This window comes from Chaetodon auriga, chromosome 9, assembly GCF_051107435.1.
Source record: "Chaetodon auriga isolate fChaAug3 chromosome 9, fChaAug3.hap1, whole genome shotgun sequence".
In the NCBI taxonomy this organism is placed as follows: Eukaryota; Metazoa; Chordata; class Actinopteri; order Chaetodontiformes; family Chaetodontidae; genus Chaetodon; species Chaetodon auriga.
Window position 1 is genome coordinate 12,632,460 of NC_135082.1, and position 138,623 is coordinate 12,771,082.

The 138,623-nt window shown below is 42.8% G+C and overlaps 7 protein-coding genes across 12 annotated transcripts; 2 read left to right on the forward strand and 5 right to left on the reverse strand.

Moving 5' to 3' along the window:
- The first annotated feature begins 2,249 nt into the window (after positions 1-2,249).
- irg1l (immunoresponsive gene 1, like) lies at positions 2,250-6,279 on the forward strand. Its single transcript, XM_076739569.1, has 6 exons — positions 2,250-2,340; positions 2,792-2,846; positions 3,007-3,194; positions 3,609-3,701; positions 4,192-4,397; positions 5,045-6,279. Exons 1-6 carry the CDS (start codon positions 2,323-2,325, stop codon positions 5,970-5,972), a joined length of 1,488 nt encoding a protein of 495 aa, XP_076595684.1. The 5' UTR covers positions 2,250-2,322; the 3' UTR covers positions 5,973-6,279.
- A 2,563-nt stretch (positions 6,280-8,842) lies between these two features.
- glod5 (glyoxalase domain containing 5) lies at positions 8,843-10,911 on the reverse strand. Its single transcript, XM_076739161.1, has 4 exons — positions 10,551-10,911; positions 9,934-10,089; positions 9,529-9,684; positions 8,843-9,346 (listed from the first exon to the last, which is right to left on the reverse strand). The coding sequence occupies exons 1-4, from the start codon at positions 10,605-10,607 to the stop codon at positions 9,203-9,205; spliced, it is 513 nt and encodes a 170-aa protein (XP_076595276.1). The 5' UTR covers positions 10,608-10,911; the 3' UTR covers positions 8,843-9,202.
- A 449-nt stretch (positions 10,912-11,360) lies between these two features.
- rlim (ring finger protein, LIM domain interacting) lies at positions 11,361-17,790 on the reverse strand. Of its 4 annotated transcripts, none has more exons than XM_076739165.1 (4): positions 17,641-17,790; positions 16,200-16,423; positions 15,049-15,153; positions 11,361-14,946 (listed from the first exon to the last, which is right to left on the reverse strand). In XM_076739165.1, exons 2-4 carry the CDS (start codon positions 16,363-16,365, stop codon positions 13,289-13,291), a joined length of 1,929 nt encoding a protein of 642 aa, XP_076595280.1. In that variant the 5' UTR covers positions 16,366-16,423; positions 17,641-17,790; the 3' UTR covers positions 11,361-13,288. The 4 variants fall into 4 exon arrangements, with proteins under 4 accessions (XP_076595280.1, XP_076595282.1, XP_076595283.1 ...); XM_076739167.1 differs by lacking the exon at positions 17,641-17,790 and adding an exon at positions 15,585-15,673 and having other exon boundaries at positions 16,200-16,335; XM_076739168.1 differs by lacking the exon at positions 17,641-17,790 and adding an exon at positions 15,585-15,668 and having other exon boundaries at positions 16,200-16,313.
- A 2,811-nt stretch (positions 17,791-20,601) lies between these two features.
- nexmifb (neurite extension and migration factor b) lies at positions 20,602-71,251 on the reverse strand. Of its 2 annotated transcripts, XR_013077533.1 has the most exons (4): positions 70,615-71,251; positions 33,852-33,982; positions 22,545-28,073; positions 20,602-21,592 (listed from the first exon to the last, which is right to left on the reverse strand). XR_013077533.1 is itself a non-coding variant. In XM_076738415.1 (3 exons), the coding sequence occupies exons 2-3, from the start codon at positions 33,931-33,933 to the stop codon at positions 23,851-23,853; spliced, it is 4,305 nt and encodes a 1,434-aa protein (XP_076594530.1). In that variant the 5' UTR covers positions 33,934-33,982; positions 70,615-70,750; the 3' UTR covers positions 20,866-23,850. The 2 variants fall into 2 exon arrangements, 1 of the variants encoding a protein (XP_076594530.1); XM_076738415.1 differs by having other exon boundaries at positions 20,866-28,073; positions 70,615-70,750.
- Positions 71,252-77,613: 6,362 nt separating this feature from the next.
- On the reverse strand, positions 77,614-101,805 carry abcb7 (ATP-binding cassette, sub-family B (MDR/TAP), member 7). Of its 2 annotated transcripts, none has more exons than XM_076738570.1 (16): positions 101,630-101,805; positions 99,906-99,989; positions 99,744-99,821; positions 98,472-98,591; positions 93,994-94,126; positions 92,011-92,279; positions 91,235-91,323; positions 90,951-91,038; positions 87,701-87,875; positions 86,851-87,008; positions 84,953-85,116; positions 84,665-84,794; positions 84,054-84,225; positions 81,884-81,987; positions 81,039-81,146; positions 77,614-79,603 (listed from the first exon to the last, which is right to left on the reverse strand). In XM_076738570.1, the coding sequence occupies exons 1-16, from the start codon at positions 101,777-101,779 to the stop codon at positions 79,385-79,387; spliced, it is 2,241 nt and encodes a 746-aa protein (XP_076594685.1). In that variant the 5' UTR covers positions 101,780-101,805; the 3' UTR covers positions 77,614-79,384. The 2 variants fall into 2 exon arrangements, with proteins under 2 accessions (XP_076594685.1, XP_076594684.1); XM_076738569.1 differs by having other exon boundaries at positions 101,552-101,805.
- Positions 101,806-101,825: 20 nt separating this feature from the next.
- uprt (uracil phosphoribosyltransferase (FUR1) homolog (S. cerevisiae)) lies at positions 101,826-107,440 on the forward strand. The gene is made up of 7 exons (XM_076738572.1): positions 101,826-102,398; positions 103,338-103,380; positions 103,478-103,547; positions 103,775-103,837; positions 104,574-104,735; positions 105,314-105,412; positions 106,012-107,440. Exons 1-7 carry the CDS (start codon positions 102,166-102,168, stop codon positions 106,116-106,118), a joined length of 777 nt encoding a protein of 258 aa, XP_076594687.1. The 5' UTR covers positions 101,826-102,165; the 3' UTR covers positions 106,119-107,440.
- On the reverse strand, positions 106,350-112,456 carry zdhhc15b (zDHHC palmitoyltransferase 15b). Its single transcript, XM_076738571.1, has 11 exons — positions 112,319-112,456; positions 111,861-111,887; positions 111,653-111,747; positions 111,430-111,550; positions 111,053-111,122; positions 110,741-110,773; positions 110,532-110,652; positions 110,208-110,340; positions 109,888-110,014; positions 109,376-109,494; positions 106,350-108,448 (listed from the first exon to the last, which is right to left on the reverse strand). The coding sequence occupies exons 1-11, from the start codon at positions 112,434-112,436 to the stop codon at positions 108,402-108,404; spliced, it is 1,011 nt and encodes a 336-aa protein (XP_076594686.1). The 5' UTR covers positions 112,437-112,456; the 3' UTR covers positions 106,350-108,401.
- Positions 112,457-138,623: the final 26,167 nt, after the last annotated feature.

Genomic DNA, 138,623 nt, shown 5'->3' on the forward strand with positions numbered 1-138,623 from the left:
GGGCATAGTAGCTGGAGAACAGCTGGGCAACTGTGATGATTGAGACCCATGCAGCCCCTAACCCAAAAGCCTTCATGTACCCAAAGCTGTAGAATGCAAAGATGAAGGGGGCAACGGTGTCACAGAAGAAACCCAAGGCCATGGGCTCTGCATATTTTGTGTTCTTTTTCTTCTCTTGGCCAATGCTCTGGGCGCTTGCTGAGTTGGTGGTCCCTAGCAGGAGAACATTAAAGAGGGGGGTGCCGAAGCCTTTTAGGATTAGACGTTGAGTCAGACCTTTGAGGAGCAGTGCAGCTGAACCGTAGATGGCAAAAATCAGAATGAGCGACTCTAGAACCCCAGAGACCACGAGAGCCCAGGAGCTTGCTACGAGACTCACTGCTTCAAAAATTAAGGTGGCTGTGATGGCCCCGAAGACAAAAGGCATGATGTAGTTGACTGTGGCAGAGCAGAAGGCTAAGAGGAAGGACAGAAGGATATAGGGGACCAGGCCAGCGATCGCTGACTCTTTCATGGACAGGAAAATTGGGCTCTCTGTGGTGACATTCAAAGATGTGTTGCTCATCATGTAAGTGGACAGAAACGAATTGTTCATCATCTCATGTGACATAGATGCTGTTGTCGGAGTTTCAGCTGTGGCACCAAAGTAGATTCTGGTGGCACCGTAACTGCCCCAAAGAGCAGCATAGCCAATGAAGGCAGTGCCACTCAGATGATCATATTTTCTAAAGGAAAGCAGTCCAGCCACCAGTTGGCATATACCACCAATCAGGATGAGATGAACACCTATAAAAAAAAATGGAACTGAAATTACTAAGACAATTTTATGTTAAATTCTATTATATTATTTTTGCAGAATTTTGTGAAGTTTAACCTGCAAGTATGTTCTCCACTCCCACTGGTGCATTGCCAGTGTGTGCTGTGCTGAAATTCTGGAGAAGCACAAGGAATGCACTGATCCCATTGGATAACATGCCTAACACTCCTGGTTCGCCATAGAAACTGGCTGGAAACCCATCTGATGTTGCCATAATGTTGTTGTTGTCGTGAATCTACAGTTTCACTGAAACAGTGAAACAAACAAGACAGACAGTATATTCATGAATATGTATATATATGTGTATATATATATACATACAGTAGCAATAGTGAATATAGTAACACCAAATGCAGAAATCACCCAAAAAGCCAAATTGAGAATATTGTCTCAATCTTAATTATTTTACTGTAAAAATGCATTTGTCATAGTGGAATAGAATTATAAGTATAACTGTGCTAAAATGTGAATGTAATACATCATACAAGTTGAATGCATAAAGAGAGAGGTCACTGTTGTTTGTCACTGGAAAGCAACACTCTTAAAAGCTGACCACATGGAGTTAAACTGCATTGTACAAAAATACAGAAAAAGCAAGGCTAAAAGCAAATTATAATACATTGAACATAAATATACCATAAAGCAAAAATGACAAACTGTTAAATCCTACAGTTTAAGTTATTTTCTGTCTCCCTGAACGTTCACAGAAACCTGAGAATGCTTGACCCTGCCCAGCCATAAGCGGGCTGATCTAAAGTATCAGTAACAAGAGACACAGATGATCAGCAGTGCTTTTCTGCTCTATGACAAAAAAGCAGCAGGTGTCTGCATAAAAAAGCATTTTATGCATAACAAACAGAGTAATATTTCCACAAAAGATTTGATGTTTTTGATGTTGTCACTTATTTCAGAGTTGTAATTTTGGTATTCTTTTTGTTAATCTCATAAATAACTTTACATTGTAATTCTTGTTCCTCTTTCAACTAACTTTGCATTTTAAAAAATACATATAATAAAGCCTTTGTGCCAGCTGGTAATAAAGCAAATGAAGATAAAGTCTTACCTGGTGAAGACTCTCAGACCTGTGAACGGTTGAGTTGTTCTGAGGCAGGGATGAAAGTTTGTCATAAATAAGGCTGGAGTGGTGGGTGGTGGAGGAGGAGTTCATGAAAATTCCCCCACGCACACAGCCTGCTACCTGAGAGGTGACATCACTGCTTCTCACCACAGATAATTACTTACCACTCCTAGTTTTGAGGAAGGTGATGCTGGTTTTGACGAGGATGATGATGGATACCATGGAAATTCCTTTGCTTAATCTGATATTTTTTTCACAGATTTGTCTGAGCTTCCCTGTTCCTCCCATCCGCCTTGAATATATAAGGCAGGTGTTCTCTCAATCCAGAAAGCATCAGCATCCTTCACAGCCTGCTGACTACAAACCTGCTGTATCAAAGGCAAAGAGAAAAAAAGAAGATCAGCAAGAGAACCAACTGACTGAGACCATGATCTCCACATTACAGGTAAAGATTTAAAGATATTTTCGCGATATCAATGGGATTTACATACCCCAAACTGTAATAATAATAATAAAAAAAATCTTGCTTGAGTAAATTTAGTAAATTAGTTGTCATGCCTAAAACTGACTTCATCCAGTTTGGTGGAGAATTTACCACTGATCTGGGGTTTTTTGTGAGTACATGGAAAGGAAGAATTTAACAGAGCACTTGTTAGATGTTGAGCAGATTACAGACACTGTACCACACCTGTTACAGCACCGTCTCAGCAGTAGCTCTTTCAAAAGAGACACACAGGCTGAGAAATATTCATTATAGTTATTCTAAAGTCAACTAAAGGGTTCATTCAATTGGATGAGATTTAAAAAAAAAAAAAAAAAGAAAGAATAACTCCTAGTATGTTATAAAATTACATGTCATATGTCAGTAAATATATTCTATATGCTTTGTTCTCCAGAAAACCATTAGACCAGTTTGGGCTGCCAGAGGGCTGCATAAGTCTGCAGTGGAAGGTAAACCTACCTTTTGGTACACTCAGCTTTACTCCAGCCTCTTATCAAACTATAAGACGTATTTGTCTCACGTTCAGCTGTTACTCATAAACACGTTTCCTCTTCTTACTCCGGACCTATTTCCTTCTCTCTGCTCACTTCTTGCTCTTTGCCCCTGCAGTCTTGAAGAGCCCAGCCCCTGAGGACACAGTCACAGCCAGTTATGGGAGGTTCATCAGTGAAATAAAGCCCCAGCACTTGTCCTCTCTGGTGCTCCAACGCAGTAAAAGAATGGTACTGGACAGCATTGGAGTTGGTCTGATTGGCAGCACAACAGACGTGTTTGAATTGGCCCTGCAGCACTGCCAGGTGAGGCAGAACAGGGAAAAAGATCTTTTCTCAGAAGTCTTATGAGGCAACAAGACAGATGAAAGCAATTGCATGACCTTATACAAACTGTAGCTGTGAGTGCAACCGCTGTGTGCAGACAGACGAGTGGAAAAAAAAAAAAAAAATCACAGGTTATCATTATAGCTGCTGAATTTCATCATATAACTTGGGAACAGGCAGGCAGCTTCATGTCTAGTGACCTTTGTCTCCAAATTTCTGTTTGACATATGACTTACAAAGAAACTTATTCAGCTTTCCACTGAGGAGTGATATGCCAGAGCTTTTCAAAGTTCACTTTATATATGTGATGACACAGTCTGCGACTGCAAAATGTATTAAAAATTTCCTTGTGACAACACCCTGTGTTTACCTGTCCCGCCTTTTCCCCTTCAGCACATGTATGCTCCTGATGACATCAGCTCTGTGTACGGACGCAGGGGCACGAGGCTCTCCCCGACACTGGCAGCTTTCGTCAATGGAGTGGCAGTGAGTATAAATAGGTGGAACAGATGTGTCACCGTTGTCCACTAGTACACCAGACAATTTCAGACACACTAAACCTATTACAGCTACTTTATGGTCTGCTGTCTGGGCTAGTAACTACAGGAGGGGTTGGTGAAAATATTGAATTGACCCCACGTTACCCTTCTGCAGAAATTTCCAACATTATGTCTGCAAATATTGTTTTTCTTCCATTCCTAAAGAAGCCATCATGATGTCAGGCTCATTTCTAGAACCTGCAGCGGTTGAGGCCTGTTATGGCAATTAAAGGAATTTTCCAATTCACTGAAAAAGGAGATGGGTGTAGAGGGCTAAATTGCAGCTAATTATAAATATTGTTTACAGCTAGCTAGTGTGTTATTGCATGAAGAACAGCAGTGTCATGTTTGTGCTGGCAGCCAGTAACTCTATGTACTATTACTCACAATCATTTGATTGTTAATTTGTGTGTGTGTGTGTTTTGTTTTTGCTGCAGACTCACTCCATGGACTTTGATGATACATGGCACCCTGCCACTCATCCCTCAGGAGCAGTCCTTCCTGCTGTGTTAGCACTCAGTGACATGATGCCTGCTAAAAGTAAACCCAGTGGCCTGGACTTCCTGCTGGCATTCAACGTCGGCATTGAGATCCAGGGCCGACTGATGAGGTTCTCTAATGAGGCCCGCAACATCCCCAAGAGGTGAGGGCCTCAGAGCACCAGTCAGACTGGATGTTGTCATTTATAGGCTAATAGCCACGTTGCAGTAGGTTTTGCACTTTACTGGGTCTCCCTAGATGATTATTTTACAGATTTAAAGCCAGCTCCTTGCTGAAGAGTCGCTATTTGTATTCTGTGTGGAGAAGAAATATCCACATGAGTCTTAAGGGATCCATATTTTGCTGCTCTCTGCAGTGTGCTTTACAAGGAGACTGGTGCAATGTACTATGCAGTCTCTTAGATTGTCAGTGAGCTGTGAAAGGTGTGTTATTATGTTAATCTCAGGGACAGCAGAGGCTCTGTGGGTAGTGTTAGCACAATTAGCCACATAGAGGTAAATATCACACAAAACTCCTTTTGGCAAGTGTTTACACCAAGTCAAATGACCCACCACATTATTTGTTTGTTTGTTCAGAAATACTGAAAAGACTTAAAACCTATTTCCTTTAACAGTCCTGAAATAAGATGTCTCTGCGTGTGGAGAGTCACGTAAAAAGAGCAGCTGTTTGTACAAGGAGACACGTTCACACACAGGGGCTCTGCTGTAGTCATAGTGAGGGAGTCACAAGAGTAAATTGTTCCAAAACAACTCACCAAAGTCTCTTTCTTTCTGTTTTCCCCATCACCAGGTTTCACCCTCCCAGTGTGGTGGGGACCATGGGCAGTGCAGCTGCCTGTGCTCGCCTCTTGTCTTTGGATGACTCCCGGTGCAGTCATGCCTTGGCTATAGCCGCTTCCCTGTCTGGAGCCCCAATGGCTAATGCTGCCACTCAGTCTAAACCCCTCCACATTGGTAATGCCTCACGTCTGGGGCTAGAGGCTGCTCTGCTGGCCTCCCGGGGCCTAGAGGCGAGTCCTCTGGTCCTGGATGCTGTTGCTGGGGTGGCTGGCTTCAATGCCTTTTATGAAGACTATGTGCCGCAACCTTTAGAATCACCCAGTGACAATGGCCATATGTTCCTGCTCGAGGAGCAGGATATGGGCTTCAAGCGCTTCCCGGCCCATCTGGGGATGCACTGGGTGGCAGATGCTGCAGCCTCTGTCCATGAGCTTCTTGTGGGAATTGAGGCTGGTACTATGTCCCCTTCTCAAGTCGAAGACATCCTGCTCAGAATCCCCAAATCAAAATACATCAACAGGCCTTTCCCTGAGTCTGAGCACGAGGCACGCCACTCTTTCCAGTTCAATGCTTGCAGCGCTCTGCTGGACGGCGAGGTGACTGTGCAGTCCTTCACACCTGCTGCCATGGCGCGTCCTGACCTGCTCACTCTGCTGAGCCGTGTTCGCGTGGAACATCCCCAGGACAACCCAGCTAATTTCAACCGCATGTATGGCGAAGTCCAGGTGACCCTTGTTGGGGGAGACATTCTGAAGGGACGCTGTGACACCTTCTACGGGCACTGGCGCAACCCGCTGACCAACGAGAGCCTGAGGAAGAAGTTCAGGAACAATGCAGGGGAGGTGCTTCCTCCAGAGAAGGTTGAGAAGCTGATTGATATGGTAGAAGAGCTGGAGAGACTCAGAGATATCAGGGCCCTTCTCTCACAGCTGCAATGAACTCTGATATACACAACAACAGCAAAACAGACCGGACTGTACATAAATACACTAAAAGGCAACTGCCTGAACATTTTTAGTTAAATGTATTTAATGATGATACACCTGCCCAAATCAATTCTGGAGAAAATAACATGTTCATATAAAGAATGGTTTGTCTATTGCACTTGGTAAAGGGGTTACATGAAAAGCAGTTGTCGGCTACTACACTGTACACTTTGTACAATTATGTCTCCATATGCCTCTCTTTTTCCAGTAGTGATGGAGCCATGTCAGAACATGTTTAGCTAATGTGCATTTGGTTACATTATTTTATTGTATTGTTCCAATTTTTGTTTTATTTTATTCGGAAATCAATGAATTGCAAAATGTGATCTAGTTAGATAGCAAAGGGAAAATGAAGGAATATTTATGTATGGAATATTTTCAAATATTAACATCATTAATATACTGTAGATAGAAGTCGTGCAAAGTGCTGTACTTTTTTTGTGCTAAATGATGTGTTGTTAAAATATTACACAGTGTAAACATTTGATGTTTGTAATGTAACATTATTTCTTCTTTGACATTTTAGCATTTTGTTACACAAATGCAGAATGTTTGTGTTTTTGGTTTAATAAAACTACTCAAAAAATACAGTCTGAGAAATCAAATTCATCACTCAACTATTGTTATTTAAACACACAATAAAAATGACAGCAGCACAAAGAGTAAGAGAACAACAAAGGGCTGTATTTCCCCAGAAGAAGGGATTCAGAAGAGAGGCACATAATGAGGTCATAAAGTACATCACATTCGTCTGTCATTAGGTTAATTACTGCCAGTCAATCACTGAAAGTCAAGTGCACGTCCGCAGTCATGTTGTTACCATAAAGGATAGTCATTCTTGCGTCCTTCAACTGAAGCAAGCAGGAAATTTACTGTTAATCTGCTAAAGGTGCTTTTCTTCTCCAAGTGTGTACATTTGGAGTGTAAACAAAAAGGGGAGTCCGAGTCTATAAATATGGAGCAGTGCTGGGAAAAAAGAGCTGTTTTCCTCATTCCAGTATGTGGTCATTAAGATAATGTGTGGCAAGAAGTCCGCACAGTGGGAACTGCCTCTGGAGACATGAGGCACCTGTTTATGTACCTGTCCAGCTCAGTCCACACGGGTAAACCAACACAGCTCAGGCCTGTGTGTGTTGAATCCACCACAAAGTGCTTTGCAAACTGTTAATGAGTGTTAAGAATGTACTAAAGAAGATGGCAACAGTAAGTTTATTATTAAAGTGATTTGTGGATCTTTCCAGAAAAGAAACTAAGTCCAGATTGAGCCCTGCGAGGTTCAGAATACAACAGACAAACATGCACCGTCTGACAATCTGAAGTAATGCAGTACAGTATCAGTTTATCAACTTTGGCCCCATCTTACAGAGAAGACACCATCCAGCTTTTAATGCTACGCATGATTTTATACAAACACATGGCAGAGATTGTGTTGTGGTTAGTGTTCTATGCTCTGAAGACAGATTGAATACAGCTGACACAAATGAGTGAGCTGCTATGACATTAAAAGCACATTAATTTAAAGTTATTGCCAGAGTTGACATTTCTCTATGTGGTAAATGAAGCAAGAAAGGCAAAGTCTTTGACAAGTGCAAAGGGAATAATGCCGTTACTGACTAATGGCATTTTGACCAATAAGAGAATGATGGAATAGATGGCAGAGACACTTTTGTACTTTAGAATAAGGAACTGTTGTCACTATAGATAGAGATAAAAACATTCCCAAAACATACTGCAATAAGAAAGACTGGTACTGTGAATGCAAAGCTAAGGAGCAATAAATACAGCAATACATGCAGTATAATTATATACATATATTGCAATGCTGGGGAAGTTTTCCTGTGGACACTCTCTGTATTGCTGTGTATTATAATAACAGGAAATTACCATAAAATACACCAAGTGACACAACAGACCCTGGGTATCTAAAAATATCCCCTTAGATGTGCATCATGATGAGGGGACTTTAGTATTGACACAAACTCAACACAAAGGAAGCCAATAAGGATGAATTACAGGTGTAGAATTTCAGGTGAGTTGCTTTCATATTCTCAGTCCACCCACAGGGAATGAGGTGTCACAAATGTCAAAGGACGTCAGATGTTCATGACTCTACCCTTAGCTGTGACATAGATGGAATTTAGTTACATCAGCAGCTGAACAGGTTGTTATTGATGAGTGCCGGTAAGACCCAGCGTTTACAGAAAGGGAACAGAGAAATAGTGTTCTCTTTCCTGTACTGTGAACTCACCTAACTCTCGTATCTAATCTTCTCACACACAGTGGGTGGGTAGAGCGGTGTCATTTTGACGCTGACACACTGTATGCACAGATCATAAACAATGACACATCACAGAGGGCCGTGAAACTTATCTCTAGCTCTTTTGTGTGTCTTATTTCAGGGAAATGAATGAATATGTGGACTTGTGAACTGAAGATGGGAATATTCAGTCATTTGTTTTGTGGCTGCACTGATGACCCGTGTGGAGCTCATCGTGTCTGTGCTGTTGTTGCAGTGAGCATGATGTGTCGCAGCTGCAGGCAGTTTTAAAAACATTAAATACTGTAGAGCACAGAGGCCAAATTTTACATATTTACACCAATACAACTCAGCCACCATGTTACTCTCATACAGTGACTTATAACTGATGTGCAAAAGGTCCTCTTTTCCTGGAAACTCTATGTTATTTCACACTAATGCATGAAAACTCCTCCTCTCTACCTTTCTATCTATTTATGCATTCTCTCATGTCTATAGATAATTAGATAGATATTCAGTGGGTGATGTTTACCTTGGGTCAAAAAGCAGAAATAACAGAGCCTTTAGTACATAGAAGAACCTTTTATTTTGTGCTGATAAAGCAACAGTTTTTACACATGTTCAGTTTCTCTTCAAAAAGTAAAACAAATCTCCCAAAGTACCCATTTTGTCAACTCCATAGCCCTTTTCACGCATCATTAATAGCAACCGCTGGTCAGCAGAACTACACAGGAACAGTGTCTTTGCACAGCCGACTGATGTTATCCACTCTAGTCTGAAAATAGTGCATATGTTGTTTGAATTACAGCAATTTTGGTCTTGAGAGTTCATAGCTGAAACTCTAATTGTGCAAAGTGGGCCCAACAGACAGAGCTAGTGCAATGATTGGATGCATTTACATGCACAAAAAAAGGACAAAGAAGACTCAAGAAGATCCCTCAGATGTTGACTGGTTATAGTTTGACACTTCGATGAGATTGTGGTCTGGATCCCTGAAGTAAAGAGAGGTGATGGCCCCCACAGCTCCAGTCCTCTCCACTGGACCCTCCTCTACGTCAACTCCACAGACCTGCAAAGGAGACAACAGAAACTGACACTGACTATTTCAGTGGCACCTTAATCCCCAAATGTTAACAACATATGACCAACGAGAGGTCAAGTGGTTTTAAAAGAGTAATCTTTTTATAGGATTAAGATTGACATTAGTAACATTAGTAACTGAAGACAATCTGCAGGATACGGGTGAAAGACCTTCAGGTGTTCAGCTACAGTAGCCAGAGGGGTTTTGGTGATGAGGCACAAATCTGCAGAGCCTGAGGTTGGACGTCTGGCTTTGGGTTCAAACTCCTGACCCATCTGGTGAAGGTTAATCTTCTGCTGCCCAAATCCCAGAGCCTTACGGTTTCCCTTGAAAGCGCAGACAAGGCGAGGGTGGGTGTTGACTAGTGTCATAACTGAGTGGAGACATGTAATCAAAGCCTGCCATCTAGTGGATGGTTTCTCAGACCAAAGCACACAAGTACTTCACTTCTCCTGTTTCCATGCAAATTATACACGTATAATGATAATATTACTGACATTGTTAAATACTTAATATGTCTGTTACTACTATCATACTACTACTACTACGTTTTATGTGCAAAGCACCTTGCATACCTTGAAAGTGATGACCTCCATGCCCAGGACTGAGGTATAGAAGTGGACGGTGTCTGGCACACTTTTCACTGTTAGAACCAAATGATCCAAATGGCTCACTTCAATTGGGCAGGTTCTTTTGAATCTGACAACTCCGAGTGTTTGGATGGACACAGTCTACAAGAGGCAATACACACAGATACAAGAGATTAAAAAAAAAAAAAAAAAAAACTACAAATAACATATATGCTTCGCGTATTGGAAATAGAATTGAGCGTCACAGCGCCGCTGTGTGGTCACAGTCTGCTGCATCCTGGTGAAAGGTGGAATTCTCGTGCAGTTATGCCGATTAACAAAAACGTTGATTGAGCGTTAGCCTAGGCCTAGCTAAGTGTTAGCTTGATATCACCCTGAATTTTCTCATGTAAATTTGGTAGCGTCATGTCACATGAGCCTACTTTCATATCGGTCGTTTAGCTGCCATACTTACGATTTCTGTATTGGTAAGTCTAGACTGGCGTTACATTGAACAATTTTAGTCCTAACAAAGCGAGACCCAAGTGCTAATCAGAGTAGATGTATATAACGTTCGCGGTTAGCCAAGTTAGCAGATAATAACGTAGCTAACTTTAATCTACCTTTAAACAGGAACTCTGAACGTGCCACAAACGGCTTCCTACGATCCGGAGCGCCATCCTTGCCGTTGCCTGACTCGATTACTTCCTGTTTTTCCACTTCTGTGGACTGTGTTACCTTCATGACTGCATTGACGATAGCACCGGATAACGCGAAAAGGGGACAAGACAGTAAACTATAGACTAAATCGGAACCTTTGTCTACAGCCACCACACATCAGTGATGTCTGTGTCTGCTGCTCTGACGTCAACATTAAACAAACCGAACGTCGCTGGTTGTATTCAAATCAAGACTGCACTGTCCTTCACGGTTCAATGACTGTAGGATTAACAATAATAGTTGGCCATTTTTGTTTAAGACTTCGTCAATACATGGTATTCTAGCTTTTGTTTTTAGCCTCAGTTGGACATGAATGGGGATTTTCACAAATCCTACCAGCAGGGGTGCCAGTAATAACTAAGTGTCAGAGGCCAAATGCATCAGACACATACTTTGCATAATGTGACATAAAGCACAATGGTTGTGATGTTTAATGCTCATAACACGGATGGGAAAGAAATACCAACCATCGTCTCCCTTCAGCTCGCACCATCATCATTCAAAAGCATTGGGATCAGCTGTAAAGGACCATGTAATACATGACATTTTAAAAAGCCCAAATATGACCTGTTGGAGAAAAATACCAGTGAACCATCAGATCAAAGCGAACATGGAAATAACAGTATATTTATACTTTTTAATATATAAAGGTATACATAATAACAAATAGTGTGTGTGACTGGATGCAGAATAAAATTACCCAACAGTGCCTGTACAGAAGCATAACAACTTGTTTAATTCAGCGGTTAGTTTCATTTAACACCCAGTTAACATACTGCACTGGGTGGGTCACAGAACAAGGCCAAAACTAAATCATGGCCTAAAAGGGAACATACATTTCCTTTACATGTTTATGGTATTTAACAATGACAATGTCTTGCATTCAAACTTTTATGTCCCTCAAAGGGAAGTAATAATTGTGGCAAAGACATCAAACGGTGAAACAAGAAACATGACAGGATGGCATTGACAGTGATGCCCTTTTCTTCCTTTAGCCAGTGTTCCTGTTTATCAACAGTGCTACTGAAACCTACAGAACCTCTAAACAAAATAAAATGAACTTCAATACATTTGAGTAAGTCTTCATTTAAGATTTTAGCCATTAACAACAGTTTTCAAAAACAGCATACATTTATATCACGTTTGTTTTTCTCTACTTTCACTTTAGCATGTATTGCACACTGATATGGAGCATCTGCTCGAGGCAGGAGGGTACGGTGGGTGAGCGTCATGTCTTTCTACTGGAGCCTTGCCAAGACAGGAGGATGATGTGAATTTTTCAGACTTGGTAAATGTCTGACACCCAAACCTTTCCATTAATAAATTAAGTTGTCACTTGTACATTGAGGTGGACCTACAGGTAGAGAGATCTACATATGGCAAATCTACATTTAATTTTAGGTCAATTTCTAGTCATTTGACTCCATTTGATACTGTCTTAGAGAACATAATTCATCAGTTGATAATTAAAGACAATCCAGTTGGTATGTTGAAACAAAGAAAGAGACCAATAGCTCATGGATGACAGGACAAAATGAGTGTGAAATCATTGCTGTACATTAAAAAGCAAATAAAATTTTACATGTGGGGGGAGAAAGCAAAAGGAACAATATTCAATTTTTTTGACATCTCATGCCTGTTAGTATAGTATTTTTAAATGGGAAAATTCACATGCCAAGTACTTGATATCAACCCAATATATACTGCCAATAGTGAGACATCCCTAATTTCTGGTACGCTTACTACTCAATTTTTAATGATCAATTCAATGAAGATGCTTTGTGATTCTAAAATTAACTCACACTTTGCAAAAGTAACCTAGCTGGATTTATCTTTCTTGTATATCTGCACAACATCAGATTTTTTAAAAACAATTTCGCACACTGAAAATTTTCATGGTACATGCTACTCCAAAATAGCAGTTTGTTTCTTTCAGGTGAACAAAAAAAAAAAAAAAAAGGAGAGTACAAGTCACACTATAAATGGCAAACCTTAATGTCCTATATCCTTTGGACATCACAATCTTGAAATAATTCTGCCGTGTAAACCAATACAACCTACTGAGGGATGCTCAGAGAGAGTAATTGCAGCAACCACCACCCTAATCTTCATAAGAGATAATTTACAATCCAAAACCGATTCACTGATACGGAATATGATTCAAAATTTTTTTACAAGCTTATTTACAGCTAATACTTTGAACTGGTGTAACTAACAACTGTCCCAATACCCAACTTCTGCTATATAAGGCGCCATTTAGGAGCTAATACAAAAGAGAATATGTGCCTGAACTACCTGCAGCTGTGCAGCATTTATCACCAGGGGATTCTTTACGAGAAACAGGTCTGTTGTGAGCATGGCTTGATACAATGCAACAAACTGCTTGGTCACTACAGGTTGATCAAACAGCATCTGCCTGCACCAAACTTTGGACTGCAATAATAAATGTCTTAGTAGAAACTGAATATGTCCCAGTGTCACTGTATGAGGCACCCCGAATCAAACCTGTAACTACATTATGACCAAACTCACAAATGGTATGAAGAGTGAACAGTAGAGACACATTTCCTCAAAGCCTCTTATGGACTTGGGATATTAGATTACTTAGGTTGAGACAAAAGGCCTGCAGTCTTTTTATGAGCTACACCACACTCTCTCGATTAGCCGATACCAAGACAGCCCTGCGGCAGATGGGGCAAGTTGAGTTTTCAGACAGCCAGCGATCAATGCAGTGCACGTGGTACTCGTGAGAACAGGGCAGCTTACGCAGCTTATTACCTTCTGCATACTCTGTTATGCAGACACTGCAAGTCTTCAAGGCATCACTCTCACCAAAGTTGCGCATGGAAAGGTTATCAATCTGCTCTTTGGTCAGCCCTTGGGGCTGGTCCTCGTCATCATCATTTAGGAGGAAGAAGTGGGCGAGCCGCAGGAAGGGCAGTGAACTGGGTTCCTCTAGGCTAATAGGTGGTCTAGGTCGAGCCCTGCCGCCAGAGACTGGTGGACCAGTGGCAAGGCCCTCTTCCACGTCAGTCTCAGCTGTCCTTGTCCTGAGTGCTGCAGCTACAGGTGGTTCATCAACATCAGCAGCAGGAGCAGCAGCAGGAGTAGTATCTGAGTTGTTGAGGGCTTCCGCCATATCCACAGATGTGTTGGCTCCACGGTTTGAATCTGAAGAATCAGAGTCTGAATCCATGAGGTAGCCGAGTTCACCAAAACCAGTCATAATCTGCCGAATCATAGACTGGAGAGCCATTGACGTTGCCTCTCCCAAACCTGCATCAGAGATTCTACGGATAGGGATGCGAATTGTGCTGACGTAGGTCCTCACACCAGCACGCTCAGAGCGTGAGAAAGTCCTACGAAATCCACCACGTTCGCTCTCATAAAGAAATGTGTTGTTTGAGTTCTGGGAGCGTGAGCGGGTACGACTAGCAATGCTGTCTCTTTGGCGATATTCGCCTGGGCGTACACGACGCACCTGGAGATCAAGCATAATAGTAGGGGGCCGGCGCCCTGCTGCACCCCCTTCCCCCCCAGCAGCGTCTCCTTCCTGAGATGCAACATTTTGGACCTCTGGGACCAATTCTGCACCAGCCAAAGATGGCTGAGCATCACTGTCAGCAGTGCTTAGCCTGGAAAGAACATGTTGTCGAGTCCGAGAACTGCCCTCCACTTGAGGCACAGGGGCTGCACTGGTGGCAGAGTTGGAGCCTGGAGAGGTGTGAGCATGACGTGGATTAGGGAGACCATCCAGCTGATCCAAGTTGAGAGGGGAGCGGCTTCTGGCTGTACGGGCCCTAGTCCTGCGTTGTTCTGGACTGCGGCTGCCGGCCCTCCTTTGTCCTCTGCGTGGAGATGGAGAAAGTGGGGGTTGTACTGGCAGGGGAGCAGGTGAGCTAGGAGGTTCTCCTAAAATTTCTTGTGAAACAGCCTCTTCTAGTTCAGGTTCTGGTTCCACTATGACAGCCAACTCTTCTACAACTGGTTCTTCCACCACTTCTGTCTCCATAGGGACCTGTGGTTCAGCATTTGCCACCACTTCTTGACTCTCTGGAGCCTCCTCTGTACCCTCCTGCTCCCCCTCTGCTGCTGCCTGCTGTTCAGCCAGGTTGCGGTTCACACTGATTTCCAGGCTAAAGCGAAAATCGCCACTGTTTGGGTTGGTCTGGCTCACAGCCCGCCATGATTGGTTTCCACGATGACCAGTTCTGGTTGTGTTGCCTGTGCGCCTCACTGTGTTCAGCCAGTCCAGGAGACTCTCCCCACTGGCAGGATCCTCAGAGCTTTCCGGTTGTTCTGAAAATCAGCAGAGTTTACACGTGACACATCATATCTGAATCTAATAGTAAATCACAGAGTGCAAAAAAAAAAAAGAAGAAGAAGAAAAGGTAAACTTACCACCTGGTTCTTCTCCACTTTCAGTACTGACAGTGTTATTCTGCTGTTCTGGACCATCTTTGATTTGTTGAAGTCTACTAAACAGCTCATCCTCTGTCACCTCTCCTGAAAGAGACATTACAAAACAAAAACCATCTGTTGATAAAAAGAAAAATTAATTTTTGCCAATCCACAAATTCCCTTCTTGCAAGTTATAAAGTGTTTAGTTCACTTCCTCTTCTCTAGTCTGATCACCAATGTAAGCTGGAAGGAAGACATTTCAAGTGGCTTGGAAGAGTTGAACGCCTAACTCCCTACAACAAGAACAAAACATTTTCTGATTTAAAGCATAGAAAGAGGAGAAGTCAGCAGAGGGACACAGTGTAACAGCTACATATCTGGCAGAAAGAGAACTAAAGTGAAAAAGTAAAAAAAATCCTGGACTACACTGCAGAAATGATGTACATGTGTCAAAAAAAAGAAATGAACTGGTGTTAATGTGTGTACTGTATTGACCCATAGAGCAACATGACTTTACTGAAAACCTCCAGACTTACCAGGGCATGCCATTGTCCAGTCAATGCCCTCTCCTTGCAGGGTGCTCCGCTAAAGGACGCTCCAAACTTACATTCCTCCTCCCACTGTCCTGAGACAGAAACGGATTGGGCGTCTTCAGTAGTCCTTAGGCTGTTGCATATCCAGTGTAGTGACATATCCAAAACTAGGTGTAGCTACCTGCGCTACCTTTCATTGTGACTTCTAATTCTATTGGGCAAGTAGGATATGTGTAAAGATGAAGAAGGATAAAGAATTTAACAAAGGCCAGAAAAAGATAAAAATGTTGATATCATCAGCTGTATTATGACAAAGTTTGTAAAGGCAAGTCTGTAAACTGTCCCCACTTCTTTGTAGGGCTGGGCACTGTTACAAAAATTTTGATCAGCAGTACCTTTGAAGTTATTTTTTTAACCTTTTAATCAGCCAACAACTGGAAACTTTGAAAGAGAGGAATGGAATTCAGCACAGCTGAAGTTGAGTCACTAAAATAACCTACATTGTTTAAATAAAACTAATAACCTTTTGATTATCTTAAAATTATACAAATGTTGTGTGTTTCCAGAGTAAACGATTACTGTCACAAGACTGGTGTAATTAGATTGAAAGTTTACTACCTGGGGTGCCCAAAAGATTGTTGTCTCTCATTAGACGATAGTCTTCATCACTGAGATTGTTGACAAATTGATAGAAGGCCTCCTCCCTGCCCAGACGGTCCAGCTGCCTTCTGCGTTGTGACTCCGGCTGGTCACTGCCATTCTCTACACTGTCAGACCCCTCCATTGATTCAGAAGGGAGGGAGGTCGAGGGATGTTCTCCAATCTTCAGCAAGATCCAGTTGCTGGCAAAAGTATAAAGATCATATGAAAACCACAAACAGATGAATGAGGGCTTTTGGTTGCCTCTATGTCTATTTAAGAGTAAAGTTATTAAAACTACCCAGACTTAGAATACATTATGCAACAAGGATTCACTACCAATGGGACGTGTAAATGTCATATTTGACACCTTCGAGTATTTCAGTTCTGCTGGCTATGATGAATGTAATTGCCGAATCAGTGTATAACAATCAACCAGGAAAACTGTCATCAAGGGAGAACACGGGTCAAAAATACAACATCACAACAACACACACTCAATATCTGAGCACTACATCGAGCTAGTGGCTAATGTTAGCACGGTATACAAACACTGGTTACAAAGCAAATTGCCATGCTAAGTTAATCGCAACACTGACAAGCGGATGCGATTATCTTAACGTAATTTATAGCGTACTTTTATTGAACATAGTGGAAATGTGGCTGTTAAATCGCTACAACTCATGTGAATAATTTGATGGTGTGTGTGTTTAAGTCCGATGGGAAAGCAGGATGGTCAAAGTCGAGATAAAAACAAAATGGCATCATCTAGCTAAGCGTATGTTAGCTAGCTAGGTTAGCTATTAGCATTGTACATGGTTGCTAACACTGACAACTTCAAGTACTACTAGCTATAAAGGATAACTCAGTGTGTTTGTAGTAATGTATAAGGCTAATGCACGATTGACGATAGGGTCAATATGGTGCCATTTGTATCGCAGGGTCAAAACAAGCTTCTTAGGTGGCCAAACAACCCCGATGATTCTGGGCTTTCACTACGCTCGACTTAGTTAGCTTCCATGTCAACTAGCCGAGTGGCTAACAACATACACTTCCAATGGGATTTCTCACACTAGCTAATGCTAACTTAGCAAGTAACTTCGTGGGATGTGTCATCAGTTTGTTTATCTGGGTACAAATGCCTATTTAGCATAAATTTCGGTGTTGTTGGGAAACATGCTGCGAACTGAATAACTGTCTGTTTTACTGAACATACATAAAAAAACACGGCTTTCAGTGAGAATACATTGACGATACTGTTAGCATCACGCCAAGCCAGCTAGCAAACGACGTCAACCAGTGACGTTCACAACCAACTACCTAACGAGAGCAAACAAGCTAAAATTAGCTAACCTAGCTAACGAGAATAAAGGTAGTCAGAAGGATTATACAGCCTGTCACAAAATCCATGTTACATTACCTGTTCAATGATGATAGGAGCAATGTAATCGTACAATCCAGTTATTCTTCTAATTTTCTCTGAAAAACGCCTGACTGTTTAGCTAAGTACGATTTCAGGATTCCATTTTCTTTCTTTTAGGAAGGCTACAATGATCTTCCGGAAACTGAGAAAAAAAAAAAAAAAACAAGAGCTTTTCCCTCAGTTAGGCCTCTCAGGTAGATGCAGGCACTGCAATATTCCAAGCGGTTGTGTTGTGTGCGCCAACCGCAGCGAACGAGGCGGGAGGAGTCGGAACTGTGGCTGCCTGAAAGATTACAGTTAGGGCAGCAAAAGCCCCTGAAACCCCGAGAGAAGCACTCGAAAAACGATGTTTGTTTTGCATAGTGTGGCACTCTTCAGCTGTAGCGTCACGATGCGGCTGTAAATGCAAATATTCTTACCTTCTGCAGAATGCAGATTATAGGACAAAGATCTGCACGCCCACCAGTGTGCTTAAATGGCCATCATTAGAACATTAGTTAAAGGCTTTTAATAAAACCATCTGTCTTGTGTTCAGAATCATGCATGGCATTTAGGCCTTTCCCACATCATCCAATGGCCTGTCACATCAGAAATTAAAGCATATTAATCTGTTTTATAGTTGCTAAATTATTTAGTCATTATCATTGTAATACTTACCTCCATTTTGACCATTTGCAGTCCAGTGTGTTTAAATGGTTTTCATTAAACAGAATGCCTGGTAGTAATTTTCAAACGGCAATGAAAAAGTGCAACAACTAAAATCCTGTTTAGCATTTTCTGCATTTTTAATGCCTTGTTTAGCTGTATAGTCTCGAGTGTTGTACAACCAGTGGTGTTGTGCACGTTATACAAAAACACACAGTATGACATATATATTGTATACTGTCCAAGATGTATTGCTCAAGGAAGTGTTGTATGAAGCCCACGTATCTGTGCGATACATAAACTCACTCACACTCAGTAGTCAGTGCCACCTCCCTTTCAGCCAGCAGTGAGAATTGACATTGTCAAGTTCCACTGATGAATAGGCCGTTCTGATTTTGTCATCATGTAGGGACATCTACATTTAACACTGGCACATCAAAAAAAAAGAAAGAAAGAAAGAAAGAAAAAAGATTGCAAAATACAGTATGTGTAAGATATATTAACCATAACACCCACATTTTTTGACAAAAGTCTATGAGATTATCTTAAAATGTTTAAAAGAAAATGTCATGTCCATATAACTGTAAAATCAAAACAATAACAACTTTAATTGACTTTAACGGTGTAGTGCATACACATTTCTAAAACATTTTGACAATGAGGTTTAATTTCATCTGTAGTTTCTATGCTAAAACTATTGCCGAAAACTGTATTTTTGCTAACTTGCTATGATAACATCATCGGTTGTTCCTTTTTGTGTCAGCAACTTGTATCAATAATAATGAACTATTACTAATCCATTTTCATTTCATTCATTTTCAGTTTCTTTACATGTTAAAAGAAATGCAAGGCAGATTTTTTTGTGTGTGTGTTGTAAATGACTGATTTCACAGTCCCACTCTAAATGTGCTTACAATGCATCTGAGTGAAAACAAAAAAAAAGATCTCATAACAGTGTCAAAGTCAAGGGGAATAGTATAGATTTCTTTAATCTTTTATCCTTAAAACTATCACATAGATTTTTTTTTAAAAAAGAGGAAACTATACATTTTTAGAGGAAGAAACACTGCAAGCTTGTCGCAGGTCCTCTGCTCTTTTGTGGGTGGTGGTGGGACAGTATGTATACAGCTGCATGCTGAAAGAGACCCAGTGGTGAACCCATTTTTAAAGCTACTGCTCTAGCAGACCAAAAAGGATTTACCTAGCAGTAGCACTCTGCCATCTTACTGAACTGAACACAGCCGATTAGTGCATAAAGGTTTGCATTGAAAAAGGTATTTTTCTTTTAGAACGTCTGCCAGCTAAACAAAAAAAAAAAAAATGTGCTTGAGTAATTGCGTTTGTGGGCTCTTGTGACTCAATAAGTACACGCCTACATTATGAAAACATGTGGAAATAGACAAGCTGATTATTTCAAAATATTACTTTATAGCCTCATCACTAACGACGAAAAAAATGAACACACAAACAAATGCCCTAATGACAAACAGTTGTCCTAATGAGAGAGTCTATGGCTGTCCATGCAGTGTGAGCACGCACTGACAAAGCAGCTAGGATCTCATTTAATAACCACAGGTGTACCTGATCCATTGCATTAGACGTTCCATCGTACAATTTGCTTGCTCCCTTATCTGCTATGGGTGACTAAAGAACAAAAACAATGCTAATACCACCTGACAATTTTGGAGGCATACATCACAGGATCTGTTTATGGTCTGAGACAGTATCTCCAGCTCCAATTAAGCATGCCAGAATGAGTTGCAGTGTGGACCACAGCAGCCCAGCTCGGAGTTATGGATGAGCAGTCACTCTAGCAATGCCTGACCCTGTGTGCTAATTAGATATGACATTAAAATAACATGAGCCAAAGCCAGACTTGTGCAGAAATTAAAATGCCTTTCATCCAAGAATCTTCCAATATGACAAATAAGGACAGACTAATTGGAATTATTAAGGCTGTATTTACATGTACACATTTTGTGGCAAGAACAAACATTGAATATAACAAATTATATTCTTTGCTGTTACTGTTACTGTAGTATTACCACAAAGATGGGGGTGGAGGGTGTTTGCTTAACAGATATGTTACTTAGACGTCACTCCGTACATCTCAATAAGTGGTTTGTAATAATGTATTCAAGTGTTTTCATAAAACTGCATGCTATAACCCTTTTGTAATTATTTTTTTGAATGGACTGAATTTCTTTGCAGAGAAGCTAAGAGTGTGGAGATTTTGTTTACTGTTTATGCTGTAGTTACTGGCTACAGGAGCAGGTGGGCGGTAAAAAACACAACCCAACTCTCTTCAGAAAGCAGCATTCAAAATCTTATTTTAATTTGTATATTTACTCCATAAACATTATTACAAAACTCAGCAAGTTACCAATATTACATTATCACCATACAGGCTTGATCACAAATATTTAAAACCTTTGCAACAGTTACAACAAAACAAAAAACAAAATAATACTCAAATAATTTACATGAAAATCTATAAAACAGCAAATTGTTCACAAATTATATTTTTTTTTCCCAAGTTTTCATTTTTTTTTCTTTGCTTATTTGTGTTTTGCACAGTAACACAACACTCTCACAACAAGATCATGTTCTTATTACAAAACTCCCAACAAAATGTAAATATTTCTAGTTTTCTGTTGATACTTTCATATTTTGGTTTTTAAAACCAGAAACTTGTCATTGTATATCCTTTCCACTGCCCATAGTGGCGCATAAAAGGTTACTCACACACACACAAATACTTCACAGCACTTTCTAAGAAAAATATACACTTACAAAATATGTTACAAATTGGCACACAAAAAATATACAAGATTTTGTAGTGTCAAGAGTTCATTAAGATTCCTTCTGGTAACAACTCTAGACAGTATATATAAAGCTCGGTAATCTTTTAATGAAAAGAGCAAAAGTAATTCCAATCAATGTCAAAGAATCATGAAGTGAATACATCAAACATAACATTGTAATATACATTCATAAAGAGGGTTAGGTACCTAATCTATTTTGCATTTCTTTTTTTTTTTTTCTTTTTTGTTAACTCTGGGAAAACAAAAAACAAAACCCAAAAAAAGAAAACAATTGTCAGCTTTCTTAGCACCATTAACATGAGGCAGCTCAACAGTGGCACATTTTAAAAACAAAAAGAAGAAAAAAGAAAAAAAATATGAACTCAGAGAAGTACATTCAATTTGACAATAGGCAGAAATGAGAGAAGGCAGACTAAATGGGCTTGCAGCCCATGTGGAGCTTCCCATCAGCAGCTTGTCTTGGTCCTAACCCTGATACACTGGAGAAAAGAAACAAAGGATCATGGCAGAGAGGAGAGAAAAAAGAGACAGAGAAAGACTGATTATGATTCTTGCCATATACAAGCAATCAATTACTATCACCTGTGCGTCAGAATTACCATATCCAGTGTGACAAGGCCTGTTTTTACATCGAGCTTCAGTTTGTCCGCACATCTCCATGCAGTCTCATGTAATTACTGCTGTTTGAAAATTAAACGTTCAAAAGAGAGGGAAATATACGCCTATTGTTTGAGTACATATCTATAAAAGCATTTTATAACCTTTATAACCAATTAAACATGATTGTAAGGTTCATTTAAAGGTGGGTTTATTTCAGGATAGTGAAGCAGTGAGTGAGAACAAAGTAATTGATGTCAATAATTCTGGGAACACACTGCATCAGATAGCACCAATGGCTTGTTTTTTTTTTTTTTTTTCAATTTGTGCCTTTGTTTGGCCTTGATTTTCTGGTGACAATATTTTCTGCCAAAATACTGACCCATCAAAACTGAGGTGACAAAGACGGCACATTAAAGAACCTTCAAAAGAAAGAATTCAGTTTAGATATTATGTGAAAAATTAACCAAATTAGTCAGAGAGTCAAATACACCAAAGGTGCAACTTAAACTATGGCAGTGTCAAGAAATTAATTACATGAGAATGTCAAGAAAAATTACTGTTTAAATTACCGTTCCAGGTAACATAGAAGTAAGATTCCCATGTGGAGCAAATGCAAAGACATGCTTTCCTTCATTTACAAGATTACTGATTCCATTTGTACTGAAAACTGCCTTCACATTCACATTAAGTCTAACTTCAAAAATGCAATGCTCACTCACGACTGATGCGTGCATCAGAATCTCTATGAGTAATAAACTGCCTTGAATTTCCAGTACAAAACAGCTATTCAGTGAGGCACAGCCCCAACTGACAAATAATTTGCTTGCTTACCCTCAAACATCTGCACTACACTTTCCTTGGTCCAGAGAAAGCTCGTTTGAACATCTCTTTTTTCATCTTCTTCCTCTACAGTAGCCTTCAGAGCAGATCTCCCCTTTGCCTCTCTTTTGTTGCTTCTCAGTGCCAGGCGATGTTGAGGTAAATTGAATTTGGCAAACAAAGTGGGGGGAAACAAGGAGAATTCAGAGTCTTTCTGATTTGGTTTTGTGAGTGGCGGTGTACCACTGCCAGCTGTTGGTGCCTTTCATCAGAGAAGAGAGAAAAGTCCCAAATAAAGAATTCCTGTAGTGGCAAGTCTCTGTAAGGAGTCTCCAACCCGAGCAGCCAATACTCCAATGGATAGAAAAGAGGAACAGCCAATATTCACACATATATAAGAGGTCATTTACACAGCATTGTTACTTTTGGCACATTGATTTTAAGATTATAATCATCTTTTTTTTGCAAATATTGCATGTCCCTGTACAACAACATTGACAAAAATACTCTGAGGGTGGAGCTTTTATGAATTGCAAGGCGTAAAAATGTAAATTTAGATTACCAGTTCCTCTAAACTCCACAAGAAAAAGAAATGCTTGATAAAAGGAAATGGGGAGTCATTCCTACTTTGAGGGGGGAAAAAAAACGACAACGTCTGATATGTCATCAATACAAAATGGTCCCATCTTGTGTTTTCAAGATGTCTTGGGCTTAAATAGGGCTCATTAATCGTAGGTTTCCCTCTTGAAATGAGCCAGGCAGTGTATGAAGGACAGCAACAACAGGACATCCATATTCTGCATACAAAAACAGATGAGGAGGAGGGGTGCGTAGATGTCACTCAATGCATTTGTGTATATAGCTACATCTTTAGGGAAATGGGGAATAAATACATAATTCAGGGGAGCAAGTTCTGCTGAGAAAATACAAAAACAAGGTTCCTCATAAAGGCGACAGAACTGTTTTCAAGGCTTATTCTTTTTTTTTTTTCAGACAAAAGTAAAACAAAAACAACTATAAGAAGAACAAACAAAGCAGAAACAACAAAAGCAAGAAAAATGCAGCCATGGTCGTTTCAAATCTCAATCAAGCTTGACACAATCACTCAATAGGTAGTTTGCAAAGTACAAGAAGTTTTTCATGCAGATATTAATTTCCTCGTCAGGAGTGGGGTTAAAAGGAAGTGGGAGTAGTCAGGGGGAACGTAGTACTCATGCAGCTCTGGCATAGCGTCAGTGTAGGTATGCTTGGGAGGGAGGGCTGAGCAGGTAGTGGGGGGAAGTGAGAAGGGGGTGCAACAGCAGCTGATAACAAAATATTACCTCAGTTTCTCAAAAGAGGTCATCAGTGCTATGTCCTTATTTGGGTCTCTCTCAGCTCGTTTCCCCTTCAGTGTCTCAATCCGAGGGAACTTTGCACTGGTCTTGTGGCGGTACAGCTTTTTGTGTGCAGGCCCAGGGTTAATAAAGTTGGGTTTATCAAACATGTTACAGCCCAGAGCTAGTTGAGGGAATAGCGGATGAGAAGGGTTGAATTTGGCCTGGTTTTTTCCTCCTTTGCCCCCTGCCTTTCTGCCTCTCCCAGCCCCTGTTAGCACTGCTCCTTTTTTCTTCAGGTCAGCCTCTGTGCCTGCCAAGATTTTGAGGGTCTTTAGGTTGAGGCTATTGGCCTCAGAGGGCATGCAGGCCTCAGACATGGGATTCCACAGTGGCTCAATGGAGGCCATCATGAACCTTTGGACCTCAGCCATGCCAGATACAATGTTGGACAGAATATTGGAGGGCTCCTCGAATTCTCTCTGGTCGTCCCCAACCAGGCTGTTGCTCTCTGACCAACCGGTGCCAGCCCAGTCCCCAGTGCTACTACTGTCAGTCAGGCCTGTGCCACAACCACCTGCCTGGTTCTTTGCTGCCTTACCCTCCAACATGGCCTTTATCTTTTTGGTGGAACGTGAGTTCTGCTTGGGCGTCTTGACCTTGTCTGACTTAGGAGCTCTAGGAGCCCGGACTTTCTTTGGGCTCTGTCCTGCAGCTGTCTGTTTGCAACTGCCTTTCCTCTTTGACTTAATGCTTTTCGCACCAGCCAACATCTCATCAGTCTGTTCATCAAATTCTGTAACTCCCAGCTCCTTTTTATCTAAGCATAACACATCCTGACTGTTGAAGTTGTGCAGTGGAAACTGGCTGTCTTCCACTGTGTATGCATTTGCTGTATGCTCTTGTTGCTGCATAACATCACAGTTCCACTTTACCTCCCTATTGCAATCCATAGCCATATCATTCACATCCTGGTATTCTCCAACATTCCCTGCCATCTTCATCTCACGTCCCACCACCTGGGGGGACAGGTTGGGGGTCTCAGGAGGGGAAAGCTCTGACAGTGATGAGTGTCTAAACTTGTCAGGGGTGAAGTTGGAGATGTCCAGCAGGTCTGAGGACTCCCTGAGTGGTGTAAGGGCGTCCACACTCTGCTGAATCACCACTTTAGGACTGCAATGAGCTAAGAAGCTATCTCGACCCTCCTCCTCACCCTCTCGCTCACAAGACTTGAGGCTGAGGGAGCTGTAATTGCTGGAGGAGGCTGACAGAGAGCCCACTGAGTCATAGCTGATGAGCCTGCCATTGTCTGTGCACAGGGACCCTCTCTGGTATTGCACCTGGCCCTCCACGCAGGCAGACTGACACACTTGCAGATCAGCCCCAGGCTGTAGCCCAGCCTCAGTCAGGTAGCTCTTCTCATAAAGTAGCCTGTCAGCCTCAGGGCTCAGCTGGCTGTAGTTAGACACTGGCAGGCTGTCATTCAGGGGCACAGCAGCTGGGAAGTTGTTGGGTAAGATGGGAGTCTCAGGGGTTTCGGGCCCAAAGCTCTGGCTGTGACTTGCACAGAGCTGCGGGTGCCACATCTGGGGGAAGCTGGGGCAGTTCTGGGGAGACTGCTGGAGCTCCGACTCAGAGGGAGGAGAGAGGACACAGCTCTGAGCGAGCTGCAGAGAAGAAAACTGTTTCTCCTCCAGGGATAGCCCCAGAGGATACTGCTGCCTGGAGGGCTGCTGGGGGAAATAAGAGATAGCTGCTCCACTGGAGGAGTCTGTAGCATCTAACAGGGTCTGCAGGTAGCCCCCCGGGATGACAGGGACACCCGCCTCCACCTCCTCTGAGGAAGAAGGCTTGTCAGGAGAGCAGGTGGACGAAACAAAGGGGAATTTCTCCTCAGATGTGTGAGGGGTGGTGGTATTGTCAGAGAAATGGGGTTTGACTGTAGTTGAGCTAATGCCTGCCTCTCCTAACCCAGCAGTAGGGTCCTCAATCTGTGCTGCAGCGACACAGGCATCCGTTTCATTTGTCACGCTCCTGCCCTCCTCTCCTTCTGCCTCTTTCATTTTCTTGCTCCTCAGCCTGGCTTCGCTTTTGAATTTTCTTATCCTGACTGTTTTATTTCCTCCCAATCTCCTCCCCTCCCTCTCCTCCCTCTCCTGGGAGCGGCTCTTGGCTGTGACTGTGTGCGTGATGGAGTTTGTGTCTAATGTCACTGGGAGGCCTGGGGCTGCTATTATTCCCCCAACCGTGGGGGTGGCCTCTTCTTTAGTGACACCTCCCTGGCCCCGATCAGAGAGAGGGGAGCCCTGTGCTGTTGCTGATTGCTCCACAGTGTGAATCCTCTGAACCTTAAGCCTGTTTGCAATCTTGTATTTCCTTTTGGGATGACTAGAATTAAAAGGGCGATGATGGCGTCCGTTTAGATGAAAACCGCGTTGTTGTTTATCTCTGGCAGCCAGCTTAAGCTGTTCCTGTCTCTCTCTTTGCCTCTCCTGCCAGAAATCTTTCAGAGGAGCCAGTGTCTCATATTTGCTCACTGTGTCTGTGTTTAAGCTCACAGTAGCATCCACAGGGTCCAACTTGCCCAGTTTCACTGACATGAGTCTCTCTCCTTTAAACCTGTTTATGATGATGTACTTGATGACCACTGGTGGCTCTTTACGGCAGGATTTCCGACGTTTTTTAGGGCACCAGTCTACATCCTCCTCCTCTTTTTGACCCGAGGGAGCTTTCTCTTTTTTCTCTGCATTCTTCTCACTCTCAAGCGAGTCAACGTCATATAAGTAATCATCACTGTATCGAACCTTTCGCTTGGAGCGCAAACCATAGTTAAGAGGGTTAGAAGGGCTGAGTAATCTCTTTGAGTGGCCCTTCTTAAACTTGCCCTCCTGCAGAGTGTCTGAGGAGGAGCCAGTGCAGGAACTGTCATCACTGAATTCACCTGATTCCTCTGTAGAATTGAAGTCCATTAGGTAGCTGACTTTGGGAGTGGACATGGGTGAGCCTTGGGAACCATCAGGGGGGCTCCTGCCACTGCAGTCCCCAGTCTTTCCTTCCTGTACTGTCTCCAGGATGAGCTCATCAGTTTTGGGCTGAAGCTCCTCAGCACTCCGTCTCAAGAGTCCCGCTCCTTCCTCTTTCTTGGCACAGCTGGCCAGGACACTAGGGAAGAAGTTGAACTGTGTCTCCTCCTGCAGCACATTTGTTTTCTCCCTCATGTTGTCCTGGAAAGACTCGTAACGAATCTTCAGCGAACAGACATCGCTGCTTAGAGTTGAATCATCGTCCTCATCATCGAACAGATTGTCAACATCTTCTTCAGAGAAGAGGTTGACTGACAGTTCATTCTTAGAACAAAGGTCCAGCAGTTCCATCTTACTCTCACTGATGAAGGATTCAAAGTAGCCCCAGTCCTGACCAGCATTAGCCAGCAGAACCTCCTCTCCGCTCACTTTGTCCAGTAACAGTCCCTCATACAAGTTCTTAGCTGCTGCATCATCCTCTGGGTCATCACAGTCCTCTGTTGTTTTGTTTCCATCCACTCTCTTGCCCTCACCTGGGGCTTTCGGCAGAGGAAAGCTAAGTAGCTGGTCAGAGAGGAGTTGCTCCCCATAGTGACTCACTGCCTCCCCTGCATGGCTCAGGCACTGGATGCTGATATTGTTAATGTCAGAGAAGTCCTCTCTGCTCACATCCCCTATCCTTACACTTAGCCCAGTCTCTGTGTCAGGGTTGGTGTTAGGGGCATGGGGCGGGTTCTGAATGGAATTTGGGTCAGTGGCATCACGGGTCTCGATGAAGCAGCCAAGGCAGGTGCGGTTAGGCTGAAGAAGACACTCCTCTGTCAGGGCAGAGACAGTGCCAGGCTCCATCATTGTAGCTGTCAAAGGGAGGGCAACAGGCAGCAGAAGGGAAGTCTTCTGGGTATCTCCTGTTGGGGCCCAGGAGCTTACAGCTGGGGCGGGAAGTGATGTGGGAGTGGGAGTGTGGTGAAGGTGGGGCACTACAGTTGGAGCGTCATCGGAGGGAGGGCAGGGGGCCGTTGTCAAGCTCAGGGAGGAGTCAGTGGCAAGGGGCAGGGGGAGGGTTGGCGATGTAGGCGTGGTCCTCTGGTTTGTTGGGCACGCCTGCTGTGAAGTCTCTGCAGCAGGAGGAGGTGAAGATGGAGGGAGCGCAGCATCAACGAGCCCGCACAGACTCAGATCACCACTCTGCTCACATACCCCTGCAGGGGGAAAAAAAAAAAAGATTTCAGCTCTTTCAAGTCTTTGAACTGTAAGTCTTAAGTTAAATTACATTGTTTTTGTTCTGCAGTTACACTGACATTTCTTCTGGGCTGCTGAAATGCAATTAGTGTCAATTAACCCCCTAGAGCTCAAAATGTCATTTTGTGATGCCAGTCTTAAACATTAATAATTCAGTTTTGGTACTAGATTGAATAAGAGGTATTAGCGATGTCAAGTTGGGTGAGGACAAACTCCTTACCCATTACTGTTTGATGTTCTAATGTAAAAGTCTAGACAAGGCATGAAGTAACACAGCCATAAAAATTCCTGCCAAATTCTCAGAACACATAAAACACGAGGAAGGTGACTCACAGATGGAGTCATCTGCTTCATGTTATGCTAACATGGTGGCATAAATAAAAGTGACAAAGAGCTGCTAGAAATGAATTTGTTCAATTTCGGTGCAACAAAATGAGCAATTTCATTATGTGCTTTAAGGAAACGATGCAAAGTTCTAAAAAACTGAGTGTCCTGAAAGTGGGTGTTAGTGAACGATGGAAACACTTCAATGAAACATTTATTTTATGAGATAGTAGTTAATAAATGGTTTGAATTTTGTGCTAAATAAAGCTTTCATTCATAGATAGAGGTAGGAAAAGTCACCCCAAAATGTTACCTCACTGACTGAAAATAATGTCAGTGCCACCAATCAACTCGTTATGGTAATAACACAGTGATACTATGGTATACTATGGCTATACAGACAGGTGACAAATTAAAGGAAAAACCTGAAGAAATAACACATAATAAACATAACGCATGCAGATGTGTCTGCACAGGTGCACTACATGGTACAATTAAGTAATTAACACCCAGTCATGCTCTGTGGCATGTATAAAATGCTGATAAGGCCCAGTAAATTCTGATTTGTATCAAGATTGCAAGAGGAAAAGATCTGAGTGACTTTGAAAGAGGGTTCATCGGCAAGGACGACAGAAGCTTCAGCCACAGAGACTGTTCAACTGGCTGGTGTTTCAATAGGAACAGTGAGTAAAGTGACATCTGCCTTTAGATCTATGGGAAAGACATCAGTAAGTAGTCAGAAATTGTGGTCGACACTGCACATCAGACTGTCAGCAAGAACAATTACAGAGAGAGGGATATCATAGTAGGGTTGCAGTGCATAAACCCCTCATTACAAAGATGAATGCCCATCTGAGACTTCAGTGGTTCAAAAACCATCTGTACTGGGCTACAGAGATCATGAAAAAAGTAATATGGTCAGATGAGTCATCCTTCACCATATTCTCCACAAGTGGACGAGCCCATGTGTAGCGCATTCCAAAGAGTGGTACAGGCCTGAATGCTTGACCTCCACAGCGAGGTCATCCAGTGGCTCTGTTATGCTGTGTCTATGTGTGTGTATGTGTATGTGTGTGTGTGTGTGTGGGGGGGGGGGGGGGGGGGGGGGGGGCTGGCATGGTTTGGATCCACTCGTCGGAAAGGGTCACTGTTAAATAATACAAACTTCAACACCTAAGGAAGATTCTGGACCGACGTGTAAGACAGCACTCTACATCACCATCATCAAAACACCAAATGAGGGAATATCTTTTGGAAGAATGGTGCTCTATCCCTCCAGTATAGTTCCACAGACCTGTAGAATCAATGCCAAGGCGCATTGATTAATGCAGTCATCTCACATTACCTCCCCCTGCCTTTAGCATTTCATCTGTATACATGGGTCCATCTTAGCTCTAAGGTAACAAGATAGCACAGAATTACACAGATTGGAAGCAACAATAGCAGTAATGACTAAATTGGAAGTAGGTTTTGGTGATTTTCTTCAGGTCGATTGTGACAATGTCTTAATCAGTTGAAGACATCCATCTGATGAGTAACAATCAAAACCCAGAGAAGCGGGTTTGTAGCAGCAGGCAGATAGCTTTGTTTGCTCTGCATAATTAGATGACAGCAGCGGAGGCAGGTACGTACACATGGGACACGACAGGCCCATATGTTGGAGACTGTATAACCAATATCATCTACACCTGCCTCCCTCTACAATCCCAAGCTGCTGCCTCACACATGTTCTTTAAAATCATGCCAGAAAAACAAATTAAAATTGAAAAACATACCACAGCAATTAATATGTTCACGGAGGTTAACTAGCAACTTCAACCATTTTAGAATGGATGCACCTAATTGTTATTGAGGTACTGATAAATGCTTGAGGGGAAGACTGCTTAACAAACAGTATTCAACATGGCTGTATTGATGGTGAGTAAATCTTTGAATATGGATATAATTTGAGAACGATTTAACGAGGTAATGGAATTTCTGAGAGTAGATCTCTCTGGGTCTACGGCCTGCAGACACATTGGAGCAACCGCAACGCCTACTAAAAGCATACAACTGTGCTACTGTCATCCTTAATGAAAAAATCCTCAGGAGAAATAATGCATCTTCTCTCTTCCTCTTGGAGTGAGGGAGCTGTTATAGCAGCAACTTGTCAGAGGCTGCAGAAGCATCACAGCGAGGCGTTTGCCATCAGTTCCCTTCAATCTGTGAGCCAAAATGACCTCAGAGCAAAAGCATGTTACTGACACATGTTCTCTGTGGAGAGTCAGGACCTTTTCTACATTTAACAAGGATTTTCTGTTCAGTATTACATTTTGAGCCGCATTCCAATGTCTGACAAGAGTAAAGAGAGGAGTACAGGACGACTGCAATGATAAATGATAATATATATATATATTTTTTTCCAGGCGTGGACACAATTCATTTGGATTTATTTGGAATTATATGTAAACAGTGCCAGTGCCTCAAATCTACCAAGTAATTTTCCAGCACTCATAGATAAGGCAAATATAAAGAAATGATTACTTATCTCTTTTATTAGCCCTACAAAGAAGCAAAGCCACAGAAAGAGGGAAATCACAAAAAAAAGGGGAGAAATTAACTTCCTTTATCCCCCCGTGTTCGCATGAATCCTAAGCTGCCACCTAATATTGCCAAAAGATTGTTCAAAATTACTGTGAAACATTAAACTCATATTGAAAACTGTGCTTCCTCAGGGTTTATAATGGATTAACAATCTATCCTATCCAATGTGTGTGTATGCATGTGACTTTCTGGTGTTTGTGAGTGTGCGTGTACGTGAAAGAGAGAGTGTGCATGCGTGGATGCATGTGTGTGTTCATGTATGAGTGTGTGTGTGTGTGTGAGATAGAGGGAGAGTGATATAGTGTGAGTATTGGCTTGGGGGTATAGTGTTATCGAGAGGCCATCTGTCTCCAGCTGGACCATTAGCTCTTCAGCTGTTCAAAATGTGCCACAGATCAGTCAGTCAGACAGGTACACACACACATACACACACACACACACCCATGCACACACACATGCAGGGTCTCACAGCGATGACTGTAGATGACAAATCAAGTTTGACATTAGAGGTCAAAGGGGGATCAGCAGCCTCATATTCACTGATACAGTACAGCATAATGTTACTACTGCATCTGAGCTGGCAGATGTAAACAGGATAAACATCCAAAATGCTTGCTGCTGCCAGAATTCAATATCTATCTTACAGAGAGAGCAGCTCGTATACGAATAAAAAACATGCTTCGTACAGTCTGAGATCATCCAAACACAGCTGCAGTTTTGTAATTGTGTTATCAGGAGAAGTTCTCCTTGAATGAAACCGAGGCTGGATGTGACACTGCTCATGCAAGCTGGCATTGACATTCACCACTGAGCATATGGAAGGACCCCGGCTGCTGGCAGGGGGTGGTGATCTTCTGATCCCCGGCTCTGCCAAGCCCAGCCATGCTAGACAGCCCGACCACCGCCAAACTAGACCAGACCAGACCAGACCAGTTAGCACTCGGAGCTCTCGGAGTCTCGTCTATCTTTCTAGCCATGACATCCAGGGCTCCATCCACCTGAGGTAAGGCCGAGCTGCTCTGTGCCAGGCGGCTCTGCGGGGCGACGAGCCCATGCCGAGGGACATGGTCATGGGCACGGGGAGAGAGACAAGTTGGCGTCTGTGGCCTCATCTATTAGTGTGTCAGATGCCACACATGCACACACGGCCACACGTGCACATACACACACGCTTTTTCTCTCCTCACTTACAATCCAGTCACTTTAGAAACGGGGCAGAAACAGAAAATATAAGAATATTCCTCTTTGGCGACAGTCTGTTCCTGATATTACCAAGAATCAAACTCATACATCCATTCCATGTAGCCCAGGGAATAAAATAGCTCAAATATCACAGTATAAAGTACAATGCAAATGAAAACAGCTGACATGGCCTTTTCTTCCTTTTAATGGCTTTTTGAAATCATTCCTCACTCCCACCCCCCCCACCCCCCCACCCCTTCCATCCCCTTTTCCTGCATTTTCTGCTCACTATCTCCTTCCCTTCCAACTTCCCTGCTCCTTATCCCTGTTATATGGAGGCTTTTACATTCGTAAAATGCCGAGCTAGCCGTTCTGCAGCTCAGCCACCCGGGGCGTTCACTCATCCAGCTGGTAGGCCAGCCACAGAAGCTGCTTGCTACCTATTGCTCTATCTTCACTATATGACATTTTTTGAATGGTGGGGGGAAATCAATCCAACCAGTACAGGATGTTCATAATAAGTGGTGAGTAACTGCAGCATGATTCATGGCCATCCTCGTTAGAGAGCTTCCCTATTCCTGCTCAATGGAGCCGCTTTCACCCTTTCCTCAACCGATCTTTTTCCTACTCTCATTCTCCATCCTCTTTTCGTCTCAGTGTCTCCTAAGGAACAGGCTAGTGCTGGGGATAATCTGTGTGATTCTCACAGTGGGGACCAGTCAGTGCCCACTGAGCCTGACCAGAGCTGAAACACTAAGATAAACCTCATCTCAGGATCAGTGGTGCTTGGTAGAGGTAAACTTTAGGGGGCAGCAGGTAGCGGCTGAATAAGTCTTGAAAAAGTGTAGCATCAGTGGGTCTTATAGTCCAGTAAAAAGAAGGGACTACACTGCAGACATACCTGGATTAACTTGAACTGTGTTTTATATCGAGAGTTTACATCAGGGGAATATTATCATGCATGGTTTATATCACTGAGAATTCACAGGGAGGCAGCGCATGCTAATAAATAAACAAATAATCGGAATAAACAGCACTTTACACACACACACACACACACACACACACACACACACACACACACCCTCTTTTACTTATGCTAATGAATGTGAATGAGTGTGAGAGAATTAATGGCTGCACCCTCTTTCACATTTGCACCTTTTTATAAGACAAGGTGGATGTCATATTTCTCAGTTGTGGAAGCATCCAGAGAGAGGATTAACAATAGCTTAAAAAGCTTCATTTAATGTTTCTGTTCCACTTTTCATTTAAAAAGACTGGCTGTGTTTCACGTTCCCCATATCTTGTCAAAGGGCTTAAAACTGAGGGTGAAAAGCTAATTTGAGAAAGCCAGTTCCATGGTATGTCCTAATACTAATTGTCTTCTCAAAGTTTTTAAGATGTTGTGAGAGAAACTGTTGTCATTAGGCTTTCATTTATTCTAACAAATGCTTGATTATGCTGGAGAAAATTTTAATTTCTGCTCTTAGGTCAACAACCCCGTATCTCTAAATGTTCAAAGCAGAGTTCAAAGAATTAAAAGGCAAAATTAACATTTTTATGTGCATTTCCCATTCAAAAAGAAGTTACGTTTAATGAATATTATGTTTACGAGCGATAAATCGAAGAAAAAAGTGAGTCGTTTTCACCTGTGTCCTCCACTACATTTGCATTCTCCGGTTCTGAAGTCTTCACCATCGATGTGAGACTGCTGTCTGTTAACACATCCATCAATACGGCTCAATGCTTCACCTCCTACGCATCATTTTGACTGTCCCACCTGTTGAAAGAGAGAGCCAGAGAGAAGCAGAGAGGACACAGAGAAGTAAAAAGAGACGTGAGTACGGAGGGGATCGTTAAAGGGTGACTGCATGTGTCTAATGCAGAATAACATTAGCGGCAGTACGTTAGATTTCATTACAACAAAGACAGACAAACACAAAGATGCAGTAATTATAGAAAAAGCTACAAACATGACAGAGACATCAAAGAGGCCCTCGGGGCACCAAACAATCACTCATTTCTTCTCTGTATCACAGATTTGTGTCTAAGATTAATTTAAACTTTACCAACCAAGAAAGTACACCAAGAATCACAGCTAGGATCACTATGGCAACTGTACGCCATACGATCCTATTTTAAGCTTCATTTAACATTTATAGCAGAGTTGTTAACCTATGCGAACCTTTCATAGGCAGCTCTGAGCATATTTGTTTATTGTAATTAGTTGTGCCTCGGCAGCACGAAAACCAAGCCGGCTCAAAGAGGACAGATTAAAGAGATGTGACTGAGGCGGTGACAGCAAACTGTGAACACTGACAATACTTTTTACCGTAGCGAGGGATGGTGAAAGTGGGGGTGGGGGATGATTGAGTGCATGTGTAGCAGGATGCAGTGCGCTGGGTACAGTGTAAAACAAAACAATATGCTAAGAGAGAAGAGAGGCTGAAGTTTGTCAACCTCTTGAAATTGGGTGGGGTGGCGCAGAGAAGAAAAAGCATATTAACCTGGTGTGATTCCTGAAAGAACAATGAAGATACAAGAGACTCTGGGCCTGTAAATGATGAACATTTGATGTTGTGGCCTCCTGCCTGTTTATATTGTTTTCTTTTTTCAGCTCCTGCAGTCCTTCTCTGGAGGAGTGGTGCTGCAGGATGACAAATGAGCCAGGGGAGGGGATCTAATAACATGATCTCCTTGTGGTGTGAAAACGGTGGCTGGGAGATTAAGACAGACGGCAGACAATAAGACAAAGGTGGTGTGCGGCTGACTGCAAACAACTGCCATCTCTTTCATCCTATTGCTTCTAAATGTCATTAGCTGTTCACTGACCTGAGCGAGAGAGCTACCTGAAGGGAACCCCTGCCTCAGCTTACAGTTGCATACACACCGGCTCAGTGGGTAATTATCTCATGAGCCATCACATCTGCTCATGTGTGCAGCAGGTACAAGGACCCTGTAGGTAGACCTAGCCAGACCCCGTTCGTCTCTTCACAGAGAAGCACTATTACTCCTAAAGCCGAGGCTGAAGTGCATATGGCATTTACAGAGCTAAGAGATGTTTTTGAGGTCATCTTGTAGCTTATCAATTCGGCACACTGAGAAATTGAAATTCTACATCTGGCAATAAAAACATCCCCTTCGACAAAGCATGGATACCTCCTCCTGAACTGGCTGACCCACATGAGCTAAGCCCTGACTTATCAAATGCAACAATCCTGGGGACTCAGAAGAAGTGAACTCACTGCAGCTCCCTTTTAGACATACAGGCTGTAGCCATTGAGCAGTGTGTCTCCAGAGTGGCAGTGACAAAACACACAGCTGGGATGCTGGTGAGGCTACAGAGGTCCTGCCAGAGCTCAGTGCCTAGAGCTGCTTGTGGATGTGTAGCGGGGGAGATGCATGGGTGTGTGTTTGTGTGTATTTATGCCCACTTGCATGTGTGTTAGACAAAGCCCCAAGGCTGAGGATCCACAGCATCAGCATCCACTGGCAGAAGCTGCACATACAATCACATGAAGAGAACGGGAGGGAGCGAAAACGAAAGCCGGGCATTTCACAACACTCCCAACACCCCTCCTGCCAGCCAGCTCCAGTGCCTCAAATGTGTTCATTTTCCACATTATTCATGATTCTCCTGTATGCTCCCCCTCTCCCACCCTTCACCATCTCCACCACTCTGTCAAGACCTGACGAGAGGCCATTTCAATAATGAAGATGGACTAACTGCAATAGAGAGTGCACATAAATTGGAGCTACAGCCAACAAGCATGTCCAATTTGCCAAGCGGTTAAGCCTGATGTCTGGGTGCAGCTTTAAGAGAGCGCCGCGGCTGCCGTCAACAGGTTTGTGTCGACCTGATTCATCCATCCACATCATTAATACTTCACAGAGGGCACCATCACTTAACTCTGCTGCAGGAAACCACTCTTTAAATGCTGCACATTAGGGCACGTAATCACTGTGCACTCATTTCTGGAGCATTCAGCGGGTGCAGGAAAATGGCTCGTATTTCTGACCCCTCCCTTGTTCTTGCATGTGTGCCGAGGTTCTTTGCACGACGAGAAACAGAAATAGAGACAAAGCAGAGTGGGAAAAGCCAAACAGAATGATTAGGATTTGATTTATTCTTTAAAGCCCTCCTCCACCTCCTCCACACACCATGTGTTAATGTGCAAGCCGGATAACAAGATAAGAACATGTTTACTTGCTCTATATGGAACTTATCAGCACCACAATCTAATTCCTGCAAGCCTCTTCGCGCATCCCCATTTCTCTGCATTTCCCCTCAATTCGATAGCATTTCCTTCCAGTGAAGCAGCAACAATAGGCATGGCTGGAGCGGGATCACGTATAATTGCCAAAAATACGAAGCAAGGTCCCACAGCAGCAGCATATGTAGGTACAAAGGGCCCATTGTGTCAACAGAGGGAAAGAGTCAGGGGCCAGGGAATAGATCCCCAGCAGAGGTGCTCTCAAAGAGGGCATAGCGCCAAAGGGAACACTGATCCAAACAGACAGCGCTGAAATGGCGACTCCTCTTTTCAGCACAGGTATACAGTTTCAGAGCAGGTTCACTGGCTGGCTGCAGACAGACTGAGTAACCTGCCTCACACGCAACTCACGGCAATACTCTTGAGCCTGTAAGCTTGCAGCAAATACGTGGTAGGAGTACAGAGAAACACAAATCCAGTACAGGCGCGCACACACACTGTATTCACAGAAACATATTAACAGGTATGAACTTATCTTAAAGGCCAGAATTTCTAAATCTGGGAAGAAAACCTTGGCTCCTCTTAATAGAAGTACAGACTCTCTCATGTCGAGTACATGAATTTAACCTGTACTGCTATCATGAAGAGGGCAAATATCTTTCAACACTCCGAGACAAGCTGCAGATCTCCCTCTGATTGAGGGAGAACATGCAAACTCCACACAGACAGGCCCCCGCTGTTTTGATATCTGCCAACGGTGCCATCCACTAAGCCACTTCATTTGTTTCTCTATCCCTGTCATTAACTAATTGTTGACATTCTGTTGTTAACTGATAGGTGGACTGTAGAGCTCTCCACGTACTCCTGCTATTGTCTGAGTTGTGTATGCTATGTCTCTATTCCTTCCATGTTGCAGGAGAGGCAGTAACTCTCCGGGTCTCCCCCTCCGTCTCTTTCTGTTTCTCCCTCACAAACACGGCCATTGTTCTGTCGAAGGTCAACTGGCCTCCTCACAACTGATATGTCAGCGCTCTCCTCTTCTGAGGGCACCTACGGACCAAGCCAAGCTCAAAGAGGCAGCCCTGTCAATGCACTGACGGATCAAACACATTTTTCGTCACCTCACATCTATTAAATGTTTCACTTGAACATATCGCTCAGATCACAGCCGACAGCCAACATGCTCATATGTTCCTTGCGTGCATGAGTGGAAGTAACAAGCGTTTGCAATGAGAGCTGGTTGCTATGGCTGAAATCAAATGTACAATATTAATACAAGTTGTTTTTTTTCTGGATGGATATGCTGTACATCACAGACAAAAGTCTTCACACATGTTAAACAAGAACTGGATTAACTGTTTTTTTGGCCACTTGGGGGCAGCGCAATAATAAGTCCAGTATTCCACTTTCCTTTTTAGCTCTGTTTTGGTCTCCACCAATGAGGAAAATGTGTTTCTTTAACCACTTAATGCTCCACTATGCTAACCAGCTAGCTGCTAACTTTGTCTGTCTGTTGTTGGGAGCTGTCCAGGTAGCGTGTTGTGCATTTATCAGAGTTTTGTTTGCTGTAAGAGTGAACCAAAACAGCTCAGCTACAGGCCATGAAGGCAACACACTCAGTTAAAGGTGTTAGAAAGATCCAGTCGATTAAGGGTTATCAATAATTAATTTCAAATCATTTCATAATTTTACAACTGTATTTGTAAAATGATATGATTTCACTCCCTATTTGTAATAAACATTTAAAAACCTTTTCCAAAAATGGCCACACACACTCAACAACACATCAGCACTATCTAAAACAGATGTACAGTATGTCCTGAATCGTGCCGTTGTGTTAGTTCCAACCACCTCTCCACACAAAGCTCTGATTGGCTGACTTTGCCATGAGGATTGCTTGTCAGGTAAAAATTGTGCAGCAGCTAAAGACAAATCTCAATAACTTTGTCTCTGACAAATGAAGAGAGAGAGAGAAAAAGCATTCCTTATCTGTATATCTTAATTCAATGGTGCCTTCTACATGTGCTTCCGCTACCGTGTGTCTTCTCTGTCAGCTGTTTGGTGCAGTATTTGATCAAACTCCCTCACCTAAAATCCCTGACATGGCCACGGTGATGGCAGAGATATGGTATCCGCTTGAGATAATCATCGTCAATCACAGGCTGCTGAAGAGCCCATGAAGCATCTGATAGGTGGAGATTCACTATGAATCAGGATTATAGAGCTGGATCTTTATCAGCACAGCACAACCTGCAGAGCCAGATCTGGACAATTGTAACTCCTGTTACCTCTGAGGCCTCAGTCTGCCTCAGAATAAAGGTGCAGGCCTCCATATGTATGTCAAAATCCATTTTTTTCCTCAGGAGACAGTGCAGTCAATTAGTATTTTCTTCTTAATGAGATCATAGTTCTGCTGAGATACAGTATATGACTGACACCTCTGCCAGGATTTCTTCCAAGCTCAACACATGGCTTCAGAGATGAGTGGATTTTGAATGTAACCTACCTTTGAGCTTACATTTGCAGAAATTTAATGTTTTCTTAAAGGATCATTTCACGACCCTTTTCTGGGAGTCATGTCAATGTTTTTGATCATTAACTGTCTGCAACAGCTAATATTTCATGCACAATGCAGATACTGTTCCTAAATACAGCAAGTACTGTAATTTTATTATAGCAGCAAAATTTCCCATAATTCTCTTGAGTTACTTGCTTTAAAGGCATCTTTCTAAATTCAATATTTAGTGTCCTGTGATAACAACCAATCCATCTGCATGAAAACAGAGCAAATCCATCCACTGAGAAAAGCCACGAGATGTGGAAACAATGAGAAAGTTGAACCTTGTGATCTTTAGGATTCTCCTGTTCATACCAAGACGTCCAAGTACCAGCATTCATTTTATTTCATCCGCCCTGGACAAAATTCACTGACGTTATCACCTTACTGTTGAACTGTTTTGTGTTGTATTACATTACATTACTGTAAGCTGTTTGCTGCTTTGTCTTCATAAGGGCAGTACTTGTGACATACAGTGACTATTGCGTTAGACTACATTACATTCTCCAGTTGGACTTTAGAGGTGTTTGTTGTGTTGTGTCAATTATTGTATAATTTAAGGAAGGAAAGCCATTACAGGTTAATCCTCTGTGTGTACCTCAGCTATTGAAAATTTTAACAGATGAAACCTTGATGTCCTTTACATTATTTTTTTTCTGCCTTGGCCATTGCACGAAACATATACAGTTTCTAATAGAAGACAATGGCAGACAAATATATTAATAAGTTAGTTATTCTCTAAGTTTTACTTTACATGCACCCGGACACAACATTTCACAAATAAGAACCTATTTAATTTAGTTTTTGGCTCATGCTTTAAAACAAAAAGAAAAGTGATGGAGTCTAAATGGGGATGGGGCCCTGCTGGTGAATGGCAGAGAAAAGAATGGCAATAAGGCAGGCAGTAGGCGAGGTGTTAAAAGTTGATTAGGTTGTTAAAGGTCACATAGTCAGGCCTCATCAGCTGTCCCAGTGGAGCACAAGAAGCAGCTCAGGGCCTGAGCACGGCTGTTAATGAGACAGAAGCAATGCCATCCCCAATAACATATGGATATATCCTTTTGCCATCTACAGCAATCTACCTGTGGTACATGAGCGTGCACAGAGGTACGCAGCTAATCTGATAACCAGAAAACAGCTTGACTAGTCTGAGGTTGCTGTAACAAGCCCCCCCCAAGAGCACACAGTACAGTAGAAGACTGTATGCTGAGGCATGTGAAGCTAAATTATTTGATCACTGAAATTGAAATTTTGGTTCCAACATGCATTTGTACTACACAGACACACACACATGGACTAACACACCATAAACTTTCGCATTACAGATTCATTTGCAAATCTATGTTTGGTCCACCCACTGCTCTTGAAGGGTCAGTCTTATGAAACGATTGCGTATTTAATGAGGCTCTGCGTACAAGCTCACACACGCGTCCACGCACACGTTCCCATACACACTCATTACATACACAGTGCTCCCACTCAGTACAGTTAAAAAGATGCTGATGTATGAGTAACTGCTGATAAATACAGAAGATGCATCCACCGCCCAGAAACACAGAGCCAAAACTACCAATCATGACTAACCCTTAGAACTCGTGATACAGACAAAGCCACAAACACACACACACACACACACACACACACACACACACACACACACACACACACACACACACGTGCATGGCATACATTGAAAAATCTTTACTGCAATGGTGAAAGAAGGTCAGCTTTCAGAGATGCAATTATCATATTTCTAACAGGTGCATTTATTAGAGCTACGCTTCGTTTGCTTTGCTGAATCTAAATCAGGCTGGGGCGATTGGGGGCCATTACACGGCGGTGATCAGTGCTAATACAGTGACATAATGTCCTGCAGGTTTACATGCCTGAAAAGGCACTCTGTCAATGCCTGTTTCTGCCACCACAATGCCTGTCAGACACATTATGGGTTGAAGTGATCAATATTTTTTATTACCACCACTTTGTTCTACCTCTCTCACATAAGCTGCAGAATAATTGACATTTATGCAATTTTCAGGGCCACTGCCTTTCTTTTCTTCACAAGTGAGCATATGTGTGTCAGTGCATGTATCTGTGTGTGTGTGTGTGTGTGTGTGTTTGTTCCTTACTATAAATGAACATGTGGTAGTATTTGGCTCCAGTTATGTATTAGACTGATATGTGTCTGACAGCGCAGGAGCGTACTGATCTGTGTGTGTGTGCTTGTGCTTCTGTTATATATTTTAGAGATTACGTGTATACTGTGTGTGCAGCCGTGCACATCTGCTCATGTAAGAACTTAAAGTCCCTCATAATGAGAAGCCCTTAAAGGTAAGGCTGGATCACAGAGAAAGGGCATCAGAACAAGAAGTGATGATGGTCACTATGGTTGCTGGCTTCCGTGGTAGCCAATCACAACTGAGAAAAAAAAAAACAGCACATGTAGCAACACATTTGTACTGTACCCCTTTTAATTCAACCTCTACAAGTACAGACCTGCCTACCACGGATATGGTGGGGAAAAAAAAGGCAAGATGGCACTCAGTATCAGTGTTGGCTACAACTGCTATCAATTGCTAATCAATAGTGCACTGCACCTATGGGAGACATGTTCCATTAAGTCTGTGGGTCAATGTGTTTGCCAACAGATAGCACTGGTTTATTTTCCCTGATGCTTGTCCCCAGCCCTGTACCCCATATGGTTTATTAGCTGCCCTGCTTGGCTCCATTGATGTGTATCAGTGGTCACCCCCAGAGTCCTATCTGTCAGTGACTCTCAGAAGGCAGAGGATGAATGCATGTGACCCATGACCTCTGCCCTCTGACCCAGAATGACCCTCAGTTAATTAGGTGTGTGTGTTTACCAAGCATCTGCTGTACTTGCACCATTTCTCCACCGTCTGAAAAATAGAATCACATTTACAACACACACACACACACACACAAATACTATAAATGAGTTATGATGCAGAGGTGGGCTAAATATTGAGCGAGATAAGTAACAGACAAAAAACTGCAGCCAAATTTCCACTGCCCAATATGTTATTGGCTGCTTTAATCGAAACAGTGAAAATGTGGGTTTAGTTTTTACATCAGGTCATTTGGTTGATATTTCCTTTTTTTGTCAGCAGCGAGCTCTTTTGTCAGCACGTACGTGTACATGTCATCACTACACAGACTGACAAACAGAATGTGAGAACACGTACGTAGCACAAGAGCTAGTAATTAATGAAATGACCTCTGAATGCTGAACCTACAGCAGCCCCCTCTCATCACAGCTACACACACACACACACACACGTACTAGAATAGACGGCCTGCCTGTAGCTGGTGGAACCTGCCAATTATTCTGTACTTTACTGGACCCTCGCTGCATCAGAGGTGTGATTGGAATAACAACCATCCACCAAACCACGCAATTCTCCATTCCCTGTAGGGCAGCACTGAAGCAGCAGGGGAAGGAGGAAGGAAGCGTGACGAGATGGTAGCGGCGATGAGGAAGAGGACGCGTACGAGACAGAGGAAGAGGAGAGGGAGAGAGCAAAAAGCCAAGGATTACATGATGAAGGAGAGGAAGGGGAGGAGATGGGAAGAAGTCAAAGCCGGGGCTCCCTGGCAACACGCAGAGGCAGAGGCAGTGTGAGAGTGAGTGCTGCCTGAGTGACACTCACTCTCATATCCCCCCCTCTGGGGAAATAACCCCCTTAATCCAGCATGCTCTTTCAGATAGACAAGATCACCCTTCTTCTCCCAGCAAGGATATGAAACGCTCCCCCTTGTGATTCAAATACCAAGGATGAGGGCTGGAAATCGAATAGACAACAATGTGACGTGGCGCAGCTAGAGAGAGACATCAGTGTCCCCATCTCCTCCTCTCTGGCAGCTGACTCGCTGCCACAGAAGGAGGCACAAAGTCATTGGTTAACACAGGAGGAAGTGGCCTGCCATTGGCTCGTTTGTTGGGAGGTGGCATAACATTGGTAGTAAAAGGCACAATTTTTCCTGTAAACAGCAGCTTTTAGTAGGACAAAGAAATCTTACTTTGTGTTAGAACGTTTGTGTGTTTGTCTCATGATATGGGGTGCAGCTGTTTTGTCTTTTTCTTTAATGTAACCGGCCTAAATACGCAGCTACTTTGCCTTGATTTCTGAAAATCACTTACTATATCCTTCCTGCTGTTTTTAATGCGTAGTCTCTCTTAGTAATATCCTTTTTAATAAGCACACACAATGTGACAAACACTCGCAGACAGAGTTAATTAACAGTACACAGCACTGGACGGACCACGGAATCAATAAAGTAAAGGCGGCCCAGTCGCAGCAGGCCGAGCGGCAGGACCCGCCAACCACGCAGCCTTTCAGTGTAAACCGAGGGAGGTCTTTTTCTCTCCATACTGGTAAATCACTCCACAGCCAGGCTGCTTGGCACACACAGCGAACTGCAGTGCTAGGCCGACACAGTGTGATATTATATTAGCATTACAAAGGCTTTCCCACCATCTGTGACACACAGTGAAAAAAAAAAATCACTTTTCTGTTTCCAAGCCCCAAATGCTGATGTTTCCATAGGTTCTATGAGGAGGGCTGATGGGAGTGTGGCTGGGGATGACAAACGAAACATGCATTTATTACAGTCTCTCTGGCACGTGTGATTCACCTTCAGTACAGTACATACAGTACACGTAACACACTCAAAGCCTTGCGGTTATTCTAAGCCTTTTAACTTCAGCTCAGGCTTAACAAATATGGATATTCACAGCCATTATAAGCTTATTAATGTTAACACTGCACTCTGTGGCATTTCTACTCTGATTCAAAAAGATAGGCCAAGTTTATGATCATTTCTAGCATAGCGTGTGATAAAAAAAATCCATAAAGTGCTGTGTTCTCCTCAGTGAGAGCAGATAGAGTTCTGTGCTTCACTCAGCGGCCTAGGGGAATGAATAGACTTGGCTCGTCCACACAGCTCTCCTTGCTTTCCACTGTAGCCTGTTGTCACTAGCCCCTGGTCGTACGCCAGTCGCCTACTTGGCAGGGAGAGGTGCTGTACAAAGCAACTGGCAGGTCTGGTAAATAATGCTGATGGAGTGTGATAGAGAGAGAAGCATCTCCTTTATTCCACACAGCTACTGTATCTGTTTCAGCAGGGAGAGTGGAGAGACAAATGCCGCCCGCTTTTTTTCCAATCTATTCGACTGGAGAAGCAGGGAAAAAAACCCGACCTACCTAGCTCTTCTTTGTGTTATCTTTCATGATGTTTGCCATCTTAAGAAAAACCAATAGCCCTCAGCCAATGGCTTACCACAGTACAGAGCACTGCAGGAGCAGACAACCTGCCAACAGCTGGGATTTACAGTTGAAACTTCATGCATACAATTACACAGATGAAGGAGGGACAAGTGGACAATAGCAATGCAGCGTTGAGGGGAAACACTCATCCAGGCAATCATGCAAAGCCCTCTACTTAGTTAGCGAAACGGGAAAGAGGGAGAGTGAAAGAGAGAGAGAGACACATGTTGTATGACTGACTTCAGAGCTCAAGCTTCAGCATCGACACAGAAACATAATCGCCTGCTTGAATGCTGTGACTTCATCAACAATGCTGTCTGAACTGGGAGACAATAAAAGCAACCTTAAGTTCAGTCATTGTGGGAAATTGCTCTGCAGTGCATTTCCATGCTTTAAGAGTTTCTCTATGTGGCTTTGTGTACGCCAAGAGTTTGGCAGAGCTGAGCCAGGACGAGAAATACCTCATTAACATTGCTCATTATCATTAAAATGCTGTCTGGTCCTACCATCAGTGCCTCCTGTGTGGAGACATGAAGGAGCTGTGCAGTTTACCAGTGGCTATATTTGATAGGAGCAAGCCCTGCATTGTGTATGTGTACACACTCGGTGGACTTCACAGGCGAAGGAAACACACATACAATCCTGTATGACAGCACATGATCGCATGTAGAGGCTCTGTGCCAACCTGTAACCCGAATGAATAAATACAGTGCACATGTGGACCCCTGTCATCTGATGTGGATATTAACTGGGGGTATTACCGCATATAAAGAGCATATATGGCTCAGTGGCAGTATATAAAGCCACTCTCATCGCTGTGGGAGTGAGAAGGGTCAATGAGGTTTTCAGCCCGGTGTAATATTCCTGTCACCGCGTCTAATTCTGAAAACACCTGTAGATGCATCCGGCATCCTCCCTTTCACAAACCGTAATTCGCATTAGCATATGGCCCAGAATACCCAGCCTGGTGAAGCCGTCAGCAAGACAGCCTGGTGAGAGCGAAGGTAGCGGGGTTAGCTCTCTTGTCAAAACCAATATCTACCTCTTAAAGACTAGACTGGGGAGAGGCAGCCAAAATCATCTGCATAAAGGAGAGGCACTAAAATCACCTCTCATAAAATACGACAGGGGAGCCAGCTCACACTGGTTAAAGCATGATGAAAGGAATGGAATCCAGCACAGCTCCCTGTCTGTGGATAATCAAACAACCCTGGCGCTAAAAGCATGGCATTCAAATTCAATTGTGAAAGCTGCTGCTGTCTGAGAAAAGGAAAAAGACGCGAGAGAAAATACATCCCTGTTGTTTTGAACTCTGTGGGAGCTTAAAAGATGTGTTTTATAATGCCTCCCATTAGAAATAAACACACAAATCCAAAAATCAGAAAAATAGTTAACAGTACACTTGGTATACGCTGAAATAAAGAAATTACGCTGCAACGGTAATTGCGTCAAATGATGATTGATTGGTGATGCAATGAAAGCAATAAAGATTTATTAAAGTGCAGGCAGCAGCGTGATCTCACGATGCCTTCAACCTGGAGCATGACAGCCACGTCTAATCCCCAAGGAAACAGCAGTACATGGTAACCAGCAGATGATGACAATATATCAAATAATGTCAATGCATATTCTTTTTGCGATAAGCCAATCAACTTATGGAACTGAAGTGAAGGTCTCAAAGAAAAATATATGCTTTGAAAGGCAGCTGGATAACATACTGTATATCTATGGGGTAAAATGACATCAATGCACATCAAAGAGCCGCACACATTCACTGACACAACAGCAGGCTTTTACACTTGGACTGCAATGTAGTGGTGCGGCAAAACAGCCGAGGCACCAGAGAGAGAGTATGAATTCCTTATTACAGTGTGCGAAGTGGAGCTGGAAGCAGTGAGGGAGAGGGGAACGTCTCAGTGACAGAGGCAGAGGCTGATGAAAGCCCTGCACAGAGCAGTCGAAAGTGCTGACACATGACACAGCTCATAACTGCTCACCATCCAGGACAGGATCGCATTCATGTAGCCCCCCTCTCCTTCATGTATATTTAAACACTCGCAGCTCCAGTTCAATTTCAGCCAAAAACAACGCATACACACACACACATATGTATCTTTGAAATACCAGGGCAAGCCTCACATAGCGGTGAGCTGAAAAGACGAAAGCCGCGGATGACCCCCAAATGGAAAGATTTGTCTTTTACGTCATTGTTTCATTTTAATTAATAGAAAAACTGAGCAGGCTGTAGTGGCTCTGACACATTAAGACTGCGTGATCTTCACACATGGGTGTATCTTCAAGGCCCTTGGTGTGTTTGTGTATGAGTGTCAATGTGAGAAAGTGCGTGGGTGAATTTGCTTGACTATATCTTTGTGTAAGAGAAAAAGGGAATGACGCGATGGTGAGAGTGAGTGAGCGAGAGAGGAGAGACGGAGTACGGACATGAGGGCTGAGAGCGAACGAGAGAACATGGTGGTGATGGCAGAGAGAGAGAAAGAGTTCGGGTGGGGGTGGGCGGGTGAGGGGGGGTTCTCTGTGAGCCCAGGGGGTAGGTAAGATTACAGATGTACACACAATGTTCTGGAGCACAGGCCAAGGGCTGAATAACAGAGTGTTGCTGTTTTTCCAGAATGCTTGCTTCAGCTCACTCTGTGCCTTATTCTGCTCAATGCCCAGGGCAGCCATTCAGAGACGCTCCCCCAGTAGCAGCACAGACACACTCTCATATCCCAAATAGTTCCTCCAACATAACGGCACTGTTGTTGATGAGCCCTTAAAAACACACACACAGGACAGAGAAATCCAACGAGAAGACTCACATTTTTCTCCACTGTGGCGTGATTTGTCATTAGCCCCTCTGAGTACATTTTCAGCGGTTATAACACAAAGGTTTTGCTATATTGCTACTATCATGTTCAAATCTAGGGCAGTAGGTAATTGCTCCTGGTTAGTCTCCTTCCATTATCATTATAACTAGTGACACTACAATCTTTACTGTGATGTAAAAATCGAAGCTCATGTTACTCAGGTTAAAGTAGAAATAACCCGATTAACCTGGATTACATGTATGTATATGGTATATACATATAATATGTATTTAGTATGTGTAGAGCTGGGTGTAACTTTTGTTTATGGTCTGATTCTACACATGATCTTTGGTAGCGATATAGGCACACAACAAAAAAAACAACAAACAATCACCCTTTCTCTTAATTTGTGGCACTGCTGAGATACTTTCTGCAGGCTACAACAAACCTTTCAAACACCAAAGCTGAGCACCATAAAATAAAAATCATGCAAACTGAGGATCACAGAAGAATGTCGCCGTTCATCATGTGAAAGCTTTAATTGTTTTCCCCTTTAATTGGGTTATAATGTGCATGTGAACACAGACTGTCTACTGCTATTATTTGCATTTTGAATGCATTCAGCAAGTACTGGAGGTGGCATGGTGTCAGAAAACAAGGTACAAAAACTTTTGTCACTGCGGCTGTCAGTTTGACAGTAATGCACTGTGCAGTGACAAAAGGTACAAATTCTGTACAGTGTTTTCTCAGGGTGGTAATAGCAGAGGTTGTGATTTCAAAATACGGCTCATGCATACTCCACTTGGAGAAACGCTGCTGTCGGCGAGCTCTTTTGCAAATGAAATATGTCAAGCTGTTTGACTTTGTTAATTTCCTTTCTGCACCCTCCATTCTTTCTCCAATCTGCATTTTGTTTACAATTTATTTAATAAAAGGGGAAAATCTACACCTATTGTTGTGAGGTGCTTGCAGGCAGACGTCCAAAAAAGAGACTGGAAAACTCATTACCCTCATGAGATTATTTGCCTATTTAAGAGATCAACACTTCGGCGAACAGTTACCAGTCTGACATAGAGCTGAGATATGAATGTTCATATATGAAGATTGAAAACATCTCACGTTCAAATTAGGGAAGGAATCCACTCTTTTTTATTTGTGGAGTAATATTAAATATTGACTTTTAGCATTATATGTGTAGATGTACAGTACCTTGCTCTTTTCTTGATTCCTTCCCTAAATCTGAATGCAATGCAGCATGTCCTTTGACATGTATTTTCCTGGTTTGTGCTTGACTTCTTGATCTTGCCGACATGTTTGCGTCGCAGGCCATCTTTGGATTGGCTTCTCAAGCCGACTGCCCTGATTTAACATACCAGTCCTAGATAGCAGAAAAGCAAGGTGACTAGTTGCATGAGTGTCAACCAGACACGAGACTGTCACAACGTGGATGAAGTTGTGTTCAGAAGGGGTGTGTCAGCGCGTAGGCTTGTGCTGTGTTTGAGTTAAGTGCCACACAAAAAAGCAGAGTGCAATGCCAGCATGGCCTGAGCTTGGCAGCCACTCCAATCAGCCTCACTACTTACTGACCGATAACATCACAGGTCAGCGCCAACTAGAAAACAGCAAGTCAGTTCAGAAGAGCTTCAAGGTACAAAGCTCAAACCAGTTAGCTGCAATGCTATTTCAGAGCACACAGGCCTGTGCAGAGTGACACATCTAACAACACATTCTCACTCCCAACTCGTCACATCCGGACGCCTGGTCACGACCTCTTGGCATCACATTTTTAAGGCACTGGGTCCCCCTTAACATAATTTTTCTGTCTACCCTGTGATTTCACTGTTGTTACACAAAGCTAAAGAGCTATTTTCATGGTATTCAGTAGAGGCAAACGTGCAAACCTTTCGAGATTCACATAAATACCTTTAATATATGTTGCACCTTCAAAATGATATTTTTAATGCATTTATGGCATGGAGTCTACTGAGGTCAGGTCATTCAACTGCTGGTAGGTATATACGAGAGCCTCTTTTTTAACTTGCTGCTACAATCAGGTATCACATGTCCATTTCAATCAAGGAAAATAAAAATGCACCTTTCTGCACACCACAGCCATTCCACAAGCTCATGCTGTGCAAATCACAAGCAGTATTGGAGGAGTCACAAAAAATGTCAGGATAATTGTCCTTGAAACACAGAACTACAAGCATCATCTCTTACATGATAAGCAAAATAATGAAAATAGATTTGTTATGGGAATAGCAGAAATGACGTAAAGTGCAACAGTAAAGCAGACAATTGCTTTCACGCAGGATATGGGTGTAGTTGTTGTGCCTTGTTCTATCATTGTCATTATGTAATTGCGAGTAAGTGGTGTTTGTTTTGTCGCAATGTATATTTTAGATATATCCCAAAGAATAGCTGGTGTGATTATAGCATCTCATGGAGATTCAAATACAATAACAGCATATTACAATATGACCAACTGAATGCAGAGTGCTTATTAATTATTTTAGCCATCCAAAACTGAGACAACTGTGAAGGCATCCCTCTCTTTTAAAATAGCGTACCGTGCATCATTATGCATGGAAAGAAACATCATGTGTTGTTTGAAGCATCTTCAGGGTGCTGCATATTCCTCAGCTTTCTCAGAAGAGAGCATGCTGAGCAGGCTTTTAAAACTGCACTTCTGCACCTACGATTAAATTATGAATGAAAACAGTTCAAGATAAATTTGGTTTGTATTTCAGAGGTGTGTGGCTGCATGTCCTTGGCATGTAAAATGCTAAAAATGAATGAATATTTACAGTTTTCTTCATCTGCTTCATGGATTTTCTTTCTAAGTGATCTGACAGAGGAAGCTCACAGCCCACACTGACCTGTAGGCCCACCCCCACTCATGAATATTTATGAGGAAGTGAAGAGAGAAAAGACATCGATAATAATATCATGCAGACCTTGAATATGTCTCAATTTAATGTTGCAAAGTCAGAAACCTTGACCCTTATCATCTCAGGTCAAAACATCAGTGTTAATGTTAGTCTGTCAATTCAAATTCACCTCCGGCTGAAAAAAACATGAGCTTAATAAGGCAGCAATAACATGATTCATAGATTTCATGTGGTCATAAGTTGTTTTTAGCAGATATTCATAATTGGAAAATCAACTTTGCATACATGCACAGCATTCACTCACGCTGTTTCATAGGCTGTATTACCACAGTTTTCAGTGCAATGCCTCCACAGTCAAAGTGATGCAATGACCTGGGATAAACCCACATTTGTCTTCAGTGCAAATGGCTCAACATCCACGATGCAGCACCGAAAATGCATTTAACACAGCTTGACTTTGCTGTGAAAGGATCGACATTGGCCTCAAGCCCATAATGATAATAATACAGGATTATTAGATCATTACTGCAGAATTAATACTGAACTGATGGTGGCTTTTGAATCCCTAAACCATAAATTCTGCATCCCTCAATTCAGATCAACACAGTTTTAGATTGTTGCATATTTAGTTTGTTAGATTAACTTTTCAAACGGTGACCTGATCAAAAAAAATTCAACAAAGTTCCTCAGCACGGTATTGAATTTGTCGTGCAAACTTTGCAGCCACAGTTCCAATTAGCTTATTCGAAAGGGCAGTATATTTATCAGGTTTACTGGTGGTATTTATGGAAGCACAGCTGCTGACCTGTGAATCGTGACGGCCAGAGATATAAGCAGACTGAAGAGGTCAAACGCGGGTGGAGCATGTTCATTATCTTGTGAAAATCTTTTTCTGTGTGAAACTGCTATGACGGAGGAGGGACTGAAGCACTTTACCCAGCCGTGTTTCTGGACTGGCAGCTCTTTGGTCAAAAGCTTGCTTCTTAACCTCTAGGCTACTGCAGAAAATCTCTTTTTCAGAGTAAGATCAACATTTCGGAAAAAAAAAAAGAGAAAAGTATAACACCTCTTTGGCTCTTGGTTCAAAACAAGTTAATGGATGAAGATTACATCACTGAAAACCCTCTAAAATCTACTGTAAAATTCAGATTGAAATGGCTCTTTAACAAAATTGCTTTGTGACCAAGACCATTGAAAAAATAACGTGTACATATGTGTGACACTACCTAACCTAACAGTGATTTAAGTGAAATTGTCCTCATCCATGAAGTAGCTGATACTGATATCACAGATAGCAATATACAGAAATTAATGTTTCCACCCAAAACAAAGATGATGCACCATGGCCAGAAATGGGGTAAGAGGTTGTATTTGTAAGCCCAATAGTAAAAAAAAAAAAAAAAAGGCAATCAGGCTGTTATAGAAAACTACCAAAAAACTACATCAGGGTGCCCTGATGGACATGGTCAAAGCGCTGACCCTCGACCTGAAAAAAATCCTCAACTTCCCTCACTTCCTGTCATAAAATAAAATGTCCCAAAAATGATTAGAAACGAAGGACGACTAACCAGAGGCAGCAAATATTCACATCTGAGAAGATGAAACCAACGATAGTTTGGTGTTTTTGCTTAAAACATTGATTAAAAATGCTGATTCATTTTCCATTATTCAACTGATGGATTCATTTCCTAAAAAATAAAATTTGAGCTAATGGGGCATCTGTCAATACAGAGCACCAGTACACCAGTACACCAGTAAACCACAATTCAAAGAGTTGGAGCGCTGTGGAAGCCAGCAACATGTTTCAAACAAGTTGGTTCAAGAGCAACTAAAGACTGGGAACGAAGTGGAATGCTCCAAAAACATCTGTTTGGGACGTTCCACAGGTAAACAGGTTGATTGGTAACAGGTGAGAGTATCATGATTGGGTATGAAAGGGACATCCTGGAAAGGCTCAGTCGTTCACAGGCGAGGATGGAGCGAGGTTCCATTCCACTTTGTGAACACATGATTGTATAAGGGAGATTACTGCATGAGCTCAGGAACACAGCTCGTTTGCAAATGACTGCATTCTGTTTTATTTACTTTTTACACAGCGACTCAACTTTTTTTGGAATCAGGGTTGTAAATACTGAGTGTCTCTTAATGAGTATTGAGGTATGTTCTGCATTTTAAGCATAGCTGGCTTTATCATTAAAAATCACACTATATAAATATACATACATATATGTATAGATAGGTACAGTATGTGTGTGTGTATGTGTGCATATATTTTTTTTGCTTCGTTTTTTTTAAACCTGTTCTGTTCACAGATCTCAAGCTACATCTGAGATGAGTCCACATATCAGCCAACTGATGCGAGAGATGTGAGAGTATTAGCAGCATTTTCTTTGACAGCGCATTTGCTTATCCAAATCAAGGCTACAGTGCAGATTTGCCATTGGAATAGTGCATCAACTTCAGCACAGCGTCTCTCTGACCTTGTTAGATGCCCTTTTTTCCTGACAATTACAGCCAAGTATTAGGTTTTTGTCCTGTGCCGTGCTGTGGTGGCCTTGCAGCCTGTATCCAGCTTCTCCTGTGTGAATGACAGTTGATAAAAGCCCTGGGCTTTTGCTGGCGTCACCATCACTATGTAATTCCACTGCAGGGGAGTGTGCTTTTAGCTATGAAGCCCACTGCCACAAGAGCACTAAAGACACAGGCACAAACCCTCGCCAAATTGCCCTTAAGCTCCAGTAACATTTCATCTGACATTTTATTGACAGAGACAATTGTCACTATTCTAACCATGTGTTATTTCTTGTATTGCATCAGTAGCCCTGCGCATACCACCGCCAACACTGGAGCACAACAGCAAGCGATAAGGCTGGTAGCTGCATCAAATACAGCCACCCTAATTATGAGGGTACGCATTAAAATTTCATAACAAAAAACAAGATGACAATAAAGCCTCTCAAGTCAATAATGCGCCAAGGCAGCACAATACAAAATTATTTTCAACAACCCAGAAACCTCAAGTAAAATACTGAACCCTGCTTATTTATGCTTGCAAAAGTGTGTGTGTAAGTGTGTGTGTATGTACATGAGTGCATGTGTGTGTGTAAGGGAGAGAAAAGAGAAAGAAAGAGAGACCTTGAGTGCAATGGGAGGAGTAAATGCTGCAGCATTCAGGGAGGGAAAGCAAAGCTAGCTGTGAGTCAGACTCTCTCTTTCTCTCTCTTCGGCCCTTACCTCCCTCCTTCCACTTCCACTCTCCCCTTCTCCTCCCTGTCTCAGCACTTAAGCAGCTGCCTCCACTTATGCAGGGCACATTTCAGATGACAGGAGGGAGGGAGGGAGAAAAAGGGAGGAAGGGAATGATGGGGGGTAGCAGGAGGAGCAAAGGGGGAGGGAAACAAAAGGTTGCACGATGATTGCACAACGATTCAAAAGCCGCTGAAGGGGGACATTCCAGCCTAGGTGAAGATGCTTCCCCCTCCTCCTCCTCCTCCTCCTCCTCCTCCTCCTCCTCCTCCCCCCGCTCTAAAAACCCACGCTGCTATACATCAAAGAGGAGAAGGTTAACCGCTAGACACAGTAACCTCTGTAATAGAACTGTTTTCTAATGACCATCAAAGAGTGTTTACTACCTCTGGGCCTGTGATTAATGGCTGTATGCACGGGCAGCCTCCTATTTCACATCCTCTCTCCTCGTGCTCAGAGATGGTGAAAGAGATGTGGAGAAAATGACAGCTAGGAGGGAAGATCCGCCTGAGTGCTCCTGTAGGATCTTTTAGGACACGGCCAGCTTGATCTCCTGACCGCTCCTGTGACAAATTAATGTCTGCGATCAAAAAAAGACTCATTGACCGTCCTGTGTTGACACCACTGTAGTGCTTTTGCAGCTTTAATGAATGGATGACGATGCAGCAAGGGAACTGATCCAAAACACTTCAGGATGTTTTTTTTTTTTTTCTTTTAATGAAATTACAGTTAACTAACATTGGAATTGATGATTAGGGGACACCGTGTTCCACAAGACACCCCAAATGAACAATAAATGGCAAATATTTCACAAAATTAGATTTTCTCAATTTTTCAAATCAGAATATTTAATCAGAATATTTCATTCATGCCCAGTGTCTTCACTGGTTACGTCAAGCTGTTAATACACCGCTGTCATGTGAAAACCATGTATCTCCAGGTTAACTTCTTATCAGTTAAGAAAACACCCCAAATTCAAAGACACTACATTTTTCAAATAGTCAAATTGGTTTCTAAATGATTTCTAAAAAAATATATATTGGAGAATTGCCTCATCCTGTAAAAGGATGACAGGAAAATGAAAATGAAAAATCACCAAAATTTGGTGATACATGATCTTCACAGGACAGCGATAAAAAGCAGATTGTTGAATAATCCTGCCCTCCTGCTCCTCCCATCAAAAAAACTGCTCTCCATCATCATAACTCAACAGGAAATACATGAAATGGAAGAGGGCAAGAGCTCTCAAACCGCTGTGTGACATGTTCAGGATGAATTGACAACTCCTTGGTTAAGGTTTGGTTTAGTTAAGGCACAAAAACAACTTGGTTAGGTTTGGGGAAACATCATAGTTCGGGATAAAAGGCCACTTCATCAAGGTTAGGGGAGCTTTGTCACCGTGGTTACAATAATAACACAGTGGTTAAGGTGAGGCCGTAGTTGCTTTAAAGGTCCAGTGTGAGGGGCATCTAGTGATGAGGTTGCAGGCTGCAACTAACTGCATCCCTCATCCTCCTCTAAAGAAACATGATAAAAATGCTAATAGCCCTCTCTGGAGCCAGTGTTTGGTTTGTCCATTCTGGGCTACCGTAGAGACAACATGAATGAATCCATGGAAGTGGACCTGCTCCCTCTGTAGATATAAAGGGCTCATCCAAAGCTCACAAAAACACATAGTCTCTTATTTTCAGGTGAATGTACAGGAATGGAAATATAACTATGAATGTTATATTACATTTCTGCCAATAAATCTCCCTACATCCTGCACACCGGACCTCTAAAAGAAAGAACTTTCACTGTCGATGTGGACAAACAGCGTTCTCCCTCTTAAAGTCATACGTTGTGTTGACCCCCTCCATCTAAAACAACATCACCCAGCTCCCTATTTGGCACCTGTCACAATACCTACGACCTCTAGGGGGCTCTATCACGTGAATGTAGACGAACTGTATGTCCTGTTCACTAGACCAACTGATGTCTTTCTTCTCAGGAAGCCCGTCTTGTTACATCCAACCATATTACCTCTTTCACCGAATGATTACAGCCAATTCATGAAGGTCAAGAAAAATCTAACACCAGACAAGAGCTGATATGTTTTGCAGAGAACACAATACAAGCATGCAGAAAAAAAACAAACAGCTGAAATCTACAATCAGTTCCTTTACTACTGCAGTTTAGTGGGCAAGTGTCTGCACTGAGTGCTGGAGGCTGATGCAATTACTGTTTATCACTGATTGCACCAAAATGAAGAAAAACAGGTAACTCACATTTTACACACTGTATACAGTGCAGAGTTAAGCCAAGCTGAAGGCGTAAACATGCACTGCAGCTGTCCCGCTAATGGATTTAATATCATGTCTTAATTGTGCTGAAGATATTTCTCAGGCTTAATGTAATTAGCCTTCTAAACACTGACTGGCAGTATATCAGTGCTAAATGCAATAAATAAAAAGCTGGGTAGCTTTTGTTTAGTTGTAAACAATGCAGTAAAACATTTCACTGCAGAACCTTGTGTAATTATTGGTGACAAAAGGACAGCAGGCTAAAGTTGTTATACTGTAAGGTCTGCTTCCCTTGACAATTGTGTTGATGGATGAGAATTTAAGATGACTAACACTGCGACTCCAGCAGCTACCAGAGAGAGAGCTGAGGTCATCCCGCCGAACGCCCCTATCACCTTTGTGAAAGCCAGCGTTGAAGGGGAAGGAGGCTGCAGGAGAGATGCAGGACAGGATGCTGCTGCTGCGCTGATTACAGAGTGAGATTAGAGGGTCAGCGGCACAAAGCATCCCAAGTTTGTCTGATTAGCATTTCATTTAGAGGTTCAGTAAGTGAGATTTTTACTGTTTCATAACACAGAATAACTCACAATAATACAGCTTATCTGTGGGGGTTATATTGGTTTGATGAACACTTCACTCACTCACTGTGTAAACTTTGCTCTGTTTTGATTTTATTTTCTGTTACTCAGCATAGGTCAGTGTTATTTTCTTCTCTAACTAAAAAAAGATGAAGTCACAGATGCATTTTCGTTGCTACTATTTAGGTATTTTGCAACTTTTAATAAAGCTCTTGTGTAAACTGTAAACTGGAGCGAGCATACGTAACACACTTTAAACGCATTTCATTGTACAAATATCTTGGATAAAATGTTTTTTACTAAACAATATCATTTCTAAACTGTCAAGATATTCATTTGCTATTAAAATGTGCTTTAAAAGGATAGTTTGACTTCTCGGGAAATTTGCTTGTGTCCTTTCCCTCTAAGAGTTAAATAAAAAGAGCGATGGCCGACCACTATCAAGCCTGTGCACTAGGCTACGTATGGAGGTTAGCTCAGCATAAACACTAGAAGCTGGAAGAAATAGCCTGCTTGGCTCTCTCTTAAGTTCAAATACAAACCAACCAACAGGAAGATATTTGTATTTGAATCAAGATGTGGGAATTCAAGACTAGACTCAGTGTCTATGACATTAATCACAGTCAAATGCTAATGACCCTCCAACTTGTAACTGCGAGTTGGACTAGCAGTCAGTTTGTTTGTGAACACAACAAACCTGCATTAATCATTATTTTGTGTCTAAACATTGAATGGAACCACTCTGTGTCACTCATGGTGCTTGAATGATGAGAATTATCACCAAACTCTACAGCTCCGCTGACATTTTTAGCCTGTGTTGACACTTGGTTCATTGTTGTGGTTTGACCATGAGCTCAATTATTCCATGGTTTAATTTCTATGGTAAAGTTGCTCTCAAAGGCATATTATTCAAGCTAAAAAGCTCTGTTTCAGTGCCTGCCCAGCACCAGACCGCAGAAAAAGTTAGCAGCTCGCAGATGAAGAAAGTCGAGTCGTTTTTTCTCAGGAGCTGATGGAGACAAAACCAGAGCTAGAAGAGGACTGAATATCAGACTGACCGAGTGCTAATGCTGCTTCAGCGTCTGCTGGAGGGGAAAGCAGCTATCTGTTTGCTAACATGATTGCAATAACAACTGTATAAGACAGTGTTAACTTATGAAGCTGCTATTTTCCCCTCATGGCCAAAAATTGATATCATATTTAATCATTTGGATAGTTTTTATTAAACGGCTGAGGCCTTTACTGAATAATAGTCAGAAAATGACCAGGCGTCCAAATGACCTATGAACACTGCATCACTGACAAGACGCCATCAGAAGTGTAGCACAAAATAGGATAGCAATACAGTTAACAAGTCACAGCATCAATAATGTCAAAAAAACAATAATAATAATAAAGTCAGCTCTTTGTCTAAGCTACTGTATGTCCTGTGCAAGGCTGCGAGGCAAAGAAACCACTTTCACTTTCACCAGTGGCTCATCAGTCTGTGTGTCCAGCTCTCCGAAGTGTAAAGAAACACTTCTTTCCTGTCTCTTCAATGAAGAGCAACTCAGCAATTATCCCTAAAGTCCAGCAGATTTGGAGAATCATTACAGCCAACAGGCAATAAACTGAAAAGGGTCATTAAATCTTACTTGAGTGCACTACTTCATTTTCTTTAGAAATAATTGCTAATGTTATTTTTCAAATATTTTTTGATGATTTAATGAAGCACTTTCAGGTTAGTCTAAGAGTCTGGGATACAAAAGGGTCACTAACTGATTTATCAATTCAAGTAATGGAAGCACATTTAAAAAAAAAAAAAGTTCTGGCAAAAAAATGTCTTTCTTTTTGTCGAGAGATGGATCTTGTTTTCTCAAGTTTCTTCTTCTTTAATTCCAAAAACAAGAAAACAGCAGATTGGTTGAACTGCTATGAAGCTCCTATAAGCTTGTAGGCATGTAAACAGCCATCGGTGACAATAAGGAACCACAAGAAATCTACACAGCTGATAAAAAAAGTGATAAAGATGTTTGTTGAGGAGACTAATGAGTAAGTGTTGAGTGGAAAGATCAGCTGCATTATGGCTTCCCAATTTCTTCTTTTCTTGCACTATAAATGTCCCACTAATACGTCTGCGGTCGATTGAGCCGAGACAAAAGCAGCTCATTGATAACGGCTCAATAAGTGAGCATGGAGGTCTGTCGAGGGCTTTGAGGAATTTCTAGTCAATATGTGACCATAATGGATGGCACATGGCACTTTTTGAGACTGTATTTTAGCCCTGAAATTGATGTAGCTGCAATTTGCCAACTTGTACAACACAGCTAACCCCACCAAAATACAATAACAATGACGAAACACAATAGACTTATAAATAATAAGCAGCTTATGAATAGTTAATGCACACTTGTGATTTTTTGCAAACTATTTTTCTTTTGAGTTACTTCTTTAAATCTAATAATAATGCTCCTGTGAATATAGATATATTTTATCCATCACACATTACACCCTTATTATTTTTTCCCTTTAAACCACAATCTTCTATCAGTACTTTGTTTTTCAAAATGAGAGGCTAAAATGAAGACAGTTTTCATCCACATCACAAAATCCATTCCATTACTCTCACAGTAAAGACTTCCCTTTGTTCTCCGAGCCACAAATTATTTCCCCGTTGCTTCAGAAGGCGACTCCTTTACTTGGCTTCAAAACCAAAGGACAGGGGCAGGTGGGGGGGGGGGGCAGAAGGAGAAGAAAAGAGATACACAGAGAAAAAGAGGGAGAAAGAGGGCAGAGGGAGACAAGACTGAAAAATGCAGAGAAGGGTGTCAGTCAGAGGAAGAGTGCGTGTACAATGTATGTGCTGGAGGGTAATAATGAGGAGGGCATGGGACCAAACAGCGGCCCTACTTTGCCCTTCAGACCGTCTACAAACTCAAATCTCAATATTCACCCCCCATCTCTGTGTGCTAATACGCTTTGATATTTGTTTTCCCTTTTTAAGTCATTGATGTTATTAGTTTTTGAAACCCGGCTTAGAGGCTTATTGATAGGCTGTGCAGATGGAAATTCAAATGACCTCAGAATCTCTGATGAGAGAGAACAATAATTCTTGTCTGTTGCTCCTGTGAAGCTGCAGCACATCCACAACACACAAACCACGCCAGGAGGGAGTTTCTGTGCTTTCCTGCATCCAGACATGCTTGCATGTTGCAGTTTGGTAAAGGCCACTGCAAACACAGTGGCCTTTACCAATAATAAATAAAAACCAAGCGTTCCTGTGAAGCACTTCATCAGGCTGCATGGAATGAGTGAGAGCAGTAAAAGGAGCACACTGTCACGGCTTTAATGCGTGTCTCTCTGTGTTCAGTTGGGGGGGGGGTTAGCCTCTCTGATGTGCCACAGCTGAAATTGGCAGGCTATCAGTCACAACCCTGTAACACAATGTACAGCATTTCTAAACAGTATAAAGAGATATGACAGCCAAGAAGGCAGAGAGACAGATTGAGGGAGGGAGAGAGAGAGAGAGAGAGATGGAGACAGAGTGCAAAGCAGAGAGTGAGAGTGAGAGAAATGCCATTTTTAGAAGGCTGATGTGTAAATCTAAATGTTTCCTTTACAACTGGGTCAGAACAGCACATTATTCTAGACTCCCAGAACACGCGTTTACTCTTTTGACACCATCAGATTGAGCTCTGTAGGTGCAGCAGGTCATCAGAGTAACAGAAGCATCACAGCCACCCTCTTTAAAGGACACCGTGTTGTGTGTGAATGAAGGGGAAGTTGGCAAGATGTTTGGAGGGGAGGGGGGTCAAGCTTTTCTGTGGACAAATGAGAACAAAGCCTGCTCTGCCTCCCTGTTGGTAATCAGGCCTATTGATTAGTGGCAGTGTGGGTCTGTGAGGGACCGCAGAAGCCTGGGAGCCAGTGGCTGTGTGCATATGCACAAGGGTATTAGTAGCGCTTATTCTCCGGGCCTGTGGGACAATGCAGCCTCTGAGCGAGGTGATTAAAAGGCCCGAGCTATTGAGCTCCTCCAATCAATGCCCTCCTGTACTGCTGGACAGAGCCAGAGGCCGCTTCCTAAACAACAGACTCACACACATGCTAACATACTATCACTCCCCGACCCTCTGTTTCTCCACTCCCTCCCCAAAATCTTAAACCAGCTTTGTTAAGTGTCGGGGGCCAGCGGGGCCAATGGGGGCCAAATCCCCAGTGCCCTGCTGTATAGCTTGCCTTGACCACACCACATTGCAAAGGGACTTGCCATTTTCATCATGTGCAATGGCCAATTAAACAAATCTAATACTGGAGAGAAGAAGGGGTTGTGGGATAAAAGTAGGAGCTTTTCATTTAAATGGATAAGGTTAATGAGTTATTTGTATGGTTGACGTATTCCGATGGTTTAAAAGGTTAGGCGCATCTACACAGCTGCCCTTTGGAGTGATCACCTCTGTTTCACGCTCCCTCAAGCAGCTGTAATGAGAGGTCACTGTGCACCATGAGGGCCCTGGGAGCCAGCGGGCCCAGGCAGACAACCACACAGGCACCACCATATTACTATTTCCTCCAAAATAAACAGGCCTTGAAGAGAGGAGCAGGTCATTTCGGCCCTTTCTCTTCACCTGCCTGCCTCTCTCTCTCTCTCTCTCTCTCTCTCTCTCCCTCTCTCTCTCTCTCTCTCTCCCTCTCTCTCTTTCAATATCCTGACAAGTGGTCTGCTCTCAGCTCGCTGTGACCGGAGAACACTCCTCCCTCTTGTTTTTTTGGAACATCCACTTTCATATTTTCAATAACTGCAGAATCCTATTTTTGTTTCCTAATGGAGCCTCTCTCTCTCTCTCTCTCTCTCTCTCTCTCTCTCTCTCTCTCTCTCTCTCTCTCTCTCTCTCTCTCTCTGTCTCTCTCTCGTGTCTAAATTCCATTTCAGAGAACTGGCCTGTTTTCTTTACATCCGCCGCCACAATCAGACCTGCTATTTTTTGTCGCTGCGTGTCTCATCAACACCTCGGTTAATCCAGGCAAAAATATCACATATTGCTGACATATAATTAGTCATGGAAAATATAACTCCATCGCAGAATGATTATGGAATAACATACAGGCGAGCCAATGTCAATTTACATACATATTGGCCCCATTCTAGGCATGAACTTGGACTTGAGCTGGGGAGAATTGTGAGAAAAGACCTTGCATTGGTTAATTCAGAGCTATTGATTTGGTAATTATTTCATAAGATGGTATGTACAAGTACTCACAGACACAGAGAAGCCCATATCACAGGCGGCCAGGCAGCTTGGGGTGTGTTGCTGTCAGGTTTGCCAGTGTGAGCGGACAGAGGCGGTGGGCTCTGCTTAAGACAGAGTATTGGACAAACACAAACAAATGAGGCAGCGGCCACTGTGACTCAGTGCTCTAATGAACCAGCGTATTGACTTGCTGGCTTTCTTTCTGCCTCCATGTCTCTCTCTCTCTCTCTCTCTCTCTCTCTCTCTCTCTCTCCCTCTCGCGCACACACACACTCTGCCTCGCTCGCTCTCTCCCCCTGTCTGCTGTGTTTGTATGGATCCCAGCTGCCACTCGGAATACCAATTACTGTAGGCCCAGGAGTGGGGGAAGGAGAGAGAGAGAGGTAGAGGGAAAGGGAGGATGAGAGAGAGAGAGAGAGAGAGAGAGAGGAGAGGCAATGAGGAAAAGGCAGGATGGAAGGACGAAGGGAAAGAAAGAGGAGAAGCTGAGGAGTGAGGGAAGGCTTGTCCCCACTTTGTGGTCAGGACAAGAAGCTCAGCATCGTGGGTGATGACAAGGAGGAGGAGGACGGTGTGTGTGTGTGTGGGGGGGGGGGGGGGGATCTTCATCCCTGGAGCTGTGGCACCTCGCAAGGAGGGAAAATCAAAAAGTGTCTCCACGTGAGACACTTACATCCCTGATGCTGTGACACTCTTGCAGCTGACGCACGAGGAGGGAAAATCAAAGGGGACCTTTTTGTGGTCTGCCACAAATAGGTGCACCCCTGCACAGGAAGGGAGGGAGGGGGTGCAGAGGGTTTCACAGGCAGAAGTAACATTTTCCCTGTGAATTCCTGGGACCAAGCTGGGCGCTACATCTCCCATTACAAGATACTTGTGTTTGATAAAGGGATTTGGACTGAGGAGAGCTCTTGGTTCCAGTGACACTCCTTCTCTCCCTCTCCCTTTCTCTTCCCTTCTCCAACCACCGCAACAATTCTCATGACAACCATAATGAGCATGCTCACATTCTGCACGATACCACTAATTTGAGAAATTTCCAGCACAAAGACATAATTAGACAAACTAATTAGACGAAGACTTCGCTGCACAGAGATCCTCCGCAGTTCAACTCATCCGCCTACCTGCCGATGACTAAAATAGGAAGCAGCCGTCAAGCCCATCCATGCTTATTCCCCTCAGTTAGTGCAGTGAGATGTTTGTGAGATGGCGCACAAGGGAGAATAACATGATCTCTCCCAAGGGCTGCAGCCGCTCCTCAGCAGCAGTACAGCAGTGTCTTTGTTGTGGCTTTAGTGTCACATAGGGCTAACAGGTCTTACCAAGGCACAGATTGTCTTCCTATTTATATCTGAGACGGCAACATTGTCTACATACTGCGACAAAGCCGACTGAGAACAATCTGTACAGGCCAACAGCTATATCTAAAACGTATTAATAAACCAGAGAGAGGCACTCAAGTGTGCCACCAACACTTAGAAATACACCGAGTTCCAGTCGAGGTGTTCGTAGTGAGCTATAGGTGAAGTGGTGGGTTTTCTAATGAAGAATATGAGGAGAGTACTCAGAGAGAGTTGGAGAGGCGAGGGAGGTAGAAAGGTAATTGATTTTAAAAGTGATGGGAAAACCCACAGGTCTCAGGAGGGAGCAGCAAACCGTCTCAATGGATACAGGAGCCCCAGCTGCCTCCAAGAATAATGGAATTAATTCTTAGTCTGATTTAAATACATTTCATAATGGGAACTTAAATTAACATTTCCTAAAGCCCCCAGAGATGGAGTCAAAGTGTAAACTGTTACAAATGGTTTTTTTTTTCTTTTTTTTTTTTTTTTACTTTTCTCCCGACAATGGAGCCTTTGTCCTCTGAATGTGTGTTCCTTGTAGGCACTTTGTGTTATCCAAATAACAGCGTTTTGCTCGTTACCATTTTTGTGCAGCGTAAGACGAAGAAAACATAAATAATTTCAATATTATATGAATGCCGACTGACTCGTGCATACACAAAAACAAACTTCTGTGCCCACGTAAAAGCTCAGGGGGCCAAATAAGCATGTGCACATGCGTACGTACACATTCATATTTTCAACTGCTTGGCAGGCTGTCGCTGCACTCGCTGTGGAGTCTCAGTGGTTGTAGGCAGAGAATAAGAGGGAGAGACAGACGGGTGTTTGTTATTGCTAATTTTCTGTCACGTTACGAAGTCCAGGTGGACTCGATGCACCTTGGGATTAACAGTCAGCACAGAGGGCTTCTGTAAGCACTGGCTACCCCTAACACAGATAATTCTCACACACACACACCGTAACACATACACTATGCACATAGATACCTTACCCCTGATCTCCAGAGGCCTCATCACTGGAGCCAAAACATTGCAGCAGCATACATCTTTGATACTGAGTATTAAACCTATTAGATCATATGGCTATAAAGTATGCATGCACACTGCACACCAGCTCTCCCCTGACAAAGAGTTTGTCTCAATGGAATTACCTGCATAAATAAACCATAAGCAAATCCCCAAATAGTGCACACAAAAGGCAAAAAGGAGCACTCATACACTAACATATATATACACCTCCGGGACAGATCTCACAGGAGCAGGTTATACACAGTGTCATTTGAATATAAAAGGCAAATACCTGGAGTTGCGATGCTCCTAAAGTATTTAGTCCATCGTGACAGAAACATCGTTCTATCATAACAGTGAATGGCAGACAGACACCCTCACACTGGAAGCGAGATCACTGCTTGGATGAAGGGCAAGCGTCTACTTTCTGCTGCATTTTCATAGGCATCACATGCAGCAGTTCGAGCAGAGGTTTAGTGCCAAACCTTATTTATTATTTTTCACGACCTTACTTTGAGGAATAAAACAGGTTTTTCTGCAAAAACCCTTTTATCTATTTCAAAAAAAGGTCAAACTTCTTGAATTCTGTTTGTCTTAACTAGGACCAAAATTAATGATTATTTTCTCACTTAATCAACTAATCATTTGGTTTGTAAAATGCCAGAGAAGATTTCTTAAGATTTGTCTGATGAAGGGTCCAGAAGCTTGAGATAATGTTTACTTAGAAATAAGCCACGAAAGAGCACCAGATCCCACACAAAGCAACCAAAAAATAACTTTACTGAGGTGAAATACAGTCTAAAAAGAGCTAACGTATGGGCCTAATCAGGAAATACATGATTCAAATTTAAATAAAGGGCACTGACAGCTGAGTCAGCACTCAAAAAAGTTAATAAAGATCAAAAAGGTTCTCAATACCCAGCCCGAACCGAAACAGTTGGGCTAACTTTAATGTTATGGTATCGTAAAACATCACTTTCATTTTTCTTTGCTTTTTTACCAAAAAACAAACAAAAAAAAAACATTTGAACTAAAAAATATCTGACAAAATTAAATGTGACATACATGAGTTGAAAAATAAATGCACTTTATCCAAAAGCAAAGCTAAACAGTCCCTCTTCTGAAATCAGTCTTGCACAGAAAGCCTGGAAATTATTCAGCAAATCCAGATCCCCTGAACTCAAACCGTATACAAGATATTACAAAGAATCTCCGAGGCTTTGTGTGACTAAATGATGAATTAGCTCTTTTATCAGCAGCGGCTACGCTGAGGTGCATATTTGACTCCTTCTGGAGAGCATTTTACTGGCTCAACTGTGATATATGTGGCCTGTATTCTGACAGTGTCGCTGAATGATGACTTGGGGAAATGGGTTAGAAGAGCACTGAGAGATAGTGAGTTGAAAAATGTCTATTTGCGCATGACAGAGCTTCAGTACGTCACTGAGCGCTGCTGTCAGGGGCGAGCCCAGAATAAACGCAGAGAAGGCATCCTGGCCCTTTGTGTCTCTTTATGCTACAATTAGCTACTTCTTTACGACAGCAAAGGCTGGGTCACTGCCATAATGCAAAAACATATCTGCGTGTGTGTTTGTGTGTGAACATAACATAACAGGAGTCACAAAGCTGACGAGAAACCCAGAGCCAGCACAAATTCTGGAGCTAACACACACGGGGAAACAGGCGAGTATACACACAGCTGTACATCCTAGAAGTCAAAGAGCCACAATACACACTTCATACACTCTTCTGCAATGCATCTGAAATGAGAAGTCCTAATTATTATTTCCATTGTGCCCCACTCCTGCGACAAGGACCACTAGCTGTGAATGATTATAATTATTACTCGTAGTAGAATAGCAGTCATGCTGTTGTATCATCAGCAACATCATCCAACAGCTCAGGGTCAAATCCGACTTGAAATTCATGTATGCAATTCAATTCACATTCTCTGTGTTAAGATATTCAAAAACATTTCTCATTTGACTCTGCTTAGATGTGTCGCGCATGGATTATGTTTTGCCTCTGGCGTGCTGTGGTAAATGGAAAGTAAAGCGCCATTCGTCAGCTGACTATTTGACAGGAAGACTTTTGCGTCTGCTCAACAGGCCTTTGTCATTCCGCTCTCAACGTCAACCGCAACATATGATAAAATAGCTGCTCAATTCAATTATCGCTAATGTTTGATTAGGGCACAAATGGTGCGGTCTCCACAAACAGCAGCACAATTAAAGTGAAATGAATTACAAGAAATCTTGAGCCCAACACTAGCAATGCCATAAATTTCAAACACTCAACTTGTGAAAGGATCTACAGCAAAATATAGCCTGTCTCTTATTTGTACATAAATTCACAACATCGTTTAGAGTAGCAAACAAGCCTGTCTTGAATGGCTGGTAATTATGTACAGCAGCAAATAAAGCGTGGTTCCTTTCTGAGGCACTGGTGCCTTGTTAAGTGGTGAACAGACAAAACAGCATTTAGAAAATGAAAGGTGCAGGGAAACATCCAAGGCACAGCGAGCTTCTCTTCCCATTAGAAACAACACTGTCTGTCTCACGGCCGTTTGTTTGTTCCAACTGGCTGTGCTGGGAGGATGCACCCTGAACCCCCACAACCACCAGTAACTATGTCTCTCCCTTTTTTCTGTCCCCTCTCCCTCTGTCTGTCCAGCCCTTCCTCTAATCTTCCCACCATGGCCATCCCCCCTCTCCTCTGCAGCTCCTCTGTTTTCTCCTCTCTCACAGCACATCCTACCCTATGTTTTGCTCCTTTTCTCATCATCAACCTCCTTTTTTCATCCCCCTCCCCCCGTTTTCCTTCCACCAAATCAAATCAAAGATAAGGCTAATGAAGGTGGCTTATTATTCCAGCATTCAGGATCCTGACAGTACACACGTCCAGCGGAACATGGATATGTGGCTCCTCCGGCTCCAACATGAGGAATTAAAAAAAGAAATGTTCAAATTAGACAAGGGACAATGAATCTATTAGTGTTATTATATAACAAAAACCAGAGCTGTTATTGCCACTGTGTGTGCCATTACAAAGGGAACAATACATGGGAGCACACTGTGTGAAACCAATTAAAATCCAGCCCCGTCATATAGCTTCCTCCCTCCCGAGTCATGTTGTGAATATGTCGCTTTCACACCATTCATGTCAGTGCACCTGTGTCCACTGCATTAAATCCCCACCTCTTTCGGCTCCTTCTCAAATTTCCCAGCATCACGTCTCGCTATCTGTTTCAAGAATCCCATGAGTTGAAATACAAGGGGGCCCGGGAGAGAGTGAGCAGAACAGGGGAAATTTCACATTATCTATCCATCTGCAATATAAGGGTCTGATGTGGAAGCAGGAAATGAGCTATGAACGTCAAGCCCGCATGCCCATGGTCCCAGTGGCCACCAGCCTACATATTGAGATCAAGTAGGCAACGCGGAAAGTGGTTTAATCGACCCCAGTTTAATTGGACTTTTATTTGTTAATGGCAGAAATCCTGATGCATTACTTTAATTATCCTGGCAGAACTAATTCATGAACACGGTGCGAAAACGTAGCTGGACTTGGCATTCAAATAGCATCCGACTGCTTTCCTCTCTATCTCTTCTTTAAACCTCCTATCCTCAAAGCACCCTTGCTTCTGCCTTCCACGGGAATCTCTCTGATAGGACTTGTAAGGCATGTGATGGTTTAAACCCTCAGTGTACCTTAACCAGCCAGCTGTCATGAATGAATTCAGAGAAAGAGGAGAGGAGAGCGCCGAGGCCATTTTTCCCCTAAAAGCGCTGGGGCCCACCCAGATCCTATATGTGAGCATGTTTGCCAGGCCCTCAGAGTGCAGAGCAGCCCTCGTCGGTTTGGCTGCTGCTATGAAGGGAGGGAAGGAGGGAAGGGGGGGGAGACACAGCTCCCCCTGCAGAGCGCTGGTCCAAGACAACCACAGGCAGCCTCTGCTCACATCCACACTCAGCCCAATCACACGTCAAATGCTCTGTCAATGCCGAGCAGCAGCCAATTGAGGGAGAGATCCTTAATGTCTTTCTGATCGCGCTGTTTTTAATTCATTACATGACTGCGCTGTAACAGTTTTGCCTCAGTGCCTCACGCCTCGCACCGACACATATTTTCTAAAACGGGGCATTCTTTAAAGTAGATTAGCACAGTTTGCCTGTCAGCTACAGATGTAATTTTTGCCTCTCTCAGCCACTCTGTATGTTGGTGTCTGTGTGTGTGTGTGTGTGTGTGTGTGTGTGTGTGTGTGCTGCAGGATGTGTTTGTGTATGTTTATGTGTGTGTGTGTGTGTGTGTGTGTGTGTGTGTGTGTGTGTGTGTGTGAGCATGCCAGTAGTGTGCAACTACAAATGTGTGTGTTCTTCCTGGAACAGCTCCCGTCTGGGGGTGCAGAGCAGGCAGCAAAGAGCTCAGCAGCCCCTCAGTCCCTCAGGACATGCTGCAGCTCTCTCTCCTCGCGGCCATGAAAACCAATCAGAGCCCAGCCTTCTCCCCTGGACTTACCTCTGCCTTTAATTACAGAACTCAGCAGTGGCAGCAGCACAGAGAAAGGCTGCCTCCGCTGGGCCACAGCCAGCATGTCACAGCCCAAATGCAGGGCTGGGGTCAACGCAGCAGGCCTCTGCATACAGTGGCCTCACATAAACACAGTGTGTTTAAACATACAGTCGGTCCTGATGGCCTCAGCGGGCTTCTACGCAGGCTGGGACAGAGTCAAGGTGCTTCCATACTGTAACAATACAATGAGCAGAGAACACTGCAGCGCTCCAGACGTAAAACCCAGCAGGGCACCACATATGCAGGTAAAGCACTTTCTGTGTGCTAAACAAGATGTTCTCACATGTATCCTGCCTTTTCTGAAAGTCAGAACTTGCAGCACAAGCTGCCAGGCAATATCTGATGACTAGAAAACGATCAATCACACAAATAAACATTTGTGATAACGCAGTGTAATACCCCGATGGTTGCATCTTTTCATTCGTCTGCTTTACAGTGATAAGCAGGTGTAAAGGGGTAAAGTATGAATCGGGAACCTCATATAAGAACAACATGTCCACTGTTAAGAAAGCGGATGATTGATGAGCGTCAGCTCATTCTCTACAACTGAGACTCCCTCTAATTTGACAGGTATGGTAGTAGAGGCCCGACACATGTGCCTAAGGCTGAAGCAGAGGAGAAGCCACAGAGCACACATGGGCAGGGGAAGATAAGAGACTATGTACACAAGCTGCTGGTTTTATTGCTGCAACATAATGCTCAGAGAGCATTTTAAACACATTTTCAGAAAACCTTCCAGCACTGTCCTTGCTACTATGGAACAGAGCCATGGTGTTAAAATGTGTCATTGGGCTCAATTTCTCACCCAATTTCAAGTGAACGGAGAACGGCACTTGAGCGAGAGCAAATGAGACTGACCAGGCGGAGATGTGAACAGTGAACGCTGTCAAGACAAACCTCCGTGGCTGGCTTGGTGGCACACTGCAGAATGAAGACACAGTTTGATATGATGACTCTTGTTAGTTTCCGGATCTGTGATCCTCAAACAAGGCCAGGCGGCCAGAGTGAGAAGACCCTCTCCCCTCAACATGTCACGTGGCCCCGGGCCCAGTGGTGTGATGGCACACATGATAACACATGATAATGACTCCCACATCAACATGTCAACTCAATTTGGCCCTCTTATAGGCTCTCTTTGACTCAATCAATGCATGGTTTTCCATCTGGTTTCCACTGCTGTCCTCACATTAGAGAAGGAGAGGGCTGCCCCCATGGTTTAATTAAGCAAATCTCCCAACAAGCACCCAACGCATGCTGAAAAGTCCAAAAACACCCCGTCAAATCGGCTAATAAGAGCTCCCAAACATAAATCAAAACGTGTCAGGTCAGGTCAATAACTGCTGGCTGTGCTGCTGATTAATCGTGGCGATAAATTCACCAGGTTCTTATTTTGAAAATCCCATATTACAAGACATTCCGATAAACATCAGCCAGGCAAATTTCTAGCTCGTTAAAATTTAATCCAATTAAATTCCTATTTAAAACAAAGTTAACAAGTGATTCTAACACCTCCACAAAAGCACAGCACAGAGGCTGCTCGAATGGGCTGCAGCTCATTATTCTCGAGCATGACTTGTCTGGCTCGCAGTGTGGCTGACTGGGACATCCAGTAAACATCTGTCATGAGGCATCCTTAAAGGGGAGCACAGACACAGTAAGCTACTGATCTAGTGACCCGACAGTGCAGGCATTCACACATGCCTTGGCGCACCTGTGTGTGTGTGTGTGCTCTGCTATCGTGATGTTTGCCATTTTTTTAAGACTTGTGTGCTTATAAACTGTTTATGAATCATTTATTCGCCATATCACAGTGGAGGGGCCTAGCTGTAAGATGATGTGTTATCCCATTGGGTTTCAATAGCCCATTCATGAATCATTCATTAGTTTGGACTATAGATTATTCCCCTTTATTCATCTCTTATTCATTTTTGGGGCAGCACTGCTCGGGATGCATAACGCTGATCCAAAATGACGTCCACAGGCCACTGTTTGCCTTCAAAACATACAAACAGTGCAAGGCAGCTGACTCCAATATGAACAACCGCACGTGGCATCTGTATTTGTGTTCAATTTCCGAGCCGAAGGCGAACGGGTCCGTGCCTGTGCTTCATAGAAGTGGGGGTATTTTTCGCAGGGAAAAGGTAATCGATGGAGCAGAGACGAATGAATGTAGGCTACGACAGCTGTCCCAAGGAGGCAGGGCAGCTACTACACCGCATGCTTGGTGTGTTCTCCCTTTGAATAAAATGTCCGATCACATCAAATCAGGCAAAGCAGGCATATAAATCAGTGTGTGTATAAATCAAGCTGTCATGTGCATACCTAGGAGAGCTCGCTCCCTATTCAAATAGACACAGCACGCTGAATAGCAGCATAATAACGATTTCACTGCCTACCTCCGGAGCGTGTGCGCCCGAACTGCGTTTTTCCCCCGTCGCAATGGGATCCTTCTCAGCCGCTTTGGACAGTATCAGAGATGCGTCTTTCCCCCGAAATGCAAACACTTCCCCTGCATGTCTTCCCCCCCCCACCCCCCACCCTCCCCGCCGCCACCACCACCACCACCACCACCACCAGCAGCAGCACCAGCAGCAGCAGCGGCAGCGGCAGCAGCAGCCCGGGCCTCCAGTGATAGCAGGTGGACGCGCCTCTCAATGATGGAGACAGCGCGACTCTCCTCTCCCCCGCCGCTCCATTTTCAATTACGGAAGAATTCGTATTCCAGGAAACGCGCTATAGGGCAGCCAGCATGTCCTAATATCGCCTCCTCCTTCTCAGGACAAACAGGGGCCGTCGCCTCCCGATCCGCGGCGCCCCCTCGCCTGTTATGTAGGTTTTACGAGATGCTTGATGTTGCCATTGTCACGCCGTATTTTTTTTTCCTTTTTTTTTTTTTTTTTTTTTTTTGGGCTTTTTTTTTTTTTTTTTTTTTTTTTTTTTTTTTTGCAGCTGGACCTCTCCCCCTCCTTGCGGCGCGCAGCCTCGTAAGCGCGCACCTCCCGTGCTCCCCCTCCGATTCTTCTCCGTCCGACCTATGAGCGCGCGCAGCCAGCCGACGCAGGGCCACGCACCGCTTTGACGGACGCGCTGAGCAAATCAGGTAGCCCACTCCAAATAGGACTGTATCATAACAGGGCAACTGCAATGACATCAATAATGAATACGCTACTCATGTATGTCTATGCTGGATGATAGGCCCACTCATAACACTTACCGGACTGGAGGCAATACTTGGATAGAGAGGGTCTCTCTCTCTCTCTCTCTCTCTCTCTCTCTCTCTCTCTCTCTCTCTCTCAGTGAGAAATCAATGAATCGATTCAATACATTCAAGAATAATAATGGTAGGAAAAAAAGGAAGAAAAACAATGGGCTATTTATAGCCATAGCGACTTTGCGTTAAGTGTATCAATAATTAATAGTCGACTGATCTTGTCACATTTTCTGAAGTAACAATGCAGAGTTATGTCACATGGCAGCTCTCAGTGCATCATGATGTACTGTAAACATGTCAGTCGGTGGAGGGCAGGACTGTACACAAACAGCAGCACTGTCATTAGTTAACGCGTTTTGGAAAGACAGTGCACAGTTTTCATTCACGTTGTTTCGGATCAAAGGTGGAAAGAAAGAAATCTTGACATACTTTGATTGATTAATCAATTAATCATTGGACAAAAAATGTCCAATTACTATTTTAATTATTGATTAGTTGTTTTTTTTTCAAGCAAAATGCCAGACGTGCTGGTTCCACACTGAGATGGCTCTTCTGTATGTTTGGGTTCTGGACTGCGGGTCCGACAAAACAAGACACCTGAAGACTTCACCTTGTGCTCTGAAAGTCACTTTTATCTATCTTTAGATATTTTACTGGCAAAAGCCCACAACCATAATGTAGCTATTAGGGCTGAAACTAAGTCTTATATTCATTATTGATTAATCTGACCAATATATTTTACATTCATCAATGAATTATTTGGCAAAGCCCAAGATGACGAATTCAAACAGCTTGTTCTAACAGACCTGCAGCATGTTATCCAAAGAGATTCAGTTTGCTCTCACAGAAGCCAAAAAAACAGAAACATTTGCTTAAAATTTGACTTGAATGAGTGGTCAGTTATCTAAATTCTGATAAATCTAATATTCTTTGTTGATCGACTTATCGATTAATCAACTTATTGTTTCTGCTTTGGCATTACTGCACGTCTGTTATCGCTAAAAGTCTTTAGACATACATATTCAGACATCTCGGTGCTCATCAGTTCACATCTTCTCTGGAGTGAAAGTCTGTGTGTGATATGAATGTGTAGAGCTGCTAAACAATTTATTCAAACTAGACAGTTGATTTCCTGTTGTGTGAATACATGGTTAAGCTGTAATTGCCTCTAAGAAAACAGAAACTGTCCTGCAGCTTGGTCACATGGGCAGGTTGCTATTCTTTGTTATTCAACTTGGTCATTTTGTTCATGCACATATATAAAACATGTACACTTGTATGTATTTGTGGTCTTGATCTGCAGCATCTCTGTAACTGAATTGTGGGTGCAAATGCACAAACACACAGAGCAAATTACCTTGGAAACAGATGAGAAGCGTATATTTTATTTCACTTAACATGTAAAGTACAAGACGCACTAATGACTCCATAGTAACAGAAATTATATCAACGTTTCTTAAAATACCTTCTCAACCACAGTCGTCATTACAGATGTTTTAAGGGAGAGGGAAATTGGCTTCACTTCAGCACAACAAGTTGATAACAAAACTCAAGGCTGACAAGAGCAGAACATTTTCATGCTGATATAATTATAGAGTTTCTTCATGTCTTTACAGTAAACAGAGGTAATCACAACTGCAGTGCGATGAGAGTATGATGAAATGATAGGCTCAACTATACATATTATCACTGAAGCCAGCAGCCATCCATCATCTGTGCAATATAAAGCATTGATCACCAGAGGTAATGTAATTATCATGAAGGCTGTCATAATATTCATTGCAGCAAATGTATAGAAGGTTTCACATCCAGATAACTTGGCATATAAAGGAAAAGTGACATCTTTGCCTCCCATGATCATAAACGTGGTCATTTAAAAGAAATTAGTATCATCCTCATGGGTGAATGTAGCAAAAAGCAAATACTCTCTTTGAGACTAAACTAAAATGAAGATATTTGAATGGAAGAAACAAAAATAACAACTCTAATCATACTATGTTTAACCATACTGCTGCACACAAAAGGATTTTAATACTAGTATTCTACATTTTACTGAAGTAAGATCCTCATCCAGTTTGTGCAAAATAATTGTTTTAAGGGATTTGGCTCAAAATTAGTTTATTGAAATAACATTAAAAAAAAAGGATGTATTGCTAAACAACAACCTACAATTTCCCCTCCAAAACCAGCCTACATACAAACCCACAGCCGACAGCAGTTCATAGTGTATTCACAGAATTTAAAAAAAAAAAAAAAAAAGTACTATAATGTAAATTAGAAAAAGTAGAAACCAAAAGTGACACATGTTTGCATTTCTGTATTTCAGGAAAACAGCATCTCTAACAAGCCCAAACAGCTGTTCATAACAGCTGGAGGCTTTACAGGTCCAAATTCTCTTTACACAGACGTGAATTTGTTGTGCTGTCCGTGTTTTTGCAGGATTTCTGTTGTGTATGAGTTATGAGTCATATATATATATTGTTCTTCCTTTATTGTTATATTGTAAAGCAAGAGCTCTTATTTCATAATGCTGACAAAGTCAATAAAAATATTGCCTGTACTTGTTTTACAGTGTGAGTTCTCTATGTACACTTCTCATTTCATGATTTTCAGTCCTGTTGGCTCACTGTAGCACAGTTGCTTCAGTGTGCACTGATTGACCAAAAACTCTGGATCAGTCATTTGGTTATTCTGGTTGATATAGTACTTGTCCTTATTATTTTTTGTGTTTTGTTATTTAAATGACATGAATAGCCATGCGGTTGGGTTTCAGTCACATTAGCCACAGTAAGGCATCTGAAAAATAGTGTGTCTGGAAAGATGTTTGTGACCAATTGTGACAAAAGTAAGTCAAGACTGAACTTGAAATTCAGGCAACTGGTGAATAGAGTTAATGTCAAGGTAAGGATATGCACTGAAACCCATTACAGGCCTGCACAGAATGACAGGAGCATGCACTGAGAGGCTTGGCATGGTGATAAAATGTTTTACATTACAGTCATAAAGTGAGGTTTCCCAGGCTGTGCAGCTGTAACGTTAATCTGAATTAAATGTGAAAAATGGGCAGATTCTCCGTAACACTGTTTAAAGTTTAAATAAATCGACAGGTGGTGACTCTGGCATTCAAGCCCATGTAAAATTAAAGGCTGTAAGGAGTTGAGAGCAGAATGTAAATGCTGAAATTTCAGGCTTTGACACTCACCAGGTCTGACAGTCGGTGTGAAATCTCCAATAAGATTATGACAGTTGTAACCTGCATGCATCCATCTTTGTATTAGCATCACTGTGCCTGACCAAACAGTGTAAGAAGGGGCCATTTGGTCTGATTTGTCAGCTCTGTTTGAGCTTGATTCAAAAAGCGCTGCAGACATGTACACGCAGGTTCACGCTGATTCACATGAATCCATCTAAAAGTCTTAAAGACCACAGAATGACAGGGCACGACCAGAACAAACACATATATCCTCCACACCAGGCCCTCGGCCTCAGGCAGTTGCTCCAGTTTTATAGTTTTCTCCTCACCAAATTCAGACATAGAGTTCTGGGATTTTTGCAGCACCGTATACACATCTGGCGCACCTAGTTTTTAGAAACGTTTAGAATTCGACTTCAAAACTGTTCAATAAATGTATGATTAAGTTAGTGGGAAGAAGAGTTTGAAAACAGCTCTAGATGTGACCTTTCTATTGGAGACTTTAAATCAAACCCTTGAATAGAAAATCTTTATAAGTTATTTCTGTTATGCTTAGTATAAATCTGTGAATTAATTTCTTTTGTGAAATCAAGGAGACGGGCAGGAGCGATGATGATGTCGTCCAGACACAGACCCCGGAGCTGCTCCATAAACAGTGAATAATAGAACAACTCCTGTGGGACTCTTTGACAGCAGCCACAGTCACTTTACTGGGACGTGGAGACATTTTCTGAGTCACAGCTAACACATTTACAGTACAATTGAAATTGTCCGCAGATTCATTCAGTAGTTGAGTGTGACATCTGATGACATCACCAGCTCAGGCCTGGCCCTGATTTCCACCTTGGACAAGGAGATTCTGACTTTATCGTCCAAACTCAGTGGATGAACACAGCTGAAACTCTGTAGGCTTTATATTTTCAGCGTCAGTCTCCATCTCTTTTATGTCTGCCTGTAGCGTCCAACACAAAATACAAAACTTTTAAGAACCAGCGGAGGCATAACTTTTCAAAAATGCTTGTATAGTTCAAAAGAAGTTGAAAAGATTCAGTTGATTTATTGCTGTACAAAGGAAGAAGACCCTTTTGCCTGTGAGTGTAAAACCCGTTCAAGGCATACTGTGCACGCTATATATGTGTGCCTCTGCTGAGAGGTTGCATCATCTGCGTCTTACTGTATCTGACTGTACATGTGCAGAGATGGTTACACCACTATATCTGTGTTTATTGACTTTAAAAGGATCAGCCATGTGTGCGCACAAGTGCACACATGTGTGAATATTCATTCTCATTTTGACCAGGAGCATTGATATAGTACACAGGGATTACACACATAAATTTACACTCCCACACAAAACGGTGGAAATAACTACATCTTCTCTGAGGCATCGATGCATATTTATCAAGGCGTAGACGCCCTTGGCCACATACTAGTTCCATTGTAGTGGGATGGGAGTGAGCTGACTGTCTGGTGCAGAGGGATCGCCCTGAGTCTCAGCCTGCTCTGCCTGTTATCATTATGAAAAGGAGCGCGGCGGACTTCAGCAACAGGCCAGGGAAGGGTCGGCTGGGATTTGACGTGTGTGGCTGAACTCCTCTCATCACCTGTGCAGTCTGAGCAGCTTTCGTGGGACCAAGGAAGCAGCTCTTTGGGTGCGTTTAGGAGACCTACATATTAAATCTATCACCGAATCACCACGCAGGGTAATGTGATACAGCGATGCGTAGACAGAAAGAGTGGGTTCAGTCAGGAGATCTCGTCCTATCTGCTCACCAGCAGCAAGTTCTTTGAAAATCTCTCCTTCAGCAGAAGGTCGTGGTTTGCATTAGAGGCTGACTCTCCTGCTGCGGTCCATATTAAGGATGTTATTAAAGGCCTTTGTGTGCCTGTCTTCCTTTGCGCCTGCAGAATGCTTCATGGTAAACAGGGAGATGGCTTCCTCATTACCTCCTGAGGACATGCAGACAAACAGCTCACGACAGCACTAATCACATGCACGCCACACAGAACAATTAAGGGTCATTGAACGATAGATTCTGTGATTCAGGTCTTAAACATAAATAGCCAGAAAGCAAACACCCTCTCCCTGTGTAAGTCCTACTCAGATTGCAGCAACTTCAATACTTTGAGAGCGTTATGTCCTTGACCGTATCCAACACACACAAAGCTTTGCCTCAGCAAAAAGGAGGGAAAGCAAAATATTCTGCTGTCTGTAATATCTAAAGCTCTCTCTCTCTCTGAACCCATGCAGATCATAGTGAATTATGTTCACTGAATAATTAGCGAATAACCTGTTAGGGGCAGCAGCTGAACGTTGTTGGGAGTCGTTAATGAATAGTCTCATAATCTCCTCCTAGGTTGGATTAGAAGGATGCCATTAACATCAACTCATCTGCCTGGACATCTGACGCATGAAAGGAGACCCATCCAACCAGTAATCATCCAGTTGCTCTCCTTTAAAGCGGGGCTCTATCAAAGTCTACTTTCATCTATACTGTGCGACTTCCTCAGGAGGTGGTGGAGGCTACACTATGCAGCACAGCAGGGCTTGGTCTGTCACGCTATGTGAATGTTTTTGTTATTGTCGGTTTCAATTATAATCCTGCCGAAAGGCCTCGCAGAAAGTGTCTGTCTAATGTAGCTGGTCCCCGAGGAGGATCCACGGAGTTCTTGAGAGGGATCCACTGTCATTCTGCTCAGTAGACAACGAACAGAACGGTGGGACAGTGTTGGGATTCAAGGGACGACAGATCGATAATCTGTTAAATGCAAAATCTGAAGCAATTTATATGACTGCTCTCGTTACACATTATAACGAATTTTACTTTTAGAAAACCAAGAATTTACATTTTCATTACATTTTGGAAAGATTTCTAAATGTACATGTAGGAGAACCTACAGTGGCTCTAGAGCCAGTGTTTGCTTTGTCCATTCCAGGCTCCTGTAGAAACATGGCACTGCAACATGGCAGACTCAGTGGAAGAGGACTCGCTCCCTCTGTAGCTGTAAGATAACAAACACACAATGATGCCTGTTTTCAGGTGATTACACACTAATGATCATACAATTATCAATATCAGAATCAGCTTCTGCCACATTATGGCGATAGAGCGCCCTAAATCTTACACACTGGACCTTCAAGGCCTCTTAGAATATCGGAAATAAATGACTGACGAGGTAAAAATCCAGCTAAGCTAACCAGCAGCTGAAGCCTTGAACTGAATACAGATAATGGAAGTTGTATCAATCTTCTCATCTAATTCTTGTCAAGAAAGCGAATAAGAGTCTTTCCTAAAATGTTTAACTATTTCTTTAACAAGTGAAAAGCAATCTTGTGACCCCTCATTCATCCATTGACCAACAGGGGTCTGACACAAGCGCAGACGCTTCACAGAGAGTTTCCCTGGTATTAATGGTCTTAATACTGCAGATTTACGTCATATCACTCAACCTTAAACAGCCTGGACTTTTATATTTAGACAAAACCCAATATTTATTAATGTCTGCAGAGTACTCACAGTCACAATAGTCCAGAATACAGAGAAACAAGCTTTTATAATTGTGTGAATCGTACAAGACAGCCAACAAATTCTTTTTTCCCCATTTATAGATACAATCCCAGGGTTCCTAACAAAATGTGAATATCACAGCCAAAACAGCCCTCAGAAAATGAGGACATACACGTACTGTTAGTTTTTAAATATTAACACGTAACCTTCAGGAGGAAGTCTCTATGTTGTGATCGTACAATCCAAAAAACTGTCTTAGCACTGTTTAAGTTTTTATTAGAAGAAGCCCGTCAACTAAGGCTAAATGACATGACTGTAAGATGTTCCCAGAGGAGGCTTTCAAGTCGTTGCCTCGTAATGTGGCTCCATTTGTGGTGAAAACCATTCATGATTTATTAGAGTTTCTTCTTGTTGTTCTCAGAGTGCTATATTTACATGAATGTGACTGTGACATACTGCCAATTCACCGGGGAGTCCAAACATCCACATCGTGTTGTGATTCGTCTAAAAGACTTGATTATCTGCCAATTTTGGTATTTTTAGAACATCCATTGAAAACAGTGTCACGGGCAGTGTGCACTATGACTGAATCCCAGGTGAATTGTGAAAGAGTTCCTCAAACGATATACTGCAAAACAACACATACTGCAAAATAATCGTCAGTACTTTCGCTGTGATCGCCTAATAGCAGAACAAACTGTCGTGTGTGAGTCTTCTTAAAAAAAAAAAAATAAGCAAACTATAGGTTCAGTTTATTGTGAAAATAATTTAAAACATTTAAATCAAAACAAATTTTGTGTCAACATCAAGCATATGTAAGTCATTACACGCATTCTCATCTGTTTCCATTGCAATGGAAGATGTCAATAAACCTGATGTCAAAAATGAGGAGGAGGGGGGGGGCAACCATGTTGACTAACAGATGTCTTACACACACGTATGTGATATACAAGGTCTCTTATGCTTGGCTTCAGCTGAGGCAACTGGCATAGAAGCTCCATCTCTGGACACCAGCCAGTGCTAAACACACTTGCTCCCTGTTCTGCTCCTCCTCCTTCACTTTGGCGAGCTGTGGCCTTTATTCACACGAGTAGGAGGAGGGGTAGTCACATGGGTGGGGGCCTGGCTGAAGTGGGCGTGGGTACAGGGGACGCACCCCTACCCCGCTCCCTCCCCAGTGCTGCACAGACTCCAGCGGATTCCAGCGTAGGCCATCTGTGAGGGATGAAGAGACATGGAGGTGGCAGCCTCTCTCAACAAGAGCAGTTCCCACAGCCCTTAACACTGTTCAGGATCTCCTCCTGCAATTTTTTCCTCTCCTCCTCCTTCTGGGATAAGCTCTCAGACGGCAGCTTCGGCGAGTTCTTGGTGCTGTTGAGGATTTTGCTGTTCTGAGTGTTCCACAGGTCTGCGTACAAGCTGCCTGGGAGGCTGAGGAGGGTGCTGTGGTTGCCTCGCTCTGCTACTTTACCCTGGCGGAGAAAAAAAAAAAAAAAAAAAAAAAAAATCATTAAGGAATTAAGGAAGAAGGAAACATATGAAACCTAAACTTGTCGGGGGAAAAAAAATGGCTGCAGCAGGCAAGAAGTTAAAATGAAGAGGCCATGAGCAGAGTCCTATAGTTAGCATCTCCTCATGACCACACTCTCTGCGGAGAGTCAGCTCCCCCCTAGAATCCCTGCCGCCTCCCCAACAACTGTTGCAATTTCTCTCGCAAAAACACGGACTCGCAGACACACACGCACATGCACACACAACGAACACACATCCCTCCCACACAGTCAAACACAAATGAAGGCACCCCCTTCCCCCACCTCCCATGAGCATGCAGAGGTGTTGGCATCATCTTTAGTGCACCCATGATGAGCACGTGACTGCTTCCGCTCGTTATTTTAATGAGCACCCCAGGCAGTCCTCTGCTGGTGACACCGGCAAACGCCATGGCGACATTACACGCAAACATGCCTCCTCGCCACGACCCTCTGATCCCTGCCATCTGACTCTGGAAACATGGAACGGCACATGCTCTCTCGCTGCAGTTCAAAGAAACCTCTTCTCATTTTATCCTATCTGACTCTAGCACCAGTGGAAAATGTCACTTCATCTCTGATACATTTCATATCAACTCTTACTTTGCAGATAATAACCGACTTCGCTCTGTGTCTTTTTGTGCTTCACAGTGTCTCAAGCCCAACCCATTATGTGCTGCAGCATTTTCTCTTCACTTGAATATTTCTCTGATGCACAATGCAATTACAATGCACCAAAAAGATTAACTGCTTGTTTTTGAAATATTCCCTGTTTCCACGGCCCCTTCAGCCTGACTTCAACACATCTGACCAAAAACTGTATAGATAAGCCATTTGAATAGCGATCTCCATTGAAAGACATGTTTAGTCATGGATGAGGCCTCATCAGTGTCTTGGAAGCTGGCCCATACATTATTAGTCACCAAGACAAACAAGACACGCCATCTGACCAAAACAGCCAGTCGAGTCTGACTGCTTTAATGAGCCCTTATGGAGAAAATAATACATTCAATTCTACCAACAGTGTCCTGTTGTTGGTGAAGTTAATGAGAAAAGCTAAACAGTGCATGTTTTCATTATGTACGTTGCAGAGAGGTAACTCAAAATAAATGAGTGGCAAAAACAGAGGCTAAGTTTGCTAAATTCTTGTTGCTAGCAGACACAGTGCACTGAAGGTCACGCAGAGTGCAGGCAGGTCATCATCCTTCCCTTCGATGCAAAAACCGTCTAATTGGACTGGCAATTAACACAGCGCATGTTTATACTCGAAAAACACTGAACCGTCATATTATTTGCTTTTTGTGAGACTGGCATTACAACTGGAAAAGTTAATCAGGAAAAGCAAGAGATCAAGTCAAAAATGTGGATGAGTTCTTACCTCACTGAGGACGATGATCTCGTCTGCGTCTACGACTGTGGAAAGCCTGTGAGCGATGAACACTGATGTCCTGTCCCTCACCATCTCCTTCATTGAACTCAGGATGTTCTGGAAGCATACAGAGTAACTGAATCACTCTAACTTTTAAAGGACTATCCCCTTATCCAAATAAATAAATAAATAAATAGTTGCCCAGGTTTGCAACAATGGTGGTCTGTAAAACAACAAGAACAAAAGTGCATGAATGACAGGATATATATGAAATGTACTCCCAAACTTGGATTTGAAAGAGAAGTTAAGTCAACAGAACGTTGCTCAGCAACATCCACTTTCATATGCTTTTCTTTCCAGTGTTTACATATGATAATTTAAAAATACAGTCGTGGTGAGAAGCAACAGAAAATCGCAATTAACAACCACGTCTGCTGCTCCACCCTTTCTCCTGAAGTTGAGAGAGGGCATGCTGAACTTTCTCATTAAATGTAACATTTACAAAGACTGTGGGGTTTAAGCTGAGCCGGAGATTAAGAAGGAGAAAACAGTGGCAGGTGGCAAGGGAGAACATGGGGGTGGTGTGTGTGCATTGAGAGGCAGTGGTGGTGGTGGTGGTGGTGACGGTGGTGGTGGGGGTGTGTATGTCACAGCAGGTATGTGATGCAGGAGTGAGCTGAATTATTGTGCACCTACAGCAGGTGACTGAGTGGGTGTTTGTTCAGCTAAACGTGTACGCGGGCACGGTGAGGTGTCAACCTGGACGTGCAGCAGAGGACGGGCATTTGTTGGTAGATTATGTACGCATGCCTGTGTCTGTCAGTGTGTATGTGTTCATGCGCTGTCAGGCCCACCTCTTCTGTGATAGAGTCGAGGGAGGATGTTGCCTCGTCATACAGGAGGATGGGAGGATTCTTCAGTATTGCACGGGCGATGGCGACACGTTGCTTCTCCCCTCCTGAAACAAAACAATAGATGTCACACATACAAGCAGCCCAGGCTGAAGACGAAGGGTTTGAAATGTGGCCGGATGCAGCAGGTCTCTCTCTGGCCTCTCTCATCAGATAATTACCTCAAACGGAGGGCCGGCACTCAGACAATACTAATGCTACAGGCTTCAGACCGGTAAAACAGACTTTCATTTAATTGAGAAGAAAAATCAGCAGGATGCAAAGATTTCTCCCACTGTGTTTGACTCGGCCTTCATTACACATGAGCTGTGTGTGGCCTCTTGAAAGCACGCGCCGTTCACAGATATAAATATTTCTGGCAGTGAAGAACAGCAATGAAGGAAGTTAGGAGCCTCACAGCCCAGGCTGCCCCCCCCCCCCCGACAAACTCACTGGCAGCTGTCACGTACAGCAGCAGTGAAATTAATGAGAAGTTAGTCATGTCTTTATTTTGTCCGTTCTCTCACTCACTCAGTCACTCCACATAAAGAAATCTGTGCTGCCAGTAATTGCATCTTGAATGTTGAGTGAAAGTGCTCACACACTGTGGGTTTACGTGGGCTAAATGAGTTGCGGAGTGATGCTAGGAGCCAAATACTACAGTCTTGAGCTATCACTGCGGATCAAATAAGGCAACATGCCATTAAACAAGTTCACACACTACAAAACAGAGGACAACAAAATAACAATGGTGTCGCTGCAGATTGAGTCTCATAATAATTAGAGTTTTATCATTACCTTCTTTTACACAACAACAGCTCATAATCAAAGTCTTTTCACAGTCATTTTCAACTGCCATAGTTACGCAGAAAGATTAATATAGTCTAGAGCTGTGCAAACTGAAATATTCCTCAGAGCATTTTACTGTCTCAGTCACATTCCTCTCGCAAAGCATAAAACATGGCATCTACCACCCTAATATATGTTCTTGGCAGCAGATGGAGAACCACGCCAAGCCTGATTCCAGAAAAGTTGAGACGCATGTAAAACATAAATAAAACTGAATGTAATAATTTGTTAATCCTTTTGGACATACAGTCAACTGAAAACAGTGCAAAAGACAATATATTCAATGTTTGACCTCATCGGTGTCATTGATTTTTGTAAATATCTGCTTATTCTGAATTTGATGCAGCAACATGTTTCAAACAAGTTGGGTCAGGAGCAACTAAAGACTGGGAAAGATGTGGAATGCTCCAAAAACACCTGTTTGGAACATTCAGCAGGTAAACAGGTTGATTGGTAACAGATGATAGCATCATGATTGGGTATGAAAGGGGCATCCTGGAAAGGCTCAGTCGCTCACAAGCAAGGATGAAGAGAGGTTCAGCACTTTGTGAACACATGATTGTTAAAGGACATTACTGCATGAGCTGAGGAACACTTCGTCAAACCACTGTTGGTAAACACAGTTGGTTTGCAAATGACTGCATTCTGTTTTTATTTACGTTTTACACAGCGTCACAACTTTTTTGGAATCAGGTTGTGGAAGACTTCAGCTCTTGGACTCTGCTTTACTTCTTCTAATAACTGTATGGAAATAACCACATGTAAAGTGTACCTTCATATCAAAAACATTTGAGACACAGGCCTTGTTTTTGGGTATATTTGGTGGGTAATCCCATAATGTTTAATGCAGGCAGGAGTTCAGCTACAACAGCTATAATAATTACTTGCTTAAGCCAATTATCAAACAAACTGCAGAACATTCTGTGGTTCCAGCTTCTCGAAATGTGAGGATTTGCTGCTTTTCTCTTTTTTTCCAATTCTTTGTAAATGAAACATGTTTGGGTTTCAGACGGTTGGTCGGATAAAGTAAGGTCACCTTGGGCTTTAGGAAATTGTGACAGGCATTTTTTACTATTCTGTTTTATAGATTAGACGAATGATTTTAAAACAGAATCGACAGATGAATCCATAATTACACAACGACCTTTAAGGTACTGAAATAATTTCGGGGTTTTAAATGTTTTAGCTTAGTATACCACCTAAGGATACACAAAACACACAGCTCTCTTACTTGCTTCTGCAGAGGAGCCCATGTTCAAACAGTAGTCATAATAGTGCAGCAAACCTGACAGCTTGAGGCCCCGCTCCCCAACCTGGGTGTCATAGCCATGGGGCATCCTGAGGATAGCGTCATGGATGCCTGCGAGACGCGCCACTTGGTACACCTCCTCTTGTGTAGCGTTGATGTTCCCGTACTGCAGGTTGTAGAAGATGGTGTTGTGGAACAGAACGGCATCCTGACAACAACACAGTTACAGAGAGGAAAAAAAGAGGCTTCAGAGAATATTTTTATTGCGGCAGAGGCAGAAACTGAGGACTGCAAATACAAAGACAAGGGTAGGAGGGAGAAAGAGAAAGAGCGTAAATGACAAAATGTACCATCTGTTCAGATCAGCCTCTGAGCTCACGTGAAAGCCTAACTGCATTCTGCTTATTTCTAATGCTGTTAACTATTAATGTTGCATTGTTCTATGCTGCCCCCTTGTTGTATGTAATTATCAATTATAACTCAAACATATTATACATTTACTACTGAAAGTCATATCTAGACACATGTGCATTTCATTTGTGGTGAAGAAGCTCCAAATAGTAAAAAACTATCTTTGTGGTGTTGATAAAAAAAACATTTGTCATTGTTTGTTTTTGTCTATTTTACTGTGTCGATGTGCCACAGACCTGAGGTATAACCCCCAAACACTTCCTCAGGCTGTCGAGGCTGACGTCTCGGATATTCTGCCCCGCTATGTAGATGTTCCCCCGCTGGGGCTCATAGAAGCGGAACAACAGCCGCACAATGGTGCTCTTCCTGCAACCAGACGTGGAACCAATCATCAGCATCATTCTGTCTGTGAGCTGCACCCCCACAGCCTACTGATGATAAGATTGTACTGCACATACAAATGAGATGACACACACCTGACTAAAGGTTTGACACTCAGTGTATTTGTGTGGAATGTGACCTACCCTGAACCACTGCCACCAACTATAGCCACCTTCTTCCCAGCAGGCACTTCGAAGGACACTCCGTTTAAGACTTTGTGGCCCTCCAGGTATTCAAAATACACATCCTCAAAGCGGATGGTGGCCTCCTGTGGTGCGATGGTTAATAGCGGGGCGAGATCCCTCTCCTAGAGAAAACCATCAGAGGGTTGAGACAGACGAAACAGAGAGAGAGAGAGTAGACAGATACTGAACAGCCACTGGCAGACGAGGCCTAACATGATGCAACGTTACTCCAACACCTTGTAAAGAGGGATAATGCTGGAGCACAGAGCCAACACGGACTGCATAAAGCAGAGACATTCACAGCAAATTCAAGAGGTCGTTTCAAAAGACCGTCTCAATCTTCACACGCTGCCCTTCATGGAGACTGAAGGATCAATAGGCGTGAAAACTTTCGGTACATACTGAGCTGAGGCACAGTGCTGAGATACAGCCAAGGTCAGCAGAGAATAAAGCACTGTCCTTACTCTGAGAGTAAAAGCCTCATCTGGTCCTTTTCTATACTGCCTAATAGCAACATAATCACCCTCAATCCACCTCAGCCAATTAATACAAATAACTCACAGTCCATTAGTGTAAACAGATGATAATTTTACACACCCTCCAACATGGAAAAAAGCCAAAATCATTTATTTTTTATTTTGTGGAGCAGTTTCAAGTGAGGGGGAGTTTAAATTATTTTACATCTACATAATAGGCCAATGTGTTGCACAAAAAAAAGAAAAAAAAAAAAGAAAAGCATTCAGACAGTAATGGCCTGTTGGGCTGAGCCATTCCACGGGGAATCACAATGGAGAGGAGTATTACCGATGAGTGAAAAATAACTGGACAGATTCATTTCTCCTACTGTAATTACAGGCTAGAGACGGGGACGGCATTCATAGTTAGTCAGCAGGCGCACATTTGCACTTAAATTTGCTCCTCTGATGCAAGATGGGCTGTGGCGTGTGGTAAATGCAATGAAATGTCTGAAATGTCCCCCAAAAACAACCGACAGCTATAACATTGAAGAAAAAGAAGACTCACATGTATATCTGAACTGTTCTAATGGTCATGTCAAACAACATGAATGATCAATTTATCATTTAGTCCATTAGGATTAATTAATAAGCAGGTATTTTGATAATAGTTTGTCATTTTTCAAGCAAAAATGCCAAACATTTTTTGGTTTCAGCTTCTCAAATCTAAGGATTTTCTATTCTTCTTCGTCATATATGACAAATGGCAGATGAATCAATACTGAAAATAAAGGTTAGTTGCAACCCCAGAGGGCAACTGAAAACTTCAAGGGGATGTTGAGGAACACAGAGAGTTAGGGTCATATACCACCACAGTCGAGCTGATCATTTTTATGACAACTCTCTGGAACACAAAAAAAAACTACACAAAAAAAGGTTTTGGTCTGTCATTTGAAAAACCTCACTGAAATCAACAATGAAAACAATACAACAAAAAACAACCGTTTATGCTGCGAAACAGCGCCTACTGCTACTGACAAGGAAGGAAAGCAGCCCTTTTTACACACTACAAAATCAGTGAAAATTAAGAGGGCATCAACTAAAATGGCTACTGATCACAAGTGGTTAATGTATGCTCTGAATAAATCACCCAAAATCAGCTAATCACAGTTTTGCTGCAATTTGTCATAATATCCTGATGCAGATCACACTAACGCAGCATGTAACGTCACGCTGTACAAGTGGCAATCAATGAGGAAGCACCTGAGTTTCTTTCCATTTTTGAAAAGTCATCTCTCCCGTTCTCTCTCGTTAGAGGAAGAGAAAATGCAAAAAAGAAAACACAAAAAAATTCGCAATTTACTGCCACAATGTGGAGAAGTGCATGTCAGGCTGAGTTACCTTGATCCTGGTGTCGACGCTGAGCAGAGTGAAGAGAGTGTTCATGTCTATTAGGGCCTGCCGGGTCTCTCTGTACACTGTGCCCAGAAAGTTGAGGGGGAGGGAGAGCTGGAAGAGCAGGCCGTTCACCATCACCAGGTCTCCCACCGTCATTGTACCTGCACAGCAGCAACAGAACAACTTAAAGAGATGCACATAACCTAGCTCTATTGTATATGTGTATCTTTGGATACAAGATTCAAAAAATAAATAAATAACACTCAAACCATTTCTTCTTTCAAGTTGCGAAAGCAGACAAAGCATGTTACAGCCTGAATCTACCTCCACCCACTGTGATTTCATTTTCTGCATCAAGGTTATTTTATTTCCTATTCATGCCACTTTTTCATGCTTGCTGTGCTTTGTTCTCATTTAGTTTCTATTATCCAGTTCAGTCAGGTTTTACTTGTCGTTTTCATCTGTCCATTTGATTTTGTTTTGAGGTGTGTGTTGTTTTTTTTTAGAGCTTTCTTATTTCCAAATGCACATTTTTCTCCTTTGTGCTGTGGACACAGATCATGGGCATGAAGAGGTAAATTCAGGTCAGGTGACAGGTACTTTGCACCTCGATGCTATCAAAGCTTTTCATGGTTTCTCGGTACTGAGAGAAGGATTTTTCCAAATATTTGGACACACAGAGTTGTGTTTCTGTCCTCACCTTAAAATTTAATGGTTTACATTATGGGGAGTCGCATTTTGTCTTCATAAAGAAGACGAGTCCCCACAATGTGACTGTGTAAACAGATTTATGTCCCCTTCACATTACAAATAGACAACCACCCACCTGCAACCACACTCCTCACTCACTCACCTGCAGCAATGCCCTGGCTGGCCAGCAACATGATGCCTGTGAGGCCGACACTGAAGATGGCACTCTGACCAAAGTTGAGCATGGCGAGCGTGGACGTGGTTTTCAAAGAGGCCAACTCATAGGACTTCAGGTATCCATCATACTTCTCAGCTTCATACTTCTCATTGTTGAAGTACTGTAGTAGAGATGAGGAACATGAAGAGAGGGAGGAGAGAGGGGGGTACAGGGCACGGAGATGGCAAAGGGATTCATAAAAGGAAAGATAGTTTGAGTTGAGAGAGAAAGAGGGAGAGACACAAAATATGGTTAAGGTTAGAGGTTAAGGAAGCATGGAGAGCAGTGTCAGGCAGATAGACACTTTAGCGCAGCCTGCCTCAAGGCTGCATTTGTTCTCAGTGACTGCTCTGGGTGTAGTCTGGGTCTCAGTTGGCCTCTAAAACACTTTTTCATGTCTCTGTATCTTCATCTCCTCCCCACTGATCTTAAAGGATGTGGAGGGTGATAAAACAAAATCCTGCTCAGCAAAGCAGGCTCTGGACCTGAAGCTCTGACAGAGGTCAGTGATTATGACAAAATAAAAGAGCAGAAAATATTAGGCAATGATAATGGCAAGGAAAGCCCAAACATCACTTGCAAGTTAAACAAGAATTGCTGCAGAATATTCATCATTGGCATTGTTGTCGGCCTCGGTATTTACATCTGCAACAGCTTACACAGACACCTACCAACAGACAACAGAAAGCTCTTAAGTGTTACACCACACAAGCAGCTCTGATTTTGATTAAGACATACAGCTATCGTTTAGACGAAAAAAAACAACAACAACAACACCTTATGAATCAGCCACAAACACATCTCTTAAATTCAGCACATAAAACTAAGGCATGATCACAACAACGACCCTCCTCAACTCTGCTGCCAATTACCTAATATTGCTGTTTGTTTAGTTTGCACTATTGTTCCTCTGCTCTGGTTAAGTGGGCGATTTGCTTCTCTAGCTAACGGCAGTGGTGCTGTGCTGCTACCGACTTGCCACTGATTTGCATATAGGGAAATGCAAGAAATCTCACACACAGAGAGTGAGAGAGAGAGAGAACGAGAGAGAGAGAGAGAGCGAAGAAAGTAGCACATGGAGGACAAACAGAAGCAGTGCAAGGCACCATGTTCAGGTTCTCATCCAGCCCTTTGTGAAAGTGGAACGGATTTCTGAGTGGGCGGAGATCTAATTACATATGCACACTCACAGCTCAGAGTGATGCTAAATCCGGCCGCATTGGCACAGATGACACAAAATAACACAGAACAAAACGTTAAGGAAAACAGGACACAAAATAATAAAGCAAAGAAAATAACATGGGTACCAAAATATATCTGGAACAGCCAACAAAGCAGCCGAAACTGGATGGTGATTATGTTTATATGTGGACTATGTACAATGAGGTTACCTAGAAGGAAGCTTAAAGCAGCGAGAGATGAAGATTCAGGACAACCATGCCACGGAGTGGTAAAAAAGTATAAAGCAATATTTACATCCACACCCCACTGCATCAGTCAAGGTGTCTGTATGAGCACACTCACGCATAAACCACCCCGGCTGTCAGCAGACATTTCTATTCAAAATAATGCCTCCAGTGGCAGACACTTCCACTGCAAAACTATAATTGAGACAACATTTGGGACATTGACTAAATCACAAAAATAGCCCTGAGTGTCCGGTGGTGGATATGTCATGTTTGCAGCGACAGGAATGACATTTACAAAAAATGGAGAACAGTTTAACACCGAAGGAGAAGAGGAGCAGGACAGAGAGTAATGGAGACAAGACAGAGATAAAACTGTTAGCAGAATAAAAACTTAGGAAATGGTGTTTTTGTCCATTGTCTGCATGAAAGGGTCAGTATAGAGCTTAAAGGTTCATCGACAGAAAACAAGCTGACAACCATTTGATAACTGGTAAGTCTAAAAGTAGTTTTTCAAATAATTATAACAATCATTATCTAGTTCCATCTGCTGAATTGTTGGGATTTGCAGCTTTTCTCTGTCTTTTGTGTTAGTAAAATGAATACCTTGAGGATTTGGACAGTCAGTCAGGCAAAATGAGCAATTTTAAGATGTCACCTTGTGTTTGAGGAATTTTAGAATTTTAATAATGAAATTGGTAGATATATCAATAATTCTATAATTGCTAGTTGCACATAGCTCAGCATGTACACAATATATACAAAATTAACAAAGCGTTATCGCAACAATAAATTAGACCACGATCAAAAGTTAAACTCCTGTTCATTCCTTTGAAGTTTTCAATATTTTACAAGGATATATTGTTTTTCTATAATGCTTGAGATCTACCACTGTCATATATTTTGGTTAAAATAAACTTAGTGTCATCTCTTGCAGCATGAGAAGTGTGAACAAAAGTATCTCAGTATGAGAACTTCACCCCAATACAATTATATAGAGAGACAGTAACTGATAATATTGAATTATGACAGCCGTCATTGGTTCTGATCAATAACTCAGCTCTAATGGCAACAATGTGACTGTATCGGCCCAGTTCACACATCATGAAATACAGCAGAAGAGGTTTGCTTGAAATCATTTTACCAGCTTTGAAGTTCTTCCTTGTTCAGATGGGCAACATAAAGTACCCAAACACTGTGGAAGCAGAATTTTTATAATCAACCTTATCGTCTATTGACTTAGACAAGAATCATATCATACTATGTGAACATTTGAAATCTCACCAAATACTGAATCACTGCATAAAAAAAGGTTCCACAACCTCACTCTCAATCTGGGTCTGTGGGCTTAGTTTGGTATGACACTGCACTATAATAACTAGGGGGAAACTTTGAGTAAACCTACAGTCGAGATTGGCAGTGACTTTCAGTCCTTTCAGCCATAAATTCCAGTCCTCTCACTCAGAAAGATAAACTTGACTTGAGTTTAACTTGCACTTGTTATGACAGAGAGTTCTGTGTGTGCAAGTGGTGAGAGTCAGAGAAAGAGAGGCAGAGAGATGAAGAGGGAGAGGGAGAGCTTTTCTTTGATTAAAAGGCAAATTCTGACAGTGGCAATCATGCCAGTGAAACACCATTACCACAGCCGAGTAAATATTTGTTCATGTCAATGTGCCTGGCTTAAGTGAGGAGAAGAAAAAGACTAGAAAGGAGGCGATAAAAGCAAAGGATTGTCGAAGAGAGTAGGGGTGGGGATAAGGAATGTGCTTGTGAGGGGGGATTGATCTCACCTTAACAGTCTCATAGTTAAGGAGGGAGTCGATAGCTGCGTTGCCGGCTTCATTGTCTGCTTTGTTCATTTCTATCCGGAAGCGAGTCCTGTGCACAGAGACACATTCACAATCACGTAAGCACTTTCTTAAGCACATATTTCAGCATATGAGTGAACACTGTTACTGTCAGCACAGAGAGCTACAAAACTATGCACTGAATCATATTCAAGTGACAACAAACATAAGACAACCATCTGAACTACAGACAGGCGCAGGACAAGCACAGACATCCTCATTTTTACCTCCACTGAGTGAGCAGAATGGTGAAGAGGGTATATGCTGATAAGGTACCCATGGCCACTGCTGCAAACTGCCCACCACACTTGTAATACTGCAGAAGAGAAAAGCACAGTCAAAACAAAGGACCTCTCACACGGCCAGACTCAAGAGCTTTGTGATAAAAAGCCAAGCGACCGCATCAGACCGCTGGACCCCAACATTGGTGTCACAAGGCATTTTGAGAACGTACTGTTTTTGACCATTCCACTATGAAATTGAGTGTTACAAATGGAGGGGAAACTACAAGAACTAATCGTGCTAATGCTTTAGCTATTTGGGCAATGGAGTCTGCCCTCATTACAGGCAAGCTGACAGTATGGTCCAGGGTGGAATAATAACACGTGGCTATAGACGAGCCATTCTTCCAGTGGTGGCCAAGGAGGGGGGGTGTCTGTTCAGGGCATGCTCCACAGCAAGGACATTAAGCTGCTACAAAGCTTTGGGATTCATCATTGACACTAATGGGTTCTGTGTTACCACCAAAAGTTCATGGAGATTCTTACTCCATTTAGAATGTAAATGAGACAATATCCCCAAAATTAATTTCCAGACAATCTGCTGTGAAGAGTGTCAAGGTGATGAAAGGTCCTGAGCGAACATTAAGGAATGAAACAGTAACAGCAACAAGAGATAAAAGCCAGAAAATTGTAAGCAGTGTTTCTGGTAGTATCCAACAATGCTGAAGCTTATGATTACCGTCATTAGTACCTGTGTGCGTGAATGTCATCCTGAGACTCACCAAAATGGCACTGACGAGGGCCATCTCGAAGGCTGTGGGTCCTAAATTGAAGACGAGCGCACTGAGGACAAATGAGATGCCCCGTGTGCCGCGGTCGATGGCCTTGGACAGAGCTCCTGTCTGGCGGCTGAGATGGAAACTCAGGTCCAGATTGTGCAAGTGCAGGAAGACGTTCTTGGCTATGCGTCGGATGGAGCTCTGGGCCACCTTGCCGAACACAGTGTTCCTCAGCTCGTTGAAGAAGGCTGCACAAGCCCGTGACACGCCATCTGGGAATAAGCGGAGGAGATGGAGAGTTTAGCACACCTGCTGTGAAAAGCAGGGAGGTTCAGACAGCGGGGCTGAGCGCTACTGAGTGAGAATATATCCCCATCTTTAACACCGAGGATGCTATGTAGCTCTAAAGTGATATGAGGCAGCAAAACAAGAATTTGACCGCTACCTTTCCTTACTTGTAAAATGTAATACGGTATTGGGACAGCTGAGACTAGACAGGGTGGAGGCTTGTCATCTACTCTAAACTGAAGGCTTGTAGGAGGTGGTGGGGCAGGTTATTCACATCATCGCTGGTCTGCAAGCACTGCAGTGCTACAGCAGCAGCCTCCCTGAGCCTCTGTAATTACAAAGCAGGATGCTGTCTGAAGCCTCACTACTATGACAGGCCAGCACACTGCAGACTGAGGGAAGGAGGGTATCTGAGTGTACACAAGTGCTTTCACTGTATATTGGCGAGGAGCCAGCTAACGTGTGTGAGTAAAATACATCATGAAAGGATGTGACTATGAGCTGTCGATGAACAGGCTTGACTTTAGTTACTTTGTTAAAGGAAGCAGTCTGATACGCAGTGCTATAATAGCTTCAGTTTAATAAAATCGCTGATCTAATTCCACGACAGGCAATTATTTGATCTCTTACACTTCTCATAAAGTGTTATACAAGCAGATGGCTAGCATGACTGTCACAAATCAATATTAGTCTGCGTTTGAATGACACATGGCCTTCCTGTGCCAATTTCACCGAGTTGTGTGAATACATGACTTGTCTGCTGAGACCAAAGTCGGGGTAATAATCGCTCTGTCTGCCGGTCTTCATGGGGCTGTAATGTGGCGTTAAATAGGAATGCTCATCTAATGAACAATGTGTCCACATCTGACAAGGTAGGATGAGCATTGTGCAACCCTTTCAGCCAAATTACACTCGTCACCACAGGCTACAGAGTACCGGGCCCCAAGTGTCACAAAGAGGGAACAAAAAATACAATACCTTTCTTTAAGAGCATCCCCTTCATTCTTCCTCGTCATCTTAATTCATCCTGTCTGGAGCCCTGTTCATGTGCTCCAATTATTCAAAAGGCAGCATTAGTGTGCAAGACCTAAGTGGGCTCATTAAAATAAGTGGCTACAGGGCTGAGTGTACGTTGCATCCAAGCTGATCTCACTCAAGGCCAGAGTGACTTGCGGTGGGGGTCAGTTTCACAATATTTATTTTTCCATTTTTGCTTTTCATCAGCAGCTCAGCGAAAAAAATACTCTAATCAGGACAGAACTTCAGATTCACACTACATGTCACCCTTGACCCCTCTTGTATTCACAGGGCCCATGTGGACAAAGATGAGAAAACGAGAGGTGCTCTTGAGGGATGCAGTGATAGAAACATCCCTGGCATATCCGACCACTTTCAAAAAGGCATTAGCAATTTCTTCCCCGCTGCTTAAGAAACATATCCAGCTGCATTTGCCTTGGGAGCACAAGGGTATCATATGAAAAGTCGTCAGCGCTCACAACAGGGCCGTGTGGATTGATAGATGTGAACTCGGGCGCAGAACAGAGCACATGATGTAAATAATGCCAGAGAGACGCAGAGGTTGCGGAGAGGCATTGATATGAATGTGTTGGAAAAGGTCAGCCTGTAGATAATAGGCAGTCCCACAGTCCCCTCTGATGAGCTCGGCACCTGCCACTGAAATACAAGTCTGGAACTCACAGCCAATCAGCACAGCCGTTGCCATGGTAGCCACAGTGCTTGGCGCGTCATTCAGGTTCAGCATGTGTCCCGACATCTGGTTAAGCTCGTCCACTGCATACTTAAACATGAAGGGCACCATCACATTGGTGATCTGAGGGAGGCAGAGGGGGAGGGAGGAAATGTTTAGAGGAGAAAAAATGAGAGGAAACATTTTCAAATAGCCCATTAGACTGACATATGTTCAATATAGTCCAGTGTCATTTTTCTATTCCTCTGTAGTGCCTCGCTATTTATGTATCTGCACCCCACATGCTTAGAAAGATGGATTTCTACTATTGTGAGGCATTAAATTCAACTTTACAGTACATGTGATTGCAATAGGAGTGAAGATTTTCTGTGGCAATGATCGTTTTGTATTTCATTTTCACCCAAAAAAAAAAACACAAAAATGACAATCATGTGATTTTTGCTGGGATCTGTACCAAACGCTTCTGGAGAAAATGATTTGTAGGCTGTAGCACCACAATGCTTCATTTGTAATGGTATTTATAGTGGTATGTTGTGACACATTTTACCTTCATAAAAAAATTGTAGCTCCTACGATTTGGATTTTGCACTTGGCCATATTGTGATTTCAATAATATTTCAGTTAATTGTTCAGTCCTACTATGCACGTGTGTGTGTGTGTGTGTGTGTGTACGTGTGTGTGCATTAGGGATAATTTCCTGATGATTTAACAGAAATATAAACTTAAACTAGACTAATCTAAAAGTAAGAACACACTCAGAGAACAGTCAAAATTAAGCTCAATGTAATCTATAAGATTAAACATAAGATTACTTTACTGAGTAAAGAGTATTGTAATTCAAATGCTGCTGACATATATGGCACTTTGAGCTGGGCATCAAGGTTTCAGTGCCTGTCCACGTGATGATCCACATGTCCTGGAAGATTTCAATGTCCCAGACAAATGGAAGACATTCTGGTCAAATATTATCCGTCTTACTGGACCCTACTATCTTGTGTTTTTGTGTGCAAGTGACTATTGGGGACAATGATTTCAGTCGAATACTGAATGAGAGTGCTGCCGCCAGCAGCCATCCAACGGGCTGCGATGTAATCCTTCTAGGCATCTGCGCACCATCCATCAATGTACGTGCACTGTTTGTTTTTGCCACTTCATTCAAACTCAACAGAAACCAAAAAAACCTCATCAAAACATTCTTGGTTCATCTGTCCATTGTTCCAGCGATCACAACCAACTCTGGTGTGGTTGAAATAAACTCTTAATTCACTGAATCAGGAAAGGAGCGAGACAGGAAAACAGTACGTAGAACCAGAATATTTTCACAACCGTAGAGATTAAAATATTTCGGACTTTAACAGTTTTTCCCGGTAAAGGGGTTATTGGTAGGATAGGGTAATTACTAGATAATGGAAAGCTGGCTGTTAATTATGAACACATTATCCTGTAATTTGAACGTGTATATTAACAAGATAACAATAATAAGTTTAACAGACTAGTATTTCTGGTGCCGCTGAGCAAGATTTAATCCACTAGTCGCTTGTATGTATGTATATGGTTGTATGCTGTGTACGTGTATGCATGTTTGTGTGTGTGTGTGTGTGTGTGTGTGTGTGTGTGTGTGTGTGTGTGTGTGTGTGCATTCTTCCTGACTGGCTGTGCTGGTGCCGGTGAGGTGGTTGGTGCTTCCTGCTAATGGAATTGAAATGGTTATTAGGCCTAATTAAAAGCACAGGGACAGCTGTGTGACTCAGGCTAGGCGGTCCGCTGCGCATTAGGACATTCAGAGAGCACAGCAGCACACTGCAGAGCATTTTCATTTGAAACCCATTTCATTTGAACCTTTCAACCCCTAACACAGGGGAGGGCTTTTTTTTTTTTTTGCTTTTCTTTTTGTTCCTTTACTCCTGTCAAATTCAGCATGATACAATTTTGATGAAATTATAGTAAAACCATTATATAAAAACAGAGTTAAAAAAGATAAACCCACAGTGACCCTGCTAATGTCAAAGGACACCTAATAATGCACCATTTATAGTCGGTTCTCACCTCATACTCTTGGGTATTATACTCAGACAACAGACGTTCTCTAGGGTCCCTCAAGGGACAAACAATATCTTTGCTACTAAGACAACTGAACATGACACAAAAATAGCCTGAGCTATTATCACAGGGCCAAAACATGTCCACAATTTTAGCACTAACACAGGATAAGGTTGGATGTGCTCTTTCAATCCACTAACGGCCAATGGGAGATTAAATCAACTCCATGTCAATCTGCACCTGGCGATATGTCATCTCATAATAGAGGTAATGTGTCAAGTACTGGAGAAGAGGCTTGAGGCTATCAAGAATTAGCCTAAGCTATGTATGACGCACACACATGCACGCACACGTGCACACATGTGTGCACACGCGTGCGGTGCACAGAAGCAGAGATGGTTTCATTCGAGAAAAACAAAAACAAGTTACTTGAAATGAAAATGTCACTGATGTGATTCACTGTAACCACATAATTATTCAGTTGATTTAAAAATTGCCTCCACACTGCTGGTGGTTTCAGTTCAAACAGACAAACTGGAGAAATTGAGGCTAACTCCAGCCAAGCAGGAAAATAGGAGAAGGTCTGCATGTGTGTGTTCACGCCATCCTTTCCCTGCACGCACGCACACGCACATACACGCAGCCATGCCGAGCAGCAGCAGTACACGCTTATTTAGGAGCTGTGAATTTGTGATTGTTTTCCAAGGGGTAAATTAGAGACCATCAACAAATGTAGGGGAAATACATCATGCACTGATTGATCTTGCAATTAACTTAATTTAAAAATCGGTATCTCTTTTAAATGCACGCTGTTTTTAGTTTTACACGGGTTCTTTACACTGTGGAACAACCTGTGATGAGCACTCATGTTGCTTGAGCAAAGGTTGGTCAATGCACAAAGGTGACCTGATTTAGCAAGGATGTATTTCTGATTCTAAATATTTTCTTATATATGTAGATATATATATAATATATTTTTTAAATCAGAACAAAACTTTGATGTGTTTTGGCACTAGCCTAAAATTCTGCTAGACTGTACTATGACAGTCTGACACTCAGAGACAGCAACATTACTGTAGGTAATTTCCAAAATTACCAACGATTTACAGATCAACAAGCTGACGTAAACAGATTGTAAAGCTGTGATTACAGGTGATTGTTGATCCTGAAAGACTCAACAGCCAGTATAGCAATTCAGAAACTATCACATGCCAACAATGACAACAAGCTAATAAAATGCTCAACCCTGATGGTTTCTCTTTAACTAGGAACACTGGCTACTCTTTTCTATTGCTTCTGAAGCAACAGGCCATTTGTGAGCAGTGATCACTAATCCCCACCTACATGAAAAAACTGGCTGCTGCCATAGCAAGATTTATTTCCTATGGTCATTTAGGAAGGTGAGTATTTAAAATTTTTATGCTTAGAGGTGAACCTTTATGTAAATGTCAGAAGACCAGAAGATGCCTGAGTCATGTCCTGGTGTGACAAGTGGATACCTCAAATGCTTACAATAGCAGTGCACCATTTCATTGTGAAACTAGTTTTAGCGAAACTACAGTGATGCTGCAGCCTTCTCTTAAAACAGGTTAGTGTTTAGAAAAGTTGTTCTGCCCACTCAGACTTCTTGGTTTAACAGTGACATTCTGTCTTTGATTCCTGACACTCACTTCAAATATAGTATTAACTTAAAAATTAACCTCTGTCACTCAATAATCTTGTGGGTATCATTGACGTCAGCAGCAACCTTGGATTGTCACTTCTCTCTTTCACTGGATTTTACAGTGAAAAGGCAGGGCTGCTTTTCACTGTGAGGCTCAGCAGAAAGAGGTGGCTCTGGGTCACAGCAACCACTTGCATGATTTATTATTGCTATTATTTGCATTGTGGGTATTGTTTATTGACCACCTTGATGATGTATGATCATAACGCATCTCTATGGCCCTTTTTACCAGAGAAAAAATTAATTTTCACTATTTCTAATTTTCAAGTCTCTGCAATGCACTACTTTCACAATTTCTTGCAAAACAGGGACAAAAAAAAATGAGCGATGTGCAAGAAGGACCCTAAAACTGTGGGAATGGATGATGAGTGAAGACTAGCAAATGTGATTTCAGTTACCATAAAGGTAATGATTGCCATCATGGTATAGACTTAACCATGTCTTAACCTTGATCAAGGTGTATCTGAGAGAAAATGACTCCTAATATAATCAGGAAGAGCATTAGCTGTTACTTTAGGGTTGGAGAAATCAACAAAGCAGAAAGCTAGATGTTCATTGGCGGGAAAAAAAATATTCAGTTGTGGGACAAGCATAAACAATGCTGCTTAGTGCCGAATAAACAGATCAAATTAGCTTTATGTGGCAAAAAAAGTAAAAATGGAAAGAAGCCCATGTTGATACCCTGGACATTGTCTGTAAACTTACCTTGGCTCCAGCGAGCAGGCCCAGAGAGATGGCAACACGAGCACGCAGGTCTGGTCTATTCTTTGGCCACACATAAGACAGCATTGCAGACAGGATCTGGGTTGAATTCACCTCCGTCAGCTGTGCAGAAGAAACAAAAGCAAAGCATCTTTTTATGTAATGGCACCCTTAGTTTGATAAAGGAGTCTGTCCTTTAAGATACAGGTCAAATGGGTAAAAGAGCATTAACTATACTACGATGTTAACTTTCTAACCAACCCTGTGATTGCTCATATTGGCAACTAACTTGCATTTTGATTTCAGTGTGACAATCATAATAAACTAAAGATAGCTCTCTGGGCAGACACATGGAACATCAAATGTCAAGGGGAGTCCCTTGGGAGGATCTGTGAGCAGCAATGACAGCAGAGTCTCCAGGTGGACCTGGGGATCCAGTCTGACACTACAAGTCCCAGGAGACACCTGGGCTGTCATCCCAGTTGAGAGCGCACTGGTGCCAACATGGCTGTTTACCCACGCTCCACCACACACCTGCCACAGGGACTCTCTGCAGGCCAAAGAATATGCAGTAATTCCACTAATCCACTCAATATGGTGGAAGCGCCATACAGCAGCACTGTATGGCAGCACCTCCAAGCAAATTACAGTGAAATTGTGCCCAACACCTGCCTTTAATCAAATACAATAAAGCAATACGTGACATTGCAAAGAGAGGATTCACATTAGCAGTTGAATGCACGACTGAGGTCCCTGTACCATATGTGGAGGAGACCAGTTAATGTACAATAAAAGTCTGTTAGCTTAAATTAATTACAGTTTTTTTTTATTATATCTACAAATAGGATGTAACTAAAGCCGGCTCAGTTTGCATACTGAGAATTTATACTGGAGAAACTTGTATAGTTAACAAATAATTTTTTGGCGCATTAAAAGCTGTTGCATGCACTGATCGACGAAGACAAAGAGATTATCACGATAGTGCTGAAATGATTAGCCAATTAATTAATTGGTCAAGGGTTTTTCAAACGTTTTTGGGGACAATAACCCAGTTTTAGGATTCCCAAATTCTCAATTAGACAGCTGTCAGACAGCCATGTGCTTATAAATACCTTTGCATAGAATTTTAAAGTTATAAAAAGAGAAATTATGTATTTCAAACCTAGTTCATATTTTATTTAAATACGTAAATACACATAGCAAAATATCAGTCTTAGAAACTTAGAAAGACTTTGAAAACAGTTACCTAAAACTAAAAGCAGGGACTGTACTCACAACATTTTTTGGATCTGCATTCAGCCGTCCTCCTGCATTTCCATGCCAACATGTTCTTTTGTCTATAATCTGCAAATGCTGTGGAGACGTCATTGATTGTTATTTTATGTTTGATTATTGATAACAGACGCTGATTCACAATTATTCCTCAAACATTCTTACTTTTGCGGCCTCTAAAATCCGATGACTGTTTTCGCCCTTGCTTGTGCTCCATGTAGCTGTTCGTAGGTGTGGAGGGGAACTCAACTGAAACACAAGAGACGTCTTACTTGATTGATGTTTCTAATTTCAGGATTTTAATTTTTACGGATGTTCTGATCCACAAAAACAGGTCAGACAAACTGCAAACACATTCAGTTCTGTTCAAAACAATCAAGCACAACACGACATTTTCTTCCCTGTGTGTTTTCACCAAAAAGGTCGCAGTTTAAAGGCAGAGTTTAAAGTTTGCACAAGGGTTGGGGACGTACTGAACAAATATCAGAGGACAAGTTTCAGGATACGCTTCAGGACTGGTTTGAGAAGCCTTTGTAAATGTTTCAATAGCTGTTGTTATTTTCACCATGAATATTTGTCACTAATTGAATTCATTTCAACCAATGTGAAATCAATGGAAGCAATACGAGTTCAAAACTCTTCTGAGATTGTGATACGATGTCCAGAAACAGTTTCATGTACGTCACTTCTTGTGAGCCACCGAAAAGAAGACAGGGACTGTTTATGAAGGATAAAAACTACTAACACGCCTACAGAGGCTGACCGCTTGATAACACAAGATATACTGTGGGTGGTTTAAGATAGGCGCACTGAGCTTAAACTAACCCTGTGTTGCACCTACATTGAGACTCTGAAAATACACATCTTTATTGGTGATATGAGTGGGCCAATATTGGATACCTTTAGCACCTCGAGGACACTTTGCTCTACCTATGATGACCGAGCACATTATGTAAACAACCACTGTAAAAACACATTTGAGAAAAGCATCATTTGCAATGAGCTGGTAATTTTACACATTTGCTTACTTACACCAGTGACATACAAATTACCTCGTACATGAACTGTAAGGTTGCAAACTGATCTTAGATCACAAAAAGTTAAGTAGCTTTTACTATCCACATAAAATACACCATTCAGTGTACTAAGTAGCTAAAACTAATGCAGCGACCTTGTTGAAATAAATGGGAGAACTAAATATTGTAGACAATACAGAGCATTACATCATTGGTGACTGCAGAACTTGTGACAGGACGGTTGCATTGGACTTTATTAGTTTTATCAAGATAATAAATCGCCAGCTGAGTGGCTGTTAAAACGTTTTCAAGTAATTAATAAGAAACTATGATGACAGCTGTATTGGCAACACCGTTTGGGTGGGACAGACAGACAGACAGACAGACAGGCGTTATCTAACGTAATATTTACTGACTCTTGTCATTTACAACATGTGACATGTCAGACCACCGACATGCTACAGCGTTAGCTCGGTAAACAGTTACTGCTGGTATTAAGTACACAATAGCAATAAACCGGTCCCTTAACATACAAAGTTAAGGGGCGAGGAGCAGACCCCATTGTAACCACTCACAATGATGTTCAATGAATCACAATGACGTTAAAGTTAACAGAGATAACGCAACTGTTACAACAGTTAGCCAGTTAGCTAACTCAGCATTCAACGCCAAGTTAGCCGGCTACTTGGCTGACATTATATTTACAAGACATGGACGACAATTTAAAACAAACGAGAAACGTTAACCAAAACATGTCACCTAACTTTCCGTAAAGTTATCGTTAGTTAGACGTACTTTCCCTCTCTGTCCTTGCACGGTGACTGTCGCACCAAAAACACTGTGTCCTCTCCGACCAGCTGGCCCCTCACTCACCAGATATGTACTTTGGCGTTTTGGGTCCGTCCCGCTTTGACTGCGACTTTTACTCCAAATATGATATGAGCTCGTCTGTCGAAGGAGAAGCGCTAGTTTTCGTCTTTGGAAGTGAATGCCGCATTTCAGCGGTACCAACACCGGCGCCATGTTGACGAAGAAGGAAGGCGGTTTGTCAACACGCCGGGAACGTCACATCCGGCCTTCGTCAACGCTGTCAGTGTCAAGGCTAGCAAGCGAGCAGCTTTGCGCGACTCTAAATTTTCGTGGTTATATTAGCCGCTAGTTTGTTTTGAACACGACGTGGTTCAGTATTTGAAGGTTTGTTAATGTGGTCCTAATGGGCAGCCTGTACGCGGCGAAGTTAGCTGCGTAAATCGGAGATTTTCTCTTCAAAACAAGAGTCAAAGCTAAAGGAAGAACACGTTGCCTTTGTGAGACAGCGGGCGAACCGTCAGTAAGTGGATCGCTCCGTCAAGAAACGCCATCTGGCTTTAGCATAGTTTGCAGGGAAGACCCTAAACCTCGTACTCAGGATGCCATGCCACAATCAGCAACTGAACAATGTCAGCAGTGGTCAGGAGCATCCAATGAAGCAAGTACGATTTGCAAACAGTAGCAGCAGCAGCAGTGTGCCTGCGGTGCTGACCAACTCTGAACCAACTGATGCGACCACACAGCCTGTCAGCCAAGATGGCCTGGGACCTCAGCTCAAACTGCTGCCTCTGAACGACCAGATCCGAGAGTTACAGACTATAATCAGAGACAAGTGAGTCCCCACTCTTCTGTCTTTACATACAGGCCACAACAAATCTGGTGGTAGTGGCACACAGTGTTTTAATATTAAGGGCCGGATACCTCTAGTTCAATGTTAAGGCAAGGCTTTAGGTGCTCACATAACTGTGAGGGAAAAAAACAAGACCAGTAATCTGAGATATCACTGCCAAGCAGAGAAAGTATTGATTAACTGTCTAAGAAGTTAAGACAAATATAAGGCTTCACATTTAGGCGGCTTTCAAGCTGTAGCATGACTAAAATCCAGTCCAGTCTCATGTAACTGTGTCATATATACTGTGTGTTGATATGTCTGAATAATCCATATGTCTGATGGTTTGTTTAGAGTAGTGATGCCCTATATGTGCAACTAAAAATCCTTTAAACCCACAGATCTTTATCTCAATTTCCATAGTTTACCTTGCTGAATGTGGGGAAATTTGCCTTGAATCTTTCCATTTGACGGAGCGATGCAGCCTGAATAATATTTCACTCCCTGCGAACATCATGCAGCTTCAATGAAGCTGATAAAACATATCCATGCTGCTGTCGAGACAGTGTGGAACATAATGAATTTCCAGCCTGAAAACTGTTTCTTAGTCACTGTCATAATAAAAAATCATTTCAGCTACATAATTTTAAAAACCCGCTCGAATGACATCATTAAAACATTGCACAAGCATCAAAAGAATATTAGATTTGTGAAGTCACAGCCCCTTTTTACCTCATCTTACACAAAGAGGAACGATCCCAATCACTTCAACACAGAGAGGCGAACATTTTAAACTGAAAGAGATGACTGGCATAGGATCAGTGCCCAATATCAGTTAATACCATACATTTATGCTTCAGAGCAGGAGGGAAGAGGGTTTGGTGTATCCAGAGTGAAAACATACTGAACTGTCTAATCAAATGATTGTCTTCATATTTTCAGGACAACCAGCAGAGGAGACTTTGTGTTTTGTGCTGATCGACTGGTAAGATCATGATTTAATACTACACACAGTACTATAAATGTCTAAGGGCTGAGCTTCTTCTTTCAAGCGGTGAGCTCTCGTCTTTCTCCATCAACAGATCAGACTAGTAGTTGAAGAGGGTTTGAATCAGCTCCCCTACTCAGAGTGCACTGTGACCACACCAACAGGTGAGCGTCTCTTTCTCTGATAACAAAATTCAAGTTTAAAGGTTGAACTCAGAATCTGAACTCTGACATCTAAGGTTCCCCCGGAGCAGGCTGGGTACAGCTGGCTTATTATGATAATGTAAATGCAAAACTAAGTACAGTGTTTCACCTCCAGCATGTATGACTGAGTGTGCTTGTTCCGAGCGGCTACATTTGTGAATGTCCCTGCTTCGTTTTTTTTCTCTCAGGGTACAAGTACGAAGGTGTCAAGTTTGAAAGAGGCAACTGTGGAGTCAGCATAATGAGGAGTGGTAAGCTAAACCTGCTGTAGTTCACCGACCAAATTAGTCTTTCCTTTGTAAGGGCATGTATTATGTCTTAGGTGCATATGTGATTTGTGACAGCTGCACTCGTGCTGTAACTCCTGTACTGCACGTATTCATCATGTCAGGCTATTGTGTGCCCTGGATCAAACATTTTTTATCAGCAGTCAGTTCTTTTCTCTCAGTGAAGGCGATTGAGAACTTGAATACTAAATGACACAATGACAAATGTCACACGGGACCTTGAGACCAATGCAGTGCCTTTCAGAGCATGTTCTCTAAAGGCATCGTGGTCAGTGGACAGGACTGTTTCTTGTTCTTTCCCCTTCAGATTTAACCCGACTCTTATGGCTGTCAAATGCAAAACCTTATACAGTTATTGCAAAACATGTATTTTCCCTGTGTGATGGTAATGCTAGGGCATGAAATGTGAAATATTGGCCTGATGGACACACAGCATAGATCAAATACTGCATCTGAAAGGCAGCACACATCTGTATGTGTGTGACCCAGCTGAACTATATCAGACAAAAAACTATTTCAACATCATGCTTGTAGATATTATATTCAGCATGTCACCAAGCAATAAAGAACTACAACAGAACTGAACTGTACAAGTATTGTGATAATTGAAGGCAAGAGAGCAAACAAGGAATACTAATACAATAATAATGGCATAAAGAATCCCAGATCCCAGTTGCGACCTGCGTGTCTCCCCTCACAGGTGAAGCCATGGAGCAGGGTCTCCGGGACTGCTGCCGCTCCATCCGGATTGGCAAGATCCTCATCCAGAGTGACGAGGAGACACAGAAAGCCAAGGTCTACTATGCCAAGTTCCCTCCAGATGTGTACAGAAGAAAAGTGCTGCTCATGTATCCCATCCTTAGTGAGTACCGCACGGCTGGGCACAGTTTATCTTACTGATGACTCCGGTTTACCTCTCTTAGTAGCACATAAATGTCAAGAGATGTCTATTTTTTGTGCAAATGCAAAAACAGTTTCATGTATTTATTCATTCTGAGAAATCTCCCTTGAGTTGACCTTCACCGCCGCGTCTGCATTTCCACATCACACCGGCCCATTCACACTGTTCTGATAATTATAGCTCTCATGGGGGAAATTATACACTGCCTGGGAGATAGCCACCAAGCTGCTGAATAGCATAATGAGGACTAACAAAAATAGTATCTTAATAGCCCTAGTTTCCCAGTGTCACAAAGCAGCATTTTTCTGCTCTCAGGTTTTGGAAAATACGATGGCGACTGAACCAGGTTGAAAGCGCCCAGACTCAGATCAATCAGCACATCACTCTGTACCTTTTTCAGACGCTACCATACTGTAATGCATCCATTATAGGCAAACAGTCCATTTCTAATGCCTTAAATACACACAGCACATTGTTTTTTATGTCTGTACATAAAGTGATTTTGTGAAACTTCCAACCTAAACGTTGTCTGTCTGCAGGTACAGGGAACACTGTGATTGAGGCGGTGAGGGTGCTGATAGAGCACGGAGTCCAGCCCAGACATATTATCCTCCTCAGCCTCTTCTCCACGCCTCACGGTATACCACCGCAGCCAGTTCACTGCATCCGCAGCTCTCCACCAATTTACTTTTGTTGACCCTCCAGCTCACACAGTTAGTCTCCAATCTCCTCTCCAGTCCTGGTCCTGCTGTGTCATTGTCTTCATACAATATGCTGCTGGTAAACACAGTGCTGCTCTGTGGCACTGCTGTCTGCAGCTCGACAGCAGCGGTTTTAAATGAGTGAACAAAGCAGCAAATTAGTTTTAAATTGGACCAGTTATGGACAGTCCTGGACAAACACCCCTTTTTAAAGATTTAAACCTAACATTGGAAATTATGGGGTAATTTGTGGACATGTAATAGTAGTTTGCCATGACATGTAGTGTATTTGTTCCTGGTTTGTGGTAACGTTTTTTTTAGCCCCTCGTCCTTTCTTCTGGTGTCGTCATTGAATCAAAATTCCCACTTTAACACAAGAAATGCTGAAATCTGAAGGACACGATATCATCAAATCGAGTGGTTAGCATGTCCCACGTCTTTGAGGAGGGATGCCCCCTCTGTTACTGTTCCTGAAGGTATCCTCAGGATGCCTTGAACTCTCCATCAATAGCGTAATACTTTTACTTTTCTCCTAGGAGCCAAATCTATAATCCAGGAGTTCCCAGATATCACCATCCTGACCACAGAGGTTCATCCGGTGGCTCCGACACATTTTGGACAGAGGTACTTTGGCACCGACTAAACCGAGGACAACCTGAGGAACATGATCTACAAATTGCTTCGAGTATATGTGTTCTGTCCTGTTTATTTAAATGTATCTCATGTTCTCCTTGTTGTGCCAAATACTGCTACGTTATCTCCAAAGCTCCTAAACTTGATAGAAAATTATAAATCTGATGGATCATATTTATTATCATGCATTTTTTGCTGTGTATGCTCGTGTTGAAGAAAGAGAACAACACCAAACAACATGAAGAGTTCAACTTGGATCATTTATTTTGCATGTTACAACAACTGATGGAAAATAAAGACTTTATATTTGTTAACAGACAGAACAGCAAATCAAACACTATCAGTACTTTTGGTGGTTTAGAGGTGTTGAAAAAGGGGGAAGCGCCACAACCACATAATCCAAAGACAATTGAAAAGGGACCATACTGTATGTGCTTTAGCTATATTGAACTCCTGTCTGCAAACTGGATATAATTTGTCTTCTTCTCATGTTATAAATATCCTACTACATGAAAAAGCACAGTTGATTCAATAGTTTAAGTGTCACTTCATGGAGCAAAATATACAGACACTGCCTGCAGCAGTTATGAATCAGTAAACTCAATACACAGGAAAATAGCTGAACATTAGAACAATAAATAGACACAAGACGACATGAAACACTCAACATCCACATCTTTCCTAATGTTTTACACATGCTTTCAAACACCTCAGGTAAAAAGGACACACAGTTTTAATCAATAAATGAGTTATGAGTTATGATATGAATGTCTTAGACATGAGCAGCATTTGATTTGGCTTTCCCAGCACAGTAGAAAAACAGATCTGATGAAGCAAGTTAAAGTGTCAAGATTAAAACAGCATCAAGCGTTGATAAAGGCCCAACTTTTCACTCATACTGAATAAATGGGTGTACTCTGTCACAGAAATGGCTCGCAACTAAGCACACTGGCCAAGTACACAAGTCCGTGAAGCGAACAGTCTCAATGAGGAGAATCCGTTTGGTTGGTATTAAAAGTTTTAAAAATACATGAACACAGGTAGAAAACATTTGGAACGTTATATTGCAGAGGACCGCTGACCTCTACCAACCAGTGGATGAAGATCAGGCTTTATATACACGTACAGTTACAGACAGAAGAACCGACGTCCTCTCCTGCGTGTGATTTTGTGCCCATGATGAACGTTTTGCTATCGCTTTGCATCAACACAGAAGTTTAATCATACGAGGGCTGGCTAGAAGATGAGATTGTGATCATTATTTTATTTAAAAAGGTCTTTCACAGTATATATTGTATGCTCATCCCAAATTAAAAAAGAGAAATCGTTGAAGCCATGACATACAGTATATTCAGGATATTACTCCACTGAAAAAAAACGATGCCTTCATACTCTGGCTGAGATTTCAGCCTTCACTTTCAACCATAATGAGCTGTAGCTGTGAGGCGAAGCTAGAAGTTAATGCTAGTTTTCTGTTTATTACCGTCACCAGTCTGATCAGATATTATTAGTGGCATTTTACTCATTATTATTCATGCTGAAATATAGCATGTGAGAGGTTCTTTCGCAAAAAGGTGCCCAAAATGTTGGCACAGTCTACTCACAAGCATGTGCTGGATACATTCTTAGGAGATACTGACTCCCAAAACAACAGAAGATATATATATATATATATATATATGAATAAGGCGAAGGTTAAGTCAGGTAATCTAATATGCTTATGTTCACTTATATTAAAAAAAAAAAAAGGTAAAATCTTCTGTTAATATGCTGCATGACCCAGACTGGGAGAGGCCAGACGACTGAATCACTACAGGAGACCTCTGGAGCGTTACGGGTGTGAGGTCACAGCCCAGCACTGAAACAGAGGCATATGAACTAGTACAGTGCCAGACAAGCTTCCCAATTAACAGCAATTTCTAATCCCACGAGGCCAGTGCCATGAGATGAGCGATCAGGGGGACATATGCCCCCGTGGTACGGGAAATAGCAGTTGTCTCTTTGTGCGTGAGGTAATATTTGACAGGTTTGTTCCAAATCAAACTGATACTGTTGTCCATGAGAGGTGAGGAGAGGTGGTTGTCCAGTGAGTTCCTCTTTGCATCATTATGTAAAACACTCGGTAAAAGTGGCAATGACAGTCCAAATGCAGGTTTTACTCCACACGTTTGGCCCCCGTAAGATTTCGTGTCTGAACATCCACATGATTTGGAATATATTTGCCTCGTGGTGCGCAGTGCGTGCGATATTAACATACATCCTCTGCACCAGTGTAAATTGTCCTTACATTAAACTACTCTTCCTCCATCTCTATGGTAACGGAGGGGTCTTGGTCCTCAGCTGGAAGGAAAAAGAGACAAAAAGAAATTTCATGCATTGTTTTGTTTGCTGCATCTGATTCAGCTCATACAGTGATTAACATTATGCTGCATATGACCACCAGGTGGCAGCAGAATATAACGTCTGAAATCCAAGCACAGCAAACTGTTGTTCGGGGGAGACTGGTGCGTCCAGATCAGTGAATTTAAGCATGCAAGTTTGAGCACAAACACATGCAGATTTGCTTGTTTTCATTCTAGCAATCATTTTCCTCAAAGGTGACAAACTGTGTCCTCCTGACTGCTTGTGGAATTGGGGGAAATCAAGTGAGCACAAATAAAACAAGCTGACGTCATATTTTAATACGCTACTGAGGCCTCAAAAAAAGCTAACAACTAAAGCACTGATGTGGTGTTTTTGAGTGCGATCAGAATCAGAATTCATTTTTAGCGCATTAAAAAAAGGCGTTTCAAAAGAGTTCTCGACATAAAAAAACAGCAAAAAAAAAACCAGATGTAGGCAGTTTATCTCTGTTCGTGTTTATGTTGAACTGAAAGACAGCGGGATCGAGAAAACTTGATTTGGGAGGAAAGTCCATGTCAAGCGTGAGAGGAAAATGAAAGTACAGAGATGGCTGCCACTTCATTTTACAGCCTCATCACAAGTTAAAGTGCAAAATAATTTGAGAGGTGAATATTGCCCAAAATAAACACAGTTATTCTTTTTCAGAAAGCTTTCAAACCGTGTTTGTGTCTGTGGTCGCTCAGGGAGGCTTTTGCTCGCAAATACAACAACGGTGTCTATAGAAGCACGAAGAGGCAAGAAGCACATATTCAGTTTCTGTTTTTCTCGTTTTCTATCCATATTTCTTCTGGACTAAGTACACACAGAACTACACAGAACATGTGGAAGTATAAGTATGCATATGACAAAATTAAAATGACTCACCCAGGCTTCCTTCCTCAGAGTCGTCGTCTGACTCCTCCCACATGTCCTCATTAGCTAATAAGGGGTTGTGAGATTCAGAGCTCCGATTCTTCAAGGGGAAGTAGTGGCCATTCCCTTGGCTGACATGTTCATCGCACAAAAGACAATGGAAGCTAGTTAAGAGACCACGACCATTACGCACTGATCCCATCCCTCATTCTACATTTTCACCAATGCTGCTACATGTAAAACAACTCTGGATTCTGCAGACATCAACTTTATTTTCTTCATCCTATCCACTATCCATATCGCCTGTATTTTTACTATATAACCGATTATCTTAATTATTATGGGCATTTATGCTGTATGGTGTCTCTGAGTTTGTGTTTTTCGTCTGTCTATTGCTACAAAATACACTTAAAGTTACAGGTACATTGTACAAATGCAAAATAGAGTGACGTGTCTGAAAAATCAGAAAATGGAGGAGAATCAGCTAATTATGCATTTTAACTTGCTGCTGATATCAAACTCACCTTGTGAAGACGGGGATGAACCACAGTCTCCGATCCTCTCCGAACACCTGCTGCAGGTTTCTGCGTATACCGACATTGAAGCCATTTCTGTCTGGTCCAGTGACAAAAATGGGAGCTGAGAAGGCCTCTAAGAAAAAGGGAAAACAACCACGGGTCAGAATATGTCTTTATGACTCAATTCTTCACACCTACTCTAACAAAGGACCTACATTCATAACACAAGAGCTCCTCCCAGCAAATAATTCATGTCATTTAGGTAATGAGAGAGCAGCTTAATGACCAGAACAATGGGGTTTTCTGATAAATATGTAAGCCCTCACCCAAAGTGGATCTGTTTTTGGCCAGCAACCAGCAGTGGTAGACAAAGAGGAACATGAGACTGACGAAGAACATGAGCGCCACAAACATGAGGAAGAGGACATGGAACTTTGCGGGCCCATTTGGCAAGTCCCCCTGGGAGAGAGAAACAAGAGACCCAGAAACTTGAGAAAATGGTGGGCTTCAAAAAGCTAGAACTCATGACAGAGGCTTCAGTTCTCTGCTGTTGTGGAGTTGCAGTAGTGCCAACTACGTGCAGCTCAAACTCATCATATGACTCCATTAACAGACGCTGAGCATGAAAAATGATTTTAAGTGACACTCACCACCCAGAATCTGAGGAAATACTGAAAGACTGTTGCTGCAATGAATACACAATACAGCATGGAGTAGGAGAGGAAAAGCAGGAAAAACTTGTAGTTGGAAAAGCCCACACAGTTGTTCACCCTGAAAGAAAAAGAAACTCTGGCGTCAGAACAAATTTAATGAACAAATTCATCGAAAGACGGGAAATACAAGCTAAGTTACTCCTTACCAGGGACAGTGGTGGTCCATCTTCAAGACACATCTTTAAGAGAAGAGCATGTTTATTTCCACATTCATGTTGACGACATAGCAGCTATGTTAAAGCACCGTAATACACTTTCTTCCAGTCCAACTTTGAATGTGACCTTCTTTACATGTATTCTGACAGTGGCGTGCTGAGTCCTTCTGGTAAACCTCTGCTCTGATCGATCATTAGGATTTTCTTTCTTAGAACTAAGCAACACCTTCTAATTATCACAACAGGCCCTGGCTAACAAATATCCCCTTGCCTGAATGGATTGAGGAGGAAAGAGTGACTTACGTTTCACAGACGGAGCAGTGGTGACAGCGGTCAGGCTTCAGCACCTGGCAGCGGTCGCAGAACCTGATAGCTAGAGACAAGAGGATGGCCAGATGAGTGAACGACATTTGAGCTGAGCTTACCCTTCGCTTACTTCCTGCAGCCTAGAACTTAGTCTTAGCAATCAGCACTAATGAAAGCGATACATTGGCTGATTACTCTGGATGGGGATGCTGAGGAGCACACACAGAGCTAATTGCCCCAGCCTACTTGCTTTCAACACACAGATTATGTGTGAGATGACGGACTGTGGCTAATGTACCTTGCTTTGAGATATGGCAAATAAGTTAGTAATATATGAAATCCTGTCCTTGCTTGGGAATAGGAATACAATTTACCTCCAGATTGGGCTCGGGTGAAGATGGGCAGTTTCTTTGCAATCTCAACCAGGATTTGCTTCTGAGCATCTGGCCTCTCCTCCATCTCATATCTTTGTTTGTCTGAGTATGACAGCTGAAACTAGAGCAAGAAAGATGATCAGCCCCAGATGTTGTCCGACAGACTTAATGTATGGTACAATGAATCAAAAACATTATGTTCATATTCCCCAGTTAAGGATACCTTTTTGCATGGTGATGAAGGAGGGGTAAATATGGACTTCCAGTAGGTCCACGAGAACATCATAAAACAAACATGAAATACCAGCAGATAGGCGACTGAAAGCACAAAACAATAGTCACAATTATTTACAAAACAACTATGAAATAAAGTTTATGTATTGTTTCGCAGTGCGCTGTGTTTGTAGCACAAAAATGAGTGGGCAGCTCACCTTTTTCCAATGTGTTGGCGAGGGTGACTGTAAAAAGAAGAATAAGGCTCACTAAAAACACACACCGGATGTCAGAGACGAGCAAAAGTGCAGCAAACTGTTTGCAGTAATACTAGTTTGATTATTCAAAGGACGAACATTTACCGGCTAACACGACTAGCCAGATTGACAGGATGTAGCTAAAGAGGCACTATAGAGCCAGTCTTTGTATGAACACAGTGTCAACACTAACCTCTTAACGGCAATGACAAATTAAATTACCTGTGACTGTTTTAAAAGATACGTTAAATGTTATGTTAATCAAATGAATGCACACACCCTAAACCACTTCCGCCTAGTTTGCTAGCTCCTGCTCGGTCTATAACGTTATTATTGTCAACACTGCTGTGCGGCAATCTGCGATGTCTACAGTTACACGGTCAAAATCACAACAAACGAGCACAGTTTCGCATACTTACAAAGACAAAGCTCAAAGACGTAGGCGTAGTATGACCACAACACCACCGAGGTTATTATAAGCACTGGTATCCAAGAGAAAACCCTCTGACAGCATCTCAACCCTCTGGAGAGAGCCATATTCCATCTCACCTCTGTTCTTATCTGTGCTCGACTACCATTCCTGGGATTTATCCATCAGTGACATCGGCGAGCGATTCACCCGACTCCAGCTAGGCCCGTGACCTGGCAGCTGATTATCTAAATCGATCATTTCTATTACAGTATTATAGTAATGGAACTACTAATGTAATACGTTTACTTAAGTACGTGTACTAAGTATAAAAATACTGAATTATAGAGAAACAAAAAGCAGCTGTGCCATAAGAAGCGCAAACCCTGACAAACTCCCATCAACTTTCACAAAATTCAATTTAGTTCACTAACAAATTCGCAGGCTACTCTAACTGTACTAAGAAACATAGTAAGATACATCATAAACATCCCATTTCTAAAGAAGACAGCTTAAATTACACAAGATCATTACATGAAATTGTCAGCAGTCTGTTTAGAAATCCAAGTTATATGAATGTTACCAGATAACAACAAAGGCCGTCTCAGGATACTTTCCATATAGAGAAGGTCAGGACCATACATGCTTAATATACAGAGACCCAACAATTCCCCCCCTGAGCAAGCACCAGCATACAGAAAAGAAACTTTATGCAAATCTATAAAGATTTAGGCTTCCTATATTAGCTCTGACATTACTTTCTCTGAAACAACCATAAAAGATCTTCCATGTAAAATCCTATAGAACATTTCTTGAATGTGTGCATAATCTTCCACCAGTGGAGCTATAAGGCGTTGCATTGTCAGACTTTTTTCTACAAAGCAAGTTACATTTTTTTCCCCACACATACACTCTGTACCTCGGGAACAATTCAGCGTTCAGTGTCTTGCTGATAACACTTTACCATGTGGCCAGGAGCAGCCAATTAGAGGCCACCACACTCCACCACCAAGTTCCAGCCTCCCACGTCCATTAGATAGCACACAGAGAGCTGACAAGGAATGAGGAGGGAGAGACGAGGTTGACAAGCAACGTACAGTAGGTCCCTAGCAGGACCATAACCAGGGATTTGATTTGAAGCAAGTACTTTTCCAATTAAGAGCTCTTGTTTACTCATGTGTGCTTCATTTGTAGGTTACACGACCAGCTGTCATCCAGATCTCCGCAGGCCACACACACACACTCACACACACAAGCAAGAAATCGCCTAATTGTTTTGCAAAACTGGATCAGCATTCTTTGAGTGTAAGCCATGAGTACTGCTGCAGTTAATTTGCCTTCAACATAAAGAATCATGTTCCCTTTCTCCTTAAAACACTGTGAATTACATCATCTTGTGTTGTTTCTTATTTGAATTTAATGTGATAATACTGCATTAGTGAGTTACTTTCATCCCTGCACTCCCCGATTCACACACTTAAACAGCTCAACCTGTAGATTTGTCTGGATTAAATTAAACTTTAATGATACTGTGAGGTAATTTTATGTATTGTAGAAATAAATAGTAACAAGACACATCAAAAGAAACTTAAGTTTAAAAAAGTAAAAAAAATAGACCCATAACTTGGGCATGTATTATGAGAATAATCTGGATTCCAGTAAAGAAGTGTAAAAACAGCAATAATGTAAGTGGCAGCAAATGCATGCATGCAATGACAAACAGTGTGTGTGTTTAATATCAATTTATTAGACAGGGTACATGGAAATATAAGTATTATGTAGTATTTTCACATTAATGGGTTACCATATATATATAAACTTTGCAAGCAGTATCATATACTGCAGTATAATGTGGGGTAGAGGGTAGCTTGTACCAGGAGCTGCTTCCGCTCCCCCGCTTGCCTTGGTGTGAGCCTCTTTAGTCAGAAAGTTCTGCAGGTTGTGATTGATATTTGCACAATGGCTTCCAGTCACACCTTCAAGGTATGAGGTGGACACTGTAGGTGCTTCATGCACGTCACAGAGGAGCTAAAAAGGATTGTGGCTTACTGTCTCCAGGGTGTCAGGTTCAGCCCTATGACAGCCAGCCTGTTCACTTTGTTTGTCTTGCCTCCCCTGCAGTGATGCTGCCTCCCCAAAACACCAAAGCTAATAATGCTCAAGGAACGACTGATGGCACGTACTGTTGCATGCTGAGAAGCCTGAGACTCGTTGAGAAGAACATTCTGCTGCTCTGTGCCATTTGAGGAACTGAAGCAACTGCTCACTCCTGATAGTGACAGACTATCTCTCACTTCTTTCAGTTTGTTGGAAAGTAGCTAACAACTTTTTCATGTCACTGAGGCTGAGCTGCATATAATTCTCCTTTCGTAGTTGTAATTCTCTGCCAGGTTACTGCAATCACCCCGAAATAGAGAGGCAATCAAAAACTGTCTAGGAGTTACATGGTTCACAATTGAATCTGAAGTTGTTGGGGTTCAGCATTTGCACTGCAGCCAATGATAGGTCGTAATGTCCCACAGTGGGTTCAGGGGAGCTGGTTTGTGATCCCAAACTGTCACCTGATGCCATGACATGTATTGCATGTCTGTCTGTCGTGGGAGAGGGATGCCTGCCCCGTTGCTCTTCCTGACGTTTCATCCATTTTTCCCCATCAAAGGGTATTTTGGGGGAGTTTTTCCTTATCTGACAAGAGGGTGTCAGGACAGAGCTTTTCATGCGCTGTCCAGATTGTAAAGCCCCTTGAGGCAAATTTCTTATTTGTGTTGTGGACTATAAAGATGAAATTAACTTGTCATGACTCCACAGATCTTTGACACTACTTGTAAAGACAGGAAAGACATGAAAATAAACATTTTAGAGAGTAAACTAAAACATTTTCACTTTTGCTTCACTTTCCATTTTTTTGTCCATTTTAACATCCTCTCTGCTTTTATAGACTACCAGTAGGACAATATGGTGGCAAACCCTGAATTTTAACACATTTTGGGGTAAAACGACATCAACGCCACATGTACTTTGCAGCAGCCACCAATGGGAGGCACTGTGAGACTGTTTTAAAACCAATATAAAAATAGCTTTGTAGCCACAGACCTCATCTCAGCAGCCTTCAGCACACCTCTTACCATTACTCTTCAGAGAATTTCAAATGAGAACATGAATGAGGTTATAGTCAAATGTTAGCTCATTAGCAGTGTTCATCCCAATATGCAATGTTTGGTATCTGCATCAAAGGGCTAAGGTTATTGAGGCTAAATTACAGTTTGCACATCAAGTTATCTAATTAGACTAGTAATTAGACTTGTTTGAACACACGCTTGTGATTGTGTGGCTCACAGTTATCTTTGTAAGCCAAGCAGAAATAAACTGATCTTGAGCCAAGAAGAGCAACACTGCTGATGTCACTATCAGCACTGATCTCTGTTTATGAGTGTGCGACTCTCATCTTTAATATATCCCGTTAATTCCTCCTCAGTCCCTTCAGAGAGATGCTGCTTCACCCATTTTACTCCTTTTGTTCTGAAGATTTATTGCATGCCGTCATCCTCTGACGTGGCAGCCCAACACAATGCGTAATGACCAGTGTAATAGTCTCCCCATTACTGGATGCTGTGAAACTTTTCATCATGTCATGGGACTCCAGAGTCACTGGAGCATTTAACCAGGGACTCTAACAGCCCAGCAGGACTGTTGATCACTGTGTAGAGAGGCTTTGTGTGAGTCGCAGTACCACCTGCTCTTCCGCTTTTACGTAATGCAGACTCTGCACTGCCTTCTGGGACAGGGGTGTGAGGTGAGCTGCACCCAGTATTGACCTCCTCTCCCTCCATCACACATGTTCTCTCCTCTCTTTCTCTAGGCCTGCTCCTCTCCCTAACATCTTCTCCCATTTCAACATGTTGTCTGCCGTTAGCTCTCCATCCAGTTCCCGCTCTCGCTGCCCCCCCCCGCCCCCTTCCTCCTCCGCCTTCCTCTCTCTTCAGGCAACAGTGTCGGCAGCTGGGTGATGACAGCTCCTCTCTCATTCAAGCGCTCACTGGAGGCAGGGAGCGGCCGTCCATCCATCAGCACGGCAGCAAACCCCTCCACTACAAAGCCATTGTGACTAGCAAAATAGTAACGGCCTTTTAATCAAAACATTTACCCCCGTGTAAAAGTAAAACACAAACAGTTCATATCAGCAGGTTGAGGCAGACTCCTCGTCTCAGAGATGTGTGTGAGCGGAGAGTGTTGGAGGTGCATTCCATGCCGCCCTGGTGGTAGTCTACATAAACAGACAGTAGGGGCTGGAGAAGAGCCCGTTTTGGGGGGAAGTCATGCGTGGCTGCAGAAAAGTGCAAAAGGACCCTGGTTTACAATGTACCACAATGCAGGCTTATTAAAGGGCGAGAGGAGCACAATGGCTGACACAATCCAGTGTTATTTCAGTTTGCTCTTGAGCTGCTGCTCCCTGTTATGCCTTGAAGATGAAGTGGCACTTAGAGTGTGCATTTCATTTGACCCCTGAGACTCTCATGTCATGCAGTAGTGCTCTGCAGTCACGGCTGGTTCAGGGAATGCTGATGATGCTAAGCACTTGGGAGGGTGATTCATTAGGGAGGTGTGTGTGTGTGTGTGTTTCCGTGCGTGTGGGGGAGCAATAGTCCTCTTGTGTGTGAAGAAGAGGAATGGAGGTTTTGTGTGTCTGGAGACTGTTTGTTTGTCTCCATCGTTTCTTTTCTATGCAACACCACAAGATGATGCAGCACTGAGTTTGATAGGATTTCCATTTCATTCCCTGCATGCCTCAGCGTCTGGACGGGGAATTCATCATGTGTGCATCCGTTTGAAGTCAACATGGAGCACATATTGGAAAGTCTGCATTCATCTTAACATATTGTCATTGGTGTGCGTCCAGGTGATCATAGAGTCGCTGCTCTGGGTTGCCCACATTTAGACAAAAGGTATGTGCCTGCAAAAATCAGACATGAGCACAGGAGTAATTAGAGAGACGGACCAGTGCAAGAAAACACAGCTATGGCTTCACAGAGCGTGGTCATACATGTCATTTGCAATTTAGCTTAACACAACACAGAAAAAGATTTAATGCATTCTACTATTAACCTAGTAACACCAATGCATTGCCCTGAGAGCTGTCTAGAAACTTGTTTTGGTGCATTATGCATGTATGAATAAGTCATGTTGGATGCCTTCTCTGCATTTTTTTATGTCACACAGCTAAATGTTCTGACTCTGAAGACGACCGCAGAGCCTCAAGGTCTGGCTCTCACCCCACCAATGGACACGGCAGACTACAGACGTCTGGAAAGCTGTTGGGTTGGTGTGACATCAGCAAACGGCACTCAGCGGAGCAGGAGAAGCCCTTAAACATATTTCTGCCTGGCCTCTGCTCATATTCACACTTAACAGCAGAGCAAACAATGACAGGGCGGGGAGGAATTGCAGACACCTCACCCAGCATGTGTGAAAATAAATCTGCTCAAGGGTGGAGACCCGTGTGTCTTCAACAATCATGGAAATCACAAAGGCCACGCCACAAAGGAGGGCTATATGCGTTTTAATAAAGGCATTTCATTACAGTGTGTGCGTGTCATGCACTAGTGGGCGATTTCTGTATCACATGCTGGCTCAAAAAGCCGCGTGGTGCCTTGACGCAGACAGGATCTAAACTGAAAATGTATTTCATCAGTATCATTGTTCTTGATCTCTCCACTTGTCATCAAACAGATTAATTGCATTTTGCCAAGTGATAAAGTAATACATTGTGTCTAACCACATGATAATATTTAGGGTAGAGCATCAAAGGGCAATTGCAGCAGCTCTGTCGCTTTCAAGGGCCCTTTTGAAAGCTAAACCGCTGCCTGTGCTCTGTCTAAACTTAACCACATATTTGCCACTGAAAATACCTTGTGGAAAATCTATCCCCTTTCTTCTCGGAGATAGTGAGAACAAAAGGCGATTTTCTCACTTGTGCTCATTTTCATCACCTCAGGTTGACTTTCCCTCACTATGATTGGTTGCATCAATATGTGCTATTTGGCTCGGTGAAAAGGAAGTGGTTGTTAAGTGCCACTGGTGAGATACAAATAGAGGCAGGAGGAAAGAAAGAGTGCAGCACTGGACACAGAGGGCAGCTGGAAAGTCTATCATCTCACAGGTTTAGATGCTGTTTGCCTTGTATTGTACGCCAGCCTCCAGCGTCTCCCAAGGACACTTATCTGTGGCGCGGCACTCTTTCCACAGACACAGTCACAACATACACAATACCACACACAAGGAGACGTTTACTGACGAGTACCACCAGCCTTTGAATGTTTTGCTGCAGGATATGACTTTAAGCAGACTTTTTTCTCTCCTGCTTATACCAAACTCTGACGAGACAGAGCAGGCAGAACACATAACAGAAATAACAAGAACACGAATGTGTGAACATCCCTTTTTTCCATAATGCCTCAGAAAGCAGATTACTCACTGATGGCACAGCAGGGAATAGACTGAGGGAGACAGAGGAAGGCCTCATTGGGTTCTGATGATCCAGCCCTACTGACGCAACCATGGCGGGTTCACATGGGATCAAATCAGTCTTCTTCCGCTATGGGTGTCTGCCCCTCATCCTCATGAACACACACCTCTGTGCCTATACACACATACGCACACACACACACACACACAGAATGACCTCCATATATCAGTCAGTCGCTCTCAGGATTAATGATATGGAACTATTATGGCATACATAAACTTTAAAGACTTATTGCCTACTGTATGAAAGGGAATAATGAGAAATCCAGGTGGCTCTTGGCAATAATCAACAAATCTTATTTTCTACCTGTTCTCTCTTTGATGGTCCCTCGCTTGCAATGTTGCAGAGTACACTCTCACCTGACGACACAGGCCTGGTGGATGGGAGGACAGAGATGAACTCAAGTGTCAGCACTCCAGATGTGCGCAAGTATCAGAGCCAGATCATGCAAAGAACCGGGCTGTGACAGAGCAGCACTGTGGCATAAAGAAAATCTGGGTGACAACAGCTTCATCTATCTCCTGCCATGACAGCTGACAGTAATTTATGAGCACCCCATTTGAACCATAAACAAATGGATGCTTTCCAGGATTACATGCTCATAAATATTCTGACGAATGCCTCAAGTAAAGAGGTGACCCCATCAGTGACAATAATTTACATTTCAAAGGTTGCAAAAACAACTTTAATGTCTTGTTTTTTCTCTCCCCTCTGAAAAGTTTGAGTTTGGGTTGACTGTTTTCCCAGTTCTGCATGGAAAGGGTCTGGAGTTATCATCGCGGAGGAGATTCCAGGGCAGGTACTTAAGGGAATCTGTTTCCATGCTCCAATTTAACACACAGGGGCAGAGAGTCAGCGAGTGAGAGTGGAATAAATATAACAGAGAAAGATGAGTGTGGGAGAGAGAGAGAGATGGAGAAAAAGAAGAGATGGCTGAGGAGCATTGAGAGCGAGGAGCAGACAGGAGGGTAAACAAAGCATAGGTAAAAGAGATTAAGAAGATATGGGGGGGGGGTACTGAAACAGAAACATCCAGAAAAAGGAGCAAATAAAAAGTGGATGGGGGTGGAAAGGGGCTTATTGAGTTAGTAATGCAGTCAGAGCTCTCAGAGCAAAGGCAGTGAAAGGTGGCACAGTCATTGAGTTGCAAACCACATTAAGGAAGCAATGAACGAACCACTGCATCTAAGCTTCCTGATATAAGCACTAATATATTTTCAGGCTATGGGTTACCAAAACAAATGGGGTGACCGTGTTGTGTTCCGTTTTTGCAAGGAATGTGACAGATGCAGTCTGGAGCTGGTTGGTAGTCATAGCACATGTTGTTGACCTTGTCTGCACCCCCGAGGAACCTGGACCGGTATCTGATACATACATGCCTTTGAAGTGCAGACAGAGAGACAGACAAGACAGACAGGCAACCACACAAACAGGGCACACGTGCCATTTCAAATCACTGCCTGTATGCCGGAAGGAACACTTCATTCGTTGACATTGCTTATAAAAGTAGAAAATAACACATAAACCATGTGTCGTGCAAGTTGCTACTCATACTGTTAAGAAATTTCCTCCCAATTTGTACCACTCTGCATTGTGCCTCAGGGTTCACTGTGTGTAATCAGTTATGATGATAGAAATGAATACCAACAAAAACCTGCGTGTTGCCAATATAAACAGCAACTTATTGTTTTATTAGCTGCAGTTTCTGAATTTTGGGACTTTTTTCCCCATGGAAACTAAGAATGCATTCAGCTAGATGGGTAAGTTTTGCCACAAAAAAGAAAAGAAAAGAAAGCTGGTGAAATTAAACGAGACTGAGAGGCTAAAGCCATGCAAGCATGTGCACAGTGACAATGCTAACAGCTAGCAGTGCTTAAACAAAGCACTGGATACATTTAAATTTTGACCTGTTGATGGTGCTCGATGCAACATTGTGGAATCATGAAAATTATTTCAGTTTATCCGGAGGGCGACATGATGTCTGTGCCATGACAATCCATCAAATAGCTGTCAAAACATTTGTCTGAAAACCAAACTTTCAACCTCATGGTGGTGCAGAGGAAAAGTCAGGGGATCACCAAGATGATGGGATTCATCATTCAATGAATGTCTGTACCAGATTTGAGTGGCAAGCCATCAAACAGTCGGGTCAGTCTGGACCAAGGTGGTAGACAGACCAAGTGACGGACATTTAGTGTGGCTAAAAATGTCTTTAATTACACAAGACTGTCATTTAATAATATTCTAAATGAAAATCTTCCACCACTTTCACTGAGCTAACATTGCCACAGGAAAGCTTTAAATTAATGAGAAGTCACTTCACCCTTCATTTGTCAGCAAGTGCAAAGAGGGCATTACTGTCAACAGCTTCTTTTATCAGTAGGCGAATGCTGTTACAGTGAAGATCTTTCCGCCAATTTATTTTAAATGCTGCATCATTGGCAGTGTCATGTAAACCCTGGCAGCTGACTTTGTCTCCCCTCCGTTGGATCCAGCGTTACAGCCCCACTGCTGTCAGGAGCCACCGGCCAGATCGACAGCTGCCTGGAAAGAGATTCTCGTGGGTCCAAACAGAACTTCAGCTGGGGTCCTCTGGGTCTCAGCGTGACTGTAAATCCTCATCCAGTCTATGAGATCCCAAATGTTCCCCGTGAAGACAGACACATTCGCTCCCACACACTGCAGACTACACGTACAGTGACCCCAAAGCCTACTATAGCATGCCATTCCAGAGACAAATTTGACAACATAAGTAATCGCTGTCGAAAGAGTGCAAACACAAATACTTCTTAATGTGTGTGTGATTCATTGATGGGAAACAGTAACTGAGCGGGTAGAAACATGTTTCTCTTGGATAGTCATGTAGAGTTAATATTATGAGCAACTGTTGTGCGTCTGGCTTGGATTGAGTTCAGGCTAATAAGAGTGGTACTACTGTTGTTTCGCTTCAGCGACTCTTCAGCCGTTTTTGTCATTAGTTATAGCATTAGAGACATGTCACCTGATGTAGAATATATGCATTTGTGCAAAACCCAATGCGCAACAGTAAAATCATGCTGCCAGCGCACGTTGTTCCCCCGCAGACGGAGATACGCATTGTATATACAGAAGTGTTTCCGTCTCCATGGCAACAAATTCAACTTGCCCACATGTCATCAGGTGGCTGATAATGGACGTGTCTTGCAGTGATGATGTCACTACCTCCATACAAAGGAGAGCTCCAGCATTAAAGAGTGTGGAAGAGACTTTTCATTCGCAAAAGAGCTCTGTGTTGAGTTAGGGATTAGGGGGGAATTAGAGTGCCAGTGTCACCTACAAATAGTTCCTCCATCTTTTAAAGTCACATAAAAAGTTAAATATATGCACTTGGGCAGCAACGAGAACTTTGTTACATTGTATTTTCCATTCGGTTTCAATAGCCAAGAAAAATATGGCATAACCAGCAGTGCTACATCAAAGTCAGGGACTGCAAAGGGAGGAGAGGGAAAGAGAAAGAGGAGGGGTACAGTTCATACTGCTCCTGTGTACCCCCTCCCTCTCCCCACCCTCTGGCAAGTAACAGGCACGCACTGCCTCAATGCACCAGTGCTGAAGCTATGAGCTGGGACGGCAGCCTAACTATTTAGCCTCCGTAGCCATACACCCTTCACGCTTGACACTTCTCCCTGCAGTCCCTCAACACATTAGCATAACAAACTTTCCACTTGAGGTAGTTCTCTCATAGTTCTCTTTGGTGAGGCAGGGTCTTTGAGGAATGTCTGTTTTCTGGTGGATGGACGACCACTGGTGGGACAGCTGTATGTGTCACTGGAGGCCAGGCTGCCTTTCTGGTCTGGAAGGCCCTCATAAAGTGTGAAAGGGCCTTTCATGTTACCTGGCTCAGAACAGTGCTCAGTGGATCTTTCATGTTCACGAGTCTTGCTTTTTTCACACCCTTGTCATGCTGTAACACAAGACCTGCTGCTAATTCATTTAGAATATGATTTAATCATAACAAAATACTCTCAATTTGAGCCCAGTAAATTGACATTCAGGGGTCTCTCATAGTGACAAAACCACAGAGAATTATCACCGGACTCTGCAGCTCCCCTTAGCCCTCAGATTTTTAGCGTCTTTCAGCTCATTGTTTTGTAATAGTGTAGCTTCTGGTGGAAAATGAAAGGTGTTTTTAACAAAAAAGCTCTATTAAACACGTTGTTCACTACCTGCCCAGAACCAACAACAGACAGAAAAAGTTAGGAACTAGCTGGTGAATACAGTGAAGCATTCAGCAGCTTAAGAGCCAAATATTTCCCTCAGAGGTTGGTGGAGACCAAAACAAAGCTAAAGGAAGGAGTGAAGAGTGAGTTATGTTTGGTAAGTGGTTAAGAAACACAATTCATAATGTTGCAGTGACTAAATGTCTCTACTTATAATGACCTGTTTGATAATGAAAGAAAGAAAGAAAAGCAACACTCACAGCTGCCCAGACAGCCTTACTCAAAGTAAAGATGATTCGTCCTGTTTTGAGTTTTAATGGATATTCATGTCATCTGCCCTTCAAACACAGCACTTCTGCTGTGTCTAAAGCACAGGAAGACACACACCTCCTCCTCCTGATACACATAAGACAGCGAGTACATTGCAACTTTCACCCCTCTGTTATGCGAGTTCTCTTACTGGTGCCCTCAGTTTTGCTGTTGCACCTGCAGGTGTGTGTTGTGCCATCCGCTGTAACCTTGACAGACAGAGATGAGGCTGTGTTGTTTTGTGTTATGGGGGGTTGACAGCTGTGAACTCTGCTGCACACTCTGCAGTGAACTTTCGTGTCTGGTCGTACTGAGGACAGCTGGGGTCACAGCACTGGCTAGATAATCCCCATCCATGTGCACGGCTAACGTCTGTGTTCGGCTCCTAATAGAAAACAGACACCATTAATAGCAGATTCCTGCCCGTGATTAATGATATTGATTCAGTTCCTCAAGCCTGTGTTTTTCTCCTTCTGAAATGTTTCATCAGTGTTGCCATGGCCAATTAGTCTGATTGCTCTGTGCTGGAATCAAAGAGCGGCTGGGAGAACTGACCTGATGGGTCCTGGGCTGAGTGTTTGACATGCACAAGGACTGGAAAACAAGCCTGATGTCTCTCATTAGAACCTTTCTCACGTAATCAAACAAAACCTCGGGAAAATGTCAGCTATTTCAGCTATGCTTTTCCGTCTGCTTGCATAAATGGTTACAAGGATTAAGATCTGCCATAAAAAGCCACCAGGGGGTTGAGAGAGGAGAGATCTTCCTAATGCAGAGACACAGAGGTGCAGAGGAAGGAGGATGAGAGGACTGTTAATGCAGGTGTCAAAGAATCACCTTTTATTACGCAAATTCAAATGTCCTACAGTTGATTGGGAGACATTAACACATGGCTGGAGAGATTAAAACGGAAAATGGAAATCTTTTCATAATTAAATCACTCACGAGGAAATGCCATTCAAAAAGCAAATGTCATTCCACGGGGGATTTACAGATGCAGCTCCAAAAGGACAAGTGGAAACAAGCAGCGTCTGAACCAGGAAACGACTGACCAGTGAACCACGAACACCTACAGCATTCTTCTTCTCTCAGCCTCCACATTGTGCTGAGCCACTGGACCGGCCGCACCTTCGGACACCTGATACAGGTGCACCCTTTCTTCCACGCATCATTTTCCTATTTCAGTTCGATTCAGTTCAAAATGCATCACGGACATGAATGTCATAAAAACGATATTCCAGAAGCTGAGAAGATGCAACATGATTTGATGCCTAATTATAATCCTGCTTTGACTATCATAACACAGTCTAACTTTTCTCTTCCTATACCGAATCCAGTACCTCAACTCACTTGCAGAAACTGAGTACCAATCACATTCTGGTGCTCTCTTTTTACCCAAATTTGGCCTACCATGACTGAGAAAAAACATAGAGGAATATTACAAATGCAGAAAATACTGCTGATGAAATAAGACAACAATAAACTTTCACGCTGCTCTAATCAATATTTTAATATTTACAATGGATCTTATGACTACATGTTAAGATAAGAGGTTGCTCATACTGATGATGATGCAGCTCCACTTAGCTCTATGGAGCATTTTAGCTTCTTTCAGCTCAATGTTTTGGGTTGCACGGCCCATAGTTTTATTGTTTTAGTTCACTCTCACCTCTCTCATTAACATCATCAGCTGCTTTTAGAAAGAAAAAGTTTAAGAAGCAGATATTTCCCTCAGGACTTGAGTGAGACCAAAAACGGAGTTTAAAGACGAATGAACATTAAACAACTTTGAATTATTATATCATTATATCAGTATTATGGTGCTCTGTCTAACTGTGTGGTGTTCACAGCTTCCATGGCCCCCAAGTGGCCAAAAAATCCTCAACAACAGAGCCAGGTTTTAATCCTGCAGTAGTGGTGTTTACAGTGGATTAGTTGCACAAAGGTCAGTTATCACACTCAGTGAGTCATTGTCATTGTCTTTCCTTCTTCACTTTATGACATCCAGGTAGATAAAATACTGCATGTCATTTCCCACATACTCTGACATGATTATGTTTGTCGCAATTGACAGAAAAATGCATGTCACTCTCCTTTCTACTGATCTCTGTTGCTTCCCATTACTTGATACAATTTCGCAGAGAGTCTGAACAGAGATGTTGCATCTGTAATGTGCTACCAATTGAACTGAATTACCTTAGCCCACAAGCTGCAGCACATGGCACATGAAATGTTTCTGTTGGCTCTGCTGAATGAGACTGAGGAGCATGTTTGGTGTGTGAACAGAGACAGACAGGAGAGGTGGGGACTGTATGAAGGGAAGTTAGTGGAGATGTTCGTGAATAATTCACATTTACATGTAAATGCTAAGTAGACGATAAATTAGTTTTGAAAGAAAGCGAAGTCAATTACAAATATACAAAAGATAATTTGGGGTTGTGTCTCTCTAATCTTGCGTCCAGCTAATCTAGCTAATAGCTACCAGATACTGAAGGCCACCAAATATGCTGCTTCCTGACAGAATGATCTGTGCTTTACAGCCCGAGTGGTAACAGAGAGCACTTTAATGGCGCTGAGGCTTGTGCAACATGTGGTTCACAAGTAACATACCAGAAACAGAAGCGGAGGTGGGGTGGAGGGGGGAGACAGGCGCTTCCTAAAAGCAAAATGGTGCATCGTCATGGTACAGCGGCTCCCTCTGAGCAAGGGGACTGCATCCTACTGAGCAAAGCCAGTGTTTGTTGCACACTGTGAGCCCAAACTGCTAAAGGGGCTTTATCGATTCAGTAATGACATTCCCGTCCTCTGTATCTCCTCAGGGTGCCCCACCCTAACTCAATCCAGATGAGCTCCATCATGTCATACTTGGAGGGGGACCAATCTTACATGACAGAAGTGGGTGGGTATTTCTATACTTCTGATAAAAATGGGGAGAGTAGGAAAAACATTTCTAAGGGGACACTCTAATAAAGAAAAGGCATGAGGCCTTTTCCACAGCTGTTTTGCACATTGGCCTGAGTCAAGCGGCGCGGCTGGTAATGGAGTGATAGGCAGTGTGGAGGCTCGCTCCACTGAGGGCCATTTTATGCTTTTCAGGGTGTTGAAGAAGTACACTAGCAGGACCGCACACACTCACAGCCTTTTCTGTTTGTATCTCTCACAGACGCAGACACCGTCCAAAGGCGGAAAGAATCAAAGGCAGAAAGGAACAGCTACATAAACATATGGCAGACACTTAGCATTTCAAAACGCATCTGCACAGTAAGTTAACAACCCCTAAAAATCTTGTTTTTGCTGACCTCCACTGGTTTAACTTTACATCTTGCTGTAGTGATGTACAGGTGTACACCAGCACCCTGTGACATCAGTGCAGGGCGTGGTTACAGGTGCAACAAGGCAACAAGTTACTTCTCAAACCTGCCATAACTGATGTTTTGTCCACCTGGGTCAACATGAACGACACAACACTGACATATGTCACCTTTTAAGTTCATATGGCTGATCTGTTGGAAAGCTTTGTCTATTTATTTATTTATTTTAAGGAGCAACATTAGCATTAATTTGTGTTTCAGTCCTATCGTCTCTCTTCTTTTGGCTCTGCTTCGCTCTCCATTAAATGTTAAATGCTAAACTATCTATGCTCACCAACTCTTTTTTTTGCCATTCGGTGCTGCACAGACATTTTGGGTCAGTTCTGGGCCAGAAAACTAAAACAATGAGCTGAAAAATGCTGAAACAGCTGAGGGGAACTGCAGAGTCAGGTCATAATTCTTTGGGACTTCAGCCCTAAAAGCAATTGTCCATTGTTTCTATAAAAGTACTAATCATAGCTGCTTTAGGTCAGGCCTTAAAAAACCCTTTTTAGTCTATTTTGTAGAGTCTTAAATGGCATCAAAACCAGCAGTGTTAATTTCTGGCTGACAGTGAGGAACAAGGTTGTTCAGTGGACCAACTGTTTTGACTGTTATCATCACTGTTTAGAGATCAGTGACACACTTTTCCTTGACTGCTTCAGTCCATACAGCAGCACTCAGGACAGTCGGGCCTTGATTCGTACTGTCCACCAGTCACCACAGTTTAACTCCCTGGAGTGCAAGAAAACTCATTTACACGAACGTGTACTTCAAAGTTCATTTGGATTCCTGAGCTTCACCCGTACTGATTGCCTCACTCCTACATTAGAGTCATGAGCAATACCGAAACAGGCTGTAAAATTACAATGTGACTGTAATGTTTAATGCAGTTTCTGGTGTTTGCTGTGCAGCGCAAGACTTAATGTTTCCTTTCCCCACGGCCAAGCCTTATTTCAGAGCATGCTCCAGTGATCACTTTGCATTCACGCTCAGCGCCACTTTGTTCCAAACGCAGACACACATCTAGAGTCATCTGTCACATGTGATTATACAAGCAGATGGAGACAGAGTATGTAAATTAGCAGCAAAGGTAGAGAGGGAGGAAAGCAGTGAAATGGGGAAATTAATCAACATCAAACCAAAGGGCCCAATTTAAGGCAGCTGACTGGCCCTCAGGGGGCCAGTGCACCATGCTTATACTTCACCATATTTGGCACCTTTTAATTCTTTCTGTAATTGATCTGTAATTGTCACCTGCTTCCAAGATGAATGGACAAGGGAAATAGTCTTATAATATACTTTCCACCGCTTTCTAAAAAGTTTACAAAGGATGTATAAGCTGTGATTAATGGTTCTATTAACACTAATGTTCTACAGAAGAGTTATAAGATATACAGAATAACTCTGCTGTAGCTTTTAAATTCATTAAATGGACTGAGCACATTAACTGAATAAGGTCATGTTAATGAGGTTGTTAACAGATGGATTTTGCTGGTCAAACAGTCTGTTCGAGGCAGCTTTGTGATGGAGTTAAGAGTGAGCTAAGAGGACAAAGTGAGTGTAATGCATGAGCAGGATTTTCCACAATCTGTCAACCCAAACGTAGCGCTTGGCATAGCTTATAACTGATCTATAAAGCACTAGCGAATGCTCAATCAACCACCAATAAAGTAATTAGTTACAGCTTATAAACCCTTTATAAAGGGGACAGGAAGTGTTGCCAGAAACAGCCTTGTTTTAAAATGGCAGTAGAGTTAGCACATTATCATTTGAAATGGATGGAAATTGGTTTCATCCCTTAGAGAACCATGAACCGTCTGTTAAGTAAACCAAAAGTATGAAAATCATACCAATTTCAAATACAAAGTTTTCATGCGGCAGGAGTAATATATTCATGGACACACACTAAGTCTTTTTCTCTGCCTCACTTACTCTCTCTTTCTTTCCCCCACTCTCTCTCACATACACACACAGTTGCTCACACAACCTTAAAACGAAAATAGCATGAATCTGTGGTTTCCTATTGTCTTTGTATTCACCTTGTGATGGAGGATTTATACAACTGTGGCTATTTCATTTGACTTTACAGCACCTGTGGGAGCACTTAAAGTCAATTAATATACTGAACAATAAACAGCTTCACACAGCCATTTCAAAGAAGACTAAGCCAATGGCCTTCATCAGTCCAGCACATAAAACACCTAAACGGTAGGTTTCACAAACCATGATGACTTCTCCTGAGTCAAAGCAAAATAACAGACAATTATCTGCTGAGGTTAGTCGAGGTCCAACGGTTCACTTCCAGTTTTCTCTGCTGCCAAACACTAAGACTCTATTAGTTCACACCTTGTAGCGCAATGAAACATGCTTGTGCTAGTTTTACGGGTTTTGGCCAATGGCGCTCCGTATCCACACTGACCAGTAAAAGTCTCCGAGAGCACAGTGGAAAGTCAAGGTAGATGGCCCATGTGTGCAATCAGACAAAGACAGTCAGGATGGGAGAGATACAGGCTTTCACAGCTCACCAAGCACACAATAATGTCACAGAGCGGAGAAATGAATCCATGGAAAAGACACATAATCCTCATTACAAAGGGTTTGGCGTCTCTTTTTATGACACATGTGACTGGCGAACAATTATGTATTCTCTAATCCCATCAACCAGTCAGCAGCCAGTCTTCTGGAGGCTTAACCTTTGCAGTAATAATGGAATCTCCCGATCAAAACAGGAACATGTCAGGTTCCTCTCTCTCTTTCTTTCTCTGCCGCTGACACTCCTTTCACACTCGCTGTCCTTATTATGTTACATCAAGCATCAGTCTGACAAATTAGCACATGCAGAGACCAGTATGTGGGGAACAATTCATGTATGTGAATGCACTTGAACGGGATAATAGTCGGGAATCAGCTTCTCATTTGATGTTGTCTTGCAGGATTAAATTTGTTCACGGCTCTCCGCTGTATTATTTTTTTGGTTTCTATGGTCGCAGATTATTTCAGACATTTCTTGTCAGAGTAATGAGGCTATCAGTGAGTGTCTTGCTTTGTTTTAAGGTGGAGCAGCAGTGAAGGAGACAGAGGGAAGTGGAGAGGCTGGCAGCAATGGTGGAAAGAAGATATAACAAAGGATAACAAAGTGGTGAGCCTCAGCACAAGATGAGATTTAAGTACTGTAAGCGTGCACCATCCAGCGCGTGCATCTGATAATCCTCGTCAAAATGCATGCGCGAGTGTATAAGGTGCATGTGTTTATTGTCTTCCAGAGTCGTTAAGGATGGGGTTCGCTCAGTGACCCCGCGCAGGGCTCCTCCAGCAGCTTGTCAGGGTTGGCGGCTCCTTCCCTGGGACCTCTGGCTCTCTTATCCAAATTGCAGTCAAGCTTCAAAAATAAAGAGCCCCTGAGACCCATTCGCCTGAGCAGGCAAACCCCGCACCGACAATGCGTCACAAACTCCACATTGACACTTTCATGGCTGATTCTTTATTCTCTTTCTTCATTTTTTTCTCTTTTTATATATGTTTTTTTTTTTTTTTTTTTTACCAGTGCTTTGACCTTTGGAGAATTTTCACAATTGTTTCCTGCCTCGCTCCCTGTTTTCTTCTTCTACATTTTCCCCCGATTAGAGTTGTTTTGTTTTCTGTTTCTTACTCTTGATTTCTATGGTGACAGTGTGCTTCCCAGGAATAATGGAGGCTAGGGGATTAGGAGGCGTGAAGGCGGATGGATGGCTTTCTCATAAATAGGTAGGAAACTGGGTGGATGGGATCAGCAGATGTGTGACATGAGCTCAGGCTCTAATTGGAGACTTTTCTATCACTCAGAGGTACAGGCAACCAGGAAACATTCACATGGTAAAACACAGGCACCCTCTCGTACAGACCTTCATATCATCTCATCTGAAGTGAGGGGCCACTCTGAAACACCACTTAATCCCTCTTATAACCAAACATGAGAAATACACACATGCACATATGCAGGTGCACACACACGCAAACACACTGACACACATCTCTAAAGCTCCTACATGTAATGACATCATCAGACGCCACTTGCAGGCTTCATCACAGCGAGGCTCCACGCTGACAGGATCCCAGCTCCAAATGGCATGGGAACCACACACACCGCAAAAGCCTCAAGTCAAAACACATCAAAACACTCGGCACACACACACGGGCAGCAGAACGGGAGGTCGAACAGAAACAAGCTCACAGTGTTTATAGTCCGATTTGACTTGTTTGGAAGATAAGTTTGGGCTATTGGTGGGTTCACAGGGATGTTTCGCCCCAGTGTGCAGCGATTCTAGCACGGTGTAATGAGGGAGTTGGATTTCGACAAGCGGTTTCGTCAAAGGAAATGCCAACCACTGTGGTACGGCGCTCTTGGCCTTTAGAGAGTGAGAGGCAGAGAGAGTGTAGTTGCTGAGCGTGTGTATGTGTCTTTCTTAGAGAGCGTTTGTGTGTTTGAGAGCCTAAAACATCCAGTGGCTGCTGCGCTCCATACTTGCCTGACCGCGGTAACCACAGGCGAGCCACAGCTAAGCCTCCAAAGCCAATTAAAATGTTATGAAGTGGAGTTCCCTTTATTTATTTATTTATTCCTCCTGGCGGGGAATAGCCAGTCAGTTACTGTAACTACACAAAACTGGCTGCGAGCGCGAGGCCTCCTCCTCCTGCTGCTGCCTGTGGGAAACGTGTGAGTGGAGGTCCCTCTGAGGCCTGGCGGGGCAGGCCTTCTGACAGACTGACAGCAGAGAGCAGAGGCCTGGCTGCCACGAAGCAGACATCAGACAGAGGTTACAGGAAAGGCCCCGCCGCTGCACTGAGACCGACCTACGCTCTGCATACCGAACATATTGCGCAGTGACGCATGGCGCACTGACCACGTAACCCTGCGCCGTCAGAGCTAAAGCCTGTAAGCACCTGTGCATGTGTGTGTGTGTGTGTGTGTGTGTGTGAGTGTGTTGTGCAGGAGGGGATCGCCTCCCTCATAAAAACATCCTGCAGGTCCAGCTGAACACACACCGGCGTCCCCAGCAGCCCCGAGCTCCACACACCGCGCTGCATGGCAAACACCCCAGGAACACACACTTCTTCAGGCCTCGCACACGTCCCCACCCTCGTCCCCCTCCACGTTCCCCAAGGGAACCACAACCATGCTTTTCCCAGGCTTTGCTCATATCGTGTGTCACAGGTGTTTAAGTAGAGAAACAGCGGCGAGGCTTCGGAAATACTCCCGCTGCCAGTCGCAGGCGTGAGGGAACATGCTTGATATTGCCTTGACAACATGTTTATTTCTTTGCTGTTTTGCCTTCCCCTCGACAAAATGCCTCTCCCCGGAGTTCGCTGCATAAGTCCACGTACAACACCAACACCCTGCAGATGACAAGGCATCACCTGAAGTAATACCTGACTCCTGATGTAATCCACCAGGCCCCGCTCTGCAGCACCAGTGTGTCTCTCGTGCCTGCATGTGTGTATCTGAGTAAGAGGAAGAGGTCTTTCTTATTTCTTATAAAGTTGTTGACCGTGTGTGTGTGTGTGTGTGTGTGTGTGTGTGTGTGTGTACACGTGTGTGTTCATGGGTCTCCTGCACTGCAACAGGAGGGATTACAGCTGATAGCGTCCACTGTCTTGTTGGGGAAAAACTGCCGTGAAATGACTCCTTTGTCTTTCTCTGGTCTCTCACACACACAATCCTTCAGGGCACGGCACCTCCACCTCCTGACTGAGGAATGTTTTTCTCTCTCAGCCATCAACACAGGGGGAAATTGTTTGCGCACGTGTGTCTGTCTGTGTGTGTGTGTGTGTGTGTGTGTGTACAGGCTCAGGAGAGACAGCTTGTAGAATACCTGTGAGTAGGAAGACAATATCTCATGTCTTAGCAGGTTGAGGAGACAAAGTAAACAAGGAATAAGCACAGAGGGAACATGACAACCTGTTCCGAGATCAGGCGGAAAGTTCCACCGCACACACATGGCCTTCCATCAGTTCATCTAGATTTTGCTATCAGATAAAATCAAATTCTCAGTCATTACCACTCACCAGATGCATGGCATGAAAAAAACAGCTGCAAACGAAATCAAAATGCTTTGGAAAATCGTTTTTTCTCCTCATGTAATCACTAAAAAGACACGCAGCTTGTTTCTTTTCAGACACATATCACAATGTGCTTTCTGGTGGCCGCTAGAGGCCGTGGTTTGCTCTGAAGTGCAATTTGTCAGAATAAATAACACACGCCCAAGGACGAGGTTATGAGAGGGATGCTCTGAGAGGAATGAAGGAATTCGCATTGCATGCTCAGAGAGACAAATCCAGCTCGAGTGAGATGCTCTGTCCTCCGCTGGGTGAAGAATGGCGATGTCGATGGTGCTCTAGTGGGATGATGGATGTGTGAGGAGTTGTGTTTCTCCAGGGCCCAGGAGGTGTGCTTCCTTACTCTCCAAATCCTCCCCAACCCTTTGATATCATGTCTTCCCTGCAGCGCGTTCAATCCTGGCAAGAACACCAACACTTATCCTCCCCTCTGGAAGGAGTGGGAATACTTGTATTTGTCAAAATGGTGGAAACATGGAAGCCAGAGAGAGAGAGATTGATTCCCACAGGTCTGAGGTGCAACCTTGAAGAAACACTCCTGCAGCAGCTGAAACCAGAGCGGATGCCTGAATGAGCATGTGTATATTTGTGTGTCAACAAAGATACCGCTGATGAAAAACAGTTAGTGTCTGAGGAAAAGTCAGAACAAATCCTGACGGATTGTAAAAGCATCTCAAGAAGAAGGGAGTTCTTTGGGCTTTGGTAGGAATTAAAAGGGACTCATGTCCTCCAAAAACAGCTAACAGTATGATCCAGGAAATACCGCTAAGACATAAAGTTGTGTGAGGAGCTGAGAGGCTTCACGTATAATTTGCTCTGCCTTGTTGATGTTCCACTTTTGATTTAAAGTTCTTGGGAATCTCACACAGTGAGTAGCTTTTTCATCCGAATATAGAGCTAAACCGTACGCCTGAACTTTGACTTATTTCCCATATATAAAGATAGATAGCCACGGCAAAGCAGATATAGCAGCTCATATTTTTTTTTACGGTTATCAAAGGGGGCTGCAGACTGCACCAGGGGAACAGGGGGTGTAATTCACTTCAGCGAGGTGCATGCAGACCATCTCATATCATGAGACCTCTTTGATCCTCGGCGGTAAAAGAGGAGAGGTTTTTCCTTCGCTTGAAAAAACAAACAGTGCCATTCTTTCCAATCGAGTCTACTGTAAGTGCAGGCGCAGATTTGTTTTCCCTTTCCCCCCCTTTCTTCCCAAATCCCAATCAATTCCTGGTGGAATTACTGCGTTATTCCATGGAAACTGCCTAACATGAGCAGGTGTTTCAGACTCTCGAGCTGATTGCCAGACAGAGCAGGCCGGGGTGCAGCTGACTGTTAGCGCTAATGTGAAGTGACAGGGCCTCTGAAGCCGGGGAAAGAAGAGAGGATCATTCTGATTTCCAGAGCCTCTCTAGGAGTTATCAGGTTAACCACAGGTTAAACACAAATCAGAGAAAACACTTAGATCCAACATTAATTGTTTTTCTACTTGACAAGTTCAACGGCAATTGATTCAATGGCACTGCACTTGGTTTCTAAATACTAAGAGAAATAGTATCATAGAAATTACACTCCTAACAGATCATTAATGTATAGCCTCAGCTGTATATCATAATGTTCATATTATACAGATTTAATACTTGTTTCAGGGCTAAATAATGAGGAGCTGGATAGGGTTGCAATAATAAGGCAACAAGATAACTCAGTGATATTTCATCCCTTAAGCGTACTGTTCTGAAAATAGTACAATTTGTCACTGTGATACTTTTTATGAGGCATAAATTAATGATGGATGTTGCTTCTCCCTCATGTATAACATGGCCTAGATGGCACACATTTATCTGTTTTACGAGCATTACAAAATATTCACAAATTACTTGTCAACCAAAAGATATTTTTCACTTTGTATGCTTTCCCATTATTTATTTTTCAGTCTGACTTTCCCTCGTATGGCGATGTCAGAGACATGAGAGTATCAACTTCGATTTGACATCTGCCCCAGCGCAGCAGGTGTTTTGAAAGCGGAGAGACACTCCATAAATCCAATGAAGAACATGTTCACAGGCAAACAAAATGTCATCAATCCCACCATCTACCAGGTTTTCGATCAAAAACAGAAACCAGCAGGAATCTCGCTCACATCTGTTTCTTGTGACGCCAACGGACAAAAGTCATGAAATCACTCACTAGAGAGGCGAGGAGGGATGGAGGGAGAGAGAGAGAGGCAACAGTCAAGGTGGTTCCAATTAGAAAGCTATAGATAACCCTTCATTTATTTGAGGTTTGGCCCCGAAGAACAAACGTTAAATTCACACCATTGCCTAATAGAGTCTTCTTTAATGAAAGCAGATACCGCTATCAGTCCTGGACATCATCAGCTGCTGGCTGTTTTTAGCCATTATCCAGCCATGCTGACAGGATGAAGAGTAAACACTGGGGAGGGCGCACGCAAGGCCCGAACCTGTACTCCTTGGGCTAAACCTCTGACAGAGAATAACTGAACGACTGCCATGGCAGCCTGGACGAGGAACAGAGGGAGGACCACATCTGTTAGGCTCATGACTGGGCCGATCCACACTGAGTCTGTGCCCCTACGCAGAAGCTGAGACTAAAAGCAAAAGTCAGAGGCACCTTCAGACTTCTTCCACAACTCGCCCCCTCATCCCGGTCCATCCAGCTCGAATAATCCTGCATTCATCCCCCAAAAACATGATATCCCCCAATAAAGAGCATGCTGTTTTTAAATCTTACTGACTGCTCACCCTGTCCGGACAATAGCACCTAATACTGCACCACAGAGCGGTCTGCTAAAGACGACAGCACCACTCAGTTTAACTTTTTGTCAGTGTTTTAATATTCCAAGGCAGAGGACGTATGAGTGAAACCTTATGGGCCAGGTGCATCCGCAGAGCAGCGTCAGAGTCTCTGATTGAGACACAGAGAGAGCAGGCAGACAATAGACAGGCTTTGTGAGGACAATGAAAAAGCCATGTGTCCACGTGGGCATTTCCAGACCCCGGGGTCAGAGATGTAAAGTTTCATAATGCAGCGATCACTCGGCAAAACCTAAACAAGCCTGTGATTTTAACATCGCTGCTCTCCACCTTCTCTGGAAAATGGCTTATGTCTGGCCCTCTGGAATGTGTTTATAGACGGCTGTCCACCTGACAAAACCATCGCCAGATATATGAACTACTGTCACCAGTCACTTCAAAGGTTATGCTCATATCTTCCGAAGAAGCTGCCGCTGTGTGTGTTCTGTCTCCATCATCCTAATATTGAATTCAACAGAAGGAAATGTACTTATTACCACAGACCACGAGGCCTATTTCCTCTGTTTCCCACAACATGTTCAAGTCACCCATTATCAGTACTTTATTTCAAACTCTCTCTGTTTGACTGTTCCTAAAACCCCGTGCAGCAAATGTCTAACCATAGCTTGGCAACTGTAACTGGGCATGGCCTGTCGAGCTTTGGATTTTTCCACATGTTGAAGTGGTGTGCATAAGACTGTAATAAGAGCAACATCTTAAGAGTCCGGAGGGTGGTGTCTTTTTGTTAGCCTTTCCAAAAGCACAAGAAGAAAAATGTAAGGAATTCACTAAACAGTGTGTTTGTAAGCTGCAATCGTTAGCGTATTCGGCTAACCAACCTACTAGCTAAAGTAGCTTCACCAATCATTGCTTCCAAGGGCAAGGAGCACATCATATACATCATAGTACACATCATAGTAACTAGTGTTGGTTATATGTATGTGTTAATCTCACCAACTGATACACAAGCAACCACTGGTTACCATTTGCACCATCTAGCTGTGGTGCTATTAGGAGGACGTGTGAAAAACTGACGGATGTCCATGCCAATTAGTATGTACCACAGGCTGTATGAAAGATGGTCGTGGTTTTCTGAAGAGCCGTGTGAAACTGAGGTGGGCCTGGTTGCTAAAACCTAGTGGCTAGCTGTTAATCAAAGTAGCCATGCCCACAATTACAGTTGTCATGAATGGGGAAATTAGCTCTAGAAGCCAAAACCGTTTTTTGGACCAGGCTGTAAACATGTTTATTTCTGCTGTAAAGTTGGGCATGTTAATATGGGGGTCTATGGGGGATTGACTCACTTTTGCAGCCAGCCTTAAGTGGCCATTTGAGGAACAGTTTTTGGCACTTAGACGTTTCCTTCATTTTTCAGCCTAGGAAGTTTCCGGTTGGTGTACACGTGTGCCGCAGCTTATCGCCTGCAAGCACCCAGGCCATACTGTCTACTACGGAGCGGGTGAAGGAGAGAGTACTTTGAAAAGGGAGCAAGGTGACATACATGTAATGCTCAGTAAACAACAGTGAGCTGAATTTGATTCAAACCCTCAAAATTGTTCAATGACAAGTGAGTAATCCATCATAAAAATGTGAATAAAGGTGATTTTGTATTTAAAATAAATGCCATTTATGTGTGTTTACCACTACAGCCCCGGTATGACATCCTTCGCCCTTAGCCCCGAGCATGATATCATGTACTTAGGCGTGAAGTGCACATTCAAGGTCTTTTCTTATGTGAAGTTTTAAAACAATTCAAATTTTAAAAAGTCAGCCAGCCTTCTGCAACAAACTCATTGAGTTAACATTTGGTTAATTAGCTAACCAGCTACGGCCGATAAAATCTGCCAGTGACATGTCATTTCAGTGGGTAAAATCAACAGTCGCTGCCAAGAAATGAGAAACCAGCTTTTGTCCACCTCTGTCTGAAATGAAGGACCATTGCTTCAAAAATTACTAAGATTTTTTTTGTAGTAAATGTGCCTCTGTTATCACTGCAAAGCACGTAGGTGTAAGTTTGACAGGCACAGCAACATTAACAGAGGGTTGAAGTTCACCTGTGGGTCAGTTACACGCTGGGCTCTGGTAGGGAAACAAGTTATGTACGATGAATTTCAAAGAAATGACAAGTCCATTTTAATCAGTCAGCTGTTTCATCAAAATTCACTGTCCCTTTTTCTCTGTCCCTTTAGCTCTCTGATGAAATGGCAGTTTGTGAGAAACACATCACTCTGAGGCGCAAAGGTCTATTTCTGTCCCTCTCTTTATATACAAAGCCGCCTGCAAGTCCTCTATGAAATGCAGCTGTTGCCTTTACTAGAGCTGGGAGACTGTGATAATTAATAACCTCACTTGTGCCTCACACGCAAAAGCCAATAAGGGCATGTTTAAAGTCAAAATACGCACAATGCCATGACAAATACTTCCATATTTCATCCATGAAGTTTTGGTGTGCGATGGCCAGCGGAGTCTCATATCCAATCTGGTGCGGCTGGCAGCGAGTTGATGTTGTGTACTCTGTGATATTGATTTGTTCTAACTTTTTGGAAACATCAAATGAAGTCGATGATATCAGAGGATGATTTAAGAGGGATGTTGTCAGACCTTCAGAACGTGAAAAGGGCGGAGAGACCAAACCACTTGTGGACTTGAGTGTCCTTTTCAAGTTTGGAAAAAGCAAATATGCGCACACATGCAAGCACACAAAAAGCAGAAAAAACACTTAATCTCTATGCCCTAAATTAGAGTGTGACTAGTTGTTCAAAGGAAATGGCTGCTGTCTTTTCCCACTGACAGATTTGAACCTGCGGCCCCTGAAAATCACAAAGGGCAGCAAGAGTGAACGTTTGATTCCAACCCCGGATTGTAAAATAGACTAAAGATGTGAGCAAGAGTCACAGGGAAGGGGCCGAGAGGGCAGTGCTGCTTAAAACAGGCAGTCATTACTTAACAGTCTTAAATATTTGCCAGCTAGAGTCACACATATATCAGGACACAGTTTATAGTTGGACTTTTTGGGAAATACACT

Bases quoted from the DNA above. Each gene is read 5' to 3' on its own strand.
- irg1l (XM_076739569.1), top strand. The intron at 3,702-4,191 runs GTGAGTATAAAT...TTTTTGCTGCAG, and splicing joins CTTTCGTCAATGGAGTGGCA to ACTCACTCCATGGACTTTGA. The intron at 4,398-5,044 runs GTGAGGGCCTCA...CCCCATCACCAG, and splicing joins GCCCGCAACATCCCCAAGAG to GTTTCACCCTCCCAGTGTGG.
- glod5 (XM_076739161.1), bottom strand. From the start codon at position 10,607: ATGGCGCTCCGGATCGTAGGAAGCCGTTTGTGGCACGTTCAGAGTTCC. The intron at 10,090-10,550 runs GTAGATTAAAGT...TGCCTCTTGTAG, and splicing joins TTCAGAGTTCCTGTTTAAAG to ACTGTGTCCATCCAAACACT. The intron at 9,685-9,933 runs GTATGCAAGGTG...TGCGCTTTCAAG, and splicing joins TGGAGGTCATCACTTTCAAG to GGAAACCGTAAGGCTCTGGG.
- rlim (XM_076739165.1), bottom strand. From the start codon at position 16,365: ATGGAGGGGTCTGACAGTGTAGAGAATGGCAGTGACCAGCCGGAGTCA. The intron at 15,154-16,199 runs GTAGTAAACTTT...TGTCTCTTTCAG, and splicing joins CAATCTTTTGGGCACCCCAG to GAGAGGTGACAGAGGATGAG. The intron at 14,947-15,048 runs GTAAGTTTACCT...GCTGATTTTCAG, and splicing joins AAGTGGAGAAGAACCAGGTG to AACAACCGGAAAGCTCTGAG.
- nexmifb (XM_076738415.1), bottom strand. From the start codon at position 33,933: ATGGATGTGTTAACAGACAGCAGTCTCACATCGATGGTGAAGACTTCA. The intron at 28,074-33,851 runs GTGAAAACGACT...TTCCCCCTGCAG, and splicing joins AAATGTAGTGGAGGACACAG to GGGTATGTGAGCAGAGTGGT.
- abcb7 (XM_076738569.1), bottom strand. From the start codon at position 101,779: ATGGCGCCGGTGTTGGTACCGCTGAAATGCGGCATTCACTTCCAAAGA. The intron at 94,127-98,471 runs GTAAGTTTACAG...TGCCTCCCTCAG, and splicing joins GCCTGCTCGCTGGAGCCAAG to ATCACCAATGTGATGGTGCC. The intron at 81,147-81,883 runs GTGGGCCTGACA...GTATGCTTCCAG, and splicing joins TCGACTCTATCACAGAAGAG to AACATCCTGAGTTCAATGAA.
- uprt (XM_076738572.1), top strand. From the start codon at position 102,166: ATGCCATGCCACAATCAGCAACTGAACAATGTCAGCAGTGGTCAGGAG. The intron at 103,548-103,774 runs GTGAGCGTCTCT...TTTTTCTCTCAG, and splicing joins CACTGTGACCACACCAACAG to GGTACAAGTACGAAGGTGTC. The intron at 104,736-105,313 runs GTGAGTACCGCA...GTCTGTCTGCAG, and splicing joins GCTCATGTATCCCATCCTTA to GTACAGGGAACACTGTGATT.
- zdhhc15b (XM_076738571.1), bottom strand. From the start codon at position 112,436: ATGGCTCTCTCCAGAGGGTTGAGATGCTGTCAGAGGGTTTTCTCTTGG. The intron at 111,748-111,860 runs GTGAGCTGCCCA...TTGTGCTTTCAG, and splicing joins CGCCAACACATTGGAAAAAG to TCGCCTATCTGCTGGTATTT. The intron at 108,449-109,375 runs GTGAGTCATTTT...TTTTCCTTCCAG, and splicing joins CTCTGAGGAAGGAAGCCTGG to CTGAGGACCAAGACCCCTCC.